Source organism: Photinus pyralis, unplaced genomic scaffold, assembly GCF_008802855.1.
Source record: "Photinus pyralis isolate 1611_PpyrPB1 unplaced genomic scaffold, Ppyr1.3 Ppyr1.4_LG10, whole genome shotgun sequence".
Lineage (NCBI taxonomy): Eukaryota > Metazoa > Arthropoda > Insecta > Coleoptera > Lampyridae > Photinus > Photinus pyralis.
In genome coordinates, this window is record NW_022170250.1 from 10,977,880 (window position 1) to 11,098,340 (window position 120,461).

Here is a 120,461-nt window from a genome sequence, read left to right on the forward strand (position 1 = left end):
ACAATTTAATTTGTTAAAAAAAAACGTTTGTTAGAAAATAGTTTACATAAATGAAATCCAAATTTCCTTAATAATCGAGCGTGTGATACATTCTAATAAGATTAATTTAAAAAATCCATCCAAATTATTGTATCATTGTTATTTTATTTTAAAGTTTCGACGGTTAATTAACCTTTTAATTATTTCTTGTATATTTTAGTTGTTACTGATGAAGGTATGATGTTTTGCCGAAAGCTCTAACAAATATAAATAGATTTTAAAAAATCAGGCTGCACCTCTTCTACTACTACATATTAAAATACGTATTTTTACAGAACCATAGCTATTTCTTCTGTTCGATAAGCATTACTGTATTTTGAAGCAACAGAGGGAATGACTACAAGCGGCGAACACGCTATTTTCTCCATTTGTTTTTTACGTGAACCTATTTGAGGGAAAGATATAACGTATATTGAAGGAACCGAGCCAAGTGTATCGTTAAACCGCCTATTACCGAAACGCAAATTCTCCTTTGCTCCTTATTTTGAAAACAGTCTTCACTGTAGGGATAATGCGATTATTTTACTGCCAAATTAAATTTCTTGTGTATCCTAAATATCCAGAACCGTTATAGAATAAAAAACATGCCGAGATAAGCATTTTTACATTTTAGGATAAACGAAATCGCAGTAAAAATAGCGATTCATTTGTACAAGCTGATATTTTCGAATTTATGGTGCTGTGAAAATAAAAACGCATAGTGGAAGTTACGAACGTGTGTTTTTTTGTTTATTCTCTCTTATAGGTCAGGGCAGGTGTCATAAAAGTAAATGCAGTAACCTAATTCAGCATGGTAGGTTCTTTCATTGAGAATTAAAGCGCACCTTTGATTACGTATACTAATACATAAAGAAACAAATAAAGTTGTCTCTGTTCCAATCTACGATAACTTATTCAGAATGTCTGCACAAATGCAAATAGATGCCTTTTCAAAATTTAAAAATTTTCTAAAAAATTAAGAAATACGTTAAGTGATTACGGTTGTAAATTCATGTAGAACTCATTTTCTGTATTGTCAGTTTCTCTATTAATTTATTACACTTAAAACGTTGCAACCATAAGCCAGGAACTACATAATAGTATATTAAGATACAAGTGTATAATCAAGTCTTTAAAGCACGCGCAACGAGTTTAAGGGCACGACGCAAAGCGGAGAGCCTTTAACGTTGCAAGTGCTTTAAAGACCAATTATACACGTGTATCTTATAGTATTTTTTATTATACCTGCAGTATAATTTAAAAATAGGAAATACAATGAAATCATATTGACGTTATACTCGAATACATGTTTAATTAAGTGGGCTGGGTGTTCGAAATTTCACGATTGCCATGGAAATCTCACTTGACGTTTGCTTATAAAAATCGTCTTTGTAAATAAAACGATTTCCGTTGAAAAAGATAATACACCGTCCATTAAATCGCTTCTTGTAAAATCTAAACAAACGTTGCAGGTAGGTGTAAAATCCAAATCCAGTAAAGCTTATTATAAAGAATATGAAAGTTGTTTCTATGGATGAAAAGGAAGTTACTTACGAATAAAGTCTTAAATGCGTCGATAATGCTGGGATATATGAAGGAAATCTCAAAGGTATTTAAATCTCCTATCTTTTGGTGCATTCACTCAAAACTTCAAACAATGCTGAGATTAAAAGTGGAACAGATTTGAAAGCATACCCTAAATTACGCGCGTTTGTGAAACCTTCAACCAAAGGATAGGTGCAAGCCAAAGAAATGTTCTGCATTTACAGAAAGCGACCTAAGAGGATCTTTTATTTCAGCCCCAGATGACAGTTTCAAAAGTGATACTTGAAGTATCGTTACTTAGCAACTTTAAAGCACGTGTGTTTTAAAGGCCTTTTTTCGCACGCATTTGAGTGTTTAAAACGGAGATTGTGATTCAGGTATAATAAAAAATATATATTTAATGTTACACCCGTTCTCACCATTAATTAACCACCGCATGTTAAAGTTGTACATTGCGCCCAGTAAAATAAATCCTGTAACTTTTTTCTATCTGGTGAAACTTTTAAAGTGTGCTGCTACGTACCCTTTAACCCTTCAACAAGGAAACTGAACGCACCATCAACTAACAACAGTCTCCCCAACACACTATCTGTTTTACAGTTTGGTCATTAATCTTTGACTAGATTGGAATTATTTCCTGCAAATGACAAAGGATGATAATTATGTATATAATCCACTTTAACTAGAGCCTACGAAAGTAATTGGGTTCGGATGATGTATGATTGTAAGTTTCAACAGCTTTAATGAGATCACATCTGTAGCTTTTTACGCTCAAAAATAAAGAAATGGCCTGTGAATCGATTTCATCCGAAGTGTTCTTGAAATGTCTGATTTGCGTTTATATTTATGCCGCTATCTTCAAAGTAATATTACCATTATTTCTTTCATTTTGTCATGCAAAACATCATAACGCGCAAATCTGCAATCATAAATAATAACATTAACTATTTGACACGCAACCGAGACCCAAAGATATTGACTTCAGTAACTAATAAATACGAAAATTTCCCTCAAAGCTCTTTTTTATTATTCGTTAGATGAATTCATTTCCCCCATGCCTTGACAGAATTTATTAGCTAAATAATTTTATTGCGAGATGAAAAGACCGCAATTAAGTGCAAACAGGGTGGTACGCGTATACACGAGAAGTGTTTTTACATTTACATACTAATGGCTTTTCACACACGTAGTTATAAGGTATCGCCGCGACAAGCGTGATATTATTTGTTTGATGTGCTGTGACATCAAAATTACGCCAAATGCACAATTTTCCGTTTTCACAATCGGGAGTTTTATTCCTTTGCAGGAGTGTGTTCTATATATATGCATTGTGTTGTTTAACATACAGTGTCCTGTTTCCAGTTTTATAATTAAATTTACGAAGAATCTTGTGCGATGGCAAAAAAAATTTTTTTCACTACTAGCGTCTGATGACATGATTATTAACCTTTTTTCCACTTGTAAAGTAGGCTTTCTCGGCATTTGTTCAAAGTGTCACGCTGTCACTTTTAGAAAACACAACCCGAAATTTCGCTCAATGAACGTTTAGACAAGTTCTCTAAAACGAATAATTGCCACCATTCGCAATTTCCAGAGAAATTACATACCTAAAATTATCACATTTTGAAAAAATTCGAACGAAATTACTATTAAGAAACAAACAATTCTGTCCAACCGTTAACTCTCTTATCAATATAATATGTTAATTTAGAGGATTTCAAGTGCTAGTAGTGAAAAAAAATAGTATATATACCACGGTAGAGAAGTCTATTATTGCCTTCGCACCTTACACCCCTCGGCGCAAGCGCCTCGAGATGTAATCTGGGTACTCAGGCAATAATACTGGACTTCTCTACCTTGATATATAATGTACTATTAATTTATACTTTTAATAATGGCGTGTTGAACTAATGAACAACTACCAATTATACTTTTAACTTCACATTACACTTTATCGACGAAGTGCTCCATTTATTTTGAGTGTTGTAAGGTATGTACATAAGTATGAGACTCAAAAACCATATTAAATAAAAATTTCTGTCTCATTCTTATGTACTTACTTCACACTACACAATTTTCACCCTACGTTAGTCGCGCACGATTTACTTACGTGTTTAGTCGCGTGGATGACATATGTCACATGGTACAAAATTTCGTTATTACATTTTCCCCATGGAGCATATAGTACCTACGCAAATGAAAATTACAACTACTTCATTTTAGAACGATTTAATAAGTATGTATTTAAATATTGACAACAGTTTATTCGAAACATTCAAAACATACTTCTTCTAGATGATCATTGCAAACCCATTTGTTGCACTTGACACACCATTTTCGGGTCGTTTTGTTACGAGACCTTCCACAATCGTGACAACGTCCTCTGGATCCGGCAGTATGAGGTTCCGTCACCGGTGTTGTGGCTTGATTTACCCCTAGCAGAGTCATCCAACTCACTTTTACTGCTAATGACACTACTAACAACACTGCAATAACCTTATAATGTTAACCCTGTCTTCTCTCCACCTTTACTGAAAGGTATTGAAAGCCGCACAGGCTCAATCGATTTTGCACGAGTTATAGGCGGTATTAAAAATGCCTGGATGACCATTGTCATCCACGCGACTAACGTAGGGTTAATAATCTCAGCTGGCCTTTTTACAAAGAAAGTTTTTTAATGTAATTTCCACGAAAATTACAATGAAATTTACTTCCTTACCAATAGGTCCTTATTTAAACATGTGTACTTAATCATGAAAATATTTGCAAAAATTTATTTTCACAAAAGGATCATTTCGTAAAATACTCGAAATAGATACTCCGGGGAAAATTTCGAATATACTGAGGTTCATTATCGTGTTGTTAACAACCAGGAAACTTTCTTTATTGGCTATCAATTTTTAAAGAAAAAGGGAAAGCTTTCATTTCTTTTCGTACACTACTTAATTTAATTAACATAATTCGTGAAATATAATGCGTTTACATTTGGTTTCTCGTCCGAAAATGATTCACCGTAATTGAATGCGGATAAACAATGAGTAAATAGTTCGTTCGAAACCAAATAATTATTCTTTTTTATCGCGTTATAATGGGAAAATGCTTTTTCTGCATCAAAAGCAAACTTCGGATTAAGTTTTTAGCGTAATTGAATGGGACTCGAAAATCTGGATCCCTTCTTTGGTATACCTATCTAGTGCGATAATTTCCTACTCGTGTCATGAGTTTAATCCAACTGCATTTCGCACTTTTAATATCCAAATTACACTTTTATTGCGATATTCGAAGGTCATAATTTCTGCGCTTCTACCAAATAAACCACTAAATTTCTTTACGAACTTTTGAACTTCTATTTCTGAACTACGGTCAACACAGTTTAACTTTTTGAAAACGGTACCTTAAATCGGTCGCTTTTAATATCACGTAAAAACTATATCATCACCCCAACGATTATCAACGTTCTTAGAGTACCATACTGATCGCCACGGATGGCAAAAGTCGAATTCCCTCAAGTTCTTCAACCTTCCTTGATTACTGTGTAAAGTTTCGAAAAAAAATAATAAAAACCTATTCAACAAAACAAAAGGATAAAGTGACAACGAAGAAACAAAATGGTGGATACAAAATGGATGATATGGCAATAAGGAAGAAAGATTGAAATGATAATTAAATCGTTAATTAGGTGACGATCGTTTAATATTCAACTGTATCTGTTTATTTAATTCACGTTTGACTGCCTGTTATGTACTGGTAAAAATCTTTGACGGAATCAAGTCCGGACGGCATAGAGAAGAACCTCACCTAAGATTAAACTATAAATATTATAAAATCGTGTTTTTTATATAAACCGTAATAAAATATCCCTTGTGGGAAGGCTGTTTTTTTATGATTATTAAAATTTGATGCTCTTGAAAAAATAACTTTAAAAAAACACGCTTAGATTAAATTTCTTAATGATATTAAACAAAAATACTAAGTAATTAGAGATATATTCGTTTATAACGGCATCGAGTGCGGACGTGTTTTCAGCGCTCTGTGTTTAGTTTAATTATAAAATCTAAAAAAAAACCAACGATCATGTCTGAAGTGTGTCAAAAGTGTACATTTAATATTACGTCCACTCAGCAAAAAATTAAATGTGTAAGGTGTTCGAAGAGATATCATATCAATTGCATGAACCCAACAATCGGGGAATTGCAATATTTGAAAGATAACAAAGAGAAATGGCAATGTCTTACATGCATCGAATCTAATACGAAATTACGAAACACTGGCAGCTCATCATATTATGTTCCAGATGAGATCCCAGCATCTGTGGATGTGGATCCTAATGACGGTCAACTAAATACGTCAACTGCACTTGCACACATCATAGGTCAACTGAAAACTGTTTTAGAAGTACAATCAGAAACAACTACGTCGATCAATTTATGTCACGAAAAAATTGATGAGTTGAACAACAACTTCAAAAAACTAAGCGATGCGGTGACAGCCTGTGAAAAAAATATTGAAGCTTTAGAAACTAAGAACGTAATTCTTCAAAGGGAAAACAGTGAGATTAAAGAAAAATTAAATGAGTTGGAACAGTACACCCGGAAAAATATCTTTGAAGTATATGGCGTGCCGGAATCCCCAGGAGAAAATATTGCCGTTGTTGTCCAAGCAGTGGCCAATTCGATAGGGTTTAAATTGGAAAGATGGATGATCGATACTACTCATCGGTTGCGAAAAAACGCAAATCGTCCGGATCAAGCCAGGGGAATCATTATTAAGTTCGTACGCAGATTAGATAAAGAAGAGTTCATGAGGTTAAAGCGAGTTAAACGTGAACTTAAAGTAAGTGATTTAGGTTCCGATTTTCGTAATTTAATAAAGCAAGACAATTACATCTATGTGAACGATTCGCTCACGGTTACCAACAAGATATTGTTAAATAAGGCGCGTGAGTTTAAAAAACAAAACAACGTAAAATATTTGTGGATACGGAATGGCAAAATATTTATGCGTGTCAATGAGCAGAGCCGCGTTTATGAAATAAAATCAAGTAATGATCTTCGGGATGTCCACTGATCGAGTTTCGGTGATGGTTTATCACACTATAGTGTTTTTTTTGTTGTTTTTCAAAACATTACGGAGAAAATGCTCTTATTTTATTGTCTTTAAATTTTTGTTTGACTTTTATACATCACAAAGCCAATAGTAGTTTAGTTACGTGCGTTCGTTGGAAATTTGTGAATTTATCTGCAGCTGCTTTCTTCAAAGTTATCGCCGAACATTCCTACATAAACAATAGCCCCACTGTTAGTTTTAGCATGATGTGTTTATCAATAAGGTTTGCTTCTTTAAACCAAAAATGACTGCTTTTCTGGGAAATAACTTGTGTTACATATTTTTCTGTGTCTTTAAAATTAAATTTACTTGTAATTATGCTTTACAAAATTCGGTTTGGATATTACCAAAATTTAAAAAAAAAACTGTATTTTTATATGGTCATTTATTAATTCCTTTTTTGTTTACAGATGTTAGATGAGTAGGAATATTTTAGGAATTGCACACTTAAATGCCCAATCTCTTCGTAATAATTTTTCAGAATTCAAGGATCTCGCATTTGAGTGCAACTTTGACATAATAGGAATAACAGAAACGTGGTTATCGCCCGAAGTACCTAGTGATGCAGTTCACATAAATGGGTATAAGTTTATTCATTGAATATAGTGTTTTTATTCAATGGTTTATTCGAAAGGATCGCGTAGCGAGAGGTGGAGGCGTAGGTATATATGTTAAAAGTGAATTTGTTTTTTCAATTTTAGAGCAATCCGAATCGCACTCAGCCAGTGAACAGTTATGGATCTTATTAAAAATAAATAGAATCCAATTAGCTCTTGGAATTCTATATAGGCGACAGGAATTTGGATGTGATGTGTTTCTCAGTGAATTGGAAAATTCGGTTGTATCTGTATTACCTATTACTGATGAAATAGTGTGCTTGGGTGATTTTAATATAAATATGCTCAATTTAAATAATCGTGATACATTAAAGTATACAACTATGATAGACTTCTTCAGTTTAAAACAAATCATCCAAGAACCTACACGCGTCACTCGTACAACGTCTACTTTAATAGACCACATTTTGGTTAGTGAAGGTAAGGTAATCATTGAGTGTGGTGTAATTGGTTCGCATGGTTTGTCTGATCATTGTTTAATATATTGTCAGTACCCACTTCACAGTAACGTGGAAATGAAAAGCCATTTACATACTTACCGGGACTTTAATCGCTTCAACCAAAAAACCTTTGATGCTGACTTGCAAGCTATTCCATGGCATCTAATGATTCATTTACGTGATGTAAACGATAAAATTCACTTTTTAAATGCTAATCTTACAGAGTTGTTCAATATTCATGCTCCCATTAGAACTATTAAAATTGTTAAAAAAAATCCTCCCTGGATGACTGATAATATCAAATTTATGATTAAACTACGAAATAAGTCCCTTGTCAAGTTTAAACGAACGCTTAAGGATACTGATTGGAATTATTACAAACAGTTACGGAATTACACTACCTTTGCAGTTAAACAGGAGAAAAAAGCATATATTGAATTTAGACTCAATCAAAATAAACATAAAACGTTATGGCAAGATTTAAATAGGACTAACATATATACAAAAGCAGAGTCTCATGAAGTACCTATTCATCTTAGTGATCCTAACAAAATTAATGAGGCATTTGTAAATTCAAGTAAATCTTTGTCTACCGTTAATTTCAACAACCTTATTCGATTCTATTGCGAAGATTTTCCACAAAAGTTTGGGACAAATTTTCAATTTTCATTAACTGATGGCCAAGCAATATTAAAAATCTTATCAAATATCAAAAGTAATGCGGTTGGAACTGATGAACTGAGTATAAAAATGTTACGACTTTGCTGTCCCTTTATTGTTCCTTACGTGACACATATTATCAATTCCTGCATAATCGATTCGATCTTTCCAGACTCCTGGAAAACCGCAAAGGTTATTCCTGTACCTAAATCAAATGCACCAACTGACTATAAGGACTTAAGACCAATTAGTATCCTTCCATGTTTATCAAAAGTTTTCGAAAAAATTATGATGACTCAAATGCAAAGCTATATGCAATCCATTGATATTATCCCCGAGACACAATCGGGATTTTGATCGGGTTTTAGTTGTGAAACTTCTCTTTTAAATATAACTGATGATATATTGAGCAGTGCTGATAGTGATGAACTGTCCGTGTTGATTATGCTTGACTACTCGAAGGCGTTTGACACCATAAGACATGATGTTATGGTGTCAATCCTGAGATGTATTGGTTTCGACGAGTCTGCTACTTCTTTAATTGAAAATTACCTTACTAATCGCAGCCAGATAGTGAAAATAAAAGACTCTCAATCTATCTCTTTACCAATTATCAATGGAGTACCTCAAGGTTCAATTCTTGGTCCCCTGTTTTACGTTATATATACCTTTAATTTAAAATCTTCTCTAAAATTTTGTAAATATCATTTATATGCTGATGACACTCAGTTGCATTACAGTTTCAAGCCTATAGATTTGCCTGTTGCCTTGGTTCATATTAACACTGATCTTAACAGTCTAGTGGATTACTCAGAGGCTCATGGGTTACAAATTAACATATCTAAATGCTACCTTATGCTATTAGGCAAACGGAAGACAAGAGAAAAGTATATATCTCAAATAAATATTTGATAAGGGATACTCCATTGGGTGTTAAGAGCAGTGTTAAGAACCTAGGGCTTATTATAGATGATGAACTTAGGTTTCGACAGCATATATCTAAAAATGTGCAAAAGGCATTTATTAATCTAAAACAAATTATCAAAATCGGTCTTGCTTAACTAAAAAAGTAAAAAATAATACTCTGCGAGTCGCTTGTCCTATCTCATTTTAATTATTGTGATTGTGTGTACGGTCCTTGTTTAACTTCCGTCGACTGCAGACGAATACAACGCATCCAAAACTCGTGTCTAAGGTTAATATTTGGTATTCGAAAATTTAATTCTATTGGTGGCAAACTGAATGAAATAGGATGGCTGAATATGAAAAATAGAAGAATGCTGCATTCGGCTTGCTTATATCATAAAGTCATTACTCGCCAAACACCACAGTATCTTTTCAATAAGCTTCGATTTCGGCATAACATACGTGATTTTTTCTTGAGACATAAAAATTTAGTTATAACACCGCTTCATAAAACATCCTTGTATGAAAGATCATTTAGTTATAACGCGTCTAAAGTTTATAATTCAATACCTCCTGAAATTAAAGAACTTCCTATACAACATTTCAAAATTCAACTACATAAACTATATCTACTTAATCAATACACCTCTTAAATAAAAATTAATCTTGATAAGCTTCTGTTTTTATTATAATTTATTTGTCCCGTTAAAAAATATTATTTTTCACTCGTAATGCCATAATTAATGTTATTTAGTAATCAAACTGGGTTGAGTGGAAGACCAAGCTGCTACTTAGTAGTTGCTTGAACTCACTCCATTTGGGAACAACAAGTGAGGCAGTTCTTAAGTTCTCTGTTCTCTTCGAACATCATGTATGATTTTATTTTTCTTTATTTTTATCTTGAACATTGAACATTATATTAAGTTGTTTTCAATAAATGCATTATTATTATTATTATTATTATTATATATCCAAGTACGAAGATAGAAAAATGTTAATATACGGCAGGTAATCAAACTTTGAAAATTTAATCTCCCTATAATAGCATCAAAGCTTTGTAATAACAACATATTAAATTCAGCGCAGAAATTTCCTGGATAAAATGAAAAATTTATTTCTAGATGCCTCAACACAAACGTCCACTTCTAAGTTTTTAGCTGACTTGATAGCCAACGGCGGTTTCTCCACTTACCTACATGCATTACTAATATTACGGTTGTGCTCCCATTTATACAAAGCTGTCGGACGTTTCCATAAATTATTCAGACCCTGCACGCAAGAGAACATTCTAATATTCAGACTTCAATCCCTTCTGCTTTTTTACAGTTCACTTTTGAAAAATAATACTACTTTGCGATATAATTATTCTTGAATCATGGATATAGGAAACGAGCTCCTGGGTATGGTTATAGCTTGGTGTTTCGTATTATATGGCTAAAGCTATTCTCATTTTGAACTTCCTGCAATTCGGTTCATATATAACGGAGATTGCCCTCCTTATTTTTTGGCCTAAATTGCCAATTCACGAATCCAATTTGAATCCATCGGCAAAATTGTATCGTAATTATTCTCGAGATATCATGTTAACAGACAGACAGACGAACAGACAAGGCAAAATTATATAAACTCGCTAGGAGCTCGTTAATAATGCAAGTCGATGACCTACCTAGTATTGAAAGTGGTGAATATACATCGAGCGCGTCACGGTTGAGGGTTCTTAGGGAACTGCGGTAGGAAACTGACGCACGCTGGTCGTACGGTACCGCAACGGTGCCGGACAACTATAATGTGCATTGCACGATATATCTGAAGGTATCCAGTAACGCAACTCCGGCACCGCACGTTGAATAATCGGGTGTGTGCGCCGAGCCTTAAAAGTATAAAAATGAGAGACGGAAAATGACAAAAGACAAAAGAATAGTTAACAGATACATTCAAATGTACAGTACACTCTAATTCTTGCACCATATTTTATGGTCAATGATTCTACTATCATGCGATTTCGCATTTTTACATTTAAAATGCTTCAGCTGGCAGTCGGAGTATCTACACAAAAATAGGGTTGATTATTGTAACGTGATTTATAAATTCGGGTTCGATTTATATCAATATTTATTAAACAAAACACTACAAAAACTGTACAATTTATATCGACCATTTATATTACACACTTCGCAATTTATATCAGATTTTCGCGCTCAATGTTTCGTCCGTACTCGATCTCGTTCGATAGTAAAACTGCCGCGATGTTCGGTCCGCAACCATTTATACACGCAAGCAATGTAAGTCCAGAACATTCGCGTAATTACCAGATACGTTGCAAACATTCCCACTATCGCGCGCCTAGAAAATTCCAGAGCGCCAAAGGCGACGTCATGTCTGGAGCGTTTCCGTTACATTATGTTTGCGATGAACAAAAATTTTATTATTTTAATAATGAACTGCGGAGTCATTACACATTTACTAATATAATGGGGCTGTTGGTTTGGGAGCAGTTCAATTTGCCTTTTTTAAGGGCTATAATTTTACATGTCAGTACACCAATCCATTTTTTCTACGTCGGCTTAGAGGTAAAAAAATTAGGTTTGCGTTGCCGATTTATCTCATTTCGGATTAAACATTCCTGCTGACGCTTGTAGTGGCCATTTAAAAGCAGATAGCAGCAGATTCCGTTATCAAACAAACCTCCAACAACAGCTAAAATTTGTGTTTTATGCCGTACTGTTTTATGCCATACTGTTTTCATTTCATCTATTTCTTTTAACAATATCTCAAGTTCCTTTCCACTCTCAGCAATGTCATCCGCAAATCGTATAGGTACTAACAATCCTCTTCCCTCCAATATTCAGGCCATATTTTCCCATTTTCTAACATTTCCGCCATGTATCCTAAATATAAATTAAACTGAGTTGGTGATAAACAGCATCCCTGTCTAAGTCCTCTTCCGATATCAAACTAATCCGTTTTTTTACAGTCAACTCTGATTTTAGCTATTTGTTTCATATATAAGTGTCGTATAAGTCGTCTTCTCTTCAGTTGACACATTTCCTCCTTATCACATCCAACAATTTCTTCCTGTTTACCCAATCAGATGCCTTTAGAATGTCAACAAAAGCTACACAAAATGCCTTTATTTTTACAAATATCTTTCTCCGATCATTCTCACCACTCCTATTCTGTCTCTCGCGCCCATTCCCCTTATGAAACCAAACTGTTCCTCTCCTATATTCTCTCCTCCATAACTTTGTTAAGCCTTCTATTCAACATTTTCAATAAGATCTTTGCTATGTGTCACTGGATTGTTCTATATTCTGAACATTTTTTTCATCTTGCTTTTTAGGTAGAGTCACGGAACAGAGAATGTCCTCTGGCCACAGCCCACTTTCGTAGATTTTATTACAAAGAGATGTAATTTCTTTCATTACTTCCGTTGATAGATAATAATAGAATAGTTAAGAATAGATACACCGAATTGTGAATGTTACATAATTCCTCCACCCATATTGGAGCAACATTTGGTCTAAATTTTGATTACACATTATTGACTATAATTAAATACCCGTGAAAAAGGGAATGAAAGAGATTATCTCCTAATAATTTACCTGAGCTTGCTGAAAATTAAAAAAGTATAAATATAGTTCAGAAATACTTCACCAACGCCGCGAAATAAAACAAGTTAAAAAGTAATCGTAAACGATTTACATAAAGCGCATTTCCACTTGCATTCATTTCCCATTTGTAAGATGCAACTTCTGTTAAAATCGTAGAAATCCGGCCCCAAATATGAAAGATAGCGTTGCACATGGGCAATCCATTGTTGACGTGCTACTTCAATTTCAGTTTATGAGAAGAATTTCATTTCAATGCTTTTCTATATAACAAAGTTGGAACTGCGCATGCGCAAACCTAAATTTTAAAACTAATTTACTATAACTAACTAATAAACTAAGATTTTCCTTTGTACCAAGCGCCTAAGTATCAAATTTCACTTAAATAGTTCCATAGATAAAAAAGTTGGCACGGCGCATGCGCAAAATAAAATTTTGAAACTGGCGCAAGATTTTCCTTTATTCCAAGTGCCTATGTATCACATTTCATTTAAATTCTTCCATAAATAAAAAAGTTGGCACTGCGCATGCGCAAAACCAAATTTTGAATTTGGCGTTTGATTTTCCTTTATCCCAAGTGCCTATGTATCAAATTTCGTTTAAATTCTTCCATAAATAAAAAAGTTGGCACTGCGCATGCGCAAAAACCAAATTTTGAAATTGGCGTTTGATTTTCCTTTATCCCAAGTGCCTATGTATCAAATTTCGCTTAAATTCTTCCATAAATAAAAAAAGTTGGCACTGCGCATGCGCAAAACCAAATTTTGAAATTGGCGTTTGATTTTCCTTTATTCGAAGTGCTTATGTATCAAATTTCGTTTAAATTCTTCCATAAATAAAAAAGTTGCCACTGCGCATGCGCAAAACCAAATTTTGAAATTGGCGTTTGATTTTCGTTTATTACAAGTGCCTATGTATCAAATTTCATTCAAATACTTTTATAAGTAAAAAAGTTTGCAATTCGGTTTATAAATGGTCGAGATGCGAAAAGGGCAATGTGAATTTTGAATCGATTCGATCCAACTTTTGGCATTGCGTATTATATGGCTAAATCTATGCCCATATTGAATTTCATGCAATTCAGTTCATAACTCACGGAGATGTAAAAGCGTTCGAACATTTCTAAACAAAGTTATCGTTCACACGGACAGATAGATGGACAGACAGACAAAGGAACAGACGGAGAGACCAACCGGCAGGCGACAGATAGCAATGAAAAATTATAAACGATCTCTAGGATCGTTAATAAACGGCAAAAGTGTAAAATTATGGAACATGTAAAAAACGGTTTTTTGTTTTTTTTACAATAACTTTTTTTGTCAGCGGTACAGAAAAAATTCCTTCCTTGGTACAAGACTCGACACCATAACGAACCAAATAGCGAAAAAAGTAGAACAATAGCTCTTAAGATAAAAAACTAGTAGCGTCGCAAAGTTAGCGGACGGATGGACGGACGGACGGACGGACGGACAAAGTGGCCACAATAGCGCATTTTTTTTTTATTTTTGTGGAAATGCGCTAAAAAAGGATATCTACTATGAATCATCTCTATTTGTAACCCTCCGTATTATTATTATGAGCATGTGAAGGAGTACTTGTTAACTTACCCATCCGTTCCTCCCTTCTACTGCTGCACATCTGAAACAAAGATAAGAATTGAGTTACATAATTATAATTAATAAGATGTTTTATTCTCTTAACTGATGCTGATGAATTGTTACCCACTGTCTAAATAAATATATTTATTTTATTGCATATGTTAAATTGACATTTTAATAGGTTTGAATAAGTAGACTAATGCCCGTTTGCACCGACAAATTTAAGCGGAGCTTAGCTTAAGCGTCCCTTAAAATCCATGGCAACGATTATTGAGACAATGGTTGCTTAAGTTTGTCGGTGCAAACGGGCATTAGTGTCTTTTTAACCATAAAGGTAGATAAAGTAATCACTTTAACGCAAGGGTTGATAAAGTGAAATAATCATTGTGCATTCCAAATTCTTATTAAAAACTGGACGCGAAACACGAAGTAAAATGAATTTCAGTACAGAATACAAACGGCAGAACCTAAGCTAGCTATTTTGGACGTCTAAATCACTACTTACAAATTTTCAAAAGTTTTATAATGATTTGTATGGCTTCTGCTATAACATAAAGTTCTGTATATATTTTACACGATGATAAGGGGAAACATTCCTTTATCGTCTTTTATAATAAGTAATTTATTTAATGTTCCTTTAAAATTAAATAGTATTAAGAAAACGATAGTAAATTTCGAGGTAAATTTAAAATAGCATGTGCATATACAATACAATACGTTTCCTCAATAACTCATACGTACAGGATTCTCCAAAGCAGAAAAATGACAAAAATGGTTCCTATTCATTTCGCTATAATTTTATTCCGCTGTTTGAAAATTTAGTACCTACAAAGATAAAACACAAACGCCATTAAGTCGCGTCGCCTAGAGTGATTATCTTAATGTTAGCAAACAAAAAGGGTTACAGCAGCGTGCTGATCATTAATTCATGGGATTAAGAAAATACCATATGCAGATTGCGGTGCTATATTGTTAAACTGTAATGAAGTTATCTTTCCTTTGCGTGAAATTTCCGGACTGCTGCCGTAGTGTATAATCGCATTTGATGATTTATGTTGAAAACCTTCCTCGAATTTATTCTTTACTGGGGAAACCGATTAAATTTTGTAACGATATAGCAAGGTGTCTAATTTTTTTTATAAACTGAAAATGTAGATTCACCTATCCCAATATTGTGATTAATTCACATTTCTTTATGTGTTTTGTATTAGGTTATTGGTTACACGTTTCCAAGAAAAGACTTTTGGTTCATTTTTCCATATTACATTTTGATGGAGATATTATTTCTATACGGAATGTCCCAAACTATCATTATGAGACTTAGTTTTTGAATCTCATAAAAGTCATTACATTTTATCTTTGGATTTTATCCAATTTTCGTTTCAATTTCCATTGATATTTCAAAGTATTTGGATTTAAGTAAATCATCTGTGAGTGTTTGGGTTGCCAACCAACATAATCAATGCATGAATGTTTTGACGCAATTCTTCGTATGGAATATTTTGTAACAAGCTTGGGCAATTGAATGAATTTATCGCAAACAAAATTAAGAATCTACATAAGGTCTTAACGGTTATTTTCGGCAACAAAAGCATCACACACAAAAATTCTTTGAAAAGAAAGTCTAGTTTAACTTAAAAGTTGATCATTGCTGTTGTAGCATACTCATTCTAACATTTATTAGGAGTATAACTTTTAATTGGGACATCTTACCACTTACGATACCTATAACCATTCAATGCTATAACTCAGCTGAGCAGTCAATGAACTTGAATGGTGTTTGCGGGGTAAGTGATAGATAGAAGCAGAAGCTTAGTGTAACTTACACTATGATAGAAGGTATTCATAAAACGAGAATAGAAAAATTGAAAACATTAAGCGTAGAGTGCAGCGAACTACACAAAATATGTGACATAAAAGCATGGCAACAATTCCTTTGTATTCGATTGTAAATATGAATTGAATTAAATTCCAAGGGTTTTTCATGTAAGGCTATGAAGAGAATAAACGAGAAATACAAGGATTTAATGTCGTAAATTGAATATCTTTAATGTTCCATGGAAATTGTTAATTGGTGGTGGTCATTTCGAACACCTAATAGACTGATAACTAAATTTTTTCTGTTTTTTTAGAATAATTATTACTGTTGCCTGTTGGCTCTGTAGATTCAGTAAATGGAGTTTTCTCCGGAACTACTGATCGGTTTTGATAAATAAAAACAGCACAGAAAACAGACTGAATGTGCGTATCGAACTATGTAACGTTTGAATCGGTGATATACATGGTGTGATGAACTCGAAATGGGGTTGATGTAAAATTGAATCATTAAATTAAACACAAAACCTCCCCTATACTAATTTTAATTATAAAATGACATAAAGCGGCTAGTTTCGACCAACGGTCATCTTCTGGCTATAATATCAATTACATGTTTTTAATGTTTAAAGTATTTGTATAACACAACACTGACATTCTAACCGTTTCTAAGATTCATTTAAACTCGTTTCTTAAGTTACCTATAAAATTCATTGTTTCTTATAAAGTACGTCGTCAATCGCAAGGTCCTTTATACACAATTTAAAGTGCGCTGCTTAATTTTTCGTACCGAATGTTGTGATGCTATTACCATAGTTACTACCTACGCCAACCTTGAGAAACATTTTTCTCTCATAATAAAATAACGGGCGATCAAAAATGAGTTGCTGTCGAGGCGCCTTTGGAAGTTTAAGTTAAGTGCGATTTCCCATGTAAACAAAAGTTCCAAAGGTGACTCGACAGCAACTCATTTTTGATCGCACAGTATTAATAAAAGACGAATTCGGATAAAAGATGCTTCAGTGTTATAAAAAATCTTGAGGGTAACACGGTGCTTTTAGTTTAAAGGACTCTACCCGTTAAAAATTTAGATTTTCGTTTTTAATTTTTTCATGGTAAACTAATCATATTAGACATTTATAATTAACACATTATTCAGACACTTTTTAATGGAGATTTCGAATATGGCATTATATTTTTAATAACTTTTAAGATGACGGAGAAACACGTCTTTAGTTTTTCCTATTGGCGCTATTTTAAGTTTCGACATTTTCAGATTACGTCTTTTTTTTCTCGTTACAACGATATATCACACATGGTGGTGCAGTATCACAATAATTATAATATGTTGTCAAGAGCAACAACGAGAGCCACAGGTCACTGCCACCTAGCATACAAATTAGGGAGTAGTAATGTCCGGAACCACTATGCTAGCGTGATGCGGGCAGACAACATGATAGGGGAGTTAGAAGATGAAGAGGAGGAATACCGACGAACGCGAGTGTTAGACGAATGCGAAGAAGCGAGAGGAGCCGATGCCCCTAACGAATACAGTCTTAGTATGGTGTCCGGAAAGAGTCAAGATATTGAAGGAGACAGCAGCATGAGGATAGCCACGTGGAATGTGCAAGGGGCAAGCGACCCAAGGAAAAGGCAGCTAATTGACGATGAATTAAGGAAACAAGGAACAGATGTAGCCAGTCTACAAGAAACCAAAGTAGCAAGGGGGATGGCTGCGACAAGGAACTACGACTAGTGGATAGGTGGAGGTAAGTAGGAGAGAACCAGCAGAGGTGCGGCAATCGTAATCAAGAAGTGCCGAGGCATTGAGGTGGAGAAATTTGAAGAAAAAAGCGAGAGTATATCCAACACAAGCGACCAATTACAACTACCGACACTACTGGCGTACGCGGACCACCTACTCGTAATCGCGGGTAAGTTAGAAGACATTGACGACTTCGTCCAAACCAGCGAGGTATACCTGGAAATGGTCGACTCACAAATAAACAACGAAAAGAGCTACATGATGATAAGGGACCCAAGAAGCAACACCCAGTATAAAGAAGGAGACAAGATCGCAATAGCCGGGAAGGAGATAACTATGAAGCACAAGATTAAATAACTGGGAGCGTACATAAGCAGCACACTCAGCAGGCACAGTACAGTGAAAGACAGAATAACCAACACATTCAGAATCACACATGGAATTCGGAACTTCATACGAGAGAAGAAAATACCGGACAGCTTGAAAATGATGATTTACAACACGATCATAGCACCGACAATCTTATACGGAGTTAACACCTCAGCGCTAACAAGAAGTAACAGACTAACTTTGAGGAGGGCGGAGCGAAAGGCACTCAGGATACTGATGGAAAACAGCAACCCTACAAGAAAGCAGATAAGGGAATTACTAGAGGAAAAGACGATCACCAGGAGACTGAAGATGAGGCAGATTAGATACTGGGGACATATAAACAGGAGGAACAAAGACTATATCCTACGGGCTGCCAAGAATCTATGTGCCTCGGAATAGAAGGTAGGTCGACCCTGCTTCACGTGGAACACCGCCATAGACCAAACGGTAACGGCCTCGGGGATTCCCATGGGAAGAAGGGAAGAGTGGAGCAGAGACAAGCATCAAATGAAGAAAAAAAGCAGAAGAATGCTGGAGGAAGAATCAGACATAAGCACCAGTAGCCAAGAGGAGGAGGAAGAGGGAGCCACAGAAAATAACGCAGGCAGAGGATAATAAAAAGAGGAAGAACAGGGGAGAAAAACAGGGAAGGGAACGATACCAAAGAATAGGAACATCGGAAACAAATGAACGCCCGAAGAAGAAGCTATCACTAGAAAGCAGAGTTCCCTCTAAGGCAGAATACCAGTGGCGAAGCTGTGGCCGTACCCGTTCGGGTCGGATAACACCCAGTTAGCCGCCCCCCCACAACCCCCCCAATCCACAAACTCCACCACATTGTTTGGCATATGTCGCGGCCCAGCGCGATGGCAACAAAGTAGTGGTGAAACGTCCCTGATAGTGCCTACCAGTATAGTGATGAAACGTCCCTGATAGTGCCTACCAGGGACGCATCCTCACGACAGTTGACTAAATCCTGGGAGAGGCGGCGACGCCAGGCATATGTCAAAGTTTCAAGTTTCAAGCATCTTCAGTAAAATTTTCAGAAAACTCCGTTCACAAATAAGAAAGTTAGCGTTGCAGATGTGCAATCCATTTTTAATGTGTTACTCTACTTCAATTTCATTTTATAAGAATAATCCTACTGTAAAATTTCAGAAGGGTCGTTCCTTGGTGCAAGCCTTGACACATAACAAACCAAATAGCAAAAAAAAGATAAAGATCTAGTAATAATCATTTATTGTCCAACATACTTTATTGTGAAATATGCCTTAATATTGTCGGTAAGCTACTAAAATGTATATCACACTTCCGGCATACTGAATTAAGCTTTCGACAAATTGAAATGATAGGTGAACTAAACAGGATCTCAGTTCGAGGAATAGGGTAATGAAATGTATTTGTGTGACGATTTGCACCATGACGTATTTTAAATGATACATGGTTTAGGAGTTCGGGACAATCAATATGATTATGAATCAGGTTAAACAGGAATGTGATACCGCTAAGAATTCTCATAGTATCAAGGGAACGAAACTGGAACATTGTCAATAATTCATCATGATGAAAACCTCTTATAGGGTAAGTACCGTTGGTTTTATAATACAAATATTTTAAAAATTTTCTCTGTATGGCCTCCAATGCAGATTTATGTGTATTGTAAGTGGGATGATAAATTAGCGAACAGTACTCGAATTTGGACCGAACTAAGCTACAGTAAAGGGACCGAAGAGCTTCACAGCCGTAAAAGGCCGAACAGACGAATGGACAAAGTGACCACAACAGCGCATTTTTTATTTTTGTGGAAATGAGGTGTAGGATAAACTTTACGCGAAGTATGAGGTGTATTTTCATCACAAGTTGTGCCGTAAACAATCGCAATACAGGAACTATATTTGGGAATGGCTATAATTCCAGGTGCTGTGTATTTTCATAGATTTGTTTATGTACGTTGGTACAGACAACATACCTTAATTATGGGAGCGTTGTTTGTTACTATATGACATGTATAATAGTATATTGCATAATAAGTGTGCTAAGAAGCCTATTTCGCACGAGTATTTTGCGACACGAGCGAGCGCAGCGAGCGAGTGTTGTAATAAAATCGAGTGCGTAATAGGCATTAGCACTCGAATTATGTACTATAATTTTTCTACGACTTGAATATAATTGATAAAAGATTGATAGATTACGATTGATTTGGTTCTAAATATTCGAACTTCGAACTAAAAATTAGAACTGTCAAGTGTCAAATGTCATGGTCTATTTAAAAGGAATACAAAATACAACGTAACCTCACTTATATTCCATGAATGCACGCAGCGAGCAAGAATTTTATAAATACTTTTTACTTAGATTGGAAGTGTATTGCAGGGTTTTGACATCCCTATTCCTTACTGCAATGTGAGCTTCATTTTAGCACCATAGATGCAATAGCCAATAGGATACAAGATACAAGTGTTGAAGTTGAAGATTACTACCTAACCAGCTCAGGTGGTGTTTGTGCTCTTTTTCATTACAGTTTTGAACGATTTCTATTGTTGTAGTTGCCAATGTATTAGGTACCTAACTATCGATAATACTAAGGCCTTCAAAACGCTGCGTCTTTTAACGAGTTTTCCCGGGAAGGAAGCATCGGACTACCCAGTATTCTAAAGTGCATTATTCCGTGTTCCATGCAAGTCGTAATTGGCACCATCCATTAATTCTTCGAGTACTTATTGTAGTTTTCTAAAATACAAAATAGTAGCAACAGAGTTTGCTTAATTAACTGAACGCAGCTTCAAACCATTCTTGAGTAGCCCATTACGATTATGAAAAATAATTGGGCACGGCTAATAAATTACGTACAGGCTCCATTCTCCATTCTCATACAAATGGCAATGTTTAAACAAATTATGAGTAATTCTGTTCAAAGAAGTTTACAAAATGTGAAACATAACCTACAACAACAATATCTGACGTTACTTCATTCATTAGGCAGGGCTGACAACCTACTAAATTAACATTTCGCGTTTGACCTTTAACCTGTTACGTAATATATATATATTAAGTAACAGTTCTAATTTTCATTATGCAACCGTATGATATAATGAACGATTTAGACGTGCAGTACAGGGTGACATTTTGGGTATGTTTACGACATAGGAGTAGAAAAAGTTATTTACATAACAGGCTTCCAGTAAGTAAGGAAGTAGAAACGGGTTCATTAGAATAATCACAAGGCAACGTTTAGGCACATTTAAACATACAATGCTTCCCATTACTGCAAGCAACGTTGACAAATGATTAATTCAAAATGAGTGGAATGTTTATATTAAGTTTAATTATACGTAAAATCCGACGAAGTATTCTCAAATAAATGATAGTGTCGATTTATTTAACTTGTGTATCGATTTCACTGTTTTATTTTTTTAGATCTATGCCCAGAAAAGACGAGTAAAGCTCCAGCAATGCAGTAGTCCTTTAGATTTACCAAAAAGACGTAAAAGGTTTAAATGCAAACGGCAAATTTAAATCTAAGTAAATGAAAGGTGTCGACCACAAACCTTCAACACTTCCAAGTCAATTAAAACTAATTACTTTAAACTTCGTAATTGCTTGAAGCTTTGAGATAAAGTAAATTTGATGTTTCGCTTAAAAGAGGTAAGTCGCAAAATAAGCTTGTTGCACTTTTCCTTGTAATCGTTTACGTTATCGTTAATTAATTACCAGTTGAGTATACACAAAGAAAAATAACCAAAACGTTGAGTGAATCCTGCACTCAACGGTTAAAATAAATTAGCAACAATAACACTGAAACTAATGGGTCTATTTTCATTTCAATCAATCAAGACAGTTTCTTTGAATTATTATTATTTATTTATTATTTATACTATACATTATTGCCTTCCAGCGTGAGTTTGACTATTATTGTGTAATACGTATTTTTTTGCTGTTGTACAAAATATAAAACTTATCAATAGAGCTCTTGTTCGTCTTAATACAACACGTGTTTCTTTTCCCACATTTGTATGCAATAATTTACCTAGAAACCAATAAAACCGTCAACCCAAAGCGAACTTAGGGGGTAAGTTAATCAGTATTTCAAATCCGAATTCCCAAGGGGAAATTTGGGTCAGGATGATTTTGTGTTTTGTTAAGTGCACTTGATTTTGGATTAATCTACATTACTAAGGTGAGTGCATCTGCTTGCATAATTTATTGTATGAATTTAATTAGGCTTTTTTTACATAAAATGGTAAAGGCGTACCCTTTCCTTGAGACTACCAGTACAAGTACAAGCCCAGTTCCATGTCTTTTGCTGGTGGTGTTGGTCTGGCGTTGAGTAATGCCTTCCTTCACTCACGGGAGCTACATCCTCCTCGACCTGCGTTGGGAGGCATGGAGAATAGATACGGTGGTCCTGTAGAGGTGACTAATCTTTTGTTTGTGCCGAAATGGGCGTGACGTGTTAAAGATTCTTGCAGATCCTCGTTTAGTTCCACGCACGAAGGTAGGGATTGCACAGGAAGATAGCTACGTGTAGCATGTTTGAGTGTTGCTGTGTAACATGATTAGGGTAGCTGTAGCTGGGTGCAAGACAAAGGTGCTCCTTGTATTTCTGGTAATTACAGTGGACCAAGCCGAGAGCAGCCATGGGGACCAAATACTGTTAGAGGCCTATATGATCCTGACAATTTGTGGTGAGTGATATTAATGGTTATGATTAATTGATTCATTGGCTATACCGCTGCGCCCTTTATATATGAAAGAACTGATTGGTATTAAGTAAATTATGACATTGATTCGTATAAAAAGATGTCACCTTTCTGTCTCTGCCTGCGAAATTATAAACTGGTATTGCGTGTAAAAGATTCTATTTTTATTTAATTATTAATCAACGTTCGGACAGTTGCCAGATCTGTTATAGGAAGCGTCAAAGTTAAACATAAGGCTCTACACACTTTGATCAAGTGAGAGCATAATTGATAATAATGGTTGACTTTAGTTTCGCGAACATTTTTACTATTCAAAGGAAATATAAGTGAAGCATAATGTACTGATTACTTTTTATTTATTACTCGTAGTTTAATGTCAATACGTGTTGAATACGCAGGTTTTAAATCAATCGTATTATTCAATTCCAAATTTAGCCTTTGTGTAAACTAAAATTACTAGTTTAGAGCGCACGACTTTAAACCACACATCGTATAATATTGTTCAGTATGAGTATGCGTATTTTGTAATTGAAGCGCTTGACCTACATGAATTTGAATTATGCAGAATATCTCTATTTAGTCCATCAAACTAAGAAGCAAACCTACCACCAATTATTAGAGAAAATAATTTAATGATGCATTTGGAGATAGAAAAGTCCATTATGCTTTTAATCTCGCTTTTAATACTTTTTGTAAACCCAATTATCTCACAATGACAGATTATTTTGAGCAAGTCAATATTAAATACTCGACTTAAATTCTATATTGCTACTCATTTGAAGCAAGCCAATCTCAATTTCTCACAATTAGAATTGCTGCATTGTTCGTTACAATAGGTATCTCAATTCAACGACACTAGCAACCGATCGATTTGTCACCAAATGGATGCGTATGGTGGACCTATCACAACTTAATTGGATCCCTATACGTGTTAAATGGAAACGATTAAACCACAAACATTGAGGGTAAAATGGCGTTATTGTTTTGTTAGAGGTTGCATTTTTTGTACTCCAAGATGGTGCACTTAGGGCCAGTTGTAGAAGTATCAAACCATTACGGTCCATTCCAATCGACCGAGAACTAATGGAGCATGACAGGATGCTGATCCGTTCACTATGGAATTTGACGTTTCGTCGATTTTAAGCGTCATGTAAACCGACTTTATGAAGTAGAAAACTTTGGGTATATTGTAAAAAATTATTTTCACTAAAAGTTGTGTTAAATTCTAGTCAATTTCACAACACGCTCAGAGAAAGTGAGATGTCAACACTGAACCACATTTAAATGCGTATATGCTAAATTAATATCACCCCTCTCATTTAATTGACACAGAACTCTTAAACCGCTCGAAATGGGCGCTGAACTTCAAAGAATTCAGCAGATAAGTCATACAGAAATACTAGCACATATTAACGCGCATTTCAGGAACGCATGAATGAACGAATGAATTTCATATTAAACTTATGAAATTATAATCATTTATTCTAAATGGAGAAGAGCTTTAACCTTAGAGTTAGGAATCCTATAAACATTTCGGTTTGAGCAGGTTGTACCTGAATTTCTAACCCTTATTCTGTCGAGTGCTAGTCTTAGTCGCCGCATTTATAGCAATTAGAGTAGAAAAAGTAATTTCTTAAAAATCATGCTTTAACCTACTAATTAGCGGATGAGTTAAAAGGAGGCTAACTAAGTACAGTTTTCGTCGATAGTTCTTTACGAAGACAAATTTCCGTTATAATCACTAACCGTGAAATACTTCCACAGCGCGACAAATAATTTTTAAGACTGGCGCCATATCTCAGCAATTAGTGCGACCATCGATTTTTAATTAGAAATGTATTTTTTTCTTACTTTTAATGCTCCTACGTTCAAGCAAATTAATAAAATAAAAAAATAAAAAAAAATAAATGACAGTTCTTTCTACTCCAGCTTTCAATCGATGAAATTTCATAATTGGAAAGGGCTCTGAACATCAATCGATAGACGATTCGGACTCGGATTCGGACCATTCTTCACGATGTTTTGCACAAAAGTTTGTGATGAATTTATTCCATACACTTTAAGAAAGATCAAAAATCATCCACGGTTGGCCATTTCAGAGACTTTGTTGCTCCAGAAATGATTCAAGCTTTATTACACACCCCAAATTATTAGTCGATAAACCACTCGATTTTAAAAATGAATCATTCTCAAATTAGTTCAAGAGCCCAGTAGGAAAGTATACATTGAATTGAACGCCCGGACGATTCTAATAATTTTCATAGGATTCGCCATAAAAACTTGTATTAGAATCGACAACGGTGCCGGCGAAAAACCTGCCGAAAGCAATTTAAAAAAAATTAAATCCGCCCCTTATTTTTGGAAAATCTATCCATTATTGTACCGGACGTTCAGGATGAGTACTAAAGGGTGCATATGGATGAGTTTTATCGGTAAAAGTCACGGTGCCGGGGCGCAACTTGCCGCAACCCTCGGCACCGCGACTACTTGGGGTGGTAAATCGTACTAAACTACCTTTTTCTCCCAGACCAAAATGACCTATATGAAAAATGTAGCTTGCGATTATACTAATATAAAAAACCAACGGTGCCGACTCTCAGGGTGCCGGAAGTCCTCGATACCGTCGATGGAATCCGGGCGCGCGCGAGCCTATTGACAGTGCGAAAATTGAAAAATTGCAAGAATTCACGTCACTTACCTATGTATTCGGTGAAAAAATGTAACAGCGTGGATATCGCGAGATCAAATATATTCCACAAAATTTTCTCGACGAGAAAAGATTCTGAGAAACTCGTCAAGAAAATCAGAGGATTTGATTCGTGTACGATTCCGTCTTGTAGTACAGGCAAATTGTCCAAAATAGACGAGAAAATTGGGAAGTGTATTTTTGTTACTACTTACTACCAGCCATATCTGAATTTGGTAGAATAATCGTGAGTAATGCTGAGCAGCTACTCAAATACTCACCTTGGTGATGATAATTCGGGCCTTGATTTTTGCTTTTGCAGCGATTTGTTAAATTGGTAAAACCTATATGAATTAACGGAAGATTTCGCTTTGAAATCATTAAAGCAAAAGATTCTCCGAACAATTTTTGTTACTGCTATGTGGAAAAATGCGGCAGAAAAACAATGTATCACCCTCGATCCTACGAAATGTGGCTGGGAAATGAAAGATATTTTAGAACCCTTTTGGTTCGAGGGCTATCCTACTCTTTTGAGCGTCGATGATAATTTTGAAAAACAACCGTCCTGAAACCTCGGAACTAGACACCGATGTGGAAGAAAATGATTTAGATGACTCTCAGGACAGTTATGAGTTTAATTCTGATTGAATTACAATAAAATGATTTCTAAAAAGCATTTGTGACACAAGAATCATTTCGAGTCAACTTCGATCATTTCTACTTTTTTTGGGTTGCTTTCAGGCATAACCACACAAGTCAAGTGTTTTACTTTTCAAATAATTAATGTTTAAGAATTAAAAACGATTTTGTCGGTTCTTTTTTTGGTTTTTTGAACAAAGAAGTGGTTCAGCCTATAAAAGAATGAGTCTCTTAAGTGACCGAAATAACGGCATAACTCTATTTGTACTCATTCAAATCTGTATCGTTAAAAGTTTGAGAAAATGAACTTAAATCGTTTTTCTCGCAGTCACAAAAGTGATCGGATACGAAAAGAAGGCTCTTGCGCGCCCTCGGATTTCTTATAATTTGTGTACTCTCAAGCTACATTTTTCATTCAGGACTTTTTGGTCCGGAAAAACAAAGTAAATTTACGCTCCTTTTATTGGCGCAGTGCCAATAGGCTCGCGCGCGCCCGGATTCCATCCACGGTACCGAGGATTTCCGGCATCCTGAGAGTCAGCACCGTTGGTTTTTTATATTCGTATAATCGCAAGCTACATTTGTCATATAGGTCATTTTGATCCGGGAGAAAAAGGTATAGTTTAGTACGATTTACCACCCCTTTGTAGCCCCCCGCCATGTGTTATACACTACTATTTTGACCTATCTTGCGGTGGTATGGTGGTCCAAAGAGTATTACTGGAGCAGTGAATACTCCACCCACAGCTGCCATATGGAGGTCTTACTGAGCCTCCTCCCTCTTCACTTAGTGGTGAAGAAGGAAGCAGCGAAGGGAGTAATTAGATTGCTCCGAAGTAAGGTGGGCGTGGGAGGAATACACAAAGGTGCAAACACTTTATACATCAATTAAACATTTCCTTCCAAGCTGCTTATGGAATGTCACACAAAACTGGAAGAAATATCCGGACGAATCGTGTTACGTTGGTGTGGATGCCAAGCCAAGCCATGAGGGGAGAGCCGGTAACGAGGAGGTGGATCGCTTCGCTAAGGCCGGCACATCAACAACCTCAAATTAAAACGGAACCCTACTGTGGAGCACACCAAGTCTAGCTGGAGGACTGATAAGAAGCCAGATCATAAAAAGAGTGGAAACGTACAGAGGAATCTTCCCTATAAGACAATCCAAGTCCAGGAGACTAGGAGCACTCAGCAGAAATGAACTAAGGTCATACATAAACATTGTTCTGGGCCCTCAGGCTTGCGCCCAATTACAGAATGACCCGCATAATGCTTTTTAGAGGTGCCTCTGCAGAAGGTCTTTAGTTGTTCTATACTACTCCGGTATTTGTAAGGTAAGGCGCAAGCCTGTTGAGGGCCCAGTACAAGAGAGAGAGATAATAATAAATATACCTAGTCACTGGAAACATGCCTCCTGAGATACCATCTCAACAAAATCGGGGCAGCTGAGGACAACACATGTCGCCTCTGATTCGAGAAAGAAGAGACATTCATTCAATTTATTTTATAAAAAACACCCGCTATTTTACCTTTAGTGTGGTTTTGATTTTCATACAATTTTAAATTTTTGTAAATTATTGAAAATTCCTCTAACTCTTATCCTATGAAGCGCTTATTGTAACACATAACAGAAACCACAATACATATAAGAAGGAAGAGACAGCGGAGCACATCATCTACTGGTGTGAGGCTGTCACCGGACAAAAATTACAAGACCTGGGTCACGCTGCAATAACATTTTAGCGAGCCAGGCAGTTGTAGCTGGAGTGAATCCTCAGATTTTTCAGCAAGTTGAATTCCTCGAAGTAAGATACTGGGGCACGGGCCCATGCCATGCCAATGGGGCCTTATACAATATTCAGTTTCAATGGGTATTGTCTATTCACTACTGCATTTCGTTTTTTTTTTCTCTTTTTTTAAATTTAAAGAAAAACTGTACCTGTACCGTATATTACACACTCTGTCCAAGATAAGGATGTCTATTATGGGGGTCTCGTAAACCATAGAAGGTACCTACGAAGATGGACAATTTAAGCAAAAGTTGCGCAATTAAGCAGTTATTATCGTGCCAGAAAATTTCGATTACTTCCGAAGATAGGGCAGAAAAACCGAAATTTGCCGATTTCGATTTTGTTTTTCTCTTATGTTATTTGAGCAGATACAGAAACACTTTTTGAGACACCGTTAAGAGATTTTCAACGTTTCGTTTCGGAGAAATCATCAACAACTTTATTAGCGCATTTTTGCAAATTTATTTGTAAAAAGTAGCTTTTAATCTCACTTTGGCTGGCTGGCTGGCTGGCTGGCTGCAAATGTGGGCGCGTAGAAGAACTCTTGTAGAAAAGCAACAGGTGTACGTGTATCTACAAGGCCGTGAAATTTGTTAACCTTAGGGACATGGCTACATGATGTGGGGTTGGCGACATCTGGGCGTCATCCTCGAGCGTAGTATACTAACGTGAAGGTTTTTCAGTTTTTTCCTATCTTCTACTACAGTTTTGGTCCGATTCTTTTCAAATTTGTGTCGTCGGAAAGATGTTGTAAACGCGCACAACTCCTGCGTGGCGGAATTTTGTTTTTTGTCCTAGGGGCGAAATTAACGACCTTTTGCGAATCGCGCGCGCGTCTTCGAGAAGTAGTCAACTTCGGGCGCCTTTTACCTTCCGTTGCGAACTCACGCGGTTTAACGTTTCGTAAATCTCGAATCGCTGTCTCTCTTTCTCGTGTCGCCAATAGAAGCGAATTGCGGGTAGGTGAACGGGACGTCGGAAGTGGCTACCGTCAAAGGGAATGTGGTAGCCCCCGACACGATTTTAACTTTAAAAGCGAATTGCGGGTGCACGCGGAAAGTGGGAAACGGTTAGTGAATGTAGTCGCCTTCGACAAGATCTATTATTGATGGTTGAGTCGAAAGTGGCTAATAGAATACTGATCTGCCACACAAAAATGCGCTGAAGTCCCTTCGATTTCACACGAGGACTTTGATAATTTTTTTTATAGGGTAGATATTGTATTGAGTAGCATTGTGCGAAAATACCTATCGGACAAATTTTCCACAAATTAAACTGAAGTACGGGGAATTTCGTATAAAATAATAATTAACAACGTATATGTATAGGTAGCATTTAATAAATGCCTTTACATTTTAATGAACTATTTAACTTAACCCTGAAAGCCTCATTCAATTAAATCAAACCCGCCTATTTAAAATATCAGGAAATGAACCATTCATTTACGAATGTAATCGATTCCCGTCTTTAAACTCTGACTGAATTTAATTATAACCTAGGTTAATTAATTGACGATTTTAAATAGAGTGAATGATTTATTCAAATGGAGAAGTAAAGACCAACATTAATTAGGGGGAGGGTGTTATGTGTGTCAACAACTTAACATTACATTGGAACCAAATTTAGGTTAAACAGTACCAAATGATTAAAAATTACACTTTTAGTCCATTATTATATTTGTCAATAGATTTTTATTGAATTTCATTGCTAAACTACAATTGATCCGTCATTGCGTTAAGATTAAAAATATAATTTATGATGCAAATAAACCGAAAGCAAAAGAAATCTGAACGTTAACCGAATGTTAGCGGAAGCCACAGCGAATGTTTATAGAAACTTCGTTTATATTATACGTTTTATTTTTCGAGCCTTGATTTTATTATCATTTATGTGCTTATTGGATTGAACATTTTACCGGGTATAAGCCACCGCGTTTAATTTAAATCACGATTTATGCTGTCAGCAACTAATTTTAAATCCCACTCTAGGAATGTTTGGAAAACAAAGTTAGATTATCTGCAAAACTTTTTTGTTAGCCCTCAGCTAGCGCTTCGTCTGAATGAACGTCCCAGAGTTAAAAACGTACAAAAAAAATCTGTACTTTAAAATTCATTGCACCACGAGGGAATAGTTGGTACACAACGCGCGAGTAACTTCGTCATTACTCAAAATAAAGATTACGTTAAATGAGAAATTTTTTGCAATTTTGTGTGCTGATAATTTTAAATTCCAAAATTCGAAAATGGAAAACCTACGAATTTTGCAAACTGTTTTTGTAACATATATCATTTAAAAGCGTATAAATAGCATAAATAATAAGTGTACATTGAGAGTACTCAACCCATACTATAACTAAAAAAAGATACGAAGAATCGCGTACGATTTTCAGTATAGGAGAATTTTTTGACACTTAGCTCGAATTCGGAATCCCAACTTTTAATCCGGCTCATATTCAATAGCACTAATCTTTGAACTCGTAGAAATAGATTGACGAAGGTTTGACATCGCTGTCTCTTTTCATTCACGAGTTATACAAGGAACCGACGAGCGGACAACACCATCACAAAAGGGGACTTCGTTCGAAAAATTCCCCTAAAAAGTAAATAGCTAACACTTACTTGATTGCGTCGGTAACGCATTCTACCACACTCTAAAGCCTACTTTATGGATGAAACTTCTACATCTAGCTGTAGATGTATTTATTTCTCACAACTGGTTTATGCAAACTTAACATCTAAGACATTTTAAACAGTTTCTAACGTTCAATTAAACTGGATTCTTAAGTTATCTAAATTCATTCCTCTTTATAAAGCACATCGTCAATAAATATACTATTTAAAGTAGGTACGCTGCTTCATTTTTCGTACCTAATTTTGTGCCTACGCCAGCGTTGAGAAACATTTTGCTCTCATAAATAACGGATAATCAAAAAGGAGTGGCTGTCGAGTCGTCTTTGGAAGTTCAAGTTAAGTACGATTTCCCATGTAAACAAAAATTCCAAAAGTGACTTGAAGCCACTCATTTTTGATCGCATAGTAAATAAAAATTAATAAAAGGCAAATTCGGATAAAATAAGCTAGTGTTATAAACAAATCTAGAAGATAAAACGGTGCTGTAAATAGTTCAAAGGACCCTGCCCACTAAAACTTGCCTCCCGCCAGTTGCTCGGAATTAAATTGGGCATGGTCCTTTGACAATGACCACACAACACCTATTATATTTATCTCAATAGCTTTAAGATTTCACGAATTATCTTTCAACATGATCTTAAGTGACAAATTTTAAATGTCACCATAAATGCGATTTACACAAGTTACACTATAACAGAAACTTAAAAATTTTAAAGCTGTAATATTAAATTGTTCATAAACTAGCCTTAATATGTAAAGAGGATTATCAAGCATTTTTGTATCTAGAATAAAACATGGAATCTTTTATAGAGGTTGTTGCACTGTTTTCCTTTCAAAATTATGGAGATGACTAGAGCATAGTAAACAAGATTTATTTTGACTTTTAAAATTTACATAGTGAAATTGACATCCGATGTCCCATTTAATACGAAATGTGAATCTCTGATTATGTGAAATTTGCAGAGAACCTCGAGAAGGAAAAGGTACTTGGCCACGGCTAGCCAGGAGAAACGAGTCAGCTACCCAAGTTACGCCAAGAAGTAAATGAAAATACAAACTAAAAATAAAATAAGAATGCCAGCTTTGTGAATCCTCAGGCACTGGCCGGTATAAAAACTTTTGTCTTGGCAAATTGGTTATAAGGTATAACTTAATCTAATCTCATTTACAAATAACGACTACAAAGGCAAAAGATGAATTAAAAGACACTTTACAGGTGATCGGACATTAGCAACTTCTATATTTCCTGTAATCAATTGGAAAAATGGAAAACACGACACAGGCAATTGCAGATTACCTGCACTTTGGAAGCTGCTGCGATATTTCGCACGTTGCATTGCAGACCGTCTGATCTGAAATACCATGTGTTAGATGAGCTCCAGCTAAGCAGAACATATCAATCATAAGTTGGTGAACTCGTTTTAGCATTTCATAAGAGAACAGCAGTTCATCGATAGGACTAGTTAATGCTCGTTAAACGAAAGATACATCCAAAAACTACAATTTCTATATGAGACTAAAAACTAATTAATTCAAACTTACGTACCCCATAAATAAATGGGTTTCGGATTGCTGTATAGGTAAATTAAAACATATGGCATAATTTAAAAAGAAATGTGGTAAGGTTTGTACAGAGTCGGAGAGACAGCGTTTTGGTCGCTCCCGCCTTGAATGCTTGAGCTTGATTACACTAGATTGTTTTACGATCGAGGGCACGCTCGACGGTAGTATGGCAATCCATCGTTCGCTACAGAGCACATTATAAATGGCATTACCTACTCTTAAATGCATATAGTATTTTGTAGTCGGCGCAATCACCTGATGTGACACCATTCTATTGGCGGGCGCAATCAGCTAATATTTTTATTACTAATAGTAGTAACAGTCAGTCAGTATCTAATATTACTAGGCTAGCACCTCTAGAAAGTACTTAACAAACGTGACTTACTATTAATAGGACGACTCTCTTCAAGATAGTTTTTCATTTTTACTTCAGTCTCCGTATCGCCTTTGTTATTTAAACTATATCTCTTTAATTTTTCAGATACTCAGATATCACGATCAAGCTCTTTTGCTCTAGATTTCCCAAAAAAAAAACAAAATATACAATAGAAACGAATTTTGATACAATGGCGAACATTGGATTCTAAAGAAGGTAAATTCTTTCACTTTCTAGGGTCGCATTCTTAGCAGCCAAAAGCTGCAATGAACTACTCCACTGAGTAAGCTTTAACCTACAGTAAATTTACAATACTTCCAAGTTTATGACGTCGCTCTAGAGATTTCGCCCTTAAAGGGTCGAAATTTTAAGTGCGCGCTTGATCTTCCTGCAATCGCAGATTATAAATATAACCCAACTAAATGTGATCTCATCAAGCCAATTTGAGATTTAATTCCGTGTAAAACGGAAATGGGGTTTGTAAGATTCGCCACATAAACCGAATTAATTCCGTAACGAAACTGCCGGATATAATGACAATCTATGCGAATTAGTAGGTTAACAGCGTTAATGAATTGAATCTAAAGGCGAATGATCGGTTTAAATTACGAAACAGGTATTAGTTAAAAGAGTACCTACTGACAGCATGTACTTGCGTAACCGACAGTACTATAGGCCAATCACACTTTACAAGAAAAAGTTAACTACTCGATAAACTTTTCAGGTATAGGTATGTTCGTGTAAACTAAATACGACTTTGTATAAAATTATAGATGAGAGCGACAAACTTTTTCAATTTATATTTTATTTGTCATTCCATTTCTTAATAAATTGTTGAGAGAAAACACACGTAAGGCAAAAGTTTGAATGACTTGAAGCTTTTAGGTTCCTCTAGTCATCTTCGCACTCTTACATTATTTGATATCTGAATTGTTAAGGAAAAAACGTCAAACGTATACATTTTATAGCGCAATTTATTTTAAACAAAAACTTGTACACTTTTAGCTCCTCATTGTATATTACTGAGACAATTCAGCATCAGAACCAATTATAAGCTGCAAGCGTTCATACTGATTTGCCTTTGGAAAGTTTCTAATTCCATGTACATTTTAGACGGCTGTTAATAACTACTATGTCTCGCGTAACTTGCAATGTACGATCTCATTTCTCAAGGTGGATTTAAAGACACAAGATTGCGATTCCGCCAATATAGAAAAACCGTTAAATGGGGAAAGAATTGCAGTTTTACGAGCTAAGCTAAATTCCCTTTTTATTTTTTGGAAAAGATGTACTACACCTAACTAATATCCCGTAAAAACGATTTTTTGTATTTCTTTCGATGTTTATAGCTTTGTTATTAATGTATTTTTAGGTTATAGACCATTATGTGCTTAAAAAGTGTAATGGAATTTTTCACGTATAAGCTATAATTTTCATTTCCTAATGGAAAGAAGTTAAAAAGTCCTTATGCAAACAAATGACGAGAGCGTATATTCTGTAATAATATCACAAGAGAGTGAGAATAAATTGAAAATAATTCGACAGGTTTTAGAAAACTTGTTGCCAGGCAGTTGGCAACAAGTTTAAGAAAAGACCTGGAGAATTATTATCTAATTTATCGAACTCTCGTGTCACGTTACAATCAAAATCACTTTTAAGATTTTCTTTATAGTCTTCTCCATTCTGTTTCTTCGCATATTGAACCCATTAGTCCTTCAAAATAATGACTAGTTTTGCGGTTGATGTTTTTTCTTCCAATTTATATCCCCTCAACTGGTCGCAAAATAATTGGAATTGTTTCCAAACAGACGCGTTGCTTATTAGGGTACATATTCTTTAATGCACTTACATTTCCTTACAATGAATTTCATCAACTGATGATTCACTAAAACGGTTGCGATCCATTTTACGAGTTTCTTGAAAATTTGTGATAGACGCGTCAGATCAAGAAAATACGTTGTCATGTGGTTGTCATTCAATAAAAACAATGTACGAGTACGTACATTGAAAAATTCTCGCTGGGAAAGTGTGGTGTCACACTATACGTTTTTACCGCTCCCGCTAAAACGGATGCGGTTTGACGGGATGATAATATCACACGTTATTAAATTAAGTTGCCATTGCGCATGCGCAAAACAACATTTTGAAAACGTCGTTAATTTGACTTATATTCGTAGTGTTTACATATAAAGTTTCTTTTAAATATCTTCATAAATAAAAAAGTTAGCATTGCACATGCGTTAATCCAAATTTTTGACACTGCGCATGCACAAAACCAAAAAATATCGGTATGCACGGAATTCTTTGACAAAGCCCTTTCAAATGAACCCTATATCCCCCACATCGGTTCAATGGTGTAAAAGGAGCACGCCAATCAAGAATTTAATTTTTTTGATAAAGTACCTAAAAAAATTATGTGACTGTGCAAGAGGTCTTAACCTGTACCTGAGTCCAAAACTTCCCCTGCGCGATTTAGTTTCTCTTAAAAAAAATTTCGTAAAAATGTCAAATTTTGACGAAAAAAGGTTATAACAGCGAAATCGTTAAAGTTCGTGGTATAAATGTCATAAAAAAATAAGTATTTTTCAAGTACTTTCCAAATCAGTAATAAAATATGAGCTGTTCCATTTAAAAACCGCAAGTTTGATACGCCGCTGGAATACAGCACGCCCCTGGTGATCAAAGTATTTTAGAAATATGGTGACGGTAAATGTGTACAATTTTGTTCTAGGACTTTTTTCGGTATCTTTCATGGTAAAGGAATTATGATCCGAGGGGTCTTAGGTGCTACACCCTGTACAAAGGTCTTCCTCCCTTGAGTTTGGGACAATAACTTTTGTAGATTTCATTGAACATTGAACGAGGGATGGCAGTCCAGATCGTAGAAAGACCATGTAATAAGAAAACAAAGGATGCACGTCCACAGAACATGCTGTTATTGCCTTGAATCAGGCATCATCTTGAGGTAGCGTTTTCAGCGTATTAAAATAAAATGAAAATTAGGTAATAGCAAGCGTTTTTCCGTAGTCCGTTCATGTGATGGACAAGATCTCAGCACTGCAAAGGTGTAAACATCTTGATGATGCCGTGTTAGATTGTGGATACGTGAAGAAAATTAAGAACCAATTTTTGAAACTGAATTTGATAAATCATGTCAAAATTTGAGCAGAAGTTTCATTCATTGCGCAATTTACTCGGGAAACGGCAAAATACATTTCCTTAATGCAGGAACGATCTTTTACCATCAAGCAATTAAATATATAATTATACACAGCATTGTTACTTATTTACGGACACAACACAAAGTTTACAGCGTTTTTGTAAAGTTGTCGAAATATTTCATTTTGAAAATGAGGGTCTTGTTAAAATGACAGCAACTTGGGCCTAAAAAGTTAATTGTATTTAAAAATTTTCCGATTTTTTAAGGGATGACTTATATACGCATACGCTAATGTGAACCAACTCAAGAATTGTGTACCAATCAATTACAACTTTTTGATACAGAGTAAAAAATTTGCTAGTTCCTGGACTAGGTGATGATCAATATCGTATTGCGCGGTTGCTCCCACAAAGGACCAACCTACTTGATTGAAGCTTTTAGTTGCAGGAAAAGACAAATGCTATTACAATTAAATGGGGATTTTATATTATGAGTACCTTTAATATTATATAGACCGGATACTTTGGTTTTATACCTAATGAACTAGGAAAGAAACCGTACACGCTTTTTGATTAAAATGAAACTAAATTTTATTTCCTTTCTATAAAACAATAGCAGTTAAATAGATTAAATCGTCCCCATGCCAATAACTTCCTCTCTTCGGGGGAAATCCTTTTTATGTTTCATGCAACATAAAAAAACAACTATAAGCGCGTAATGCATGCCAATAATTTATTTTTAGATGAGTAAAGATAGGATATACTACGTTTTAATACATTTGAAGGCTCCAACGGATGCTCAATTGGAATAGATTTTGAAAATGTTTCATTGTTTAAAGGGACTTAGTTTTTTCCTAATTACTTACAGAAATAAAAAAAGTGGTTCTTTTTAGCGCATTTCCCAAACCATGTTGGAAGGTGCTATTATGGCCACTTCTCTGTCTACCCGTCCGTCCGAGGCCTTAATTACTCTTACAGTTTTCAAAATATTTAATTCGTTCTTTTTGCCTTGGGTAGCTTATAGCTCTGGCACCTCAACCAACAAAAACCTTGACGATTGGTGTGCGCATGCGCAGAACTGCACAATGTCAACTTTTTTATTTATAAACATATATTTTGAAAAATTGAAACTTTAACCACAGATGCTTCTAGTAAAAGTAAACATGTCGCATGTTTTAACATCAGGTGTGCGCATGCGCCCTGGCATGCGCAATGGTATGGTTTTTATTTATAAGAATATTTATGCCATTACTTATTTTTCTGCGTACACATAAACAGGCCGTTACATGACCTTTCAAGAAGTACTAATCAATTCATGGAAAATGCGCTAATGCCTTAAGGCGAAACCTTTTTTCATTTTATTTTCTTGAAAGGGGGCGGTTTTACCACCACAAAGTATAATGATACTGCAAAGATAAATAATAGTATATTAAGTATGGAGAACGGTAAGGGAATTTTACCATTCGAAAACAATTGTCAAAATGTAAATCGAAACAGAAGAAGCATGAGAACTCTTATCTACTATGCAAGTCGTAATTTCGCTCAGTTTACCGCCCGTCTGCGTACGGGGGACCATTTAAAAACAAGCTTTGTAAGCTTCTTATTATTCCAGGAATTTTGTTTGTATTTTCATTTAATATATTTCGGAATACATTTTTGTCATTGTCAATCAATTAATTGTGTGTTCATTCGAACCCATTGTGCGACCAGATTTATTGTAACCTCATCAGAATGAAATTTTAACACGCTTGTTATCCAGCTCATATTAATAAAAATGAATGTACCACCAGGTTTTTGAATTATCTGGGACCTTAATCACGAATTTTTTGAATGGGAGAAATCCATAGTTAACTTTAAGTCATATAAATAAATAATTGCAAAAACCCATTTAATGTCATATTCCATTAACTATCAACTATAAACCTCAGTTAGCTTTAAAAGGCCCCATACACGGTACGATCGATCTGTCCGATCCGTCGATTCGTCCGATTCGTCCATCGAATGGGATATCGGACATCGCAACAAAAACGCATGCAATCGTGAATATCGTAACGATGATCGACAGTGTATGGCTTATTGCGATCAACGATTCGACTGGGTACGTATGACGTATTAAATTATTTAATCACGTTCGGTTGTAAGCGATCGATCGTAACGACCAATCGTTTCGTGTGTGAGTGTAAGCTTTGGGCGATCTATTGTCACGATATCGCTTCAGATCGATCGTGACGACGGATCGTTCCGTGTATGGGGCCCTTTAGATTAACGTATAGTACAAAATAAAAAGAACCTCCCTTTTTTACCTTCGGTGTTTACTTCCTACCCCCCTTGGGTTTTGTTGAAATATTAAAACGCCCTGGCGGACTCCAATGGCTGGAAGAGTGTGTCCCTGTCTTTATGTTGAAAAATTAATGATCTTGGAAGGCCTGTACTGTATCTCGACCATTATTTAATCTGCAGGGCCCAAATGTAATTGATTCAGTTTGCTTTAATTGTGGTATAATCATAATATCGACGTATCGGCGTACCCCCGTCTTGATCATAGTCGTTTTGTTCTCTTTTGTTTCGGTATCGATTGTTCTGATGAAAGTTAAATATTTTTTCTCCAACCACCTGAATAAGACGCTATTTTGTGACAGTGTTCGGTACGTAAAATTGACGTTTTGCGGATTAATCGCTTTCACCATGGCAACTGTACAAAAAGTGGATACTTTTGGTCCTAGTACCAAAAAGAAATTGACCTTGAAAGTTGGCCAATTAAAAAATTACAATCACGGAGATATGTCACATTGACATCGGTTTACATTGCAGGTTGTAAGATATTTCTATACATACAAATCAAATATTTTTACATATTCAATGCAAATAATGCTGTTACCTATACGTATGTACCTACATGTATTGAAAATGATTTACGCTCGCTATTTTTATTTAAACCATGTGTAACGTAATTTACATATTCGGTGAACGTAATTTTAATACGTATACAACCCGCCGTCGCGCGTAACGCCATCTACTTCAGACCCATTGCACTATTATCTATCATTTTGAATTCAAAATTTGAAAAAGTTAATTGCAATTAATTTTAATTAAAAAACTGTATGGTAAGTTTTTTATTTCAATACAAACTATAACAATATTAATTGTGTATGCAATAGAAATGACTGAAACTGATAGCGACATGGTTTGCACTCCGCCAGAGATTATAGAAACGGCAGAACATGCTACCTCAAGATTTGCTCCCTACAAAGTCGCGAGAGGTAAGAAGTAAGAAGTAAGAACGAATACCTAAAAACTAGGGTGGCATGACACGTGAGGACAAGAAAGTAGAAGTTCTTATACTAGTAGTGAAACTGTGACTGAATCTAAATTCGAATATTATTTGAAGTAAAGGGGGTTGGAGAAAAAATTTTATGTTTTATTCGTACAAAAAATGCGTTTTCGGGACTCGGAAGGTTCCTATCTTCCTCGTCCCGAAAACTGACATTTTTTGTACTAATGAAACAAATAACTATTTCCACGTTTTGTAAATGTAAATATAAAAGCATTAAAATCACGGGCGCCTTACGATTTAAGATGTGGGAATGGAGATCTTTCGTAGAAAAACTAAAAAAGGGCGAATGAAAACTTTCCATTTAAACCCCTAGTAGCCCCGAGGCAATAAATTGCATAAGAATGTCCGTGAGGTTTTCCGTATTGCTGCACTCCAATAAAATGTGCACAGATCCACAAAGTTCTCATAATACTAAGACTAACTGACACTGCTTGTATGAGGGTATTTTTGGTAACTGGCAATATAAATTGATATATTTCCAGTCTGAAAGGGCACTATTTTATATATAATGGCATTCTGGGATCCACTAACGAACAATTACAAGTTGCGATTGGCAGACTACTGATTTATTAAACCTAAACAGGAAACGCCGCGAAACAAGTACAAATTGAATCTTTATCGCTCCTTTGTAGACGTTTACGACATTGATTTACATTTAAATTTATCTTTTATTAAGTTACGTCTTTGTTAATGCCGTAAACACATGTAAAACTAATCAATTAAATAATTACTGTTTGCCGTCAAACGTATTTCTCTTTTTTGCGATTGTACTCCTTTCTTCGGTTTAGCATAAACCTACAAATGGATGTGATAATCCCATATATGTTCAACCATAAGTAACATTTGTGTACATATATAGGCACTTTAATTTCTTCACACATCACGGCGACAGCAGATGTCATCTAAGACTAATGAGACGATACTCTCATAAAATCTTAAGTATCACTGCACTAAAACGTTCTCGGGGTCAACGACAAATTATGGTTGAATGTAAGGATTCTTCAAAGAAAAGGTTGTTTGCAACGGTGGAAATTAGATATTTAAGTGAAATTGCTTTTCCGACCGAAAAAAACAAAATTACTTTTCAACAAAGTAAAAATATTGATTTACCCAAAATTAAATCAAAATACTTAATACTTTTCCTGTAAGTATATTTCCCATATGATTTACTCAAATTCGTATCCATCACCTCATGCCGTGTTCCTTAGAATGTTCTGTAACCGCTATTGTGGAAGGTGTTAAATGCTCAGATCAATCAAAAATATTTTTATTTCGTACTGTCCGTTATACAGTACATTACATCATTCATTTTAGTCCAGAAAGTGATCTATTACAACACAAGGCAGGAAAGTGTGAAGAAACGTCAAACCCTTTTTCGCCAAGCACAAAGTACCTAACTGATACTGATTTCTAGGGATGAGATTTTCTACAGCTTCTTCACTTTTTGAACAAATCACCCTTACAAATTCACCACCAGAAGAACATGCCGCGTCAATTTTTTTACAAATAAATGAACAAGCAAAACAATTCGTTCGTAACTATGCAACAGTACCGGATTCAAAGGTGATGCGACTAAAAATGGCATATGTTATGTAAAAGAATCAAAAGAAATCTCAAAATTGAGACAGTATGAAATAAAATTTTGTACGATACACGGCCGTTTAGGAATTCCGAACTCGTACTTTAATAAGCAACTTCCCGGCCTTATAACGTAAATAACTATTTTCTGATTTTGACATTAATTTAAAGTGACACTTTTTAACTCGTTGACGTTGAAAAATGCCTTGCTTTTCACAACCTGTTGTGAAAGTAAAATATTTCGCACCTGGTGATGAAAAGTCTTACTTTAAATGTGAAAATTAGAAAAAAATATTGTGTGAGACACGTTGGGAAACACTACTTTTCTTTCTTTTGCGGAAATCCGCTCCGTCAAACGTGTTAAGCGTGAGAGCTTTTGTTCCATCATAGCGACCGTGTATATTTGAAACCTTAATTATTTACATTATTTGTAGGTTTTGGATTTATCATCCATTGTTTCTAGGCAATATACAAACGTCAAGGCTCTCCTCCTCAAAGATGTATAAGGATGTTATCATTTTTAAATATATTCTTCATCATTCCAAACGTTGTCCAAGTTGTCCCATTCTTCGTCTCCGCCGTTTCAAGCTATTTGAAACCATAAACAATGATTACTGCATGAAAGATCAGAAATATCGGCTTCATTCGCCCATGTGTAGTGCTTCTCCGACATTGCGTTTGAAGGTAGTACCTATAATGTGGTGGGTGGTCGAAAAGAATGACACGCGAAATAAAAGTTGTTAACCTAAAATGCTGGAGATGATTTTTAGCTAACGGTAACCGTTAGGGGGTGAAACGTGCACCATAAAACACAGAAACTAGTTTTTAACATTGCTAATAGAATGATACCTATTATGGGAAACAGACAGGAGGAGGAAAGTTAAATGTGATTACTGTGCTATACCGTAATTACAATGTGTTTGTCCTATAAATATGAACTGATTAAAGTACAAACGCCTCCCAAAATTAGAATAGAATGTTTAAGTATAGTCACCAATATGCAAATAAACAAAGTCTTTCCTACTTTATTTGTAAAGTTGGCGGTAGATATTGTATTTATATTTAGCTCGAGATTTTTTTATAATAAATTTGGCGAACAGTACAGAACGTTGCACATCAATTTTAGGATGTGTGCCGGTAAAAATATCTGGTTTTATTGTGTAAAATTTCATTAATTGTTGTACGCTCCCAACTAATGTGCTTAACAAGTTAACATTATCGTCTTGCTCTTAATCTGAACGTAAAACATTGTAGCACAAGTACGTTTTATTTTCCTATAAAAATCAAATTTTAAGCGATTTAGCTATTATATAACGTTGATTCTGGGCGTTTATCTTTATTAAACGTAGAACTTTTTATTGTTCTTTTCACTTTATGTACAACATTAGAGACATGCATTTCGTTTATAAAGATAAAACCAAGATAAAATGTAGCTTGACATGCCAAAAATAGTCAAATTATTAGAAAGATTCATAATTAGGAAGTGCAGAAGGTGATTAACGTCTGCCCACCTTGGTTGATACTAACAAACAATGCGGTTGTGGTTGAAGTAAAGCTTGAGAAATTCAAATGTAGATTTGTAGGGTGGTTTCCATTTTAAAGTTTCTATAGCGAGTTGACCGTTTTATGGCTTTCAGATGTCTCGGCTTCGTACTGTAACGTTCAGTTTCTGCGTTGAATGTATCCACAGTTTGAGTTTCTGAATTCGTCCCGATGGGTTAGGTGACTGCAAGTTGGTATGAATGTGAATGGGAGAATATCATTTTTGCTTTTGTCGTTGAAATGAAAGGACTTTTCGAAAGATATTGAACTCTGAGGTGTATAATCTAAAGCCTTCCAGTAAACATTGGCCAAATTATATACCAAAACCTATTTACGTGAATGTCTTTTCGAGGTAAACTTATTTTCATAGGATTCCTTATTTGGTTAACCACGTTTCTGTTTAGGTTATGCCATATCTTTCATTCAATAAAGAAGTTGAAATTAACTGTAAGTGCATTGTCATTTATCTTTTGTCTTTGTTGTTAATGTTAACGCTAGGTAATTCTATTGGTTAATTTATTTATCTTTCTGTCTGTAAATGAGATTAGATTAAATTATAGCTTATAAGTAATCAGCTGTAATGAAAATTTGCATGTGGTGCTCAGTCAATAATACTGAATTTCTCTACCTCAGGCTCTACCTTGATATATAATGTACTATTACTTAGTAGTAAGTATGCTTTTCATGTTTAAGGTCCTTAAGAAACAACGTGGCCACGATTTAAAATAGTTAACCAAAATAAAGGATAAAAATAATCAGATTAAGGGTAGAAAGAAAAATGTAGGTGCGGTGAATTTTGGATCTAAATTTGTTTTTTTTTAATATTATGTTTATCACATTATGGAGTCTTTATTGTCCACTATCCATCAAACTCAAAAATTAAGTTTAATTTAGGAAAGAAAAATGTTCAATAGAATCATTTAAAAAAACTTGTAGTACTATAGTCTTCCTTTACTAAGCGGCAGAGCAAAGAAATGCAAGCTTCATAGGAGAGTCTATGGTTACTAAACGCTCGACCCGATTCGGTTCAAACTTTGTACAGTTGATCTATATACCTACGACATGTAACAAGCCAGTTGCAAACGGGTCAAATCCAATGACCCCGTAGGGTATAACACCGAGGTGGTCTGCCGCTTTTTTAGATTCGCTTTAGGTCTTTCTGGATTGTTAAGTTAAAAACGGAAAATAAAAATGTAATTGAAGATATAGAATTATCGGTAAAACGAATTCTGTCTTTATAATTGCTTCAATGCTTATTGGTCCCAGTCATAGTCAAGTACCGAAACTTCAGTAGAATAATTGAATATGGAGGTTGCTTCATAAGCAGAAATAGAAACCACTCAATGTCCGCGCTCAAAGATGCAAACTACAATAGATAGGGTAAATTAACCGAAATACATCAATAAAGTTATTGAAATTAATGACTTCATTATCCATAAATTAGTGATACTGATAACTGTTCCGGCAGTACAGCGGTTACATTATATTGCCTCCGTGTTTTGAGTAATTTAAGCGATGCGCAGTTAAAGGGAAACTGTCACGCGGTATGGAAGTTACACAGAGTTTGCGAAGTTTTACTTTTTATATAGAAATTTACGGCTGCCACCACCATTACCTGCTGAATATATAAAATAAAAACAAAAATGTTTGCAACGTTCATTTAAATAAAGAGGGTAGATGGTTGAACATAAATTGCGCGCAAATTGTATAAATAGGATTAAACTTTATTATGAATTATAAATGTAAAAATTGTTTACAAAATACGATAACTTCAAAGTAACAAATCTAAATCCAAACATGGAAAATGAATATCTATTCGTTTAAAGAGTGAGTTTTCGATTTTTGTACCGCCAAAAATGGCTCAGGATATTACTGGTGTCAGTGAAGCACTGCCTAAATCACAACTACATACAACATCAGATAGAGCAAAAAACATTAAACAAAAAAATGTACATACGAATACATCTCATAGCACGTTTATAGCGATTTATCTATGTATTCTAACTGGGTCAACCGCATAGGTGCACGCAATATAGATTTGAAGACGTATATTATTTTACATTCCAATTGTGATGAAACCAACGGATTTAATTTTTGTCGTTTCTGATTGTGTACTATTTTTGTTTTAAATATCTTCCCACAAAACCCGCTTATCTAAGCCGAAGTGCGAAAAAAGTTACGATCTTGACGAAATTTGGTATTTGAGGGAACTTAGTGGTCAGAATTTGTTGTGTATTGTTTCTCTGTTTGAGAGTAAACGAATGAAACAGTTTTACTGTGCATCTTGTTATTCGATCTTAGCTCATATTATTACACCGTCTTTTACCTTCCCGAAAACCAAACCCCACTTTTTATTTCTTGCAAAAGATACAAGAAAATACCTATTGGTGTATTAGATTAGAGTTAATCGTATATGTACACCTGCTCCTTGATTAGCACCATTCATTAACCCCGTGATGAACTGGGATTTCCACCCATGTACGTCACGCGGATTCAAGGGAAATGTAAGAATATCGGCAAAAACTTTCTCGCGACCCTCAAGAATCTACCCGATGCTTAAGAAATTTACAACATGGTAAAAATGGGTGTTGCTATGGTATCAAGGTTGAAGTGTTTAAGCAAGCACCGGGAATACCACAATGCTTCGCTTGCCAACGCTTTGGCCACTCTAGCATGAATTGCGGCTTCGCGCCTCGCTGCGTTAGATGTGGCAGGGAGCATCATGCTTCCCCGTGTAATAAGACATCCGACATGCGCCATCTGTTGTGTGTCCTGCTTATCCCCCCCCGGTCTCTTACCACGGATGTCCCAACTCCACTACCGAGTCATACCGAAAAGCAGGCCCGTCGCCTAGGAGCACAATGTAAATCAGCGTCGTCACCAATCCACCACCTCAACCAACGACCTCTGTCATTAAGTACCATAACGACCGTGAAAATTCCCCACAAGAAAAATAAATCCAAAAAGAGCGCTGCCAAACTGGCACTGCCAACTGAACCGCAACCTCCAACAATAGTCACCCCAATCAGCACCACAACAAACACATTATCATCACAACCGATTCAGAAGGTGCAAAATATTTTGCTGCCATTATACACAGCCGTAGCTTCTATTGACATACCCATCTTGCTGGGCAAACTTTGCTCCTGGCTCAAGGGTAATCATTAACACCCGTTATAATGGCACCAATAAGTGAGATCCTCGCCGAATATGTCACACCGAACAATTTAATGGTCGCCCAATGAAACGCCAACAGCATCCGCAACAAAAGATTAAAACTCCACAACTTTTTCCGCGAGTTCAACGTTGATGTGGCATTAGTCACACCCCTAATCCAGGTGGTCCTGCTCGCGGATGAACGGCCTTCCATCACCGCATCGAAATCCGGTCAGATCAATCAACCCTAGCGCAATTCAATTTAGAGTTGCGGGATCGGACATGTTACTGGTTTCAGTCTGCAAGATCCCGGCTTAACCGTCCCACCATGAAGATGTGGCTAATAACCATACAACTATACTATACTTGTCGGCGGTCTAAATGCAAAACATTCAGCATGGGGACCACACATGCGACTAACACTGCTTCACTCCAGGAATAAGAAATACGAGATTGTTAGTTCCGATTCTCCGACACATATACCATCCAATACAGACTGTCAACCAGACATCCTACATATAACTACTGTGCGATCAAAAATGAGTTGCTGTCGAGTTACCTTTGGAACTTCTGTTTACATGGGAAATCGTATTTAACTTGAACTTCCAAAGGCGACTCGACAGCAACTCATTTTTGATCGCCCGTTATTCCTTCACTTACCCTGCAATTTAGAACTCGCGGAAAACCATTAGCTCCGACCACCTTCCCATCTTCATGTCTATCGAGACCGACATTCAATTAAGGTACCGGTAAACTAACTTGAAGGGTTTCTTATCTGACCCACAAATAAAATAAACGCCGCCCGATTATATTGTTCGCGAAATAAAGGAGAAGAGGAGACTGTTAATACGATGGTAACTGGAATTCTATGACCCCGAAGAACATGCTTAATGTTTTGCAGCAGTGCTGGAGAAAAACATCACCTCTAACCATCATTCTGACCTCGTTCACGTTGAGATAGTCATCCGTACAGTAAGAGACGCCGTAGAAATTTCGAATTACCCAAACCTTCTTTTTACCAATTTGAAACGAAAAAGATGGTCCTGTCGCAAAAACCGAGAACATCGCCAATAGTGGGTGGTATCAGGTACCGTGATAACGCGAATATTCAATTCGATGCTTGTGCACAAAAGTTACCTCATTGAGTGGAAGAAAGCAATCGCTATATGATTCCAAGGCCTGGAAAGGAGACTTCAAATCCTAGGAATTACCGTCCGATATCGCTGGTATCGACTCTCTAAGATTTTTCAAAAGACTCCTACTCAGAAGGCCTACTCCGTTACTCCCTATCAGAGATGAGCAATTTGCGTTCCGTATCGGTCATTTGACAAAGGTACAACAGCTAATAAGAGTGATAGACTTCGTAGCAGAATCGATGAACCGCGGGAATACGACGGTTGCGATATCGCTCGACATAGAAAAAGCGACTCGACTATGGAGAAAAGGACTCATATATAAACTGTGACCACCCAACCGCCATTGGCATACGTCACTCCACCTCACCAACAGATCATTCCCGGTGCGGGTAGAAAACAAGCTCTCAAGAGAAGAGGTGATGCATGTGGGGGTTGTACAAGGAGGTTGTCTCCCACCAGCCCCCTCAAACACTATCGCGGTTGCTGCAATAGGCAATTCCCATACTAAACAATGAAAGTAACGGAAAGTTGAAAAAACGTTCTTACTTGTTACACATCATTTTCTAAGAATTAAAACTCATGAGAAGGGATGATACTCCTCAATATGGTATCCCGTTTCCGAAGCGAATCTTGTATTCGAAAAAGCAGTTCGTCAAAAGTCTTTTTTTTTCATTCTAAAATGAACGAAAAACTTGTCTTCTCCCTCTCAGGTAGCGAAGTTAACGACGTCAAAGCATGCGCACTGCGCAATCATGGTAACGCGTTCCAGCGGAGTATCACTGTCAAATTTTTTCAAGATGACCGCCGATTGAAATCTTATTTTACCTCATAAGAAAATGAACCACCAATTCGCTATGCCCAGAAGTTGTCATTGTTCTGGCAAATTTTCATAAATTATGGGTCGTGTTCCCGTGTTGCTGCATTTCTATTAGTTGTAAACTTGTATCGTAATGAAAATCTGTATCGATCATTTAAGTACAGGTAGCAAATGTTTCTCCAGGAGAAAAATTGACACTTTAGTCCCTTAAATGAATGACAAAACACGATGATTTAGTCCACTATGTTGTAACCTCAAATTGTGCGCAATAATTTCAATTTCGAGCGTTTTAATTTTCACTTCTATATGTCAAACGGTTTGAGGATGAGAGCTTTGATTTTATCTTTAATACGAGCTTTAATAGCGACCCTGTATATAAAGATAAAGATAAAACAAGCATACGTAATGATCAAGCGGCGTTTAATAGAAAAGCTATCGTCATAGATCCCACCAACAGATACATTCCAACACGAAACCCCATTTAATGAATTAGTACCTAATTGATAGTAAGATAAGGATATAGGCTACAATGTCTAAACTTTTCGAGTAAATATAGAATTGTTTCCTATTGTTTTCGATGCGATTAAATTATCTTTTAAGGGCCGTCCAAGTTTTCAAGTATGAAGTTACCAGTGAACTTATTTATTGCCAGATAGTAAAGAACGTCAAATACACTTTTCGATGCAATATCTTCTTGGATTTAACTTAGGGTTAGTCGATTGCATTTTCAATCACATTTTTTGTAAGCTATCGAATATTTCCATTCGGTTGTAAACATATTTGACCGAAACTAAAATTAGTTATTGTACTTTAGGACAGATACATAGTAGGTAGTAGTCGATAATGTCTAATACATTCCACTAAAACTAAAATAAAAGATCAACTCTAACTCTTTGGCTAATTTATGGTGTTTCTAAAGGATAACGAAATTTGGCAACTTTCAATCACAATTCCGATAAATTTCTTTCCCTTAAATTTTGCTTCACACGTATCCCTTAATGAATATTTGCGGGGTGTATATAATTACCTTTGTAGCGGAAATGAGCTTTAGCTTATAACCGCATACGCTGTAGGTTCAATTAATGACTTGCTTTGCTTTTGAAAACAAACAAGTTTTGTAGATTACTAAAGTTCCTACGTACCAACCCTGCAATTATTTAAATGACTTTCCTATAGTCGTGTAGCGTTATGAACTCTTGAGTTTATCCTGCAGCGGCTCATTTAGAAAATTTCCGACGCATTGATACAACTGACCACTACAGCCTTTCAGCTGCATCACGTTCCTTTTGAACGGTTTGAAATATTCTGCACACGCAGTTTACAGAAAAATAGAAAAAGCTTACAATTGGCACATTCATTGCCTCGGGACAGTCACTATTATGATAGGTTTTTAAAATCTAAAGAACTGCATTATAGGTCCGGTTCGTAATTTTGATAAGAAAGAAAAAAAAACACATTGATTTATATAGCCCGTAAAATTCATTGTACGAAAATGACTAACAACCTTGTAATGGAACCGAATTTGCCCGCTAACCTTCGATTTAAATATTCCCGAACCCGTTTCCGTGGAGCACGTGTTTTTTCTGCTCTGTCCACCATTCAAATGGACCATAATTTACAATAAAATTGTCAAATATAACGCTATCCGAGAGAACTGAATGATCCCTATCGATCCGACGACTAGGAGCATGGTCGATATTAACAATTTTCGTCTCTAGGATTTGCTTGAAAAGGCGAAATTTAGGCAGAGGTATTTGTGTTTTTGTTGAGGGCAGAAGTAATTTTTACGTTTCGAATAGTGAGTGTAGCTTCGACAATAATAATAATAATAATTAAAAAACACAAAACTCCTTCTTCCCACAAACACACCACGTTATCACAACCCACTCGTATTCAACCCAAACGCAAAGCCAAAGAAACACTTACACAATAAAATCCATTTAATAAAATTACAGGAATTATTATAATGATTTTTTTGTTTTGTTTTGTTTTCCTCTTTCCTGATAGCGTTGGCTATTGTGCCCATCAATAGGTATGTTGGTAACTATGAGTTACATACTATCCCTAGATTTCAAATGTACGTGTGTGATTTTTTTTTTTAGGACCCTACATAACTTCACCAGACACAGACACTAATCGTTACTTGATTGTAATCCCTGCGATTAGTTAACCAGCCTAGACTTGAGTTCTCACAAGAAACACCTACCATAATAATAATAGTGTTTATTATGTAAAAGTAATTATAATAAATTACACAGTTTCGTCTTAAAAAAAGTACATCATGTCTTACAGTAACACAAATATAACTTCTAGACATTAGCAGTACAAAGGTGACGTAGGTATTCCTTTTTATCTCTACATCTATCTCATCCATCTAGTAATGATATGATCGTGTTAGATTATTTTCCAATTTAAAGTATTCTCGTACAACCATGAGTATTGCCATTTATAACCCATTCTAAATACAAATTGCCGTTTTATAATTATACTGGTGGTACTTTGAATTAAATGCAAGATTCCATGTTATTTTTTACGTAAATATGGTGATGGTTTTACCTGCCAACCCGCAATATGAATTACTGACCGATTTACTTGTTTTTATTTATATTTAGATACAGTATGTTCCCGTAGGGATGATATTCAATACGAGTATGCAGAATTAAACGGTATAATAAATAGGTATTATCGCGATTCGTGGACGGTGCTGCATTTGAAAACATCGATACTACATTTTAATTTATAATTGAATTTTTTGCAGCACATCTCCTTTCTTTCGCATGTTACTGTTTATTTACAGGGTGCTTCATCTGGGGGCGAGTGACGTACGTTAGGTGGTTGATTGTTACATATTGCACTTGGCATTGAGAATTAATTACAAACGTGTTCCCGTTGTTTTTTTTGTATCTATTGGGGTATCCGACCTGTGTGAAATGCTCTTCTGAGAGACCAACTCCCAGCGTTTTCATACAATACTGACATGTCATGACTAGAGCAACTAAAGACTACTCGGTGTGGCATTTGGACTGACCATCCAATATCCAAACTTATGTGTGAATTTATTGTAATGTTTTAATGATTTTTTTATGCTATGTGTGTCAAATGTTAATTCTTTAGGAATCCCAGTGGAGCCTGTGATTCGACATTATATTAATTGACTTGACAACCATCATAGCATGCATTATGCCATTACAGGTGACTAATTTTTCTATGAAGTTTAATATTAATTCGTTGTATACTAACAACCTCAACAAACAAGTAACAATATTGTAAATAATCAATTTTCTCCAATTGGGGTGGCTTCGAAAATAAACAAAGAAAAAGGTACCTTCTCCAAGTACGTTACAATGTGCTAATTTTATTTTGCTTTAAGTGTATCCGAAAGTGTACCCTACATAGCCTATTACTAATTTAGTATTTTATGAATGTTGCTGATCTGTACACCAATAAGTGATTCATACAAAGATGTACTTACATTGACACATCACGTGATCAGAAAACTTGACACAACGAACCTGTAAAAAAAACATTGTAGAAACTCGCTAATAAAACATGTAAAAAACACATTGTCCACTACACATTTTCAATTAATTTAATTATGAATGATATTACAAAGCGTTGAACGGGCACTACACATAAACAACCGGCTAGCTCAGGGAAGTAAAAGTTAAAGGAACGTGAGATTCCCTACAGCGGTTAGTTCGTTTGGCATTTCCTAGCTTCGTCGTATGGTTAAGCGCCACGTAGTTTCTTTATACATTTTTAACTTTTCCTGTATAAAAACCCACTAATTAAAAAAATCCTCATGTATCCGTGCTAGTACGTTAAAAATCCAACGTAAGTAGATGTAGTAAAGATTTAGTCCATCCTTAACTTCTAAATTAAATAACAATAAGGTATGCGCAAGGATAAATAACATTGTTTCCTTTAATAATGCTATTGAAGAACCTTCGAGAGAGCTCTGTCCAAGCAATAACAAAAGCAATATCAAGGATCGAAATACTGATATGATTACACAATACAAGTACGTTAACATTTAAATTAATCCCTTATATGTTCCTTGTAGAGGAAACTATCCAATAATTACTAAATTATTTTAATTACAGAGTAAGTGGTTATTCGGGCTGACCCAATTGAAAGTTGACTTTGCATGTCCACAACGAAATGACCATAGACAGGTATATCTGGTGCCTTGATAAGACTAATATTGATAAACCTCGCAATTAACGTGGCTGTAAGGTTAAATTGGGAATTTCCTCTACTTGAAATTAAAACCGAACACCAAAATGAGAAATCCACAACTTGTACTGAAACTAAACAATGACAAGTAACAAACTCCTTGCTCACAGAGATCTACATACCTCTAAATAATAAGAATGTGACATAAAAAAATAATACGGTGACGATGGACAATTAAGTTGATGCGACGGCGAAGGACCAAACACGCAATTACATTAAGCATGGCTCCTCCAAACACTCTGCTTCATCGAACCAAACGTACTCGTAACTTGAATGATGCCGTAAACGGAAGAGCAATGCATCATGCGTGAAGGGTTCGTCACAGATGAAATGACAGATCATTTAAATATGACAGTGGTCCTTAAGTAGAAATTACAGTGAGCATCAACCAAAAATAATTTATAAGTACTTCCTGCCAACGCCACAACGATCGACGCAACACTTCCGAAAACTGCGATATGAAGATTTGATCAGCTGACAGTGAGCCGGAATAAAAATTCAGGTGCTCCAGGTCCTATTGTTCACCCATAGCGTAGGATTATGTATTATTATGTCTCCTTCACCGTAAACTACAAAGAACAAGAAAAGGCATCAACGGAACTTTCTTAGAAAGTGCTGAAAACTTTCTCCACTCTATACACGCCAAAAGAATATATCGTGGAAGTAATGCCAGTACCCTACGTGGGAGTGTGCGTATTTTATAATGCAAGTTTGCACGACACCAGACGATTCCACATTCGCGCATTATTCAGACATTTATCTTTAGCAAAAGTGTTCACGTTGTTCTTGTTAAAAATGTTTAATGTGGTCCAATTCCAATGCAACCTTTAATTCTTCTTGTTAGATTTAGTTGTTTTATATAGCAGATGTTTAAATTGTGATCGTGTTAAAAAGCATGTAATAAACTCAGTTGAAATATAACATGTACCTAAATACTTGCAAAAATAAAACTGTTACACAAAGTTTAGCGTCGTCACACTTGATTATTATATAGAAAAGGGTAAATAAAAGTGAAAAAAAGCTGTCTATTAAAAACACAAAATGTATACACATTTTAAAGTAAATTAAGGTTCTTGTCTTGTGTTCTGACATACAAAGCTACCCTCAAGTAAAGAAAACGTATTAAATACGCTTCTCAGACAATCTGTAGGTACATGCATATAGTAAAACCAAGTAGAATAGTGACATCGCCTTCGAGAAGTGCACTAAAATGAGTTCCAATGTCATAATTCTGAATACTCCCATAAAAATTACAGTAAACCTGCATGATCCTTGGAAAGAACATCCATAAACCTCTTAAAAAATTGCAATTCGTGTATTTGCTGGCCGAATAAATTAAAAGAACATTAAATTTGATCAGTACAATGTTTCAGGAAATTTCTGCAAGGAATGCAATAGGTATTGTAAACTTAATCAATTAAAAAAAAATCGTTCGCTTAGACTGCATTGTATGCACATCAAAGCGAGTCATATACGAACGCAAGGAATTGTGTATTGAAAACAATGCAGGAATGATGTAAGGAACCGAGGGATTTTGCGATACTTTGGATTCATAAAATATTCTTATGCTTTTACAAAACTAAAAAGAGTCAAATCAATAATGCAGCTTTACACTTTTTAGGTGCCGGAAAATCCGGCATATGAGAATGAACTCAATATTTCGTACCGCACTTCCGGTTGCTGAATGGTGGAATAAATCCTGTCAGCGGGAGCTGGACACTGCTTTTACACCCCAATAAGCGCATTTCAAGTTCGTGAATTTTTTAATGGTGAACATTAGCGTTTCAACTGACTTCTTTTTTTACCATTCATAATCTGAGCCATTATGGTGTACTCACCACAAACCAGTAAGAGCACTACGTGAAAATCCACGCCTAACGCAAGTCCAATCATTTTGAAAGCGAACTAGTCTCCTGGGGTTTCGGGAGGAGAGTTTTAACGATTTCTGAACTCCAGATACTCAATTTTAGAAGCTGAGTTGACTTCAAGGATCAGAAAACTTAAACATGGTATGGCGGGGGACTGGGATCATCTCATGTCCGGTGATTAAGGTTAATCAATGGTTAAAAACACCGGATACGGCGGCTCTGAGACATTTCGATTCCAGGACATCTCGGTTCTGCAAAAAAATCATATTGAACAGGGAAAGAGATTTTAATAAATGTACCTCTAGAGTCTAGATCTTTAAAATGTTGAATTAAAGCCGAAATGTATAGACCTACAAAATATTTAATAAATTTATAAAGCTCTCTAGCTTTTCTGAGTCTTATTTTTCTTATTAAGGAAATGCAACTCTTGTTAAGAAAACAACCGAACTTCGTTAGTAGCGGCAGCAAGCTTGTTATTCCGCTTAAAATGTTATATTTTCCGTTTGAAGTGCACCGCAATTGATTTAACATACGATAAACACTTTTTTCACAACTTTTGCACTCCACTTTCTTCTCTAGTTGTATAAATCGGTAATCGGTAACTAATTTAATTAATATATACAAATACTATACGGGGCGTCAATTTTAAAACTTGCAGTCGGTCATATTTTCCAAAATAAAGACGATATTGATTCAGTGTACTGCATGCAAGAGGTGAGCTCATTGTTCCTGCGCTGGATAGGAAAAAGAAGATGACGAGGTGGCCCATTTTTGCGAATTTTATATTATTCATATTATAATGAAGAAACAACAATTACTTAATTTCTACTTTTAAACCTTGTTTTGTGAATAAAAGCTAAAAGAAATGTTGCCTTGTGTGAGTTTTTTTTATTGTTGAAAGCTCATTCAGAAACCCTCCCTCCAACCTTAACGTCCCCTTCTTGCTCCCCTGACACCTAAGTATTTGTCTTTTGTTCATCTAAGTTTGCCATTCCTCAAAATCAGTACACAAGGAACAGATGTCTACAGAAGACTCTCGCTATGCAGTGCGGGATACAAGATATATGCAGCCCACCTACCACAATGCCTAGAGGGCCATACACCCGAGACACCAGCTTACCAAGCAGGATTCATAACCTTTGTAAAAAAACTCAAAAATTACTTTTCATGTAAAGAATCGAAGCCGAGCCGCCCGATTACAAGCCGAATACCATCGCCACTAGACCATTATGGCATACATTTGTACCTATTCGAATAAGGAAGATTTGGTTTAGATATTAAAGTATTTACACGCAAATCGATAACAAAATAATCCATAAACAATTCATTGTTTGTTCAAAAACCGACAATATTTACTTTAATACCTTCAGAGTGATACGGTGAAGTGAAATGCACACTTTGGGGCCGAAACGATTAGTATCAAATGAGATTTGTACGCTTGTTGAATAAAAATTCGAGGTGTGTCAATTATAGGAACTAAAAAGTGTCAGTTTAGTGTTATGTAGACACGGTTCAGACTTGCAATTGATCGGCTGCCCGATCAGTGAGGCTTTTGAATGAAAATTTTGAGTCAACAATGAAAAGGTCATATATTACGTTTTAATTTATTGAAGGGCAAAATGATGTTAACGGAAGAGCATTTTGTAGTCAACCTTATTCGCTCATATGTTTACCCACTGAAACACATTTTTTTAGCAATCTTAATATGTAAACACATTGCCAATGGGTTGCTTAAAAAAATAAAGTCAAGACTACCCTTAACTAAAATTAATGTAATTAATATTTACGTCTCCGCATGCGCACTCTCTTACATCGATGCGTACACCACGAGCAGGTGTTAACGCTGCGTCTTTCTCTTTCACACGGAACCGTATGGTTGTCGCAATTTTAAGTAGTGCGCGAGAGAAAAACATGTGTATTGAAAGAGCTATTACCGACATGTTTCCAAGGATTTTGTACTTGTAGAAGGAGAATTACGAACTTTGTAACCGATTATTGCACAAACCCGTCTTCTAAACCGTCTTGATTATCACACCATATTTTCCACCTAGGTTTTTTATTACATACCTAATCGAATGTTGATCGAATAATTAATTTAATAGAATAAGCCATAAGGATACGAATAAAAAAATTCAAAGAACAATAATATTGTTAAATTATTCCAATGCAAACTAACAGCCGATAGAAACTTCAGTGGGGAAAGAGACGTGTTGTCTTATTGTCTACTTCCGATAACGCAACATGCAAACGGGAAGTCAATGGACATTCTCGAATAATTAATCAAAAAATGGACGAGGATAGGGCGGAAATTACGAGAGACTTTGAGAAGAAGATGGATGAGCAGACGGACGATCGATGAGCAGAACCGTATTAAAGCAGTAGCGCTTTTAACTATGTTGATCCACACCCAAAAGAATTCGTGAAAGTAACCGACAGGAATACGCAGGGGAATACGTAACTTCATAAGAAAAATTACGTCTTGACAAACATACGAATTAATTATTTAAAGGAGGATTACCGGCTTTATACTATGTACACAAGAGCCGAGATTTCAGTAATTTCAACCGATTTCATTAAAACAAAATTAGGATGTTTGGAAAAATGAGCGATGATAACACAACCACAATAATTGAAATGAATTGCAGCAAATAACAGAATGTTTTCGTGTATAAGAAGGATATTTAAGAAAGTTAAGACATGACGAAGTTCAGTTCATCGAAACGGAGGAGAAAGGGATTAGGGGATGTAGAAGTAGAAATTGAAAAAAATTATTGCAAGGCGAAGAGTACGCGGGAACTAATGAGAAAAGAATTGTCTGGGATAAGAACATCAAGGGGCAACTTTTAAAATTATTGGAAGAGCATCCAAGTCTACTCATGGACATTGACGTACATACCATGCAAGGTAAATGATACATACTTAATTGTTTGTTTAATCCAAAATTTTATTGTAAATTTAATCGAGACTGAGTAAGTCACTATTTCTGGAAACGATAGTTCAAAATAATGTTTGTCCTTTAATTAGGTATACTAGCCAGATTTATCCTTGACCGCAGTGGAAACCAAAGCAACAAATTAATACAAATTCATGAAGGCGAAGGTTGTTTATAATCAATGTAGCGAATACCACTACAATGCTATACAAAGCCCACTAAGTGTTAACGCGTGAAATTTGTATCTACTCCGATACACATATTATGTGGACCAGTAAATATATAAACTTGACAGTTTATGAAAATCATAACTTTACAGAATTTTCCAATCATGGCATGGTGGGATATATGCCGTAATCCAAACCATCTGTTTCCGTTTCAATTCAAAAGAAATTTATACGACACGTCTGCAACAAGTTTTCGAAGTAGGGCAAATGCTTACCGAAATATTATATATGTTTATCATGATTCTCACAAATTTATTAGTACTTAAAAGACTCACGGTCCTTTGATCGTTTTGTGCTCAAGGAGGTATTACATCTTTACACACATGTATTCTATAACTTATATTTTGATAGCCGAGTGAAGATAAATAGCGCTTGTTCCGTAGTCAGACGTTTTAAGCTATTAAACAGAATTTTATGGTGATAGACGGAAGTTCCAATAAAATAATGTTTCCCTTTCCTTCTTAAAACGCGAATGGTTTAAGAAAACTCCCTTTCTGTTTGTTTTTAATTAAGGGTTAAGGAATTTTAAATTGAGTATTCTGAGCAACATGCGATCGTCATAATTGCATCGCATGGGAGAAAAGCAAACCCAAAATAGAGCAATTTCACGAGATATACGCAATTCTATCACAAATAAAAGTAGTGGACGTGGGCGAGAGCTTATTCGAGCATAAACCTTAAATTGGTCACTGGTAATTGAAAATGATCGCTTCTCTTTAAGGGCTTCACGTGATGTATGTGTTCCTGAAAAAGGCGCTAGAATTATAGCTCAAAAGAGTAGGCTACATAAATGTATAAAAACAGAGAGATGGAATTAAAGGGATTCTTTAATTTCAGCAAGCTTGAGTCCGGATGAGAAAGAATTTAAAGATTGTGAATTAAGCCTAGTTAGCTAATGTATCATTCACAACCGGCACCACTTCCCCGAAAGTTTCTGAATGTACGGCTTTCCAGCGAATTTATGAGAATGGGATTTACATATGTCCTGTTTCAGACAGAGAATTACTTTGTAGACAAAAAAAGAAGTAGACGTATTAAAACTCGGTTCTAAACCTTACGTAACTACAGTAAGTGCTGTTGCTCTGGTGAAAAATAGTGCTTCATCCAACTAGTATGTTACATGTTGCTTCGTATACTTTCAGATGTAATTCCTCTCAAATATTTTAAGATCCCCTTTTCAGAGCACTTGCTAACGAAGGGGGACTTGTATAGACTAACTGCCCATGCCGGTTGTTCGGGCACCTTCTCTTTCAAGTTTTTGGTATTAGATCAGTTTGAAAACTGGTGTATTTTGCCGAAAAGTATCACAATCGTTATTTATGCACTAATATGATTGGGAAACATTTGAACGCATTACTACAAATGACGAAAAACTAAATTTCATGCAAATTAATGACTACGTCTACAAATGATTTCTTTGTCTTGTACCTATATCCTTTGGTGGAAACTTTCGCAAACGCGTTTAACTTAGGTTCTCAAAGTGTGCTCCGCGAAGGCTCCGCGAAAATTCCGAAGGGGCTTCGCCGCCACTGGCGCACGCTAGTACGCCTTTCCACGCACGTCTACTTCGGAAAACAGCCAATCGCTCTGTTGAAAGTTTCACCGGTCCCATCAAGTCATTGCTTGTTTTAGGAGCGAGTTGAGTAGTGCGTTGTAAATTATTATTCTTGTTTCTTAAAAGTTGTACAAAAAATTACCTGAAATGGACCGATGGCTACAAACTGGAGCATTTAAAAACAGCGGCGATTTCCGAGGTACCAGAAGAACCAACGCCTGGGCTTTCTAATGTAGGTATTTTCTGCATTTATAAATAAGATACGAAAAATCGCATACGATTTTCAGTATAGGGGAATTTTTTGCCACTCAGCTCGTATTCGGAAACCAGAATTTTGATCCGGCTCATATTCAATAACACTGATCTTTGAACTCGTAGAAACCGATGGGCAAAGGTTCGACATCGCTGTCTCTTTTCGTTCTCGAGTTAGACGGGGAATAGACAGACGGACATGCGGACAAACTGACAAAACCATCACATAACGGGAATTTTTTTCTTTCGAACAATTCCTCTAAAAAGGGCAACATTTATGGGGGTGCGATAACAATTGGGGGCACTAAAAGTGGATATTCAAAATTTTTCAAAAATGTGTACGAGGCAACCAGAACTCGCGCGCAAAACATCCTTGCGAGTGTCTCGGAGGGTCCGTTATCTTACATTCAACTTCATAGGCGCTCCGTGTTAAAAAAAAGTTTGAGAAACGCTGATTTAGGGTATGCTACCGAATCTGTTCCAGTTTTTAATCACAGCATTGTTTGAAGTTTTGAATGAATGCACTAAAGGGTATACGATTTAAATACCTTCATATATGCCAGCATTATCCATGCATTTAAGACTTTGTTCGTAAGATGCTTACTATTCGTCAAACAACTTTTCATATTATTGATAATAGGTTTTACTGGATTTGAATTTTTCTCCTATACAATTTTCTTCTGATTTTGCACCAATTCATTGAATGGCAGGTGTATTCTCTTTTTCAACCGAAATCATTTTATTTCAGACGATGATTTGTATAAGCAAACGTCAAGTAACATTTCAATGGCAATTATGGAATTACCAATAAACAGCCCACTTAATTAGACATGTATTCGAGTATAACGTATTTTACTTCTAAATTTCAAAGTAGGTATAATATTGCAGGTACATATAATTAAAAATACTGTAAGAAACACGTGTATAATTAATCTAAAGATTAACCTTGTTGGGCGTGCTTTAAAGACTTGATTATGCACTTGTCTCTTAATACACTATTATTTTATAGCAAGATGTTAAATTAACATTTAAGTAGGTTTGAAAGAGTAGGCTAAGTATGTTCTTAACCATAAAGGGTGGATACAGTAATCACTTTAACGGCAAGGGTAGATAAAGTGAAACATCTATCTATCTTTCTTATTAAAAATGGAACGCAGAGCACGATACAAAATAAAGTTCAGAACGGAATACAATATTGTTTCCATGGAAACGACTGGAGAATCTAAGCTTGCTATTTTGGACGTCTAAATTAAATTACCCACAGAATTTTCAAAAGTTATATAATGATATAAGATCTTACTAATGATGGAGTCAAAACTTCAACCGCGAATTACGAATAGCATACAGATCTGCCACACAAAGATTCGTTGGCACATCAGGGCTTAAATCGTGCATGTTCTAGTGTTAGCATATTATTCAAGTGATGTCCAAGAACAAGTTGCGCCAGAGTGCGGGTTCCCTCCATCCATTGAACCTAATGTGACCTTTTGTTATCACGATGTCTGCAATAAAAGAGGTCTGTATTGAGAGAGGTCGGCTTCCAGGCTATTTTATTTACAGATGTATCCAGTATGTCTACTAACATTTACTGGTCAAAGCGCAAGTACACTAGATCGGAATTTTTTGCACGTTTGATCCTGCGAGTGCAGCACTAGTAGCATTAAAAAACGCCCGCTTTCTTGTTATATTCCGACAAGTATAAAAAATTGTAGTAGGGGGTAGTAGAGCAGGCGAACGCAAACATTTTACCAAGTAAATCAAACGTCCAAATTGCTTGGATGTCCAGTTTCTAAAAGTGCCACAATTTTGCATTTCTTTTGCTTTTATCTATAAACATAAAAGGATAGAACCAACAGTTTTCCTATGAACATTTTAAAGGAAGACTGTACCGCCATTTCGCCGAAATTATTGTCGTGGGGGCGTTATCAATTCAAGGGAACTGCGTCGTGTAGTGGAAATTAACGTTATGCTGAACCGTAAATACTTAATACGTGCGTTAACATTTGCGCGCTATTGCATTACTGGATTAGCGTGCTCGCAATTACCACGAAAGCGTCGAGGTCCAAGGTAGAGAACGTTTAGTGTGGCTACATTTGGAGCGGTTAGACAATTAAAAACAAGATTTTTAATTTACATGAGCATTTATTTGACAGTCATCAAACCAAAGCATCAGGTTTTAATTCTCAGATTAAAAATGGAGACAAAGGACCAACATTCGGCAAGGTAAGAATTATTTCTGAGCTATCCGTGGTATTAATTCTTTCATTACAAGAAATTTTTGTTTCAGGTGTGTTATTTTAACAGTCAGAAGTCCAGTGGTTCCAGTTTATCGAAATGATTTTATACCTAGACCGTTTCCACAACATAATTGGCACAACTTTCTTATGAAAATTCGTTTGGCAAAGCTGTTTGACAGTTTTGTTCTTAAGGGTGTCTCCAATAAATTTTATGAAATTCTAACAACTCTAACACTCAGCACAAAACAAGCGAAAGTTATTACGGACATTCGTTTGGAGAAACAACTTAATCATGTTGCTCGTAGTTTAATTTTTGTCTGATATTTACTGTTAGTAGCTGATCCATCATATGCTAGACTTACAAAAATGTAAGTTTAATCAGAGCGTTTGTTTCCTTACATGTCACAATTATCAATTAAAACACTTGCTTTCTAATGAAACTGATTTACTTTAATTTTACTTATTACACAACTATTTGGAAAAAAATAGCAAAATGTGCAAGTGCGTATATTGAATGAAAATAAAACTGAAAACGAGGTGACAAAGTCTGATTTTAAGCGTCACGTATTCAATTAAGTGAAATAAACGATTTTGTTGTGCCAGTTTCTTGGGTACATTGGAAAACACCTTTGATCAGTGATTTATTACCGGTATTTACAAATTTAGGTCGTATACCGATGGTAATTAGATAAAAATTTAAATTACTTGAATTAGATTCAGTGTCAAGTTCTAACACTATGAACGCACTCTATTTTAGGAATATAAATGTATGTATTTGTTATTAATAAACAAACCGAGGTACTAGGTCTATGTCAAATATTGCCAGCAACAGTTTCGAAAGAATTTATTTACTCGTAACAATCAGACCAAAAAAGGATAACAAGGACCATATTAAATTGTATTTTCTGTTGGTATTCAATTATTGAATGTAAACTTCCAATTTCATTAAGTATTTCCGATTTGAAACAATTGGACTTTATATCAGCCCCGAGGGCACGGATTCTGCTACTGCGGAATTCCTACTTCCTGCCAATCATATTTAGTTTAATTAGGTATTATAGGTAATGTAAGCGACAGGTGACAGTCACAAATTGCAGCGTATCAATTTGATTATTCCTGTTGCCAGTTACACTTTGTGATCCAAAACAAACCCACGAATCTTTTATTTATGATGGGTTACTTGCACATCGCGTGCGCGTTGTATAACTTTCAATTTTACGGTAGTCACTCTATAGATACCATTATTATCTCTGTCATAACCATGAACTCAAACGAGAACACCTTCGAGACTCTCCCACCGCCCTTGTTATTTAAAAAGTTCTGCCTATTTACGGAAATCGATCGTGGGTCCAAAACTCCAAACCACCAATGAGCACATAATAAATTTGTCAGTTATGCGCGTACACAAATTCACGGTAGCATAGTTATTATTCATCACAAATTAATTAGTTTGTCTCAAAGAATTTCTAGCGGGCGAGGTCTTTTGAAATCAAAGCCAATAATAAATTAATATCCTCTACAGGTCATTATTGATTTTAATAAACACGGTTTCTACCCCTAATGAAATAATTTAAATAAACAAGATCTGAACATGTATTTCAATGAGAATAAGAGGGGTAGCACTCTAAAATTACCTTACTGGTCCATTGGTACATATCTAATATTCTTGAAACTTTAACAGTTCCGTAACTATTCTGGAGTTATGAGGTGGTGCACCATCTTGTTGAAATATTACATTACATATTTCTCTACACTAAGAGATGATCATCAAGAACGTCGTCAAAGACGAGTCGGTTTATGATATGATGGTACCTTTGTGAGTTGAGTTTGCATTGGAAGATCTCATAAACCAATACACGATTCCGAAAGAGTGCGCACTAACTTTAAATCGTCCTTGCGTTTGAATATCTACGGTTCGACGCCCGTTAAAAATTCCAGCAGTACTAATATGGGCCTAATCTGTCCAAATAATGTTTGAAAGATACTTTCTATTCATTTACGCTAACAACGTTCCATGTTCTTTATAATAGGCTTTTGCATTTGAATTTTGCAGGTACCATCTTTTCTTCCACTTCTGCAACAAACCACTGAATAGACGGTGTATTATATTTTTCAACCAAAGTCATTTCATTTGTAAAGACGGTGATTTGTATAAACTAACTTCAAGTGACATTTTCATGGCAATGATGGAATTTCGAATATGCAGCCCACAGAAGTGTATTTGAGTACCCATGTCTATATGATTTTATTGTAATTACCTCATTTTTAAATTATATTTTAGGTATAATAAACAAGTTGGAAAGTAATCGATGCATCGACCTACTTAAACGCGTTTTTGTACGACGGATCGAGGTTTTCTTAGCGCTGAAATATAATCTCCATGCAAAGAATTGTGGCAAAAAGCTAATGCTTCAAACCGGAGCATTGTCTGATGCCTTCGAGGGTTATATCTTAAAAAACTTTTGCAAGTCGACCGACCGACCGAATAGTAAAAGTGAATTATAGTTTTTTTCAAACGCGCTAAAAATACCACGCGTATAATAAACTTGATTATACACTTGTTTCTTAATATACTATTATATGCTTTCCCGACAAAATCCGTGCATTTGGTAACTGCATCTTCGCTATCCATTGCAGTATTTGTTGCAACCCTTCGACGCTTTGTGGCATGTCGGGGTCGGTGCACTGACATGACTGGCTTCTAAAGATATGGGATTGGAATTTGATGTGGGGGGGGGGGGGGGTACAAAAGTGGCTAGGGATTAGGTTGCCGAATTGCGGTTTGATTGTGTTTCATGCGCAGAATTATGAAGACCCTAAAAAGTGTTGCATTCGTCTTGGTCTCTAATTTGGCAGATATAGCGATGCAGTTTTATGCATTCGATTAGGTATGTTTTTTTGGGAAGGTTTGTAACTATCAAACACTTTCTGGATCATGAGACCGAACGGATGCATATTTCTCTAAATTTTTTCGGTTTTTTTGATACGAAGGGATTTTGAAAAAACAGTACGGTATTTTAACTCATCATTTTACACCCCTATAATATCCCCTTATACAAGGGGTTTAGACAAAGAATAACGCAGTTTTCAATATATTGTAGCGAATATTCCAGAAATCCCGATAGACATCGAGGTTCCATGAAATAATAGTCATCGGCGATAAAGAACGAAGGCGGATATGACCCAATCTTTCCGGGAAATGTGACTTGTTTTGTTCCAGAGCATTCGATAAAACTCGCGACCACTCGGAAACACTCAAGTTTACTATACAAGTAATTCGAATTGCGTTTCAGGACAGTTCCAAGTTTGACGCCAAAGTAATAAATAGTTTGTGCTGTTATAAATTGCGTGTATTTAAGTGATAAATAATATTTTAACTGTTATAAATCAATTCATTTCAAGACTAATATAAATGTTAACTAATTGTTAATAAATAAAACGCGTAATTACATTTACGTAACTGGTGTCAGGTGTGGGGTATGTTTAAGTGTCCAAAAGGTATGTTTAAGTGTCCAAAAGATAAACACGAAATACGGACGATGTTTCTTGGACCTATGCACGTACTAGCGGCGACTTGTTCGATGATTTGCCGACCAAGTTAAGAGAGGCACACAGAGATTTCAAATGGGATGATGGATGTAAGCTAGCTTTTGAAGATCTCAAACAAGCTTTCGTTACAGCTCCGGTGCTCGGCTATCCTAGAAGAGAAGTGTCATCCAAAGGCAACCGTTATCCGTTATTAAGTCAATCAAACATTTCCATAAGTATCTGTATGGCCAGACGTTTCTTGTTAGGACCGACCATGCCGCATTGCGATGGTTAGTGCAATTTAAGAGTCCAGAGGGTCAAGTGGCCAGACGGTTGGAAAATGGAAAGACTACAAGAGTACGACTTTGTGCAAACAACCGCGCGTAATCGTAATTCCGATGCCTTATCTAGAAGACCGTGTTCTGAGAATTGTCGATACTGCTCACAACTGCAGCACAAATATGAAAAACAGTATCCGCGACGCACTGCACTTGTTGATGATAATTGGGCACCCCGAGAACTCCGGGCAGCAAACGAAAGTGACAGTGATTTGCGTTTGATAATAACTGGAAAATGGAAGAGAGAAGATCAACCTGGGAAGAGGTATTTCGATACAGTCCAGTTTTAAAAGTGTATTGGGATTAGTGGGACTCGCTACGGTTGGAAAATGGTCTTCTAAAGATAGTAGAAAATGATGATGGCACGACTACAACAGCTGTGCAGCTAGTGATACCGGCGAACAGAAAATCTGAAGTACTACGACAGATACACGATGGTAAATGGGGAGGGCAGCTAGAAGTGACGAAAACCTTGGTTAAGGTGCGGGAATGGTGCTGAAAATGTACAGTTTGTGCAACAAGTAACGGAACAGTAGGAAAGAACAAGGCACCAAATGAGTCAATACAATGTGGGTAATCCATTTGAAAGCATGATATTGATATTCGCGGGCCCCTTCCTAGAGATAGGTGCTGGAAACAAATACATCTTGGTTGTCATGGACTATTTCAGCAAATGGACAGAAGCATATGATCTACCAAATCAAGAAGCGACAACTGTGGCAGACGTTCTGGTAAAAGAACTTTTGTGTGAAGTTATTACTTATCACTAAGATTTATTTTTTTTATTTATTTATTTAGCCTTTATTTTTGAGTGGGCGGGGTTTCAGCCAAGGCTGCTCTACCAACCCAACCCACTATACATTTACAAATATCCATGCCCGAACCCGGATTCGAACCAGGGACCCTAGCACCACAGTCCAGCTTCAACTGAACTGCGCCACACAGATCAATATTGCTCTTTCTCGAAAGTTGTCGAATGCTTCCGAAGGTTCTCAATTATTCTTGAACAAACACGTCATATTTCCCGGAAAGAATGGGCCACAGCGGCCTTCGTTTTGAGATACCTCAACCTTAGCAACGTCCTGTGAATATGATTGTCGATACGAAGCACCCTATACATCATGTTAGCTACACAAGCTGCCAACAGAAATCTGGTGGGATTACAGAAAAGGGAAAGAGAGCGAAGATGAGACGAATGGAATTTCTTGGAAGACCACATATGTTTACCATTTCAAACAGCTGCAGTCCAGTTTGTTCTTAGAAATGCGAGAAATGCAGGGAATGGGCGACTTTCGGGTAGTTTAGGGGTATTAGCAGATCAAATTACCGCGTGATTGGGTTGGTCAAATAAATAGGATTTAACATGTGTGTTCATGTTCTTTTTCTTGTAACCGGCTGAAGTGTAAAGTACGGCTTGTCTTGAAATATTTTTATACCATAATCATTGCTGTGTGCTTTTGCTTTGTTATATCAGGTGAGGTATTTGCTTTATTCAATTAATCTATAAATGTGTGTAACTTGAATATAGATTGTAACTCTTTACTTATGTACTTACTGAATTCAATCACTTGTACCTTGAATGTGTAACGTTTGTTGGTATTGGCAATCATGTTTCATTGTCGGTAGGGCTGTATCTGTGCTGTACATACTTGCATGTGTACATATTTAATTTGTGTATTGTGCTTTTTAGTCACTCTCGATTATTTCATTGCATTTCATTATATTTGCTTATTTGGGACTGTGAGTAATCAAGAGGGAAGTGTGCTTGTTTAGAGAGGATCGAGTTATTCAAGTTTATAAGGGCCTTGGTGAACCTAACACTAACATTTTCACTCGTTCCGAACCCAACAACTTTAGCACAGGACTACAGGGTCCCCACTGGTCCTGGGTAATCCTCCCGCCCGGCGAGGTATATTTGACATCTCTTAGTTTTGTCCGATGTATGTGTTGTAATACCTGGGGAATGGCTCGATCCCATTTTGGTTACTCATAGCGTGTTTGTAGTAGTTACCCCGGTTTCGAGAGGGCTCAAAAGTGCTGTACATTGGATGTTGTTCATTATAGGACTACTCCGAATTAGGTTTTTCTGCAGTTTTCCTAATTCGTAAGGTAAATGCCGGAATAGTATAGAACCACTTAAGACCCTCTGCAGGTCTCTCTCTACGTCATTAATGTCATTATTATTATGTTAACAGTTCTGTATAGGAACAAAGTAAGCTTTCATAAAGAACCCCTTCAGCCTAAAACTTCGCTGCCAGAAATTTAATATTTTAATTAATCATGTAATCCTTGTAATCAATCAACTCTTATTGTTTACATTTTCTAACTTCACTTTCAAACGAAGGGTTCTATTTTCTATAACTCTTCTGCGCGACAGTAAACAGCACGGTCTTGGTAAATATCCTAAGTCAACAATAGCTTTGAATCTATGCAACAGCCAACTGCACATATTGATTTTACAATCTGAAAGCACTCAGGATTGAGGGCATGGCTATTAACTATTACTGTAAAATGATTCGAGCTTAGGAAGCTTCCGTTTCACTAACTCGTCATTTGAATTAATTAGCGTACAAATACCAGAGAATATCAAATTCGATACATTTACAGACCATCAATTTCGCAATTTAAGAAACATTATTGTTAAACGGTGTCATCCCACATTCTAAACACATTTAGCATGAGGGTAATGTAACTTGTACAATTAAAATTTATCGCTAACTGTCGTACGTATTTACGATCATGTGGGAATAGATAATTCAATGGAAGTTCCATATTCATGAGCAACTTCTCTCTCGACTCCATTATTTCAACCATCCACTATTATAACTTACTACTGTTTTTAACATAATTTCTAAGTGACTGAAATGTCACATATTAAATTTTTGGGGTATTGTATTAGACACATTAAATATCAAGCGCGCCGTAGGTGGTGCTAATTAACTATTAAGCACCTTGTTTACTTGTGTTTCGTCTAGAATAAATATAATACAAATCAATCTAAAAGTAGCCATTGATGAAAGGAATAATCGCTAATGGATCGAAAGTGCTTTAATTCGAAATATTACCATTATAACATGACGATATGGCGATCAACAAAGACTGTAATGTGAAGATCTTGATAACACCGTGTCTTAGTATAATGCGTCTCTCCCTCTTCAAATAACAATTTTCTTTACAAGCATTTTCCACACGGATGGCTAATAAAATGATCAGATTTAATTTAGATTATCCTTTAAATAGTGTTAACTAGGGATCCAAATCTAATCCAACCAACTGCATGTTTCATTTCACTTATAATAAATAATTTATTCTCGTAAAGTTGTCTCAGAAAGGATGTGGCTCAAATACAGTGTACAATATGAGTGGTTTCATCCTTATCCAACTTACCTTACCTATTTTATAGCCCTGCGATTGCCTATTTTTTGCTAAGTGTAACGGCTATAAAAACTATATTGTTTTATATTGCGCCAGATTTCTGGTTTATTTTTGTATGATGGTGTGTATTGGTGTGATCTTAATTTTATGCTAAGATTTGCTTTCGAATTTACAAATTTGCCAGTATTAGAAATTTTATACGTAAACCGCTTCATAGCGAACGAGAAGGAAATTAAAATGCAATAGAATGAAGCGCTTTCAGATAAAAAGCGAGTGTAAGCAGATAAGATTCAAAACATCGCGGGGTTTGTAACGTTCTTTTCTGACCAGTTGATATTCCATTTAAGTAATCTTACTCTCATTTAAATATATTCTTACACCATCTAGGTATTTTCTTTGTAAACCGTTTAGTGCAGATGTAAGTTATTTCTATAGTAGATTTGTTATTACATAAGTTATTTATTTTCGCCGCTAGAAGCCATCCAAGTGTTATAGGTTTCATTAACCTTATACAACTCTATCTACTCTATACAACTATCTAGGTCGTAGTTTGGGCTCGATTAAACACAAAAATAGCATTCAGGTCGCTTTTATGTACGCGTTTTTTGTAGCCTGGCGACAAAAAGCACGGCGTTTTTAGGTGGCACACGTGGAACTTTTGTTTAGCGTTTTTTGTCGCGCATATTGATAAAAAAATGGACCTGCATAATGTGTTATACATTTGGTGTACAAACCTAATTAAAAAGAGACGTTGAATTAGTCATAATGATGATGGTTTTTCTTGCCCTACTTCTTTTGATTTCTATATCTGTGTTGATTAGCCCGTTTATATTCCAGAAATGTATTTAAAAAAATTAGTGTTCACCACGGATGAGTGAGAATTTACGTACTTGGCGCCTTGTTCGCAAAACTTCCGACTAGTTAGCGAAAACTCCCTTCTCGTCCTTGGTAAACAATATACTATTTTTTAATACCTACCTAAATCAAAAGTTTCATTTCGCTAATCATATTCAAACAGCAAAGTATGTTTCGTAGTTAGGAGCAGAGAAGCGGAAAAAAGGCAGAGAAGGCCCAAAGGCGTCTCGTACGCAAAGCTTCCAACTTGTCAGCGAAAACTCACTCGTCATCTTGGTAAACAATATACTATTCTTAAAATCGCCTTGCAGTGGGAATAGTTACACGTTCCCATTTATTTTCACTGCCTTTTTCTATTTTATTTTCGGCTATCCCGCTGAGAATTTGAAACACGGCAGAACATTAAAGTTTGTGCCAGGTACATGATTTTGAACGTTTACATAAATTGTCAATATCAAAGCGAATGCTGTAGTTTAGCTCTACTTTTGTTCAAAGTCTACTGAGAAAGCAGTAAAATAAAAAAAAGCACTTAGAATGTTTTCTCGCACATATTTACTGCACAACAGACCCCTGAGAAATGGAAGATCGGGTTAAATATGTCGTATGAAATGTATGTTTTCATGTTTCCACTTGCAATGGCATCGAGGCTGTGCGTACAAGATAAAATGAAATCCTTTTAATTCCAAATGATGAATTAGAGGTGCGATGCTATTCAGATAGTATTACGATTCCTTTAAGAAATACCTACCTTTGTTGGTTTTGTTGCAAACATTGGATTCGTATCGTATTCGATATGCTCCTAGTAAATAAGAACAATAAGTTTATTTGCATTTGTAGAAACAGGCAGAACCAGAAGGTATAATGTTAGTGAGACCCTCACGTTTCGGTTTAAGAATTGCCTTTATGTATAGAATGTATACGACAAATTAGTGGTTTTCGTAATAAAAGCTTTATGCGCATTGGGAAAGGAGTAACCGTGGTCGTTAAATATTACGAGATTGACAGAAAACTCCCTCAAAGAAATGTAGGTGATGCACGTGAGGATTTGTAAAAATAATATCGTTGAGAAACCGCCGATGTATTTGGAAAAAAATTGAGACGAGTTTCACGTTACAAACGCTATGAAAGTGTTCCGATTTCGGCAAACGGATTTCAAAGGGGATTGATGTAGCATATTGCGAGTTCAGAAGCGTTTAAACTGCCATCTGCAAAATGTTGTGTCTAAAATATGGCACAGAACGAAATCACGGTTGATAGATTTTACGGTACATGGGTGACATTGGTTTGAAGTCGGATTAGAGACATCATGCAAGGCTAGAATGAATGTACAAATACAGCTGAAGAAAATCTACGGGAGAAAATATACGAGAGAAAATGAACAATCCTACAAAAAACAGTAACACGTTTCTACGAGTTTAATGAGTTTTTTCAGTCACCTTGTGCTACATGCTCTTGGCAGTTGAATACACTGTTCCGGAATATGCTTTTTGAGAAAAATGGATTCATTAGAACTCAATTACCATTAGTAGATGTTTTTGCTCAATAAAATGAACACATCTTAAACGATCCACCTTTAATAACCCGGAACTGAGTGTGACATCCTCATGCATTTACATTAGACATATGGCCATAGAAAGGGACATATTTAACGGTATATTTCATTCGTTTTCTGAAACGACATTGTCTGCCTACTTTTTCGAGTAATATGTAATTTCTTAAGTATCCATCCCTAGACTTCCATCCAATTTAACAATACATAATATACAACTCACATAAATATTTAATTCATTAGTCAGCGTTAAATATAAAAACTTATAGTTTACAGCTCGGTTTACAGTCAAAATAAGGTAAACTTTTCGCTAAGAAACAAATTTATTTTTGATTAAATGTGAAGGTGAAAAAACTGGCTATAATATCTGTTACAGATTTATGAAATTTACAGAGTTAAAGTACACACCTTGAGGAGATTACAGATTAAAATTTAGACATTCCTGAAGTTACATATAACAATATTATATTGAAAACAGCATATGAAATGATGGAATTTCACCCCATCGCTTATCCCTTTGCACACAAATTTTAATTTGTTCTGTATTTAAATTTGTTTAAAAAGGAATATTAGGTTTTCAAATTTGCATAGCAAACTTTTAAATCTTTTAAATAAATCATTCTGTTTTGTTTAGTTTTCGAGATATTTAAACATTTAATGATATTGTATATAAACTTACGTCACGCAGACGTTATTTTGTGGTTAGCACCTTCAATAAGGTTGAGCCACCCTGTATGTGGAATATTTAATTTTTTTAAGGTAAATCTGGTTTGTTTTGTTTTATGAATAAACACAAAGTGTCATTCGTTTTGTTTGAATTTGTTTTTCCATGTTGGTTTTTCTTTTTAGAAATTTGTGTAGATGCGTAATTTTCGTTTTAAGTTTATCGCTTTTGTTAATTGTTCAATTTAGAGACGGTGGCAAAAGTTAGGCACATCAGGTCGTTGCGATAAGAAGTTTTATTGTAAAGCGAAATTTAATGTATACTTTTAGGTGTCCCTTTCTCTCAAAATGATGTAATGTTAACTTAGTTCAGTCAGAATTTGTGCCACAATAGTCTAGGATACCCGGCTTGCACGGGGCGACTTTGGTACAAACATTTTTTTCGCTAAAATGCGTACTCAATTCCGCAAAGTTAGACATTAATTATTTGTAGGTTTAATATACATACCGAAATACATGAAATAAATCAAAATGAGTGGACGCGTTATTTTTTCTAGATGGCTCCTTCAGATAGATATTAACACTTACATTTTTAAATCTGGTAACATGACAGTCTGTCACTTATGCAAATTGCAAGATCAAGGCATTTTACACAGATAATTTACGTGAAAAATTCAAGTGCATTGATTCCACATAATATGAAAAATTACCTATCGAAAGGATACAGCCTGTATGATACAAAAGTTTATGCAAACGGTATGAATAAATTAATACACATTTTATTGTTTTTCGAAAAATAAAATAATGCCATAACTCTTTATGATGCTTCATGCTTCAGGAAACGAAAATATTTCCCTACACATTTCGTTACGGACAATACAATTTGGTGAGCATGCCTTTCCGCCATTTTAAAGAGAGAGAATCTGTAGTGGTGTGGAATTCAACGAGTTCAGAACTTTGATACATTCAAATGTAAATTAAAATCGTGTGTATTGCGTAGATGTCAATACCTAAAGATGCTTGAATCAAACGATATGATGTATCCTCGGATGTATCTATCTCTCTCTGACATATCACGTCCACGTTAATGTCGATTGACAAGCTTTAAGAAGCCTCTACAACTATTAGATTTTAGAAACGTAGTATGAATACCACCACTTAATTTGGGAAATTTGTCTTGGAATATTAATAACCCTAAATTTGCTTTCATGAGCCTTATACTCCATGTATATTAGTAATTAGTACCAAACCACGAACTAATATACTTATGAGACAACTTAGACAATGTAATATGTAGCTCTATCTATATAAAACAACCGTGTTAGTCTTAATTTTCTGACAGCAATAGGGGATAGTGTTTTACCAAAAACCTTTTGTTCTGTCTCGTTGCGTCAAAGTTTTCTTTTCGTAGCCAAATGAGTCCAGTTATAATTTTACGGCCTAGGTCGGCATAAATATCACTAATTATTGGTTTGTGGAACTGATATATTTGCCATGGCATTTCTAAATTTAAATTTAACCGTCGGCATATTTTTTGTGCAAATTCCATTTTAAGCACATTATGACTTGGTAATATGTAAACAATGTCACTGTGGACGTTGATGTTTGGTCCTGACGCCTGAATTAATAACGGGTCTTTAATTGATCTCCTCCTCCTGGTAGGGTTTTACGTTTAAACACAAAATGATTATTGTGTTTCTAGTTGCTTCCAAGTGGTTTGTTTTCCCTTTTCAAAAGATTAATTCCTAGAATTATTAAATGTAGGGCAATTTATCGTTTATTTTGTTATCAATTTTGTTTTGGTAAATCATTTAAGTGACAGTTCTGTTTGAATTGATGGGCATTTTTACTAATTTTGTTAAATGGTTAAGTATGTTATTTATTAGCGTTATGCGCTTTTATGGGCAAAAAATGCGTGTTTTTCGTAAAAAATTGTTATGTGAGATAAGAGAATTCAGCGTAAAAATTTGGATACGATAAGGGGGAACAAGAAACGTATTGGTTGTTGTGTGGCTGTGTCTGATAATTGGAGAAGAATTTGAAAAGTAGGAGAGGGACTTTAGATAGTGAAGTTGGTGTAAGTAAAAAGTGGGCCTCTTTCAATTTCGAGGTCGGAGTGCTATTCGCTTAGAAAACCCGCGTCCTGCGTTAAATTTTGTGGGAGAGATTGCCTTTCGTAGCATACATAAAGTTGTTCTTCGTAATTTTGATAAAGTTAAATATTCGACAAGAAAAGTTTAGAACATTTTAGTCAAGAAATCAGCCGAGTATGGAGTGGAAGTTTGAGAAGTAGGAAAATTTGGGTGGAGCAGTCTCATTAAAATTTTCGTCTATTGTTTCGAAGAGCCATCGTGCCATCGGTCATGTTTTGGGCAACTAATCTAATGCAGTCAATTACGTTATTGGTGTTCCGAAGAAGAAAAATTCTTTTTTTTTCTTTAACAATAAACTGTAAGCAGTTTAAGATTTCACTAATTTGTTTAATTGTTATCGAACGCTTATGCGGAATGTGTAAAACGGACTGTGTTATACAACACTTTGATTGTTAAAATGTTGTCTTAAATTTGATTTGTGTGTTTAGAATAAATGTTGTCTTTGTTAATTCATGTAAATCGTGTATTTATTCGAACCCTTTAACGATCCAGATAAATGTCAGGTGTTTTCAATATTTAAGTAATGAAACGCCGAGTAATTATTTAAAAACCGAATTTATTTGCACCGCTTTAGTACTGAATACAGCGAGGACCTGGAAATTCCCTATTCCAAGTACCCAAAGTTCGGATTTCTTTATAAGGTAAAAGCTGGATTTTGTGGTCATCTTTTACCATTTGTAATTGTCGTAAGTATATCTTTATCTTGCAAGTAGTTAGTTCTGTAAGTACCGCCGTTTTCCGTAATATCTATTGCCGTAAGTAACATAATTTATTGAGTAAATTTTTGCAAAACCGCTCCGTTGCTTAATCTTTTGACATTTATAATTGCCGTAAGTTTTATATGGTTTTATCTTTCGCATTTTTCACCGTCAAGTTTTGTAAGTACCGAAATTTTGAGTTTGTTTTTCCACCTGATCCGCCGATTTGTGCTTTATTACCGAGGTCCTAGCGAGTTTATAATTTTGCGGTGTATGTCCGTCTGTCCGTCCGTTAGCACGATATGTTGATAACGAATGGACAGATTACGATAAAATTTAGTAGATGGATTCTTTGTCAAATTTGTAGATTGGAGTTCGTGAATTGGCAATGTAGCCCAAAAAATAAGGAAGGCTCTTTTGACATCTCGGTGAGTTATGAACCGAATTGCATGAAATTCAATATGCGTATAGCTTTAGCCATATAAACCGCAATTCCAAAAATTGAGCCAAATCGATCAACATTCACAGTGCCCGTTTCGCATCTCGACCATTTACAAACCGAATTGCAAACTTTTTTATTTGTGAAGGTATTTAAATGAACTTTGATACATAGCCACTTGGAATAAAAGCAAATTAAAGCCAGTTTAAAAATTTGATTTTGCGCATGCGCAGTGCTAACTTTCTTATTTATGGAGGCATTCAAATGAGATTTAATACATAGCCACTTCAGTACTTGGAATAAAAGCAAATGTAGCGCCATTTTCCACATTTGGTTTTGTGTAGGATGTGCAGTGCCAACTTTCTTATTTATGGAAGCAATTAAATGAAATTTCATAATACCTTAAATAAAAGCAAAAAACATTAGGTTTAAAATTTGGTTTTGCACATGCTATAGCCATACCCAGGGGCTCGTTTTCTATATTTGTTTAGTTTATTGCTTTCGCTCTCGATAGGGAGCCTGTCGTAATTCTGTTTTAGTTTTGCCGAAGTAACCGCCGCCATCTGCTGCACCCACAGAATTCGTTACCGTTTTTCCGGTTGAGTTTACCCCAGAGGCGACCGAGACCGACCTACCAGTCCGTGACTAACGCCGACCTCTACCAAGCGAGAGATCTTCGCTTGGTGGCGCTCGAGTCCGTCCGTTCGCACGCTGCTGCCGCCGTGCTGCCGTCTCCCACTGGGTGAACTGGCCGACGACTACATCAGTTGTATTATTTAAATTGTTGATTGATTTATTTTTGATCTAAATTAAATTAATATTCGTAGTTAATAGTCCAGGGAATACAGGGTTTTAACTTGCAAAATGAGAAGTAGTTCCGATTTATTTTGCATGTCATATGCAGTCATCTGGTGGTTAAGAATCTAAGTTTTCGACCTCCCACCCCTTGTGCTTCCTCCACACCACCCCCAAAACTCCTGAAAATTGGTTGGTTTCTTAGTTTTTCAATCATATCTTTTTAATGGTTCACTTCAGAAAAAAATATCAGTAATCAGTAATTGTAGACCATGAAATTCTACACATCTTTGGTACACACTACTTTTTTGTGAAATGTGTATTAAAAAAGATATAGAGCTTGAGAGTTGGTTATATTTTTAAAAATTCTGAAATGTCTATGTAGACGTTTTAACCAAATTTTATACTTTATCTCTGTAATTAAGAATTTTATGAGAAAATATCCTAAATTTATCGTGGTATAAATTCCCCTACCCTGTACCCTTAACAAAGGGGATGCATAATAATGAAACTTGCAACCCTTGCTAGTGGCGATATTTGAATCACTGTGAGATTCTAGTGCCTTTTAATATACGATTGAAATTAAAAAATTGTCTCACTGCAGTTCAGTTTCACCCCCCCCCCCCCCCCCGCGGTAGGAATAGATATTTAAACGCTCTTGTGGTGGCGATTGATAAGTTAGTCAGAGATTACAATGCTTATTACATATTTTTTATTATACCTGAATCACAATCTCCGTTTTAAACACTCAAATGCGTGCGAAAAAGGGCCTTTAAAACACACGTGCTTTAAAGTTGCTAAGTAACGATACTTCAAGTATGACTTTTGAAACTGTCATCTGGATGAAATAAAAAATCCTCTTAGGTCGCTTTCTGTAAATGCAGAACATTTCTTTGGCTTTTGTACCTATCCTTTGGTTGAAGCTTTCACAAACGCGCGTAATTTAGGGTATGCTTCCAAATCTGTTCCACTTTTTAATCGCAGCATTGCTTTAAAGTTTTGAATGAATGCACCAAAATATAGAAGATTTAAATACCTTTGACATTTCCTTCATATATGCCAGCATTATGGATGCATTTAAGACTGTATTCGTAAGTAACTTCCTATTCGTCCATGGAAACAACTTTTCCTATTCTTTATAATAGGCTTTGCTGGAGTTGGATTTTACACCTACCAACGTTTGTTTAGATTTTACAACAATCGATTTAATGGACGGTGTATTATCTTTTTCAACGGAAATCGTTTAATTCACAAAGACGATGATTTTTATAAGCAAACGTCAAGTGACATTTCCATGGCAATCGTGAAATTACGAACACCCAGCCCACTTAATTAGCATGTATTCGAGTATAACGTCAATATGACTTCATTGTATTTCCTATTTTTAAATTATACTGCAGGTATAATAAAAAATACTATAAGATACACGTGTATAATTGGTCTTTAAAGCACTTGCAACGTTAAAGGCACTCCGCTTTGCGTCGTGCCCTTAAACTCGTTGCGCGTGCTTTAAAGACTTGATTATACACTTGTATCTTAATATACTATTTTAATCCTGTTTAAATGTCTATTCCTACCGCCGCAGGGGGGGGGGGGGGGTGAGGATGAAGCTGAACTGAAGTGAGATAATTTTTTTTTAATTCAAACGTATATTACAAAGCCCTACAATTTCACAGTCATTCAAATATACCGATTAGCAAGGGTTGCAAGTTGAATGATATGCATCCCCTTTGGTAAGGGTGCAAGGTAGGGGGATTTATACCACGATAAGTTCAAGATATTTTCTCACAAAACCCTTAATTATAGAGATAAAGTATAACATTTGGTTAAAACATCTACATACAAATTTTAGAATTTTTAAAAATATAACCAACTCTCAAGCTCTATATCTTTTTTAATAAACATTTCACAAAAAAAGTAGGGTGTATCAAAGTTGTGTGGAATTTTATAGTCTACAATTTCTGATAGCAATATTTTTTTCTAAAGTAAACCTATAAAAAGATATGATTGAAAAACTAAAAAACCAACCAAATTTCTTTGGTTTTAAGGGTGGTACGGAGAAAGTACAGGGGGTGGGAGGTCGAAAACTTGGATTATTAACCACCAGATATTCTTCCATGACATGCAAAAAAAAATGGAACTACTTCTCGTTTTGCAGGAAATGGTCCATTTTCAGTCTCTATTTCCCGGACTATAACTAATCCTTTAATTTTCCAAAGCTCGCCGAGTGTGCGCGAGCTGCCCAGGTTCGTCGCATTATAAAAGGTAATAAGTTTTAAGATGAACGTTTTGCCTTTTACAAATTTTTTACTTCAACACAAAAAATCTTGTGTATCACACGTCCATAAAAATGTTTTGCGAAGATTCATATTGCAAACACTCTTCTGATACAAATAACTATTTTAACATCATCGGCTCGTTCGACAATGTCGCGACCAATCAAATGTACGTAACGTGGAGTATACTACACGACACTGGTTGACTCTGATATTTAGATGGCCGCCTTGTTCACTTTCCACCCCTTTTTTGGACACAACTATGGAGAGTATATGCGTTAAATGACATATCTTTGACTTTATTTATAACGTCTCGCAGTATTTTCGAAGTTAAATTGAAATATGAGGACTTGTACATGCTAACTTGGTGGACACAAGCCCACGATGCACTTATCAAAATCCATGCCCTAACCCAGATTCGAACAAGGGACATTTAGTGGCGTAGTCCAGCTGTCGCTTTACTATGGCAAACGAACCACTATCTACACTGTAGGCCATGGGTTACTAGAAACTACACGTTCAATGAAATTTCCGAGATCGATAAGTACGCACATTCTTGACATGCATTGTTTATTAAGCCCATCAACGTCTATTAAAAAGCACCCTGAAAGGTGAGTGATAAATTTAATAAGGCTAAACACACAATAGTTCATCAATTATGTATACAGTGCGTTATAGAATTTCTATTCCGCGCTAATGCGGGTTTCAGGTGTCTGAAATCGCTCTACTTTCACTAAACTTTGACAGTTTTTGGAGTATAATTTGCAATAGAAAACGAGACGTTGAATAATGTAACCACATCAAGGATATCTCCCAAATTGCCTTTGTACGTCAGACATCAAATTAAAATCAACCTAATCAAATCAAAAATGTAAACTTTACTTGGATGAAGGAATCAAGTAATATACAAAAGTGATATAATCACTTAGACAGCATTGACGAATTGTAGGTTGTTTAATGTTGGTGTTTAAGGTTAGTTTAACTAGTTTAATTTCCCCTTTCATCTGTGTTAATTCAATTTAGCAAAAGTCAGGTACGGACGAGAAAGTCTTTTTTGTTAAAACGGGGTACAAATCCCGTTAACATCTACGTTATATAGCCATGAGTTTCATTGTTGGTAAGTAAAATTATTTTGAGGAGTCATAACATAAGTCTATATTGCATGAGGTAAAGGGTCATAAAGGGGCGCGTTATTGCCAACAAAAACCTTAATTACCTGGAATAGATTATACAAAAGACATAATAACGAGAGATGTTTGTAATGAAGCTCAGTGTTTAAGTTTGACTGCGTACAAAATACATTTCGATGTATGTTCGGTCACCTCAATGAAATTGTAAGAGTTTAGAAAGGAAAATAGCAAGGTGTCAATTTTGGACTAGTCGGACATCGATAACTTGTTGGTAGACTTCATTTCCGTTTGCCACACGACCGCACGTTTTTTCATCAAAATTTAAAATTAAGTTACGAAATACACGTTTGGTCATAAGCACTTACGTCATTTTTGAGCCTGTAAACAAATGTGTGCTAAATCGAAGACATCGGCCTAAACCATTTATTATCGAGCGACAAAATGTGAGTTTATGATTTTGGACTTTCTGTCCGTCCGTCCGGCCGTCTGTGATTAACTCAATAAGGGTTTTGAATTTTCGAATTCTGTTTTTAAGAATAGGTTGACAAAGGTCAAGGGACTAATTGATTAAATTTTAGTCAATATTTGTCAACCGGAAGTGACTTTGTCGCTCGTTGTCTATATTGGAGCAGTTTATTATTGATACGTAATATCGTGTGCCAATGTGTATGTACAATCACATATCCCTCGCATCAAAGGTGGTAAGCCAAGATTAAAGACCGTTATTTTATAAATTTAATATATTTCGGTTGAAGTTGCAACCTTCATCAGAAACTAAAAATGTTAATGAGAAAATAATAAATTAAACAAATATAGCAAACGAGCTCCTGGGTATGGCTATAGCATGTGCAAAACCAAATTTTCAACCTGATGTTAGTTTTGCTTTTATTTAAAGTGTATATGTATGAAATTTCATTTAATTGCTGCCATAAGTAAGAAAGTTGGCACTACACATCCTACACAAAATCAAATTTGGAAAATGGCGTTACATTTGCTTTTATTCCAAGTGGCTATGTATCAAATTTCATTTTCCTACGACTTTCATTGAAAATGACATATGTCGTACAATTATGTTTACTTGAAAATTGACAATTTCGCTCACTTATGGCAAAATGTAACGGAAAACAAAACGCACCCGTGTGATTTGCTTTCTCATAAGATTTACCATGTAGTAGAAAGCAAATCGCATGTTACGTTTTGCTTTCGTAGTAGTCTAATCTTCTTGTAACATCAACGTAGTAGGCGTACGTCAAACTCTAAAATTGCGATTAGTTTATTCTTGAGTTTATTCCCTTGTGCTACACATTTAATTCCTTACTTATTTTTAATGGCGAAAAGTGATTCTTCCATGGATGTAGAGTGTACTCCACCCAACATCAGAGAAGAGGCAAAATCCACTACACTCGAATTACTACCAACTAAATTACGGCTGAGGTATAAAAAGTAGCGTACGTCTAATAATATTAGTAAATTTCTTGCAGAAGCTCCAAACCACAAGTACCTCTTTAGTCTTTGCTAAAGTAATTATAACAATAGTTCGTTAAAGAGAAATTGAATCTATTTCGTATTTTTAGATAGTTTTAGTAGTTGGTTCGAAATAAAATAACTTTTGTTTCATTATGTAAGTATTTTGGTTGTATGGAGAGTCGTAGGAAAAATAGTGTACATGACTCGTTTGAAAGCCACTTTTCACACTCGTGTGATTGCCACACTCGGCTTCGCCTCGTATGGCAAACTTCACATCTCGTGTGAAAAGTATCGCTTTCAACACTCGTTACGTAATATACTATTAAATCCCTTCATAAATAAAAAGTTGGCACTGCGCATACGCAAAACCATATTTTGAAACTGACGTTAAATTTGCTTTTATTCCAAGTGGTATCAAATTTCATTTAAATACCTTCATAAATAAGAAAGTTTGCAATTCGTTCTGTAAATGGTCGAGATACGTAAAGGGCACTGTGAATGCTGATCGATTAGGCTCAACTTTTGGAATTGTGTTTTATATGGATATAGCTATGCGCATATTGAATTTCATGCAATTCGATTCATAACTAACGGAGATGTCAAAAGAGCCTATGTACTTTATTTTTTGGTCTACATTGCCAATTCACGAACTCCGATCTACAAATATGATAAAGAATCCACCTGCAAAATTTCATCGTAATCGGTCCATTCGTTTATGAGTTATCGTGCTAACGGACAGACGGACAGACACCGCAAAATTATAAACTCGCTAGGAGCTCGTTAGTAAGGTTGAAAAAGATTCCACTAAGTGCCAAGAAAATCACGACACGCGTTGGATTAACGTAAAATTTGCGTTGAAACCCCGGGATACTTTTAGTGGCTAATACGTGAATCGAATGGAGACTATAAGTCAAATCGAGCGGCCGTGCCGTCGAAATCATTGGGAATTTTCGCGCACGGAACCCGTAACAATTTCGATTCAAAGAAGAAGTAGTATCATTAATTATTAAATCAAGGTTAGTCCGTGCGTGTATATAAACTATTTTGTACGCATTATAACGTTTTAAATGAACTTGGTCACTTTGATTACGCAACACAGCGCATTCCTTGAGATTTTACGAGCAGCGCAGCAAACCCATCCCGCTACGAGCCAGGATTGAACGTCATCAATTTTTGGTTTCATTCCACGAATCCTAAATAGAGAGTGATCCAGTCTAGGATCCAAGTTCCAAGTAGTTTTCCAAGTAGTTTTCCAAGGTTGGACCACCCAAGCGGTAGTTTTAGACGTTGTGTACGTTGTGGATTCTTTGGATACCTTTTGACATTTTGGGTGGTATATTGTGGTAGTAACTTCGTCACATCCAATGTGCAATTCAGATCCTGAATAATACCATACCAAACGGTGACAAGATTTATATTTCGAAGTGTTGGTTTCACCCATCTAACATAAAAACCCGGCGTTACCAGTATTCCCTATGCATTTTAATAATTCAAATTACAACTACCCGCCGAAATAACGCATCGCAGCTCACATAAACTCCCGTTCAGGATGTTGTCCTACCGACGCCATTTCCGAAGAACCGGATACGGCGATACCATACAACAGATTATCTACGATATCCAGGGGTTCGAACCTAATTTTGTATAAAAGAATTTATGTACAGGATGTTCAGTATATAGTGTAAATAAGTTCAAGTGGACCGCTATGACCCCGCGTGCCTCCAGAGAACTCTTACAGGGGTTGTTTAATATAGTGAAACAGAACGTTGGCACGTACAATGGTGTAGTAAAAATGTTGGATACTGGATATTACAATTAACAACATAAGATTGATTTTATAAAGCACTGTAGTAGAGGAAGGCGGAACCTTATTGATCTAGATTTCCATATGTATGTGTATGTATTTTGATATGTCGATGAGCACCATTAATATCTCTTGTTACTAGAATGGAAGAAATATCATCCGAGAGTCAATTTGATAAAAACAAAATTTTACCGATTTTATTTTTGGGCATAAACCGTGAAAACCAATAGTTTCTCATTGTTTAAACACGTACATTAATAAGACGCATATTTTGGTCTCAAAAACAACCCTAAAAAACGTCTACCATAGTTTCTAACCCTAATAAATTAACTTAAAATCAAATGACAATTGGGGGTATTTGTTGACATCAAAAATTTGTCTTAAAACAAGTATAACTGAGAAGCCAATTGGGAGCATTGCAGTACGGACACGCCGTTTCGTATGTTTAACGTTTACAATTTCTTAACTAAAAGGTTATTGCCCTATTTGATGTCTTTTAGTTGTTTCTGACCTCGTTTCTGACACTGTTTAGACAACTTTCTGTACTGTGTTAACTGTGTAATTATTTTTATTCCAAACTTATTGTTTCTGCTCCTGAAGGAGATTTTCACCGGATTCATATCACTGATACGTACAAAGTAACAATAGCCAACGGTAATTCATTTGGAATCATGAACAAACATTTTATAAAGCATATCGTAAGTAACATTCCCAAGTGTTCGAACTGAATAGAAAATAACGTCACTACAACTTGAGTAAATGATTGAAGCCGAGCATTTAACCCATGTGTACGTAATAAACACATGTAAAGCTCATCAAATTTAAATAAACCTCGTAAAGCGAATATTGTTACTTATCCTGTCAAACACTTAATCCTCCATAATTTACAGTAGCAGATACTCCCTTCTCACGCACAAAGTAGACGTCAGATGTTATCTATAATTTAGGTTGCCTATAAATAAGCGCCATTCTCCTCAACCCAATAAAACTGTGTGGGTTTTAACGAATTTCCTCGATGCTGTCTGAAATTGCTGGTGGTTGCTTAATGTGCCGAATTACTCTACTTCTTCACACAAATGGGTGAACGAGTGATAAACTAATAGTAGCTGTGGGCTCGGGTCAGATTGACGTATTTAGAAGGGTGGTTTCTCAGGAAACTAACCAGAACTTCGTCTCCTTTATTCAAAACGTCCAAACCCACGAAGCTTCAACTATATAAGCACATAAAGTTAATCAGCTCTGTGATGTATCACTAACATTAAACTTAACGTGCAGTTTACCTGTCAAAAACGGCATTTTCCCTATACTAAATAACGTAAAATAACAATTTTTGGCACTTCCACGTTAAGTTTGACGTTTATGATACATCAGAGGGCTGAATAGAGTATGATATAACCAGTTTGTGTAAAGCTGAAGATTGAAACCTACCTTAAAATGTGAACTAATTAATCATTCTTTGTCAACATGTTGAGCTTTACTGATGGAAAAACTTTTATCTAATTTATCTGACGAATAAATATCTCGAGGTAGGTAGTTCAAAATCCAAAACAAAGCATCTTTGAGACAATGTTAACTATCGGTTGAACAAAATAACTTGATGAAGATCACTAAAACATTTCTATAATTTTCAATTTGGACAATGGTTAACTATCATGATTTTAAATTTTCTTAATTACAAATAACGTTTGTCACATTTGTGCATTTTTGGTGTAATGTCTTAGTCTGCTTCAACATATAGTTTTACCGTAGTTTTATATAAACGTCTATAATATTACGTTATTCATCTAATTCTAGCGTACATTGTAATATGTTGTTGATGTTTATTAGGTCGTGTTAACAAACAAACCACTTTAAAAGCATTAAGAGATTTCCTTTTGTAGTAGTGTAAAATAATATGCATAGAAATACTAAACTAAATAATAAGGAATCCATTAAAATCCTGTCCCCGAAACCTAATCGCCACCACAACGTAAAGTGGTAGGTGCATTACTTCTCATACATCAAACTTCAAATTTATTCCTTTTAGCTATCTTTTTAAAACAAATATTGTTCTTAAGTGAAGTAGATAAAAAATAAAGCTTTGCTGCAGTTACCCTTACAAAATCACGAACCGAAATAGGTATTATCATTGAATAATATATCTTTATTTATGATTTATTATTCAATGGTATTATACTATGCGATCAAAAATGAGTTACTGTAGTGTCGCCTTTGGAATTTTTGTTTACATGGAAAATCGTATTTAACTTGAACTTCCAAAGGCGACTCGACAGCAACTCATTTTTGATCACCCGTTATTATATTTGCATTGTAAAGCAAGCACATATATAGGCAAAATCTTTACACTATGATATAGGACAGGGTGTTCTAACTAAAATATTGTAGCCTGTTGACGGAAGGAAGGTTTTACTAAGATCGATGAGTGAATGAAGGTGAGTATAGGTACAATACTACACGTATACAATGCCTCAGCGGAAAATCGATCCTTTTTTCCCTAAAAGTTGCTATTTTCTGAAAGTTTCCGGATCATATCCCAATAGAATAAAATACGGCACACGAACCAACGTATAATCTTTTTTACGAGTTTCCAAGTGAATATTAAATTATGGTGTCAGAATATTTTTAGTAAATACATCAACCTCAAACATTCCTTACCTAGTAATTAATTCTTGTTCATTAATAGTAGATAATGTATTAAGGGATAAAACAATAGCATAATTCCCTGAGGGAACAGTAATACTCCGAGCGACGTAGTCGCGAGGGTATTATGCGTTCCCCGAAGGGAATTATACTCTGTTTTATCCCGTGGTACATTCTACGTTTTATTTTTTATTGATAATAGTAGAATTGCTGTTGAAAAGTAAATTAATTTTTTTTTTTAATGAAATACCTTTATTGGTGTTTCTTTGAATTACAATCTGATCATATGTTGATCAATGAGAAATTTTGTTCAAACTTAAATTAGTACTACAAAACTCAACCTAGGGTCTTACTCATTAGCAGGTCCTAGTCTTTAACAATTTCATTACACTTCGCTAACGTGTACACCACTAGCACTTTACTCTGCTTTTTCACAAACACTTATACCAACTCAAAGGGTTTCGTCCTCTTGAGTCTTCTGGTTAACATCGTGTTGTCGAGGAGCTGGATGGCCTCAACATTGACGTGATGGAGTAGTCGCTGCTCATGACTTCTGGCAAGTTTTTCAATGGTTTGGCTCACAGTTTCCATTTCCAAATCTCTATGCAGGTCACTGTTTCTGAAGTACCAAGGTGCGTTAACAATGTTCCTCAGTACTTTATTCTGGAAGCGCTGTATGATGTCTATATTAGTCTTTCTGGCACAACCCCACAGCTGGATGCCATATGTCCACACGAGCTTAAGGATCTGTTTATACAATAGTATTTTGTTGTATGTTGACAGGGTGGAATGTCTGCCCAAGAGCCAATACATTTTCTTATACTTGAGGCCAAGTTCTTCTCGTTTTTTTTTTGATATGGGCCTTCCAGCGCAGCCTAGCATCTAGGGTAATACCCAAATATTTTGCTGTATTAGCATATGGTATTTGTGTATTATTTATACTAACAAGGATATACTGATCATGTTTGTTTGTAAAATTGACATGAATGGATTTGGTTTCATTTAATTTAATTCTCCAGCGTTTAGTCCAGTCGTTAATTTGATTAGCAGATGTTTGTAGCGTTCTTGCTGCTTCTTCTTAGTCTTTGCCTACAGACAAGATGGCCGTGTCGTCTGCAAAGGTGGCTATCGTGCCATGTATTAACTCGGGTATGTCACTGGTGTATAGTAGGTAAAGGATAGGTCCCAATACACTGCCCTGTGGCACTCCTGCTTTAATTTCTTTTATTTCAGAATAAGCATCTTCTTGCTTAATTCTAAAAACCCTATCTGTTATGTATGCTTCCAATAGTTGTGTATATTGTCTAGGCAAAAGCTTTCTTAATTTATACCTAAGTCCCTCGTGCCACACTCTGTCGAAAGCTTGTGCTACATCAAGGAATATAGTAGAACAAACTTTTCTTTCCTCTAGTGACCTTTCGATTATGTCTGTTATCCTGTGGACTTGGTCTATGGTTGAATGTCTTTCCCTGAAGCCAAATTGGTGTAGAGGAATTAGGTTCTTGTTTTCTATAATGGGTTTCAGCCTTTTAAGAAGTAATTTTTCAAACAACTTTGACATCACTGGAAGCAATGAGATTGGTCTATAAGATGAGACTTGATTTCACCTCAGCCATTTTCCATATTTTGGGTATATATTTCAGTCGAAACGAAGCATTGATAAGGTACGTTAGTTTGACTATAGCTTTCCTAGGAAGTTGTTTTAGGATCTCTCCAGTGATCAAATCAAATCCTGGAGCCTTCTTTGGATCAATGTTTTCTTTTATTTCAGTTGCAACTTCTTTTGGAGTGGTGGGTGTGATTTCGCCTTCTCCTTGGTTAAAGTTAACGTTTTCCCAATCTAATGTGTCTTCACCTTCATTCGGTTGAAATGCTTTTTCGAGGTGTTCAGCAAATCTGTTGGCTTTCTGCAGATTGCTTTTTGCCCAGCTCCCATCTGCATTTTTTATCGGTGGATTCTGTTGAATCGGTCTTTTTAGTTTTTTAGTTGCTCTCCAGAGTGAATAGTCAGTGTTGTTGTCATTCGACAATTCACTAAGATAGTCACTAATCGATTCATTTTTGAATTTTTGAATTTCTCTTTTTAGTTGCTGGGTAGCGTTGTTCAGTGTGGTTTTGTCCGTTGGAGCTCGAGATTGTTGCCAGATTCTTCTGAGTCTTCTCTTTTTAAAGATGAGCTCTCTTATTTTGTTTGGGTAGCTGTTACCTTTGGTTCTTGTACTAGTGGTAGGAGTGTTATCCCAAGCAGCTTCTTGGATATCCTTAACAAAAGTTTCTGTTTCGTTATCTAGTTGTTCTACATTTCTTAGAGGAACTGCCAATTTGATATTTTCTTCAAGTTGTATTTTGAAGCTGCACCAATCAGTCCGCTTATTAACTAATCTAGGAATTAATTCCTTTTGTATAACACTATCGTTGAGCGTGAGAAGGATGGGAGAGTGGTCCGAGTTCATGTCCCAAGATTGTTCAACATGCATGTAGTTCACGGCAACATTTCGAGTTATAAAGAAATCAATTAAGTCTGGGATTTTCTGTGGGTCTGTAGGCCAGTATGTCGGTTTTCCACTTGATAGTACTTCACATTTTAGTTGTTTGACTGCTTCCAAGAGTTCCTTTCCCTTGGTGGTTATTAATCTAGATCCCCAGTAGGTATGTTTGGCGTTGTAGCCACCTCCTATTATGAATCTTCGACCATGACTGTTCAGAAAGTCGAGATATTGGTCTTTTTTGAGGGCATGTCTTGGGGGGCAGTACACTGCTGCAATTGTGATCTCATATGTTCTGGTTTTGACATTAACGGCGGTGGCTTGAAATTCCATTGTTTTATATCCCTTTTCTTGGTGATGCTTAATGGACTCCTTTATTATGATTGCACTGCCTCCTTTGGCTGCATTTGCAGGGTGTATATCCCTTAAATCTAAGAAAGGATTCTTTGGTAAAGTGTGTCTCAGAAATGAGGCAGATATCTATTTTTTCTATATCTAGAACTGTTTGCAATTCCTGTTGATGTTGCAACAGTCCGTTGGCATTCCATTCCATGATTTTTAAACTATTGAACATTATAGTGCTTAGGAATAGCTCCTTTGGCGCTATATTCTAATCTTACTATACGCTCGTCCATTTTAGTTAGTCTCTCCAGAAATTGTTGTAGAGTGTGTGCAATAGATGTGCTTGGTTCTAGGTTGTTATTGCTTCTAGTTTCATTCTTACCAGAGATAGCTTGACTATAAGTTTTTTTACTTTCGTTCACTTTGGCTACTGGTTCTTGTTGGTTTGTTCTTTGTGGCTGTTTGGGCAAGACGGGCTTTTTTATGCGCTTGTTCTGCAGCTTCTGTATTTCTTTTGCTACCATGCATCCCCTATAATTTGCTGGATGCTCCTCTCCACAGTGGACACATTTTGGTTTGTCTGTCTTTGGTTTATCGCAGTTTACTGTTAGGTGTGTACCAGTACATCTAACACAGCGTGGCTCTTTATAACAAAATTTTTGTGTATGGCCATATGCTTGGCACATTTTGCATTGGGGTACGAGTTTAGATTTCTTTAGCGGCAGGATTTCTACTCGGACACCTAATATATCGGTAATACCGTAAATTTTATCGATACTCTCGTCATATCTGAACGAAATCATAAACATATTTAGCGGTTGTTTCGTTTTATATTTTAGTTTGGGAGTGGCTTCAAGAAGTTTGTAGCCACGTTTTCTCATTTCCTGGACTATGTGTTCTGATTTTATAGAATGGTGCAGTCTGTTGGCCATAACTTTAATTGGCCTATTTTGTTTATTCTCGTAAGAATGCCAAGAAAATTCTTGATTGTTTAATGCTTCAGAAAGCATTTTGAAATCTTTTTCGTCCTGTACATTAATTTTAATATTTTTGTTGTTAATGACTTTAATCTGTGCGTTAGTGAATTTATTGATCATAGCATGAAGTTCATTGAAATTCTGTATGTTGTCTACTAGGATAGGTGGAGGTGGTTTTATTTTTTTAGGTCTTTCTTCATTATTCCTATCAGCTTGTTTTTGTTCTTGTTGTTGTTTTTGCGGTGGGGTAAGCGAAGTATTCATTTTTCTCTTCTTCCTATTTTTTTGACGGACCCTGTCTCATAAGCTAATTCCTCTTCATCTGTGTGGTATTCAGCTGTCTTTTTTTCCTCTTCTTCTTTGGTGTTATTAGACAGCCTGTTTTCTATCTCTGAGTATTTTTTGCTCAGTTCTTCATACATTTTATGGATTTTATTTAATTGAGTTTGGAGTTGATCCGCCCTATTCATGGCACTTACCTTTTCGTTCTCTACTAATTTCCAGCTATTATAAAGTTGCTGTTCATTTTGCGAACGTTGAAAATTTTCTTGGAATAGCGCATTATTTTGTTGCATTAATATCACTTCATTTTGTGATTGTGGTACGGTTTGTTGTGAATACATGTTTTTTTTTTTTACGCGATAACTTTACGACCGTCTTAAGGTCGCCAGATATCACTCGCGCACAATGATACCCGTTTATTTTTGTTTCGCGACGGAGCGTTTCACTTGTTTATCGTTCAAATGCCAAACGAATACTCGTAAATTAATTTGCAAATAAAAATTTCTCATCCGATTCGCGTTGTTGCGTATGGGGTTGGCTGCGACTGCAATGGTTACCTAGTTACGTATAAAAACAGCAAAAAATACTGCGTCTGTCATTTTGAAAGCAATTTTTGTGTCGTTTGGCTTTGTTCAAGAACGGAAAAGGGAATGAAGATGATGATGTTCCCAGGGAAGGAATAAAAGAAGCTGAAGATGCTCTTAAGGGGTTAGTGCCGGCGACCTCAAAAATATTATATGAAAACGAATACTATTCAACTTTTGTAAATGGCGATCGGAAAATTCCTTGAAGATTGTGAACGAAAAAATTCTTTTGGCGTATTTTAGTGAAGGATCTAAGCAGGGAAAACCGTCTTGTTTGTGGACCTACTACTCCATGCTTGGATCCATGCTGCGTGTGCGAGACTGCGAGAGAACCTAGACATTTCAAGGTATTATTTATACACATTATTATTGGAATTTGAACAATACTAAGACGTTCTTTTGGATTATAGTTAGAGGCAATTGAAAACGTTTTTAAAAAATAAGAATTAGAGATTAAGCCCAAGAAGTCTAGGATTCACCATTCACTATCTAAAGGAAATCTGAAAAGTACCTGTTAGATGTATTTCAAAATGGTGTTTTACACACAATTGCTACGACAATGGATCTGTATCACAACCTACAAAATGAATGAAGTTAAGTATCGTGAAAAAAGACCATTTTAAGAAATATAACATGGTTCCCCTTATGAAATGTCATTCTAGTTCCTTCTGTAAGTTTTAATTGTTATATTACACGATTGACAACTAACCATTGTGTTTCACTTTACCGTAAATGTCAATTAATTGTCAAAGTCCTATTGTTGTGACAGAGGGAATTAGATTTTATAACTCCCGTAGCTATGACAGCGGGAATTAGGGGTCTGTTTATGTGGCTATAGATAGACTAGTATTTTAACCACCATGTAAATTATCAATAAAAAATAAATGAAATAATTTACTAGGGTGTCCTTATGACATATTCAGGATGGCCACTTGGATGTCATTACGACTTTCATAATAGTAGTGTTATTATGAATTCATAAAACCACGCAAACGATAATACCTACTACTATTTTTCACCGCGAACGTCAAGACTGACAAATAGTCTAGCAATCTATCGCGTATCCCTATACAAACCTGGAAACAAAATTTGTGTTATGGGGTAGTAGGCATGATCCCGATTAACATATAAAAAATGCATCTCCGAAAATGACCGCAAAAATTGTAAATTAATTAAAAAGATTCATTACGCCACAGCGTCCGCTGATTTGTGTTGATCGAAAGGTAACTGAACGTTCATTGGCTCATTTAAATTTAATCCGTAGCGAGCATTCCAAGGTGGCGTGCGCATCAGCTTTGGTTTAATCGGCGTTGAAACATTTTTAACATGAAAGATAGGGATTGTAGAAACTTAGGTTCACATATCAATTTTAAATACAAATTATACACGCTTTCTTATGGTATTTTTTATTATACCTGCAATATAATTAAAAAATAAGGGGAATAAAATGAAGTCATATTGACGTTACTTCCATGATTATCATGGAAATGTCGCTTGACTTTGTAAATAAAATGACTTTGGTTGAATCACGATTCACTGGCTTGTTGCAAAAACAGGAGAAAAGTTGGTACCTGCAAAATCGGATCTGAGAGGATTTTTTAATTCAGCCCCGATCATAGTTTCATATGTCATATTTGAAGTAAGGTACTAGCAACCTTTAAAGCTCGGCGTGCATTAATCGCCTTTTCATGCACGTGCAGGCGTGTTGTAAATACTATAACAAAAAATTCTTTAAATCCATAAACATCATAATTTACACGCCTTAGTAAATTACTTTTCGTGAAATTACAACAATAATAATTAACGTTAGATTTTCTGTTCAAGACAAAGTAAATTTAGTGTGTACATAGTTCAAACAACAAAAACATACATTTCGTTGAACATTTTGTTTTAACAGGCTAAACGAGGTTTCGGTTTCAATTATGAATTGCTGTATTTTCCACGTTAATCTTGAACTCGCAGTTTTGTTTTACAGACATTATTAGACATTGGTTAGTCCGTACTCAAGAAATCATTTGATGTGGTGTTTGCTATAGTAAATAAATTGGAAATCTAAATGACAAGGCATTATTTTATTGAGTGAAGTGAAAGTGACTATTTTTTGTAACTAACTTACATACCTACGAGGTAGGAGATCGTGATATTTGGTAAGATGTTTCGTATGTATTTATTAACCAAATCTCTAATTAAAATCGGAAAACGCTTAAAATTATAAAATGAAGTTCATAACTAATCTATGCAAACAATGAAAAAAAAAGAACGTAATTTGATGTAATTTTGTTATTTCCTGTTGACAACAGTTTAAATTCTTAAACGTTTCCACGACGCTAAAATTTTAATGGGTGTGCGAAATAAAAGTTTTTTCAGCTGAATGAAAGACAACAATTTTTAGGTACGATATTTTAATTAATCAAAAAGGTCTGTCGTAATGCAGGTGGAGTTTATCCAATCAAGAAAATCACTGCAAAATTCAGTTAATCTTACCAAGAGTTCAGAAGTTCACATTACACATTACTGGCGAAGAAAGATTGAAGTACGAGGCCCCTTTGGAGTCGAGTACTTAACTTACCATTTTACCGACGACTTTTGTATTAAATTTCGTCGTCGTTTTTATGATAAACTTTCCGTTTGTTCTATTGCTTTCAATATTTGCGTATTAAAATTTGCTTCTCATTTCGAGGGATTCCCATTTCTATAAGGAATCTTTTATCCAAACTTCTGGTCAATAACACTTTCCACTGAAATGTACCCGCATATTAGTTGAATGTTTCTGAAACGACCGATATATAATAAAAAGGTTATAGGGTGCCATTAAAGCAATTCGTTTTCACCTTAAATTTTACTTTCTTGTAAGGATATAATATAATAAATAGTTATATCTTCACGAGATAAGCAGCCTACCTATTGCCTGAATACAGGAAGTTTATAGGTGATAGTGATTATTGTTAATTATTCACTTTTTGTTTCTTGGAAACACAAAATAATTTACTTGAACATTCTTTGGCCCATCTACGATGTGATAAACTTTTCAGAAACGATTCCTTTGAGAATTTTTAGGGGAATCTGCGATGATTGGCAGAACGGAGCAAGACTATTAAAAAAAAGTATATTTAGTTAGTAGATTTAAAAAACGATCAAAATTGATCGTAATAGGTCATGTCAAACTCAGTTTCCAGGTTCACTGAACCAAAATACCTTTTTTTATTTCGCTGAAAATGGTGTCACTTTATTTGCAACAAAAATGTTACCAAATGATAGACCATAGACCACTGATAAAACCCGAAGATCGAATTCTTCCACTGATCTAAGCAAATTAGAATTAATTAAACAAAATATTCACATATCCGAATATGTAAATAAGAACCTTAAATTTAAAAACCGTAGGTATAAATACTAAACTACCATTAAAAGTTGCCAAACAACATACTTGATTATTGATTAATGAAATTTACGTCGGACTGTTTTTTATCTATTGAAAAAAGTTTATATCTAAAATAAGCAATTATCTAACAATGATCCATAACTGAACAGTTTGAAAAGTAATGCAATTATCTTTCCTTAAATGTCTGCTCTGTATTAATTACCTAAAGAGTTTGATGCAACAGTATAATTAAAAACAGATTTAGCTTCTATAAATACTATCTTCATTTCATTCATAGAATACTACAATGACGTCGTTTTTTAATTATAGCCAAGATGTACGCTGTCATTTTGAGTGATTTTTTTTCGGGCGCAGTGTAGTAAAAGTAGTTTTTGCGTGCGCGGAGATTGTTTCTACTAGGTTTAATTTGAATAATTCTCATTAATTTTTGTTGTCACGTCTCTAAAGTAAACGGAAAGATTGTTAGGAATACTTTTAGCTACTTTGATTTGGCGTTAATTACACATTCCCTGCAGGTACTTCTTTATCTTCTTTTCATCACGCGTACTTTGCGCAACATTAGTATATTCAAAGAAATAAATAAAAAATAAAACTGACCAACCTTTTAACTGACAATGAAACTAACGAAGCTATTTCACTTTTTGAACCACAAAAGTTTTCTTTACACAACCGCGGAGGACACTTGGTTAATATGTTTAAGAAACAATACAAGAGAAAAAGTTTTTAACTTTTGGTTTACGAGCTTCGAAAACTGTAGTTGGTACTTTTCGTCTTTCGCAAATAGAACAACTTGCGAGATGTCGCGCGTACGACTGCGCGCGTTAGAAAGTCGTCGCGGCGATATTCAGCAGCGCGCTGACGCCCCCATACTATGTAGACGCTTTTTAGAATGCGTCGCCAAAAACTAAATTGAGTTCATTTATTTTTTTATTTGCTAAACATCGCGTAATTTTATTTTTAATAACTCCTAAATAGTTTTATTTATGAACTGAATTGTAATGTAGGTACCAAGTATCACTGTCGGTAAGTAACTCTTCAATCCAATTTGTTTATTTAAATAAATTGGGTAGGCAGTTGCGCTGCTCTAAACTATAATTATATGACACGGAAATGTGTACATAATTTCGTATGCAAATCGGTTACAAATTTAATCAAAGGATACTATACTTCTCATGTGAAAAAAGTTATACTTTTCGCTAAGAGTTCGTTTGCATAATTACAACAAAACCATGCTCTGTTCTACAATAAGCCCAACATTCTGAAAACAAATTTATTTCGTTGAAAAGCGGACTTCTTAGGCACAATAGATACAAACGAGAAACACAAAGCAATGCTATTCAAGTGGATATAGGGATACCATTGTTTCCGATTGACGCCACGCTTTGTTTGGTTTCAGTTTTAATCTAATTTCAAAACCAAGACGTCCTTTTTAGTTCGTCGTATCCTTTAGGCTTTCAGGTGAAAATGTGGAATATGGTACCATTTTAAATTTACTAATTTTGGTCTGAGAAGACTTTTCCAAACTAATTGGTCAAATAAATATAGTGGAACCAAAAACAGTTTTGTGAAGTTATTTATAAAAAAAAAAGTGGTAATTTAATATTTTAATTTGTTAACATTTTGTCTAATACGCTGGCTGCTCCATGTTGTTTCATGGAAAAGCTGCAGCTATAAACACTATCGTAAAGTACAGCTTTCATTAATAATGAAGACAAATACTGCACGAAAGGCCAAATAATCATTGATAGTGAAAGAGTTGTAATAAACTACAAAATTTGATGCGCCAACTCCTCGTCTTTAGTATAGAAAAGGTTGAACAATCCCTTTCGCATCATGCATCATCATAAACGGTCATTTGTCATCGCAGGGCTATATTGAAAAGCGCTTTTGTTACTGACCATCCAGGTGAACCGTAATAAAACTAATATTTGTAAATTGTTAACTGCCATAACCTCACATTTATCTTCCCCGAACAGTTCCATGGGTCTTCAATTTTATTTCAACAAAATACATCCTACTTAGTTATTTTTTAGGAGCGTCGTAAACTTGTTTTCGATGTCCTTATTTAGCTGGGAATTGCATGCGATTGTACTTCCGTTGGACTTCCTTGAACTTGCCAAAATTGGTAACCTTGGAACAACAAATTGCAGGACTCGATGTCGATAGGTACAAATTTAATGTAATTGCACCCACTTATAATACTATAAATGGTTGACGGTAGGTATCCTACACGATAAACATTATTTTTGAAGGTTATGAACTACAAGTAAAAATGTAAACAGTTAATTACTGACATACTTACCGATACGCTCTTTATACAGTGTACCAGTTTGTAAACTACCAGCTACCACCCTCCCTCAATGCCTATAGAAAATCTCAGAATATGTAAGGGACATTTAGTTCCGAGCATTTCTACAATTTGAGTATATTGACTTTTACAGTTCATATAAGGAGTACCCTAACATGGCGGCGAAATCGTTTTGTTATGAATTGATTGATTTCTGACACCAACACTTGTCTAATTTTAGTTATTTACGAGTATAATACAAGACGCTAAGTAAGTTAAGTACGATTTCCCATGTAAACAAAAATTTCAAAGGTGACTCGACGGTCACTCATTTTTGATCGCTATGTGTTTTAACTATTGAGTGAATTAACTTTCACGAGATGGTTAGTTTCCCTGTATCGTCGTGTATAATATAAACCTTTATTTTATAGCAGAATTTAATTTAGACGTCGAAAATAGCAAGCTTAGGTTCTGCTGTCGTGGTCGTTCATGCCCCGCGTCCCGTTTCAAACAAGAATGACAGATGTCATTAGAATGCACAGTCATCTGTGTTACTTGATCTACCCTGATCACTTTATATACCCTCACGATTAAAAAGCGATCTAGCCTACTCATTCAAACCCGAGCAAACCTATTAAAGTGTCAATTTAACATCTGCTATAAAATATAAAATTTATTTATTTCCCGCACTAGGACTCTAGTTACACGTTGTCATTGGAAAATTGCAGGAAATGTTGTTTTCAAAGTACGAGAGAGCCGTTCGCTGTGAAGATTTTGTGTTCAAAATCGAGTATGATACCTGAGAATGCATTTTACATAAATATGAGTCTGCCATCACCTACGGGTGTTGGATGCCCATGAACCTAGCAGAGCAAGGTCAGCAGAACACAATCAAACATATTGCATAATTAGGTGCTAACTAAGTTCCCTATTCCCGAATTAAATGTTTTTTTTTAAATTATTACATGTTTTGCCAGGTTCATATGAAGTCAGCAGAGCACTACCTTAAAAACCGAAGAAAATGAAAAGTGAACTAACTAATAATTAGATGCTGATTAGGTGCTAATTAAGTGGCCTGTTTTCAAATTTTGTGCTTTTCCTTTTTTTATTTTTACTTCTACTATTTACATGATTTAGGCAGACAGGCACTGTGTTTACAAAAGCAAATACGTCTTTAAGTGTTCGTGATTTGGTGTATTAAAAGGTGCTAATTTATTGCTTTAAACGCAAAAAGTTACAAAAATTGTTCGTACAAATTTTACAAAGGCGTACTTCGAAAACAAATTGCTATATTTTGCGTTGAATTATAAAAAGTGTAAGCGTAGCACGGGCACGAGACGTAGGATGCTATGTGATACTTGATAATTAAGATAAAACCTAATTATTAGTTAGTTCACTTTTCATTTTCTTGCGTTTTTAAGGTAGTCGTCTGCTGAGTTCATATGAACCTGGCAGAATATGTAATAATTTAAAAAAAAGAGCATTTAATTCGAGGATAGGGCACTTAATTAGCACCTAATTATGGTTAGTTCACTTTTCATTTTCTTGGTTTTTTGAGGTAGTACTCTGATGAGTTCATATGCACCTGACAGAACATGTAATATTTTTTTTAAAAAAGGAGCATTTAATTCGGGGATAGCGCACTTAATAATTAGCACCTAATTATAGTTAGTTCACTTTTCATTTTGTTGGTTTTTTGAGGTAGTGTTTTACTGAGTTCATATGAACCTGGCAAAACATGTAATAAAATTTTTTTTAAAAAAGGAGCATTTAATTCGGGAATAGGGCACTTAATTAGCACCTAATTATGCAATGTTTGATTGTGTGCTGCTGATCTTGCTCTGCTAGGTTCATGGACATGGGTGTTGGATCGATAAATCAAAAAATTGCCTTCCACAGCTTCCGCATAGTTGGAACAAAGATACTGATTGAGCATGCTACTTGTAGTTTCAACAAGTCACTGTGAGGCTAGGCCACTCAGAATTGTTTCCATTCAGCTTCAGGTTTCAACTTCCCGCCTCTAATATACTTAGTAAAATATGCGATGCTGATCCATTGCTTCAGTGCGTGTAGGAGATCCTAAGTTACCCGTCGGCCATCAATATACGGTGTTATTCATTTAGAAGGATTTCCTATGTCTACTTTTAAATGACAAAAAACCTTCTGAAAGACGCCTAATTTTATGCAACCGAAATAACATGCGCACCCATTCTAGATTTTAATAAAAACGACAGTAAATAGTATCATTGAATAAGTAATACCCTTATTCAATGCTTTTAAGTTATCATAAAGAGATATTAAATTTGACCGCTATTTACCTTAAATTTCTTATGGGATTCTCTTCCACAAAAATGAAAACATTTATTCTCATATCCTCCGTTAAAAATGAGGGTTGTTTACGGTGTCTTATGTGGACCGCATTTAAATAACCACTAATTTTAAAGTGATCAACACAGAAAATAAGTTTCTTACGCTCCTTAAACTATTACCGGCACTATACCAATTGACAATATTAACTTTTCTTCAGTTGAATACATCGCACCCCAACGAAAAAAGAAATACGGAAGCCAAAGCAATAATATTCCAATTAATTAATATGTAACAGGAAATCCCTATGTCTACTTCTAAATGAATATCACTGTATATGCAAACAGCTCTTGAACGAAAAACATCTTCCATACCTCGTGTTTCGCTAGTGTAGTTTTGGAGAAAACCGACGAATGTAAAATTAAAGATCGGACTGTCTCTCAATAGCCTTCAGTGTCACCTAGTTGGAAAGATGCTAATGACATGGGGTCATTGTTTGTAGGTGGTAAACAAGTGGTTTCTACTTTATGTTCTGATGACAGTGATCCTGATCACGCAGTTTCTGAGATCTCGATGCCTATATTTTCTGTTACTTGTTTGATTACAATTTGAGCTATATTGAGTCCTGACTGCGGAATTAAACAAACGCGATCGCCCTCGCCATCTTGAGTTAAAACAAATTAAGATGAAGGCAGAGGGAGGAAATTTTTGAAGGGAATCGTTAGCGATCCAAAGAAGTATCAACGGTGTCGGTCGGTCGCAATTGAGTTTCTGTTAGAATCGTTTCTAGATTTTGTAGACAGACCCTGTACTGTTCAGATTAAAAGGTTGCGTTACGGTTCGACCAAAAATCGTCGGATAATTCAATTCGCCAAAAAGAAGAAAACACAAAGGAACGCAGGTTTTGAAGTTAATTTTCAAGAAATGGAAAGGGAGAAATTATTTAATAAATATCAAGGTAAATACATAAAACTTATATTCGGAGGGTTTAACTCCCTTTTTTGCAAAACCCTATTGCAATATGTATTATACCTATATGTATATGTATGTATCTAATTGAAAATTTGTAAGAGCGGCGGGGTTCACGGCCAGAGTCAATAAGATCCTAAAAGATAACTTTTTTTTTGAAAAGTTATTTTAAAAAACTGTTCGACAATTTTGTTCCTTAACTCATCAAGTATGTACACAACAAATTTCGTGGAATTCTCTCCATTTTCGTTTTCCGGCCAAGAATTGCAGTGGAACTTTTTTTTTAATTTTTAAAAACTAATTCCAGATTCGTCATTTTCATCTTCAAAAACCCCCAGATACCAAATTTCGTCGAAATCAGAATTTTTTTCGCACCTCCAAGTAGTGGTGCGCCCTTTCGTGGTAGGAATTTTGAAAAATTTCCCATCAAATCAAGTCAGTTTATTAATAAAAAAAACTATTTATAATAGTTATTTACAAGTCAAGAATACAAAAAATTATTAGTTGATGGTAATACTTAACACCTCGCCTTCCTTGTAAAAGACACCTGACGTAAGAAAATCCTTGGCCCTCTTCTTGAATTGTGAATGCGTCGCAGCCGATTTTACAGATGCGGGAAGAGGGTTATAGTAGCTAGCCGATTTATATTCTGGTGACCTCTTGTAGAACGAGTGAGTTGGCTTATCTAGTCGCAGGCATTCCCGGTGTCGAGTATCATATTCATGTACGTGTTTGTGGGTCATGAAGTGATGTTTGCGTCTGTTCACATACGAAACACAGTTTAAGACATAGATCGAGAAGAAAGTAAGAATGTTGTAATTTCGAAATACAACTCTTCATGTTTCGTTGTATTTCAAGTTAAAAATTAGACGTAACACCCTCTTTTGTAAAATGAATACCCGTTCTCAGTTTGAAGTGGAGCCCCAAACGACAATATTATAGCTCATGACCGAATGCACCATCGCGTTATAGGTACTTAACCAAGCACTTTGACTTAATGAGTTTTTCAGGATCATGAATAGATAATGCGCTTTACATCTTTGTAGTTGCTGAGAAAAAAATTAAAGAAATCCAAATTTCACTACTGCTTTGGGGGTGGCTCCCAAACGAAACACATTGGACCCTCGGTTTATTTGGAAAAAGTGCATGTCCTGATCCCCTAGCCCTATCACCTTTTTTACATGCGGTCATGTAACACCCTGTATACAATAAAAAAATTTTATTTAATCAATGAATACTATCATTAAATTGAGTTCATTAATATAATGAAGTCTTACATTGAAAAAATGAACCTAATTTCATCATCATGATGAACGTTGTTCATTGGTTTTAAGAATACTTTCATTGGTAGAATGTAACAATAACAATAAAATAATAACAATAACGTTTTTTATGAAGAAATTTAATAATTATTTTAGTTTTTTAAATTGTTTGACAGTCGCGCACATGATTATAAAAAGTACAGAAAAAAAGGTAATATACTAATAAAACTTAAAATATTTTATATGAATTTATTATTCTGTGACATCATTTTGAGATAAATGCTCACACAAAATATGAAATTTACAATTGTTATCCAGTGATTCCTGGGCATCCTTAATGGTAAATTTGGTTGTTTTTCTTGCCGGTTATATTCTTTTTGACGATTTTATTAGTAGGTACTACTCTTGTAACTTGTAAGGTCAAAAATAATGCTGAATTACAACCATCTGTAAGAAAGATACAAAATGACAATACATGCCTCTAGAAGAGACCAAAGGATTTTTCTAATCCTGGTGTTCGTTCTCCTATATACATAAAAAATGAAAATGCTTACTGTCAGTTCCTGGTTTAGAGTTCAGCTTTTTAACTATTTTTGATCTTTGACGCGGTTCCCCATGATTAAAAACGAAAGAATTTTTTGGGAGTTTTTCTCCCATTCTGTTAGCAGTCTATCTTTACTTTTGAAGCCCGCTTTAAAATCCATGTCGAGAACAAACCTATTATAATAATATTACCAGTCGAAATCCCGAAGTTCCGAATTTGCAAGTGTATAACATCACGTGTTCTTAGCGCGGCACACAGGTGTCTAGCAGCGGACCACAAAAACTCTTTACTTTTTTATAAAATCCTTTCGATTGCAATTACTCTGCTGACGTATTTTTTTTCTTTTATTCGTACGTTTATTGCATACATCTAGTAATTAAATGATCGTGATAGATTATTTGCCAAATTAACGACATTCCCGTACAGCACGGGCATTGTCATTTATAGCGCATTACAAATACAAATTGCTCTTTTATAATTATGCTGATTATACTTTGAAGTAAGTGTAAGATTCCATTATGTTTTCTACGTAAATATATCGTTTTCCAATTTACAGTATCACTTTGTTACTAGCACTAGTTTTACCTGCTAACCCGCAATTTGAATTGATGACAGATTTACGTGTTTTCATTTATATTTAGATGCAGTATGTTCTCTCAATGCGAGTATGCAGAATTAAACGATCTAATAAATATTATAGCGATTCGTGGATGGTGCTGTATTTGGAAACATCGACACTACATTGTTAATCTATAATTGAATGCAGCATATTTTTTTCTTTTGCATAAATATGGTACTGCTTATTTACAGGGTGCTTCATCTGGGGGCGAGTGATGTACGTTAGGTCGTTGATTGTTACATATCGCACTTGGCATAATTACTTTATGCTAAAGTTTTGCCACGACATGTTCCTTTGTTTTGTTGTAATCTGATACTTAACGTTATGCTCCTTCTACGTATTTGAACGGGGTAATTATGATTATTAATATTAGGCGGGTGACCTGTTTTTAAAGTGTATTGTGCTATATTTGATACCGATATTTAATCTCGATTTGACGTAGCAGAGGGTGCCAAAAGTTCACAACTGACATACGCAGAGATATATGCTTATATGTACTGTTTTTTGTGTGTCTTGGAAGAGCCATCTTGCCGATATTGCTATAATCAATCCGTTTAGTCGACTCTTGACATGGTCTTTGGTCTGTTTGTTTTAAACAGACCAAACAGACTTAGATCCACATTAACTGTTCATAGTGTATAATTATGGCATGTGTCTTTTATTCTTCTTTTTTTCATAAATGTTTATATGCTATATATGCTAATAAGGCACGAATGCAATGCAACACAAACATTAATATCAATCTTACTACTACTTTAGCGCGAAAAGAGTGCAAAATAGGAAGCGATCACAGCCGAAATAGTAGCAGAAACTGGAAAAGCACGGTTTAATCTGTTTCCAAAAATGCCTGGTGGGCCCCCCGTGCTTAGAGCGCTCCTCCTGCTTGGTGTTCACCCCACCTCTTCTTGTGCTTAATGCGGACCTTGTGCTTGGCGCGACTCTCGTGCTTGGTGCGACCTAGGGTGCTTGGAATTTGAACATTATTCAATATCAGGAAATATGAACACCGGCATGAAAACCAGTGGCGACATTCTACGCGAATTTTTAGTATAGCACATTCAGAAATGAGGCGACGTTGAAGGCCAAGTTAAAATCACTAAATACAGAAATACAAGTGTAATTTTTGTATTATTGAATACTGCCCACAGACTAATACCATTGAATAAGTAATCATACTTATTCAATACTAATACCCTATGAGGAATACATAGGGTAGGTATTATCATATTCTTTCTTTGTACTTTTGCCCATTACAATTTTGTTGGTTATGCTTTTATTACAAAGTATGACGTATATCAAATAAATTCCTTTCACATTTTGAAAGGCTTCTTAACGTCGCAAGACTAAATTACTGCATTGCGTATCCAATTTATTTAGTATCGACACACTTTACCGTGATGGGGACAAAAAGAAGGGCGTATGAAGGCCAAAATTGAAGGGCTATAAAAATATTATCGCCTAAGGCAGTAAATTGCACTGCCAATCAAAAGATAATATAGCCCCTTGTTTCCTTTTGCGCTTTTTTAATTCGACATCGAAAAAGTCCTACACGAAAAAACTTGTGCATTTATAAACGGTATACGATTCCCTACAGAAGAACGAATTTCATAATTTTATGCTCCCATTGTTTTAAACGTAGGTAATTGCTGTCACTTATGGCGTAATTGAGATACATTATTATTGTTCTTTATGCCTGTTGGTAACTTCCCTTGTGGCATTTCTAAGTTTCAAGTTTTAGAGTAATTTCTTTTTATGACAGCAAAAACTGAATTGGATTTTCTAATGTAACAAATTTAGAATAAGGCCATAGTGTACTATTCTTACACTATGATTAGGCGTATTCCTATTCATTCTGGTACGATTTATAAGCTCATAATGTGGCAGGTGTACTAGGATGACAGAATAGTTATTTACATAAAAATCAGGAAAATGAACATTACTGGCGAGGCAAGATTGAAGTGCGGGGGCCGAGTAGGTACTTTAATTTCCGAGTCAAGTAATGTCATTTTACTTCGAGTTTTGTATTACATTTTACCCGAAATCATATTTTAATATAAAATTTCAATTTTCATATAGAACTTTTGTTTAATGTCAATCTGTCAGTGATGGCAGGAGTCATTATAGACATTATTTAGCAATGTCAAAAATACGGCGGGTAAAGTGACGGTGCGGCCGGTAAATTGACAAGCAGCAGGAAACGTAGTCTGCTCTGCCTCTATCATGGAAACTAAAATTTCCTGACAGAAAGTAGGCATGAAAATGAAGGTTTCAGGACGATTTTGGGTAAGAATTATAATGTGTTTCATCGTATTGAATAAAGGCATTTATTATTATTCCACAATTACATTGGTATAACTATTATAAATTATGGGGGTAATAACCAACCATAATTTATTTGTAGTATTTGAGATATTTATATAAACTTTTTTTTTAAATTATTATCATTAACTCGTTAAAAAGTAAAACTCAAATAATACATTGATGGGTGCGATTGGTGAGGTTCCAGCCGCCCCACTGGCTGCTATTTTTTACTTGTATACTTGGGGTTGCGATGCGACATTAAATTGCATCCCCAAGATATATATGGATAAAAAATAATCGTACAAAATTTGATACTTATTAAATTACAAATTAATGCAAAATTAGTACGAGGTTAAAGCCCAAAAATATCTTTAAATACAGTTTAGATTCATTTGCTCATAACCGTTTAAAGGTGATGAAAAAAATTGTGATGGAAAATGAATAAAAATTACGCTATGAACAAATTTACACATTGTCTAGTAGGGATGGACTTCTAAATGGCAAACTTCCATGATTTGCTCTGTATCCGCTTTTGGGTAGGGTAGATAATAAGCCGAACTTTTTGAGTGCTAATTTCATGACCATAAGTACATATTTACACAATGATGTCTTTAATTTTACTTTCTTAAGTAGTAAAACAGAACTGCACATTAATTTGTGAAATAAGGTAAAAATGTTTGCGATATTGCAAAAATGTACACGTAAACGGGTGGAAAAACTTTGATACGAAAATGTAATAGACCTAACACAAAATGATATTGCGCCTGAAATGCAGACTTTTAAGCAAGTATACAGATAATCTTTATGATTTATGAACGGTACTGTTTCATATTTGGTGGTTTTCCAAATATGCAAACGTACGCTTACAACTGCCAAAAATATTAGTATACCATTAAATTTGTAACTATTATAAATTCCGTGATAATACAAACGTGTAATGCAGTGTCTAAGGCGTGCGCAAATATTTTAAAGGTACAATACGTACGAGTATATCACATTACCGATTAACACAATTTATGATAATCAAAATTAGAGAAACATTCCAGCACATTTTTAACACATTTTTTGAGAATTAAAACAAATGTGCAATTGGTTGCGTTTTGTCCGTCCATCTGTCCGTCCGTTTGGACCCACTTCTGCGATTTTGAACTACTAACTAGGGGGGGAATGATTTTATCTTTCATGCATAGTATTATACTAAGTAAAGTTCTTAACAAATAGAACGGTTTCTACCGACCACCCCAATTAAAATAGGGGGTTCAGGGAGGGGGCCACTGGTCCTTCATGGTACTCTAATGAAAGGTCTCAAAGAAAAGAATCAATTTCTACCCACTGTCCTCCTCCTCAACCTCTTATCGTGATCGGTAATAATTCCTTATATTTCGAAGAGCGGATTGTCGGAGGACGGCACTCACAGAGGGCGATTGGGACGTCTATATTCATTGGTGATGGCAAATCTTTGAGACTACTCTGGACGAGACATATCTATTCGAAGTCGAAGCGAATATCTTGAAGACGAAGTGTATTCATAAAGGGCAGGTAGAACTTCGGGACGAGACATATCTACTGGCGATGTAAAAACTTAATTGTGAATATATGGAAAATGTTTCAGGAAGTAGGTAAGGTAAGGAAAAATGCAACACACACCACACACAATATTTTTATATAGGTATTAGCAAATTGTTATTAGACTAAAATGTGGAAAAACTCACTTACCTTAATTGTATCTGTCTTGTTTTTTTTTTTAATTAATTCATAACCTGACCAACCAAATTTAATGTGTAAATTTCTGCAAAGAGAATTTTACGTCCTGTCACTATGTCACTCGATGGAATGCAACATTATAATGTTAAGGTGAGGGCAGCTGATGGCGCGGGAGTAATCAAAACTACGGCATTGAATAGGTGCTTATTCAATGACTACGGTAAGTCCAAAGAGTAATATTCTTTGGTAGGTAAGTCTTAGACCATTACCTTAGACATTTTTTGCAATTCTTGATTTTTTATCAAAATTACATATTACAATCCGTGGCTCATTTTGATATACTTTACACCAAAAATTCAAAGGAATTAAAGGTAGGGTCGTTTTTAATATAACTCGTCACTATACGAAAATGCCGATATAGTCCAGGTCATCCAGACTATGTTACCACAAATCCTTTTGAACAAACATGTTATTAATGAAGTTGATGAGAAGAATTAAAAATATTAGGGATACATGAACTTGAATAGTGTATTAAAGCAACAAAATAATCCAAGTTACAATTTTTGAAAATGTCTATTCCAATGTGTAATTACTACTTTCGTGGTCCTTACTAGCGCGATTTGCTCTTATTGGAAAGCAGAACATTTTTTTGTAATCGCATCCTTTAAGACAGTCACTTGGAAAATAAAAGTCTAGGATAAGTAGGGGCTTAGCACTATTTGAACGTGGATCGATGTAAAAAGCTACATGGTATCCGTGACGGTAAGTGACCGAAATTCGTTTCAAATTAAATTTTCTAATTTCCCCATTCGACTTTCACTTGTAAGACTAGTGTATTTCACTAACCGCCCTTGCGCCTACAAATTTATTCGTTAATGGCTGTATGGTAAATAGTTAGCTAGCATGCACACCATTCCTATGATCTCCACAAAGATGTTGGAAAATATTGCGTAAAAGTTTTAGGGTTTTCCGACTGACGGGCACCGCAGTTTCCAACTTTTGATTTAATTTTATCTATAGGGCAACGTTGAATTATGACAAAGTTTACATTTTGTATAAAATGGTATTATCATAAATGTCAAACTCTGTAAAAGTTTTAAACGCACAACTTTTAATGTGATAGCTTAAGCGGAAAATTAGATATAATTAATCCAACCTAAATGCCCTTTCAACACTGATTAGCCTTTTTACTTTTATGATAACATCAAGTTAAAATCTTTCAGTCACTGAGATCTTAGTGTATTTTACCATACATGTATTGAGTGTTTCATATTCATTCCTCAACGAAAACGGGGATGTGCAAATTCTATGAAATTCGCACCAAACTCTTATATGTAAGTGATTTATTATTTGTGTAATAACCCAAAGAAATCGACTCATGGCTGTATACACTTTTTTCCTTCCCCGAACTATACACATTTCCTTCAAGATGAGATACAGAGTGTGTAGAAAATGAAATAGATTGTATCCCAAATGAGATACAGAGTGTCCACGATAAAATTCATACGGTAGAAAGCGAAAAGAAAGCTGAAATCGATGAATACAAAAACGATTTATGCGAATGGCTTAAGAATGCGAAAAACGTACTGTATCTTCTACAAGATCTACTTACCGTTCCACAATGGTCCCGCAAAAAAGCTCCAGAACCGTGTGAAAGTATTGGTACAACAAAGGTTCGAGTTAAGCCATCCACATTCGATGGAAAAAGCACCGTGGTCCACCTACGTAGGACAGTTCGAGTCGTGTGCGAAGTTAGCAGAACATCTAAAAACCAAAATAATTTCCAAACGGTATGTTTTGCTTGCAAACTTTTTACGGCACAAACCGGTACAAACGAAGCACTAACCAATCCACCTAGTCTCGACATTTGTGCCGTCAATGTTCTGCTATGATGTTGCCGTATTCGTATAGGAATATTATACTTATACTTATACTTTTTAAGATGGGCCATAGGACAATGTAAAGGCGTTGAGATATTTAAAATGGGCAATAGGGAAATTTGCATTGCATCAATTGTTTCAGTCATAGCTTCCTCGCGAATCATCTGCCACAGTCTGCAGAAATTGTTGCTAAATCAACAAATATATATCTATGAATAATATATGAAATATATATGAATAAAAATCGTATTTTAAACGTAGGTATAAAATCGATCTACACCAAAACGTATACCATACTACCAGTCGAATATATCCTTTCAAAGCGCTTTAAAACCGTTTTTAAACGTGAAGTGTTTTTGCTGGGACCAGCAACAAAATTTTGAGGAAATTGTATCACGGTTAGAATCTCGATATGCAGATAAACATTTGCAACAAGTGTATTACACTCAATGAAAGAACCGAACGCAAAAATCGGACGAAACTTTGCAAAAGGTTGAAGCTAATATAGCAAGGTAATATAGCAATAGTAAGATTGGCGTATCCTACTGCTTCAGCTGACGGTGCAGATGTTCATCGATGGCGTTCGAGATGTGGAAACGCAACAAGCTCTGAAACTTGCACGACATGAAAGATTGTAAAGGCTTTGGCGCATGCCCGGGAGTTTGACTCTGCTAAGAAAACGTCTCGTGATAATGCTCGCGCGCACATTGCTACAGATGAAAAGAACGCAAATATGGAAGAAGTAGTATTGGAGCAGCAGCAAGGGACAAAACGGCGAGGACTGCGATGCTGGGGTTGTGATAAAAACGGACACAAGACGGAAGAAATTGCATAGAGAGTACAGGGACCAATAACCAGGAAAACTAGAACGGATCGATGGGAAGATGCGAGCATCGATCTACCTAAGTTATGCCCTGGAGATCCAAGACGGATTACTTAAAAATCACCAATGAAATAGTTTATACATAGGTGGCACAGTATTGGAAAAAACGTGTACGATGCAGGTGCAACGAAAACCTGATCACTGCCGCATGCCAAAATTTGACAACAAGCCAAAAGGACCGGGCTTAATGGGGTGGCACCAAGATGCGTTTGCTTCAGAGAAAAGATTTGTCGGCCGTCGCAATATCGTAACTCATAAAATAAATACGGGAGATGTCCAACCTATTAAGCAACATCCCTGAAGACTACCATGGGCCAAACGCGACGAGGCCGAGAAGATCATCCGCAACATGGCTTGAAAAAGAATAATTGAACCTTCCTGCCTTTAGCATAGGCTCAGATTTATGGAAATTTACGGCCATGCCCTTTGGTTTATGTAACGCCCCCGCGACGTTTGACAGATTATTGGAACTGGTCTTGAGAGATTTATCCTGAAAAATGCTCCTCGACGTAATTGTGATTGGTTGAACGTGCCTCGTTGCGATGGTTATTATAATTTAAGAATCCAGAAAGGCAAGTGGCTAGATAGTTGGAAAAACTGCAAGAGTACGACTTGTCACAGAACACAGCGCGGTACGAAATCATCGTAATTGCGATGCCGTATCTAGAAGATCATGTCCTGCGGATTGTCGACAATGCTCACAGCTGGAGCACAAATATGAGAAACAACACGACGCACTGCAATAGTGGATAATAACTGGGCACCACAAGAACTCCGGGGGGCTCTGAGAAGCTTTTCCATCCCACATAAGGTTTATTTAGAGTACAGTGACTCAATTTAGAACAGTGGTCATAATCAGGCAGTAGTGTGACCTGATGGCTCCATTCAGCGTTTTAGCCATATTGTGGGCGCATGTAAGCTGGTGCAGGGTTTGTTAATACTCTCCCCACCTCAAGAAAGCAAACCGGAGTCATCTTTGCAGTCTTGCATCCTAAAAAGGCAAATAAAATCAGAGTGGGTTTGAATGCGGCCGCAAATAACCATGCAGTTAGTTAGCCTCAACGACAATTTCCTCATAGGTCCTTTCTCGCTGGAGTCCCTTCCAGGTATTTTGATGAGGTTCGGGGAGAAAAGAGTTGCCTTTACGGCTGATATCAAGGAGATTTTCCACCAGGTCCTCATTCGATACGAAGCCCGAGATGCGCAAAGGTTCATCTACAGGAAAAACCAATCACAGCCAGTAGAGGAGTGACAGATGAAGGTGATGATAATTCAAGCCCCCAGTTCATCGGCTTCCACACATTACGTCAAAAACAGAAATCCAAAGGATTCATTCATTCTCACTCCATGGACGATTATTTGGATTGTGAGGATGATGACGAGCCGGCGGCGAATCTTGTGGATGACGTCATCACAGTTCATGCAGCTGGCGAATTTGAGATTTGCTCTCAAAACTCTCAAAAGGTTCTGGATGCCGTTCCTGACAACCTGAGAGCGATTAATTACGGAAAGGTGTTTCGAGTTGATAAGACTGAAGTCGAGAGATGGGCAACGAATGCAAACCAAGAGAGAACTGTTGGATTGGATGAACCTATACCGGAGGTGGCTGCTGTGAATTAAGGAGAAAAAATTTTCTTAACTGCGATGGTTGAGTCCCCTCATCCCTGAATCTGATAACTACCTACACGTGTTCACAGACGCCCACGAACAAGCATTTTGATGCTGTTGGTTTCTTACGAGTACAAGCTGAAGGATCTGTTCATGTACAATTACTAATGACTAAAACGAGGATTGCTCCTGTGAAGCAGTTGACAATACCGCGCGATTGGAGATTCAAGGTTCCATAATGATGTCCATTACAACTAAGAGGCCCAAACAGAGATTTGTTATACTAAGTCTCTGTTCCCAACAACTGACGTTCAGGCTCTGAAATTCCTCTCATCCTGTACCTCTTCCCATATCTCAAAATCAAAGTCATTGACCTCAAGCACAGAATGTACTTTTGAGACCACTTCCTTTTTTACCTCTAGCTCGGATTCAGGAATGATACAAGCATTTTGGGCCCTCCAGCCATCTAGTCTCAGAATTATAATCACTTGGCATCCCATCAGCTACATTCTCGAAAGTCTGAACCCAGTGCCAATCTTTGAAAGAACCTTTCTCGAGAATCTCCCCAACGCCATTAGCCACAAATTGTACCGGTTGGGAACCTGAGTAAATGGAACGATTCATGGACTGATAAATAGAATCCAGTCGTCTTTAATAGACTACACTGCGGTTTGCCGTCTTCTGTTTAAAATCTCATGAAGGTTAAAATTTTTAAAATCTGCGCCGGCTGATATTAATGCGGCTGTCGCCGATTTATTCCTAATATTATAACTCATATTTTTTTATATATCTAGTCTTATTTTTATATACATCTATGTGGTATTCAAATAAATCAACTCCAAAACCATCCGATGATTTCCTTAATCTCGTTATTATATTCAAACAATAATTTAACTACTGAAAAAGATAAATTTCAATATTAAATTAAGTGTACACTTGGCACACGAACTAAGATTTCATAATGGACATCTTATTTATTTTTTCAGTCTTACAAAATCATTTGACATATCTCAATGTTATTTACGCCAAGGTTTGCTTTACTAATAAATCAGCCGTGGAAGTGATCCCAGAGTTAATTGAACTTATTGCTCTGACTTTATAGCATCGCAAAAGTCGGGGTTCTCTATATCTGCACCTCGCGCTTTCATTTACACTACAATGAATTTAATTAAATCTAAAAAGTCTGCGCTAACCACTACTCTATTCTCGTGTTATGTGTAGAGCGAAATTTGCATTGTCTTGCATTCGAACCCATTATACAACGTGTATTCGTCTTTCTTTTTGCCCGTCTTCTTCATACAGCAGATTTATTCGGTAATACTTCAGTCGAATACATTTTTTTCGACATCAAATGAGAAGAGTTGCGCGTTTCAATTTTTCATATAAAAGAAGAGGATTCCTATTACTCCATTTGCTTTTAAGCTCATGATTTAATCAAATGCTGTTTAATCTAACTTCTCTCGGGAGATTCGCATTCCACACATAAAAGTGGCTCCAGAAAATGCTACAGACGAACAAAAAAATTACACTTGATAAATGAATACTTTTAAATTGCTCTTTCTCTCAAAGGAATAATGATTTTTCGGGAGGTCCTGCACGGATTGTAGAACCAGCAATGCTCTAGCAAAAGCGTTCAAACCTACGAGTATATGCGGTATACAGGGTGTTTTTTTGGGAGCTTTAGTTAAAAGTTTCTGGAAAAGTAAAATAGGTAGGTTTTTGAAAATTTGTACTTAGGGGTTACTCTGAAGGCCGAATCGATGTAAAATATTTTCAAAATGGCCGCACTTCCGGAAACACCGGAAGTAGATAGTAACTTCGTTATTTTAAATGGCAACCCCTATTTTTTTATTGCATTTTTGGATTCTACGTGAAATTTCAGTTCTTTTGATACCCATATGTCGATATCTGCCATTTATGGTTTTTAAGTTATTTTGACTTTAAGAAAAAAAATGGCGGATGCAGATGGTACCTTGATAATTGATTACTTGAAAAAGGTTATAGTCATGGCAACCCATTTTTATCAGTGCATAGAGAATGAATAGGGCTTTCTTTTACTGTACTTAAAACAAAGTTAAGTTGCGTACAACCGCACCTATGGAGATCCAAATTTAAGAAACTTCAAAGTCTATAAACTCAGTTTTTTTTAAATGGAATGACCATGTTCTTAATATTGCATGAGATAGAGAATCGAAATTGGCATATTTTGACTATACATGTTCCTATAGCTATCTTTAACAGTTTCTGATTTATTCCCATTTCATTGAATTGATCTCGGAATTGATGCCATTTTTTTCGCATTTTCTTTTTAGTAGTTGGCCATGATTTTATAACAATCGAATTTTAAACAAATCAAGGAATGGATTCTTTAATACCATTGATTCTAGTTCTAGTCTAAATAATTCATTAATAAATAACTCATTTATTAAGGATATAGGACGGAAAATTTTTGAAAAATCTAAACAGAGTCGTTCAACTGAATTTCTTAAACAACTTATAAGTCTGGAAATTCAGAAAGGTAATGCGATATCTGTTCTAGCAACAATTCCATACCAAAAATGTTTCAACGAAGTTTTTTATATTTTGCATTGAATTTAATTTGTTAATCTTGCATTTGCAATTCAATTCATTTTCTTAAATATTCTCTTGTAGAGCTTTGTATCACTTATGCTTCAATGGTTTGTAGTGCATTAGGGGTACAAAATTTCCAAAATTCATACAATTTCGTTCCAGTTTTCGAATGAATGTAAGGAAAGCACGCGCCGCGATTCTGCCCATTTCACCATAAATAACAATTAAATTCCAAAATAGGTGAAACCACTGCGAGTCATTTTTCGATTTTTGAAAAACTTATGTTAACCTATAACAGTGGGTGATGGATTAGTGTCACTAGATTTGTTTAAAATTCAATTGTTATAGAATCATGGCCGACTACTAAAAAGAAAATCCTAAAAAAATAGTGTCAATTCAATAAAATGGGAATAAGTCAGAAACTGTTAAAGATAGCTATAGGAACATGTATTGTCAAAATATGCCCATTTCGATTCTCTATCTCATGGAGTAGTAAGAACATGGTCATTCCATTTAAAAAAACTGAGTTTTTAGTTTTTGAAGTTTCATAAAGTTGGATATCCATAGGGGCGGTCGTACGCAACTTAACTTTTTTTAAGTGCACTAAAAGAAAGCCCTATTCATTCTCTATGCACTGATAAAAATGGGTTGCCATGACTATAACCTTTTTCAAGTAATCAATTATCAAGGTACCATCTGCATCCGCCATTTTTTTTCTTAAAGTCAAAATAACTTAAAAACCATAAATGGCAGATATCGACATATGGGTATCAAAAGAACTGAAATTTCACGTAGAATCCAAAAATGCAATAAAAAATAGGGGTTGCCATTTAAAATAACGAAGTTACTATCTACTTCCAGTGTTTCCGGAAGTGCGGCCATTTTGAAAATATTTTACATCGATTCGGCCTTCAGAGTAACTCCTAAGTACAAATTTTCAAAAACCTACCTATTTTACTTTCCCAGAAACTTTTAACTAAAGCTCCCAAAAAAACACCCTGTACAGGGTGCCCATTATGTATGGAATATAGTATATATTGCTGTGTTTATTGCGTCCGGCAGCATGAAATTTTCGGAAATCTTAATTAAGATGGACAAGGGCGGTCTCCTTTTTGTGTATTTAACATTTGTAATTAAATTTTATTAATTTGTCGCTGGTGTATGTAACGCCATGGGGATTATGTGTGTCATACGAGAAATCGGTCAAGGTTGTTTTTGTTTACATTTTTATTTTATTTAACGTAGAAATTTCCGGGAATTTTGTTTGGTTTTTATCTGTTATCAAATGTAAATGCTTAATTTAATTGACAGGTGGATGTGATTTATCGCCTTTTCTGTCTAGTTAAGAGAGATGAAATTTTATTTTTCCTAGAATTTAAGTTTGAATTTATATTTTTGAAGAAAACAGCAACCTCACAAGAAAGCAGAGAAGAGAACTATTAGAGGAAAAGACGATTGCCAGGAGACTGAAGATGAGGCAGATGAGATACTGGGGACATACCAACAGGAGGAACAAAGACCATATCATCCGGGCTGCCAAGATTCTATGTGTCTCGGAATGGAAGGTAGGCCGACCCTGCCAAACATGGAACACCACCATAAACTAAACGGTAGAGGTCTCGGGGATTACCATGGGAAGATGGGAAGAGAATAGCAGAGACAAACATCAAAGGAAGAAAGAAAGCAGAAGAATACTGGAGGTGGAGGAAGAATCAGCCACAAGGACAAGTAGCCAAGGGGAGGAGGAAAAGGGGACAGAAAGTAACGCGGGGAGAGGACAACAATAAAAAGAGCCTAACACGAGGGAAAACAGGGAAGGGAACGAGACCAAAGGATAGGAACATCGGAAGCCAATGAACGCCCGGAGAAGAAGCTATCACTAGAAAGCAGAGTTCCCTCTAAGGCAGAATACCAGTGGCGAAGCTGTGGCCGTACCCGTTCGGGTCGGATAACACCCAGTTAGCCGCCCCCCCCCACAACCCCCCCAATCCACAAAATCCACCACATTGTTTGGCATATGTCGCGGCCCAGCGCGATGGCAACAAAGTAGTGGAGAAACGTCCCTGATAGTGTCTACCAGGGAGGCATCCTCACGACAGTTGACTAAATCCTGGGAGAGGCGGCGACGCCAGGCATATGTAAAAGTTTCAAGTTTCAAGTTTCAATGTCTGATAACAAATTAATTTAGAAAAATTAATCTACCTCAATTTTCCCAAGTTCTACGGATCAGTGCACACAGCAATATCTCTTTTATTTCCCATAATAAGGCAACATTCCATCATTTTTATTTCAGAAATCAAATTAATAACGAAAAACAATTGAATTTTTTGAAATAGTAATGCACATTTTCATTAGGCTCATTTGATCGAGATTTTTTTAGCGCATTTTTGAAAAAAATACGCTATTATATTCGTTATGGCTGGCAGGCCGGCTGTCCGCGTAAGATCTCCACAACTACAATAGCTAGAGAATTCAAATTTTCACTAAAAGCTTTCTGCTATAGTGTAGATGTGCAGGCACTAGTCTATTTTGAGTTAGATTACTTGTGAGATCGATAACTGAAGAAAATAATTTCGATATGGGTTCCGGAGGTGCTATAATTTTACCGTTAGATAGCGCTACCAATATAAAAACTTCATAGAAAAACTTATTATTTACTTTGTGATTTCTTTTACAAAATGAAGACGTACCCTCAATTGAAATTAAATAAAATTAATTATTTAACGCAGCCAAAATTACTCATGAGATCGATAATTTTAAACTTCGCTAATAAAATACTGACCTGCATTACCAAAAATGCGTTTTAATCATGCATATGCTGATTTACAACTTGTTTTTCTTTTCAATGACGTAACACGTTAGCACCCGTGTAAAATTGCGATGAAAACCATTTTATTGCTAATATCGTTTTGTCTTGTCAATTTTTAATAAGAAACGTCCATGCACATAAGTACGCATATTTTACGGAAATTTCATAAACATTTAATTACACACAAACCAATAACTTGAAGAAATAGATACGCAGAAGGGATCTATTTATTTATTAGTTGGATTCATTATGAACTACATTTATATCAAATTTAGACCACTTAATCTGTTTAAATTCCCCCCTTATTAACATTTAACTGACGGGATGCTCAAAACGATTTATTTAAGGTTCCTTCGGGAATTTCGGTTCTCAAGAGGAATACGTTTTATACGTGTAGTACACGAAACTAAACTTCATTACAATTTGAATACAAAGGTAAAAAATTGAAGTGAAGTCAGGATAATACTGCATTCTGTCACAAATTATATCGATCGTTTTGGGGGTTCTACGTCCCTAATTGATGTCATCGTGCTGCATAAATTAATTCACAATTAAAATTGACTATATAGCTATTACGCTTCATTCACCAATTATATATATCAAATGTAAGCTCTGTTAGAATTAGAACGCTGCAGTTTCCCACAACCATGCTATTGACTGTTCGATCATAAGATAATTTGCAGTAGTTTTCCTGATTTATCATCAACATCATATTTTATATTCAGTTAAGTACGAGAAAGGTAATTCGTGTACGGACCACGTGATTTTTTGGTAGAACATTTGGCTTTAGGATCGATCTTGGATTTTAAATAAACTTTTAGCATTCTTCTCATTTTTCCAGATGTAGGTATCGCTTCCGACTTAAAACTGTTTCGTACCAATGATTTATTCAAACACCAAAGGTCAGTAACAAAAATACAAATTGTCTCCACAATTGGATGGCGTATCACACAAATATTCAAAAATATAAGTTACGATACTCACAACTCTTAGTAAATTCACTGTACAATTTGAAATTCTCCCAATCAAGAATGATAGATTCAATTGGTTATTGAACCTTAAAACAACTTTCCACAAATTAATAAATTGATATTTCGGGCAAAAATTCCCACGTATAGGGCCAAGTACAAGTAAAACAGATAATGCAACTCTTACCTTGCATAAAGTTAGCTGTCGACGCCAAGAAATGAACTCAGTTCTCGCATCCAAAACCTAGAAACAATCAAAAGAAACCTCCCAGGCGGCAGGGCTCGATATATCGTTGATTAACGCCTCAAGGGCCTCGCTCTACTCGTATTCTGCTTCTATACCAGGTACTTAATTGGCCAGCCGCTTCATAAGGAAGTGGTAGTGTTCAATAACATGAGCGTTTCAAACTGGATCATAACTTCGTACAGTTTCGTATGTAATGTAACGTATGTGGAACCATTGACTTCACAGGTACTTTAAACCGGAACCAAAAAGTCGAAACTGAGCATGAACTAAAATTAAAACCGTAAAAGAAATGAAAGGTAACCCTCCTTCGTTGATATCATACCTCTTAGATAAGAGGGCTAATCATAGATAAAGCACCAAATGGAAACTGGAACTCAAAATTGCGATACACAAATATCAGCCGAAAAGAAAAGTGTAGGTACTTGAAATAGGCGAAATGCAAATGGCGGTATTTACGATAACAAGGAAGAAACGCAATTAGATCTTCACTATAGGAGTTATAGGTGTATCCGTCCTAATCCCCAATTTAATGAATCCAATCGCCAGAATTCAATATATATGGATGATGGTAATTAAAATTTCATGGGTTCTAACTGACGCTGTCAGCTGTTTGTGTAAAACGAAATGTAACTCTGCACGGTTCTTGACAGAAAGAAGAAAATGAAAGTAGACAATTCTATAACTACTGCGCGGTAAAATTGCGTTGTTGAATTCCCACAATAGAGGGAGCTATCTATTCAAAAGTTACGAGGGTCTTTCAACAAGTAAATATACCGTAAGCAATAATAATGCTTTGTAACGGAGAAAATAAATCGTTACAAAACTCATATTGGAAATTTCTCTGGCAGCTGAGGCAAGAAAAATCTGTGCACGCAGGTTGCTCAATATCAACGTTCTTATTTATTAATACATTTTGTTGAAATTTTAATCACATTAGTAAAGGCAATCATACCACATTGTAAAAATCAGATCTGCTCAATATACACTTTATAGCCACTCTTTGAAATTTTAAAAAGAATAAAAATATAGCTCACTAGCTATGGCCTTTTGATCAATGCATGAAAGATAAGCTAAAGTTACTCGCCTATTAGGGGCAAAAACCTTTTTACTTGTTTTTATGTTTATGCAAGTAAAGGTGAGATGACGCTGTTTCATTTAAATTGCCCCTATAGGTATACAGTCAGTAACTTCTGAGTTTTGTGCGATCTTCCAGATCCAAATCTTAAATCAGCAGTATCTAAAATGTTGCAGAACAAAAAATCAGTACCACCTGCGACTACCGAAGTACAGTCGTTTAGAAAAGTGTAAGTTGAATAGAAGAATTGGATAATCGTGTGCAATCGCTTATATGTGGGTTGGCGCTGTGGAAATATAATAAGGCAACCTCGCTATTTGCGATATGTAAACTAAAAAAATTCTAGTGAACCCTTGTTGCGAAAGTTTCGACGTAAATGGCTTGCGTTCCTTCTGTTTGCGATAGATTCAATCTTAAATCAAACTTTTCAAAGATAGTAACTTTAGAGCGTACCTACCTACTTTGTAGGAACACCGAAAAAGTTATTTGATGCCTCGTTTGATAGCAAATGAGAGATCCGAATGCCTTTTTGGGAGTGGGAAGGATCTTGAAAAGTAAAAGTTGTTTTAATTTAAAATTGTCAAAGTTCATTAAAGTTTAAAAGCGTATATCTAAATTCTATTTCCACCAGTGAGGTCATTTTTAGAGATTTTCACATAGGCGACAAATACCCTATAACCGTACAATATGGAACGCCGTTTTAACATTGTGCAACAATACTATAATCTTAAAGTAAAGTTTTGCCCGAATTTCTATTATCTTAATGATAAAATTAAATAATTAATTTTATCTTAATGATCATTTTAAATCATTCTTTTTATCTTAACGATAATTTCAAATCATGTTTTTTATCTTGTTGATAATTCTAATTCCATTCCGCCATTTAAAATTATCTGAAATAGAATTAAATGGCGCCGTACGCTGCCTTTCTCTCTTTTTCCCTATAAAACAGCGTATTTCCATCTCGCTATGACTTGCAAAGGTGGCAATTTAAAATTATCTAAGCTAAGATAATCGTAAATGGCGGAAAAATTAAATTTATTTTGTTGTCATATATGGTCTATATGGTTCCGATGTGATTGTTGGGATTTGGTCAGGTAGTACGTCATTCAACCGTATTTCTGTCTGCTTATGATATCGACAGCTGATTTCACCTAAGTTTGCCGCCCACAAAAAAATTTCACATTTTTCCGTTACTAAATATATAGTAATCTCAGATTCAATTATTAATCTGAGATTAGTAATAGCTTTTCAATGTTGAGGCTCTTCCGCTGTAGTTACTCTTCGTACCGTTCCTACAATTTTTAGTGGCAGGTGTGTTAATCAAAGACCACAACAGTTTGGGTATTATAAATAACGATTCGCGATGCGAAAAACTCCCACAACCACCATGGAGGCCCTTCAGACTCTGCCTCCACTAGATCTCCACGTGAGAGAGCAGGCCATTTTGGCCTTCTGAACAATAAGGGCCTGTTGAATAGCAGAGGTATTGAGATGGACCACTCTCGAATTCTGAGCGAGGCGATTAAGCGATTGCCTATTGCTATAATATATAGAAGGGCGATCGGAATCAGTCCTCAATTCATATTAGGGAAAAACTACCACATCTTTCTTGATGAGGATGCGGCATCCCAACCAGCATATTCATCTTCACGGATGGATCTAAAACAATGGAAGGAACAGACACGGGTATTCATTTACTCCAAAGAACTGAACTTCCATATCATCTAACCACTAGGTAAACTTCCTAATGTATTCCAATCAGAGTTGCTAGGACTAAACACTCAGTGTAAGAAAAGTTTTTATGCATAACATAAAGAACAAAACTATCAGTCACTGTAAAATTACCCTTGAGCTTGCATGGGTCAAAGGGCATGATGGAACGGAAGGTAATGAGAGAGCCGATGAGTTAGCCCTGCTGGCCTCCAAACAGGTATTTCATGGTTTAGAGCCGGCTCCTTCACATACAGTTGCAACTGAAAACAACTCAATAACTTAAGATAATGTCCTGCTCTAGTCAATGTTGGGGGTATCCTGGCCGGACATACCTACGATTGGAACCGCCTCCCCTTCCAGCAGCCTTAGATTAATCTCACGTGTGGCTTGAATGACGTTGAGGGGTCGAACGACTCTAGTCAGGGAGGTAGTCCAAAGGGCCTGATTTTGAGGCCTAGGTATGCGTGAAACCTGTCCACCCTCCTATCGTAATGCAGAATCCAGAATCACGTTACTTTCAAGAATTTTAAATGTGATCAATGTAATTATGCAAGCAACAATCAGGATAATTTAAGAAATCATCGTCTAACTCATATTATTTACAAAGTTTTAATTGTGAAGAGTGCAATTACATAACAAAAAATTGGAGATATATACGTAATTTTTTGACACACACCGCTTTGAATAACTGTCTAACATTGCAATCAGTGTATTTTCGATACAATTAAGCGTTCGCTTAAAGCGTCACCGTCTCAAACATTTGATTTGTGGATAACGTAATTACACTACTCACGATAAGCATAACTTAAAGCGGTATATTCATTATTCACATTGCAAGATGTGGCGTGCACTCTGTGGGATTAATTATGCCATAAATAGTAAGAAATAATTTAAATCATCATTTATTAAAGCACGACACATCGAAAGGTGCCGATTGTTTCATTTGTGGTCAGTATAATTATGCCATGAATAATAAGGACACGTTTTGAGCTACCTGCGAACCCACTAGAAATGACCCGAAAAGCTGGAAATATCAGAAAATTAATAGCTTTTTTAAGGGAAACTGATTTATTCGGAAAACTATAAGTTTTGCGTAGGTTAGATATATAATAGGCTAATGACCTTAGCTGTCGGTGCCTTTAATCAAATAAAAAATAAAATAAAATAAGGCTGTTTATAGCATAACCGACTTAAGGGAATGTCGGCGAGTTGTTATAACATTTTACGAGTGCGCTAAAAATTGAATTATACATTGTGATCATTTTTTTTGGCTACAAGGGTCCTTGTAATTAGAAAATTAAGTTAGTTGCGTGTTCAAGCTAATTTAAGACAGCCTCGAGTTCTTAAGAAAAGAGTCTTTCAGGTAGGATAGGATTAAGGAGTTATATTTTCAAGTCTCAAAAACGGCAGGATAAACTCAACTTTAAGTTGTATCCCAGCGACATCTAGAAATAAATAACTGCACTACTGCTGCTTGTCGCTATTGTGATTATGTAACTTTTTAGAAATTATATCTTTGAGAATGACTCCTGGCCGCAATATTGGATTTTAAATGACAAAACTTTCAATATTGAAAGAAGAGGAGCAGTTTGACAACGACTGTACTTTAAATGTAAAATAAAATGTGTCGTTTTATTTTAGCAATATTGTAGTAATTATACTGTCTTTTTAGTAAAAACTTTATATAGTCGCTCTAGAGTAATGTATGTAGAATTTATATTTTCAAAAACCACCCTAAAAAACGATTGTATACAGTCAGCCCAGGAGTAATTCTTAAAGTTCGATATAATTTTACATTGCAATTTGTCAGTGGCGACCACTATTGGTTCTCATGAATTTTATGCCGTCCTTAAAATATTGTAGATTACTTGACCACAAGGATCTATCTCGAAAATGCGAGCAAGTGTGCGTGGTAAACCGCCTATGAGATGGAGATAAATGAGAGAAAAGTATAGAGATAAATTGAAAACGATTAAATTCGATTGAAACAAATGCAATTCTCCCTTAATCTATGTAACCATTTATTAAGGGCAACCACTACCGTCTTTAAGTAACTCCCATTTTTATCGCTCCAAAAGCTTTTCT

The 120,461-nt window shown here is 35.7% G+C and overlaps 1 protein-coding gene and 2 long non-coding RNA genes across 7 annotated transcripts; 2 read left to right on the top strand and 1 right to left on the bottom strand.

Annotated features, from left to right (window-relative positions):
* The first annotated feature begins 5,566 nt into the window (after positions 1 to 5,566).
* On the top strand, positions 5,567 to 9,288 carry LOC116161908. 4 transcript variants are annotated; one of them, XM_031475405.1, is made up of 3 exons: positions 5,567 to 6,892; positions 7,080 to 7,256; positions 7,291 to 9,288. In XM_031475405.1, exons 2-3 carry the CDS (start codon positions 7,087 to 7,089, stop codon positions 8,741 to 8,743), a joined length of 1,623 nt encoding a protein of 540 aa, XP_031331265.1. In that variant the 5' UTR covers positions 5,567 to 6,892; positions 7,080 to 7,086; the 3' UTR covers positions 8,744 to 9,288. The 4 variants fall into 4 exon arrangements, with proteins under 4 accessions (XP_031331265.1, XP_031331266.1, XP_031331267.1 ...); XM_031475406.1 differs by having other exon boundaries at positions 5,567 to 6,860; XM_031475407.1 differs by having other exon boundaries at positions 5,567 to 6,396.
* A 5,127-nt stretch (positions 9,289 to 14,415) lies between these two features.
* Positions 14,416 to 93,452, bottom strand: LOC116161942. Its single transcript, XR_004143456.1, has 3 exons — positions 93,228 to 93,452; positions 51,029 to 51,068; positions 14,416 to 14,538 (listed from the first exon to the last, which is right to left on the bottom strand). It is a non-coding gene; the product is annotated as an uncharacterized LOC116161942 (long non-coding RNA).
* LOC116161941 lies at positions 21,717 to 32,345 on the top strand. 2 transcript variants are annotated; one of them, XR_004143455.1, is made up of 4 exons: positions 21,717 to 22,627; positions 22,697 to 22,863; positions 22,920 to 23,135; positions 31,859 to 32,345. It is a non-coding gene; the product is annotated as an uncharacterized LOC116161941 (long non-coding RNA). The 2 variants fall into 2 exon arrangements; XR_004143454.1 differs by having other exon boundaries at positions 21,717 to 22,863.
* Positions 93,453 to 120,461: the final 27,009 nt, after the last annotated feature.

What these genes read in the sequence shown, in the direction of transcription:
- LOC116161908 (XM_031475405.1), top strand. Translation starts at nt 7,087, where the DNA reads ATGAGTAGGAATATTTTAGGAATTGCACACTTAAATGCCCAATCTCTT. An exon ending in GTTCACATAAATGGGTATAA is followed by an intron (nt 7,257 to 7,290) that starts GTTTATTCATTG and finishes TTTTATTCAATG; the next exon opens with GTTTATTCGAAAGGATCGCG.